Here is a 144,179-nt window from a genome sequence, read left to right on the forward strand (position 1 = left end):
TTACTCTAAGTACTCTGCAAATAACAAGGTGCTTTAATGCCGTGCCTGCACTTTCGTCTCATTTAATATGAAACCCGTGAAAGATTGTTCCTGAAGTCATTATCTTCAACTGTTGAAAGCATAGATCATGACTAAGTGACTGAAGTGCCGTGGGAACTCTCAATGGGATCCTGCTCAGGACCTGATATATGTCTCCTGGTATCCATCAAACTCAAATGATGTGCGAAAGAAAAGAAAGGCAGAACTTCCATTTTTTTAAAGTTTCTGTCCTGCTTGTGAAAGGCAGGACCAAGGTAAGTTGAGAAACTGATGCCCGAGAAAATTAAAATATAATTTTAAAAAGTCAGGTGAGAGAATGCTTCAAGAGTCCCAGGAGAAAATTACATCTGGCTTCTTCAAAAAAGATGCACACTGCAAAATTTTGAAAAAAAAAAAAAATGTTTTGTGAATCATACCTTACTTGTTTCCCTCCTCTCAGCAAAAGTTGGTTAATCCATTTAACACGTGTGTTCTGAATACCTCTCATTCATATACATGGACATAGGAAAGTCTGTCATAAAATAATTTTGACTTTAAGAAAAGAGGTAGCTGACTTGAGTCATCAGGGATGGTATCATGGATGAGGAGGCATTTCAGGGTGAAAGAATCACATCAGTAAATCCATAAAAAAGGGGATGAGGAGGTGTGGTTCTAAAATGTAGAGATTATCATACAGGAGAAAACGGTGTGCATCTGAAAAAAGTTGGGGCTACTTAGCTTGATGAAGATGTAACAATATGGACTTGGGGCATTGGGAAGCCTGTTGAATGTTTTGAGGAAGAGAATGACACTAACCAAAGTAGTTTGGAAGAGCGACTGTACTGGAATCAAAATGTATAATAAACAGGAATGGGGAGAGACTGGGAGCAGGGAATTTCAATAAAACAATGTAATGTCTACTGTGGCAGATTTAGGAAAGACCAAAAGGAAAGCCTAAAAAACATCAAAGGAAGGCTCTCTAGACAACTGAGGGAAGTTATGGGCAGAAGGGAAAGGTCTCAGTCAACGTTCCTGCAGGTTCAAATATGAGTAATCAAATAAGGTGGATACTCATTTATCTCTCTGAAGAGAGGAAGGAGTCTTTGTTAAATTTCAGGCATTTTCAGTTTGCTTTGAGCATACCATATCATTTGAGTGGAAGTGTGCAACAGCTACTTGGAAAGTCAGGTTTGGGTGTTAAATCTAAGATTTCCACTGGAGATTTAGTATACAAGTCTCCTGAATAAAGAAGGCACAATGGGGTCAGGAAGATATTGTTACTAGACAGAGAGCCAGTTCTGAACTTGGGTTCAGCTACTTGCCATTCAAAAGTTAATTCTCAAGAGACAAGTGAGGGTGAGAAAGGAAAGTTGCTTTATTCAGGAAGCCAGCAACCTGGGAAGATGGAGGACTAACGTTTTAAAGACCGTCTTCCCTGTCCAGGCAAAGCTAGAGGGTTTAAAAGGAGAAGGGACGGGAAATGATGGGGGCTATGTGAGGAGAAGCTGGTGTCAGGCGGTTAGTTGGAGGTCAACAGGAACCTGACCTGACTTGCTGGCATCAGTGGTGGCTGATTTTGAATGTGCTCAGGTCTTATCTTCTGGGAAATATTGGTCCTTCACTCCTCCAAGCCAGTGGTCTGCAACTCTTAAGGAAAGTAGGTTAGTTCTGCTATAGACCAAGGGAGTTTAGTCAGCAAGCGAGGAGTGCATAAGCTTGAAGCAGGTGCTGTCACAATATCACCACAAAAGGGCAAAAACAAATGATCTGAGGAACCAGGGTGGGGGTAGGCTGAATAATGAGCCCAATGGTGAGCAGGGCCTAGTCCTCCATTGGAATCCATGAAGGTCAATTTCCTTGGCAAAAGGATCTGTAGATTGGATTAAGTTTAGGCTTTTGTGAAGGGGATATTATCCTGCTTTGGCTGTAAATGAAATCCCAAGTGTCCTTGTAAGAGGGAGGGAGGCAGAATGAGACTTGCCTGAAGAAAAAAGGAAGCTTTTCACAACAGGGAAAGCAAAGATTGGAGTGATTGCAGCCACAGGCCAGGGAGTGCCAGAGACCTCTAAGAACATGGAGGAGTCAAAGAATAGATGCATTCCCAGAGATTCCAGAAAGAACGAGCTCTGTTCATACCTTCAATTTAGCCCAGTGAAAACTGATTTCAGGCTTTTGGCCTCCAGAACTTTAAGAGAGTAAATTTCTATTGTTCTAAACCAAGTTTATAGTAAATATCTTTTCTTTTCTTTTTAAAGATTTTAGTTATTTATTCATGAGAGACATCGAGAGAGAGGCAGAGACCTAAGTAAAGGGAGAAGCCAGCTCCCTGCAGGGAGCCCGATGTGGGACTTGATCCCAGGACCCAAGGGTCACGAGCTGAGCGGAAGGCAGATGCTCAACCACTGAGCCACGCAGGCACCCCTGTGGTCAATTTCTACAGCAGCAATTGGAACCTAGTACACAGAGCATATATGAAATATTAAATTAGTAGTAGAAGAAGGAGTAAGAGGTGAATCGGTAGTGTTCATGGAGTCACAGAAACTAAGGGAGAGAGAGATTCAAAAGAATGTCCAGAATTGAAAAGTACACAGAAATTCTTTATCTCTCAATCTGACAGTTTGAGATGCAGAAGGGTGATGGAAGTCACAGAGAAGGATTCTAAACTCTTGGTTTCCTTATGCAGATTCATGCAGGTCTGCACTTTCCAATATATGGTCCCAAGGCTAGCTCTCTTCTGTTCTCTCGTGTTGAAGAGAAAATATTTTTCTATGTATCTCATTGGGCTTTAAGCTTTTTGTATGCATATTCGGAGGCAGCATATAACGCAGTGGTGCTCTTGCTGGGAGATTTCCATGTGAGCTTCTGGAAGCTGGTGAGCTAGCAGGCTGAATTACTTGAATAAAGTACTAGTTTCAGAGTCTCTTTGAAGTTCTAAGAAGTTAGGAATGCAAATATTTTTATGCCACAGTAATAATTTCTTTCCAAACGTCTATATTCCATAAAATGGAGGTTTAGGTGCATGTGCGTGTGTCTGTGTGTGCCTGTGTGTGTGGTTCGGTAATGATATGACAATAGATGGATTTACATAAACTCAAGTTCATACATCTCCATATGAAATTGTCTCAGCTCCCTACCTGATCTGACCTTGGGACGAAAGAATGTTTACATCAGTGATGAGTCTATCAGTTCTTGATGAATCACAATGCTTGCTTATGTTTAATCATTGCTGATACTAACAGCTGACAGCAAGACCTGAGGAGAGAAAAAGGGGAAAAACCTAAAGCAACGGAGTTCTATTTAACAGGGGAGGAAAAAAAAATGTTTTTTTTTTACAAATGACTGTTTTTGCATACAGATGGAGGGAACTGAAGGTTATTCTATATATTTATATAAAGTATATGAAATTACAGAGGATGTGTTTATTTCCTTTTGAAAATAAGCCCTGAAAATGTTCCCTGATAAGCCTTTTAATTTAAGATACCAGAATGGATTATCCTCTGACTTTTAGCATGAGAATTGCTGTCCTAGGGACACCTGGGTAGCTCAGCAGTAGAGTGTCTGCCTTTGGCTCGGGGCTTGATCCTGAAGTACCGGGATCGAGTCCCACATCGGTCTCTCTGCATGGAGCCTTCTTCTTCCTCTACCTGTGTCTCTGCCTCTCTCTCTCTCCATGTGTCTCATTAATAAATAAATAAAATCTTAAAAAAAAAAAAAGAATTGCTTGTTCTAGCATTCACAAGGAGAGATTTGCATAGGTCAAAAAATGATTTTGAGTGAGTAGAAGATAGAGGAAAGAAGACCACGATGTCATTAATGGTCTTCACCATCGAGAGTGGTCAGGAGGGGATCCCTGGGTGGCCCAGCAGTTTGGCGCCTGCCTTTGGCCCAGGACGCGATCCTGGAGACACGGGATCGAATCCCAAGTCGGGCTCCCTACATGGAGCCTGCTTCTCCCTCTGCCTCTGTGTGTGTGTGTGTGTGTGTGTGTGTGTGTGTGTGTGACTATCATAAATAAATTTTTTAAAAAATTAAAAAAAAAAAAGAGAGTGGTCAGGAACACGCAGATCTGGGTTAAGCAGCGTGCACCTCCCTCAACATACCAGCCATTAGCCAAAGGGGCATGTGCTGTGCTCTGCCAGACTGATGATACGTAGATTCCATGACAAGAGAAACTTTTTATCTCTGTGCATACAACCGGGTGATGGTTTTCTTTGCCAACACAAAGCAGAGCAAAGGAACATTGCATCACCAGCATGAACACACAAACATTTTCTTTTCCATAAATTTCTTTCAGGTGCTATAGATTTGTCGGCAAACCAGTCCAAAGGGTCGCAGTTGAGGATGTTTTCAAAGGAACGCAACAGTGTTGATGCACTAGCTTTTGTGTAACCATGGCAACAACAAGCTTCTTCTCCAGTGTCTTAATTTGGGAAAGGGCAGGAAATACAGCATGGGACCTGAGAGGGACTCTTGTTTCAAGCTGGCAAGGGAAGAGGAAGCTATGGGTGTGGTATGTAATTTGTCCTTTTCATACCACATGTTAAGACGGTGGACCCTGGCAGCTTTTGCATTTTTCTCCAGCCTTTGTCATCCACTGGCTCTCATAACCACAGATTCAGTTCTAAGCAATGCTTGAAAAGAATTCTAAGTACTGTCTCAATGGCCTCCTGTGCCTCTACACTGGCTTAAATCTGGTGTAACTTGGAATTACACATCCTGGCTCAGGCACAAAAGCCAAGGTCTCAGATGAAGCTGTTAGGCCAATGTCTCACCACACCTCCCATCTCTGCAATCTCCCTCTTCCCCAAGCAAACATGTCCCCATTCTCCTTTGTGACAAGCCGATGTAGGTGCTGATTCCCTGGGCACCCTGAGCACTTGTAAGTCACATGCATTAACAGCTCACTCTATTTTGTCCTCAGCTACAAAACTGGTTTTAGTTCTATTCTACACCTGCTTAGCCCTAGCCCAGTTTCTTAAAACCCCCCTCCCAACTAGGAACTGAGCATATCCGTCTTGGGCACCCACTGAGAAATACCTGGCAAGGCAGGAATGTAGCTAGATGGCGCCTATCTTCCTATCTCCTGAATATTGCATGGTTTTGCTGTGCTGAGTGCATGTTCTGTAACGAGGTCTGAGAGTTTTACCTGCCACGGGTACATTTGGGAATACAGCTGTCCTGGCCTGGAAGCCAGGTCAGGCAGGTGGCCTGGTTAACAGGCTTTCTGAGGATCTCAGCTCTCCCTTGTTTCTTCAGACCATGGGAGCTGAGGCACCATGACACCTTGCTCCTCAGAGAAGGAAGAGAGTAAATCAAAGCACAAAATAGCTTTTGTTTAGTTTTGTGCCTCAATTATGAACCGCCCACTGTTTGCACTGAAGTGAGGTACTACAGTCAGCCTGTGGTCTGTCCATCTCCACTGTACCTCCTGGGGCTCCACAGTAGGGTCTCTTCTGAAACAGATGCTGCCAGGAAGCAAAGGAAAGATGGCGGTTGTCTGGGCCAGGGATAGCCTGGGGGATAGGAAGAGGCACTGTTTTCTTTTCCTTTGCATCACAATTACTTTGTACAAGGAATGCTCACATGGGAGGGAAGAAGGAAGAGGCTGACTGGCACCATGAGCCTTGGGAAGCAGGCCTGGAGCTGGTGCCCTACCAGGCCATGGGTGTAGAGGACAAAGGCACCTTTGGATTAGATGTCCACTTCAGCAAAGTGGCTGCCCCTTTAGGGGCTGGGATAAGTGGCTTCTGGGGGAGTTCAGCCCTAAGCGCGATTAATCCATAGGTACTCATCTGAAATACTTCTTCATCATACCAATGTTCTCTTGGTAAACCATTTTATCTAAAGTGGAATATTTCCAAGAGCTGATTATAAGCATGTGAAAGAAGTCTTAGTTGCTATTTTTTCAAACTTCAATCAGTTCACAGGGATGATTATATTCAACTATTGAGGGAAGGGTTGACGTCATCTATCCAAACGTGCTCCTGAGTCATCGCTGAAAATGTTTGTATCCACAGTCTGCTGTATCTCGCCTTGCTGCTTCTTTCCCTTTTAATTAGCAATCTTCGCCTCTTGTGTGTGTGGTGGGGTTTTTTTTCTTTCCTATCCATTTAAGGTTTCTAGCCTAGAAAAGATTCCTACAAACAGTAACCACTATTTGAATGGTGAAATCAACAGCACAGCAAATGTGGTCCTAAATGAGGTGAGACCTCTTGCCTCCTCAGTCTCATGAGAAATATTTGCTCATGTACATATTTTTAAATGTTAAGAAAGATCGTGTGAAAAAAAGCATATTGACTCCACCTTTCACAGATTGGAAAGATTCTAGCAATTCTGTGCCAACAGATTTTTTTTTTTTTTTTGCAAGAATCACTTTTATGGCTATTATTTCTTTCTATTACTCAGTTGTTCTTGCTCCTTTATTTAGACTTTTGGCCATGCAAATATTATTTAAGCCTTACTCAGCTTATCTGGTGATTCTAAAACGTTTTTATGTTCTATTTGACATTCCTGCTGGTCTCATTTCTTGTGCTGAAAAGGTACTAATTCCCATATCAATATATATGTATATAAATGCTTGCCAGTCAAGGGTATAAAAAGATATTTTCAAAAAAAAAAAAGATATTTTCCGTGCATAATTAGAGAAGTTATTATAAGTAGAAGAAAGAAAGAGAGAGGAAAAGGAGGAAAATTAAAAAAGCAAAGAAAGGGTGGTTAACTGCCTGCCTTTGGCTTAGGTCATGATCCCAGAGTCCTGGGATAGAGCCCTGCATCGGGCTCCCTGCTCAGTGGGGAGCCTGCTTCTCATTCTCTCGCTCCACCTGCCTTGTGCTTTCTCTCTGTGTGTCAAATAAATAAATAAATAAAATCTTAAAAAAAAAGAGCAAAGGATAAAATGAGAAGAATATAGAGCAAAAGAAAATGGAAGTAAGAGAGAATTTCAAAATATGGAAAGAACAAGAAAGATGGAAGCAATTCCTAAGTTAAGAATGGGAAAATAATGAAGCAAAGTCAATGACAGGGAAAAATAAATAGCAACATTGAATAATAACCAAATAAATTATTAGAGAAAAGAAGGAAAAGATCAAATCAGGGACTGATGGCAAATTGCAAATGACAACAGAAAAGAAAGTATGCTGTTGGTAGCGGGTCATTTCAATTTCACTGAAATGCTCTGATTTCCTGAACTATTCAACACATTTTTTTCTGGTTTTATCAAAAATGTTATTCCCCAAGTATTATTCTTATTAATGTTCTCTTCATTTCTGCAGGAGGCATAAAAATAACTGATGAGTGTGGGAACATAAGCCGTGTGGTTAGTGAGGCAGGGGTGATAATTAGAACATGCTGTACTACGCAGTAAACAAAGCTATTATGAACGAGAGAGTTCTTTATAGAGTGTTTAAAAAGAGGATGGAAATAATATACTTTCCCTTGACTGGCTTAAAAGTTCAGGTTGGTTTTAACCTGAGAAATTAAAAAAAAAACAACGCCCCCCGCCCCTCCAAAAAACGGTTAGCATAAGTGGCCAGTGAATTTAGAATCTTGTTAAATGGGACTACAAATATTATTGATGTTTTGTTTCATATTAATTTTTTTCTTACACAATACCTTTCCTATCCAAACTTCTGGTTTTTGAACAATCTCTAAAATTTCATAAAGCTAAATTACTGAATGAAAATCCTTCCTGATGTTTGAACCCGTGTTTTAAGAGGCTTTTTCTTTCCCTTTTTTTTTTAACTAATTTTTTAATAATTCTGATTTACACTACTTGTAACCTCTGATCTTACTTTGGACCATTTATCTGAATCAAATAATGCTGATTCTTGAACTATACCTATTCTCCAGTAAGTATAATATTTCACCTTCATCCATGAGGGATACGTTCCAAGATCCCCAGTAGATGCCTGAAACCATGGATAGTACTGAACCCTATATATACTATGTGTGTATATATACACACATATGATTAAGTTTAATTTATAAATGATTCACAGTAAGAGATTAACAATAATAAAATAGAGCAATTATAACAATATAATATGATAAAAATTATATGAATGTAGTCTCTCAAAATATCTTATTGTACTGTACTCACCCTTCTTGTGATGATCTGTGGTGATTAAATGCCTAGTGAGGAAATGAAATGAGATGAAAGACATAGGCATCATGATCTAGTCATAGGTTGCTATTGACTTTCTGATGATATTGTCCAAAGGATCATCATCTGCTTCCAGACTGCAGTTGACTATGGATAACTAAAAATGTGAAAGTGAAGTCATGAATAAGGGAGACTGCTTTAAGTCGAATAGGTCTATATTTGGAAGGATTTTTTTTCCCAAGCTATATCAAATTTATGAAATACCACACAGTGTGTTTCCTCTCTTCATACCTCCCAAAGCCTTAATACTAAGAAGTCTTTGTTATGCTTTTGCTTCCTCATCTACATAGATTGACCATGTGCCCCCATTTTTTTTCAGAATGCTAGTTCTTTCGCCTATTGTGAAACACTGCAATATTATTTGATCTTCAAAAATTAGAAGAGAATTATTCATTGAATTAAAGAACCCTAATGTGAAATTGTGCATACCTGCTCAATTTCTCAAATTCCTTGCCTTGCAAACATTGCTTAATTGCTTATTTGGGTTAGTCACTATGATCTGGGTATAAGGGATGCATGTACATCTTTTCTATGATCACAAACTCTGGAGAAGAACAGTCAACACTATAATTACTGATAAGGCAAACTATAAACAAAGTAGGAAAATGCGTTGGTAACACAGGTCACACAAAACAAGTTAGAAATGGCCTTGGAAGAGAAGGTACACTTCACTTGGTATGTGAACGTGGGGAGACAGATGTGGAAAGGGAAGACAGACCTGAAGTGACTTTTAGGTAAAGAAATTAACATAACTGCCTTCAGATGCAGACCTTTAAGGCTGACACTAGTCAGAAAGAGTAGAGAAATTCTGTCTGACTTCATTTAAGTATGCATGTACCCCACACTGCAGTTGGTTCTGGGGATAGGAGGAAAAATAAATCATGGTCTTTGCCTCTACCAAGCTGACAGTCTATCAGGAGTGGTGGGGATGAGTTTGTAAGGAACTGAGTTTCACTGGAAATAGCTGCGGCTACGGTAGGAGGATGTCCAGAAGAACATGGCCTCAGAGGATGGGCATCAGATCACCTAAGGATGAGGAGTCTGGGGAATATTCACCCAGGGCAGTGGACTCTTGTCTTCCTGCTTCTGCTCTTGCCCTCACAATATTTTCCACAGGGCAGCCAAAGTGATCCCTTTGAAAACTTAATGCTAATAATACCATCCCTCTGCTTCCTGGATCCTGCAGTGGCTTCCATCCCACCTGGAACACAATCCACAGGCCTTACCCTGGGATCCACACTCCTGCCCTCTGGTCTCTGACAACTCTCCAACCTCATCTTCTTCTTGTTCCCTTTTCACCAAGGGCCTTTCTGTTACTCCTCTAACTCATCCAACTTATTCATGCCCTTGAGACCTGGCTCCCCATTCCTATTGCAACACTAGCTCCTCTCACTTCCTTTGGCTGTCTGCTCAGAGAGGATTGCCCTGACCACGTTCCCTCTATCTCCTCTTCTCTATCTATACAATTGCTTTTTCTCCATATTATGTATCATCTCCTGACATTATATTATGTGTGAATATTCTTGCTTTGTTTGTTTTCAGACAGAGTGTAAGCTCCGTAAGGGCAGAGTCTTTGTCAGTCTTATTCAATGAAATATCCCTAATATCTAAAAGAGTGCCTGTCAAAAAAAAAAAAAAAAGGCTTTTGATACTTTTTAAAAAATAAATAAGTAAAAGAATGGAAAAGAGAGTCCCAAGAAAAATTTTAATCATTCATTTAAAGTAATCGGAAACCAAAATTTTAACTCAATCTGAATCACTTTCCAAAAATTCAAGCTTTCCTCCATTAGTCTTTCTGGCCTCATGAGGTAGGCCTCATGAAGATATTTCAGCAAAGTCTGAGTGCTCATGTGTTAAGAGGAATTCCTCCTACAGGAAAAAAAAAAATCCATGCAATTAAACACAGGGTTGGATTAAATGAGCTCAAAGTCCTTCCAACACTAATGGTTCATGATTCTACAGACAGAAGTACCTAATCACAGGAAGCCTATGGTCTAATGCATGGTTTTTAAAACTGTTTCAGAAAGTAATAGTTTCTTGGGATCTGAATCTTTGTGATAAATAAAAAGTTGCATTTGAGAAATTTGAATAAAATAAATCGAAATAAGCTTCTTGATGGAATGAACTTAACTATGAGAGTGGGTATTGTTAATCTTCAAAGCAGGAATATCATTTGCAGCTTTAACCAGATTTATTTGAATGTGAATATATTTGGTTGTAGAGCAACTTCAATATTTCGGGAAACAGTTTTTCCTAACAAAATGAATAAGTTAGTAAGACTTAGCAAATGTGCAAAGTGTTGAAAGTTTTGCTTACTCTGTCCCACACTTCATTCTTCTGAGTCCCTTTCCACCCCTTAGGGCCCTCTCATCTGAAGTAACTCAGAATTTCAAACTTCTCTGAACTTCACCTATCATGGAAAATAATCAAACCTTTTTCAGTATTTGCATTTTAAAAAATAATCTAAAATACATTTTGGAGATTATTCCATGTAAAGGGTTTTAACAGTAACAGAAAAACAGCTCATTTTCCTATAACTTTTACAAAATGAAGTTCTAAGTGATTTAATCTGTAACCGAGAAATAAACGGCACACATGATAATCTTTACTTTGCCAGAGAGAAAGTTAAGGCTCAGGGAGATAAAATGGCTTGTTCTAGTCCCAGAACTACTAAAGATGGAACTGGGACCTAGGCATAAATATGACCTCTTAATGCTACAGCATCAAACACTGTGGTATCAAGATACAGGGTGCCATCTGCTGATTGAGGATGCTCAGCCTGTCAGGGCATTTAAAATAAGGGTGCAGGGGATCCTGGGGTGGCGCAGCGGTTTGGTGCCTGCCTTTGGCCCAGGGCGCATCCTGGAGACGGGAGATCGAGTCCCACGTCGGGCTCCCGGTGCATGGAGCCTGCTTCTCCCTCTGCCTGTGTCTCTGCCTCTCTCTCTCTGTGTGTGACTATCATAAAAAAAATAATAAAATAAAATAAAATAAAATAAAATAAAATAAAATAAGGGTGCATCACAATGCATCTTTTAATAGCAGGTACAACTAAACTTTCCCCCTACCTCAATCCCAGAAGTTACCGATGTTGGACAGTGAGAAGGTGGCTTGGCTTGGGGACAGGGAGAAGTAGTTCTGACCCATGGGAGAGGTCACTATTCCACTTATTTTTGTTCCCTTGCACTGAGTCTGACTGCTACACTTCTCCTCCATTACTGTCAACCTGTCAACAATGTCTGAAATAGAAGAATTGTTTTCAGTAGTAAAGACACAATGAAACTTGAATTCGGGAGGCTTGCCAAACATCTCCTCTCTGAGCCTCCACTGTTTTTGTTGTTGTTGTTGTTGTTGTTGCTGTTGTGTTTTTTTTTTTGTTTTTTTTTTTGCTACCAGCCATAGAGAAGGTCAGGAGAGAAAGGCATGATGATAAACTCACTTGTAAAATTGTTCTAACAAAGCATCTGTGAGCTACTGCTTGATCAAAATGACAGACATCAATCAGAATAATAACTTCAAATATGAGATTTTCAATTAGTGAGTGAACATAAATAAACGTGTCTGGAAAATCAGCATAAGGGATTTTAGACAGAGACAGCCCATACATAACAAGAGAAAGGCGGGCAACAGGGAAAAGGTGTACCATTCAGTAAATGCAAAGCAGCCCCCCAGAACCCAGGGTCAAAGAGGACCTAGAGGAATCGGCTTGCACAGAAACAAAGCCCTATGCACAATTATCCTTGAGTGATGCTTTTGAGCTCATGTATCTGTTGGTACAAATCTGTAAAGAAGACCAGCTTCCATCTTGCAAGGGGGCAAAATATATCTTCCCCTGCTGCTTACCAGGGCTTTCCAGATCTCCCCAACCAAATGTAGCAGATTAGACAAATTCTCCAAATAGAAAAAGTATTGCACACTTGAGAAGACACTCTTTAGGTATGGGAAAGGGGAAAGGAGAACGTTAGAAAGCTCAGGGCAGTTTCCAAAATGTTGAATTTGGCCTTTCAGCAAACTAAATAATCCATAGTTTGGTCCGTGGTGTCTGTCAGCAGAGTAAAAAGTGATTAACACAACCAAGACCTATTGAGCGCGGCAGGCTTACTTTTCAAGCATAAACAAGGAAGGAGAGAGAAGGAGATGCTTGGTTGGCGGTATGCCTCACAGACCATACAACTATTGTAATTATAACACCAACAATGACAACAAAATAAAACATTCAGAACTGTATGTATATCCCACCTTTCATCAGAGAGCCACAAAGGTCTTTTCAAACAATAACTCATTAGTCTTTACAATACCCTTGTGAAAGAGTTGAGGATGTATATGTTATTAGCACTTTGCACTTCCATTGTACTTTCCCTCTAAGGAGATAGAAGTGGGGTGGATTGAGATTGTAAAGTAGAAACCACTTCAAATTGATGGATGGATTTAGAGGAGGGCTTTGTCATGGCTGTGAATGTGCTCTTTCAGCAGGAAAAAAATTTGTAGTACTATGGAAGGGAAAGAAAGGGAAAGGAAATGACCAGGCATCTGCCTTAAGGATCCTTCGAAGGCTCTTTTTTCTCATACCTCTGCACCCAGTTACCCTGAGTTTAGCCATGGAACACTTAACCCCATGGAGGGGAATTTCAGTCCAGTGTTATATCTTAAGGAAATAGAAATCCGACTTCTAGGCACTCTTGTCCTATAACAATTCCAGTGTCCCTTTGCTTCTCTGGTTTCTGTTTGCAAGAACCCTATCGCAGCTCTAGAATCTTCTGCATTGCTCTAGTCACTCTGGATGCCAATAGCTTCAGGGTTGATTTCTTTAGCTGGTAAAGTCAAATATAGACCTGGAAGAGTTCAACTGTAACCATTGTAGGCCTTCTATTTTCAATCTAATAAAGATGTCCTTGTCTTAAACAATTGTGCTTTGCTAGATGCTGAATTAAAGAGTCCTTTTGGACATGCAACTTCCCCAGGGAGTTTCTTAGTTCTTGTGATCTCCGCTCCTTAATAAAAGGGAATGAGAACTGTCCAGAATGATGCAGGTGAATGTTTAGTTTACTTAGATGGTTGTACTCACAATTAGTAAGAATTCTTTAAACTTTATAATTTCGGGATGCAATGGAAGATATATAAAATAAAGGCCATAAAGCAGATGTATAGTATATGTACAGTAACCAATGGCTATAATAAAAAATAATTAATAAATCATGATCTAAGCTAATATCATAGACTAATTGGAAAAATAATTCTTGAAATGTGCTAGCAAATTCCCATGCATCATAGGAATCTTTTGTGTTGCTGTTTCTGACTTGAGAAGTAGGGTCATTCTTTTATACTCTACAGATTTATGATTCCTTTTTTATTATGTATCATGAAAATTTTAAAACATGAAAAACTGTGTTCTATTACCCAGATTTGTCAAAAGTGAAATTGTTTTGAGGACTCTGATGCTGCAAATTCAATTGAAATGACCTTTACCACTCTCTAACCCATTTTGCTCTTTCCCTTCCCTGGGGTAACCAATATTTTTTAATTTGATGAGCATCTTTGTATTTGTATTATTATACTTTTATTATATATGCTTATATCCACATGCAAAATATAGGAATATATTGTATTTAAAAACTTATGGAACAACAACAACAAAAACCCAGAACTTATGGAATAGGCATTACACCATGGAAATAATTTTTTTAGCCTGTTTTTCTAGTCACTATAATCCTTTTAACATAATTTTGATGGTGCAGATATTTTGCTGTATTTGTTTCAGAGTTCTCTCTTTCTCTCTTTCTTTAATGGAAGGATTCAAGACCTCCTAGCCCCGCCCCTTCCTTCCTCCCTTAGTATAACCATTATCTTGAGGTTGGTGTGTGTCATTTCCATGGATGTTTTTATAACTTTATTATTTATGTGTTTCTCCACAGACAATAATATAATTTTTGCGTATTTACAAAATATTGTCATGTTGAACATGTTCTTTTTTTCATGAAACTTTTCGTGAAAAATTTCAACATATCACAGAGTGAAAGAATATTTCAGTCAATACCTATACAGCTATCACCTAGATTTCATCATTGACATTTCACTACACTTGCTTTATCATGCATCTCTCCATGTATTTATCTCTCTATCCACCCGTTAATCCATATTAATTTTTAAATCCATTTCAAAATAAACCACAAAAATCCTTTATAGGTTCTTTGCAATTGCATTTTCACTCAGCATTGTGTTTCGTTGTTTCTTTTTAACTGTTGGAGAGTACTCCATTGTAAGATTAAGAATCATTTGTCTATTTCCCCTAAATGATTGGAAATTGGGTGGAGTACAATTTTGTATGTATTTGCTAAATTGCTCTCCAAGATAGCTTCACCAACATTATTTATATATGCCAATGCAAGAGTTCCCACTTACCCACATCCATCCAAATATTTGCAATTACTAGGTTTTTAATTTTACCAATATGGTGGTTGTTAAATACCACATTGTTTTAATAGACATTTTCCTGATAAGTAGGGAGATTCAGTAAGTTTCCATGTTAGACATTTGTTTTTGGTCTTTGTGGAACTGTATGTTTAGATCCTTTTCCGTTTTTTTTTTTTAATTGCACACTTTTCTTTTGTTAATGACTCGTGAGTATAAATTACACCTTGTGCAAAGTAATCTTTTGTCATGTATATATTTACTGTCAATATTTTTCCTAATAATGTGGCATTTCTTTTTATTTCTTTGAAATATCTTTTACCATATGAAGTTTTAATTTTATACACTTAAAGCTGGATTTTATGTAACTTCTTGAAGAAGTTCTTGAAATTTTTAGTATAATGAAGATCTTTTCCTATAGTTTCTTCGGAAAGTTCCTGAGTTCAGCTTTTTGCATATAGGCTTTTTTTTTCATCTGAAACTAACTCTGTCTTCTTTATAACCTAGGGATCTATGTTATCTATCTTATTTTCCCTGTGAACAGCTACTTTACAAGCAATGTTTGTTACAGTGTCTCCCACTGTTTTTTTTTTTTTTAATTATTTTTATTTTATTTTATTTATTTATTTATTCATGATAGTCACACAGAGAGAGAAAGAGAGGCAGAGACACAGGCAGAGGGAGAAGCAGGCTCCATGCACCGGGAGCCCGATGTGGGATTTGATCCCGGGTCTCCAGGATCACGCCCCGGGCCAAAGGCAGGCGCCAAACCGCTGCGCCACCCAGGGATCCCCTCCCACTGGTTTTTAATACCTCTTTTGTCACTCATCAAGTTTTCACATATGAGTAGGTCTAATTTGGGTTTTCCATTTTGTTCCAGTTGTGTAATATGTCTGCACTGCTCCACCAGCACAGTGTTTTAAGAAATCTTGGAAAATAATAAGACAGTCTTTATTCTACCTCTTCTGCTGCTTTTCTTTTAGATTATTCTTTGCTCTTTAACTTTCCAGATGGTTCATGGGTCAAGTTCTTCAAAACACTCTGTTACCATATTGTTTGTAATTGTATTGAATATATGTGAAATTCTAACTAAAAATCATCATATTTATGCAATTTTCATACATCCCTAGTTATAATATAATGTCTTCTTTTAAAGATTTTATTTATTTATTCATGAGAGACACAGAGAAAGGCAAAGACATAGGCAGAGGGAGAAGCAGGCTCCCTGCAGGGAGCTGGATGCAGGACTCAATTCCAAGAACCTGAGATCACACTCTGAGCAGAAGGCAGATGCCCAACCACTGAGCCATCCAGGCATTCCTATATGTATTATTTTATGTTCTTCCCAATTGCTTGTAACTTTTCCCTTAATTTCTAAATTCTTAGGTCTTTTATTACAACTTTTGTCAGATTCATACTTAAGTGCCTTTTCATTTTTGTTGTCATTCTTAATGGTATCTTTTGCTATTAACTTTAGATTTATTACTGCTGATGTGGAATATTATAAAGAAATGTTAGAGTTTTAGAAGATAGAACAGGTATGTAGCAATGTTGCTGAACTCTTTCATTAATTCTAACAAATTGTGGACTCTCTTGCACTTAACAGACAGTAATGCTTTACCATTAACTTTTAAGTCATCTGTTTGCTGTGCCGTTTCATAGATATCTTTCATCAGGTTAAGGGCATGCTCTTCCATTCTCGTTTTGCTATAATTTTTTTTGTTTATCATCTATAAACACTTTATTTTATTCAATTCTTCTATATATCTACTTAAATGTTCATCATATCATTGTCCTTCAATCTGTTGAAAATAACAGTAGACTTTCTGACATTAAACCATCCTTGCATTGCAGTATAAAACCCAGTTCATTTAAAATACCTAAGGCATTTTAAATACTAATATTATTTCTGTAATTATAAAAAAATATTTCTGTAATTATATCTCTTTGTTCAGAGTATTGTTTAGCTGAGGTACTGTTATTTCTTAAACAGTCTTACTAGAGTTTTTCAAACTTTTTTTTGTTAATCTGTTTTGGGAAGTTTTTAATTTTATTAAATATTACATTTTTGTGTTGGTTTTTGCTTTCTATTTATTAGTATATGATTTAATTATTATTATTTCTTTTTTACTGTTTGTATTAACTATGATATGTTTCTGGCTTTATCAGCTGAAAGTTTACTTGTAATTTATCAGTCTATTTTTATAACATAACTTTTTTATATATCGATGATTATTTTTTAAGCAGGTAATTTAGATCCATATATTTCTATTTAAATTTTAATTTAAATACCATTTTGCCTCATAAAGTTTGATGTTTAATGGCTTATTTGCTAGTTGCTTCTAAATATTATTTCTATTTTACTTTTTACTCAAGGACTAATATAAGTACATAAACTTCAGAAAAAGTCCAAACTCTCTTTATTATCTAATTTTACATCATTGATGCATTTATTGAAATGTGTTAGAAAATATGACTGATATGACATTGATTCTTCAAAATATATGGAGACTGCTTTTTTTTTCACTAGAATATAGGCTTTTAAAAATAACTGTATTTGAAAACAGTCTACTTTTAAGCACAGAGTTTTATACATAGTTGAAAAGAAGTAGAAATAAATATAGACTTAGGTAGATATATTCGAACTTCTTAATATATTTATTCCAGTCATTTTGATGTTGACATTTTCCAAATGTTTGGTCTGATATGTATTAAAATCTTCAGTTTAACTTATCTTTTGATTTTCCTAATTATATTAAATTTTGCTTTCTATCTTTTAACATAATTAGTTTAGGAATATACATGCTTATGATTGTTCTATATTGTTAGGGTTGTTCCTTTTATCACTACATTACTTCTCTTCATTAGACACTCTTTGTTATGCATCATAATTATGAGTTTAATATTACTATATCATAAAGCATTCCTTTGTTTACTTTTACCTTCCATATCTCTTTCTTTCTCTCATTTTTTAATCATTCTGTGTCACTTTGTTTGAATTTATCTTTTACAAGTAGCATAATGGATTTTTAAAATCCACATTACATTTTCTGATATTAATAAGAAACCTTAATCTTTTTATAATTATTATATTTGTTGATATATTTTATCTTAATTCTACCATACTTAGTATTTTAGTTTTTTCTAAAAAAAACTAAAGTGTTTTTTAGTGTTTTCTGATTATGTTTCTTTGACACCTTTTTATTATCCCAGTTTTTGTTTGATTATCATAATTTTCTTTATATTGCTTTTCTGTGGAAAGTGCCAGATGTTATTTTTGCTCTTTCAATTGTTTATTCATATATCTCTGCATATATATCATAATCTTTTATTAAAGTATAAATTATTCATTGGTTTCTCTTTAAAAATATGACAAGAAAAATTTTTATTTTAATTATAGACTGATAATCACCTCCCATTCTTATTATTTATTATTTAGAATTTTTGTGTTTCCTTTAAAAGACACAAAGTAGTCATTACTTATTTTTTACATAATAATTAAATGACTTACTAATATATTTTATCCATTTCAATATTTGCCATTTTTCTCAGACCCTATTTCTACCTTTGCTCATTGTTCATTCTTACCTGAGCTTTCCATGAAGACTGGCAGGTAGTTAACTCAGCATTTATATAAAAGAGAGCTGTTTTGTTCACTCTTCCATTGTGTTAGGCATAAAATTCTAGACTGATGAGTTATTCACGAATCGATTTGATATTATGACCTGCATTCTTTAGTGACATCTCCCAGGGGCAATGACAAGTTCTTCTTTCAGCCCAATTGGTATCTCTTTGTAATGTATCTTTTTCCCCCTCAATTTTTCTAAACTTTAATATTTATCATTTTTACTATTATCTGTCCACAGGTGGATTCTTTTTTGTATATCTCATATACAAAGCTTGGAGAGTGACAGGATAGGGTTTTAGGGAGGAGAAAGATAAGTTCAGAAAACATTCTTTCAAGCACATTGAAAATATCAATCTATTTAATATCAGAAGACTTCTATAAGTTAGGTATCAATGTGATGACCATATTACAGATGAGAAAATGGAGACAAGACCCTACCCCCAAAAAATATTCATTTTAAACTTTCAATTTTTGAACTTGAGAGTTTTTATTATAAAAAATTTAGCCACTGTGTTTTGAATATTGCTTGCCTTCAATTTCTATCACCTCATCTTTGAGAACCCTACTTATAAGTAACTGTTCCAAGGCTATCCCCTGCAATAAACACTTCACAGAAACATGTGTAGTATTAAATGGACAGAGATAGGTAGGCATGGACTCACTTGTCATCTGGACTGGAGTCTGTTTCTCTCGATGGTGTTCTTTCCCTCATCCCCTAGCTAGTGCCACAAGGTCTATATGAAATGTGACCCTCATCCTTGATTTCATGCATTTCCAATTGCTGTGTCCAAGCGTGTACTTGAAAGAACACACATGCTGAGTTTGATTCTGATTCTTTTCCCTGATGATTTGGAATACACCAATCTGCAGCAAGATCCTACAACAAGGGTACCCTGATGAGTATAGTACAATGAATTAACCTACCTGAGTTTGCCTCCATTTCCTCATCAGTAATGTGGACTTAACATTAGTACCTAATGAATTGGACTCTTGGTGATTTTAAATAGGTTAATATGTTCAATGTGCTTACAGGAATGTTTCCTGGAACTATCCTCACCCTCCCCACTCACCTCCATCCTATTCTTCTCCAAGTCTTGTTAACATTATTTCCCAAATACCTCAGGTCACCCCACTGCTATCTACTCTGCTGCCTTAGTTCATCTGGCATGTTGCAATAATTTCCTAAACAACCTTTGGGCCTTCAGCTTCACTTTACTCTAATTCATCCTCCACAGTGCCACCAAAAGGCCTTTCTAAAGTGTGAATCTATTTACATTACTGCTATTCAAATTCTAATGACTTGTAATTACTTTCATGCACCTTCACACAACCTGCTTCAGCCTCTGGCCCCAACTTGTTTCTTCAGGCTACTCTCAATCCATGATTTTTCATCCTTTCTCCTTTTGGTTCTCCTGATCCATGTTCAGATCCCTAATTGTCATGTTTTTTGGGTTTTTTTTGTTTTGTTTTGTTTTTGTTTTTTGTTTTTTCCCCATTGTGCCCATGCTGTTGCCATTTACAACCCTGCTCAACCCTGCCCACTTGGCTGGTCCTCATTCATCTTCCCCAAACCAGTATCCCCTCCTCCTAGCAATGTTTCCTAATCCTAGTCCCCAGGCTGAGGTCTAGCCTCCTTGTCACTGTTGGTAAATACAGATACTTTAGCACTTACTCCTTGGTATTGTGATTGCTTATTTTGTTAGCCCTTTCACTCACTCTACAGTGAGCTCCTTGAGGGTAGGAACCATGTGCTATTTATCTCTGTATCAGAAAAATAATCACTTGGTTCTTTTTGAGTGAGAAGACACAACAAATATTTCCTAAACTCATGAATAAATGATTTGCTTATTGAATTTCAATAAATGATTCACATTGAGGCTTGTGGAATAAAGATGATTACTATTAATAAATTAGAGTCTCAAAGACTTACTTTGAATGTTACCATGTAATTCAAAAAGTAAGGAGTGAGGGGCACCTGGGTGGATTAGTTGGTTAGGTGTTGAACTCTCAATTTTAGTTCATGTCCATATCAGGTTCATGAGCTCCAGCCCTACCTTGGGCTCCATGTTGACTGTGGAGCCTGCTTAAGATTCTCTGTCTCCCCAATCCCCTGCCCCTTCCCCCCACCCCTGCTCACATACCTGAGCTTTTCTCTCTCTCTCTCTCAATATATATATATATTAAAAAAGTAAAGAGTAAGTGCCTACCTGGTGGACACAATTGCTACCAACTATGGGCCATATAAAGAAGATAATTTTGGTTCACATGATGCTCACAGTGATATTAAAAGAAACAGTTTACTTTCATATAGTACAACACAGAGTATTATTTTGAGCCTTAAAACCAACAATGGTTTTGTGAAACTGTGATTCTAGAACTTTAAAGACATTTTAATCTATCTACTCCCTTCAAGTAAATGCCTAATAAAATATCATGACTGCTACCCTGCCTGCCTACCCATCTCTGTCATCTGTACCTTCATGCCCTCTATGCAGGATGGCCACCCTTGGCCCTTTGGCTCATGTGTGCAATTCCTATTAATTTCAGAAAACGGCCACCACCAAAGCAATAAGAGTGAATTTAATTTAAAAAGTGCAATCATGTTCTGCCTTGTGCAGAACTGGACTCGGAATTATTTGTGACTGTGATTTAGCATTATTTCTGGGGGGAGAGTCACCCTGTTTAATACTAATAGTCTTCCCAGGAAGTTTCATTAGAGTGAACTGCAATTTTTATTGCTCAGGATTTAACAAACTCCAATCTAAAGTCTCACTAGAGACCTCGCGCCTCTTCCCCCCTCATGAGCGCCTTTCTCCTGAAATTTCTCTGCTCAACACTCCTGACAACAACCTGTCTGCAGATGCACCAACAGCTGCTCCTGCTGAAAAATGGGCTTGTCTCTCTCACGGGGGCTATGATTTCTGGCATATGCATGCCTCCTACTGTCTCTTTGGTTTTAAAGCAATTTTCAGCACACCTGCTTGCTTGAACTTTACTGACAAGCCCTCTTAAGAGTTCACTGAAGAAAAAAATATTCGTTTCCTAGGTACTTCCCTGTAATTCTAAATTTCACTTTAAATCTCCCAGTATAGTGTTTACCCCTGTGGATGGAGAGACAATCTGTGTTGAGACAGTCCCGCTGCCTCGGGCAAGATCTCATCAGCTCTCATATCACAGCAGATAGAGAAAGGGATGATCCATTAAGGCAATAAGGCCAACTTGTTCCTCCCGCCAAAATTGTTCCTTAGAGTGCATTTGCTACTGCCATGTCCAGTCTGGGTTTAACCACCACCTAAGAGATTATATCTCACTCAAAGTATTCTCCAATTGGATGGTTCTACTCTTTTGGTTTTGATTCTACCAGCTTTTCAACTCGAGCCAATCTCATAGAAATACTACTCAATTCATTTCTCTACTTTCTAGGCTTACCGTAAAGAAGTTCTCTATAACGTTGTATTTTTTATTATGTGTCAGGAGCATTTATGTGCCCACTGTCTTTAACACTCACCATTTAGTCTATCTATGGGTCATGAAAAAGTAGATACTTAATCTGATTATACACAACTACCCAACAATTTAAAGATCCTTTTTCCTCCTTTAGTTCACTGGCTTGATCTTAAGGTAATTATCTTAGTGCTCCAATATAGCCATCATATGACATGCTCAGTCAGAAACAACTTCTGATTATTGCTCCCATGGAGTTGGCAGGTGCTCTCAACTGTGGCCAAGGTCACTGGATAGACCCACCGCAAGCACTGTGAGATCAGTGAATCAGGATGAAATGAAAGTTCCTAAAACAGGCTCAAGTCAGCTAAGCTTTAACCAAAATAATGAGAAACAGTGGTCTAAATGCAATGGAGGTAATTAATCTTAATATCATGAAAGTAGTATGAGTATAGACTATTAAGACTTCTCAAAGTCAAGACCAATAAACATTCTAAAAGTAGGTGATGGATGGATATGGATAGACCTTTTGGAATTAGAATGCAGTAACAATGTCCTGAACAAAGCAAAATAAAGATACAGAAGAAGAAACAAGAAAGTCCACATGGGAAGCAAAACCAGTCCCATTAATCCTTTGCATATGGAATTTGGTCAGCGATATATGTAGCAAGAATCATTCATTGCCTAAATAAATATGAAGAACCCCTTTTTGTTTGCTTCATATCAATTCATTCTCCTAGTGAAATTCTCTGTTTCAAAATATTAAAAAATTGCTTTTCTTAGGGTGAGCAGAGTGGAAAGTTGAAATAATATTAGCCATATGACTACTATGTATTATATTTATTTAAAATAAACCCTGGACTTCACTACACATTGATGCAATGAATATTATTATCCCCATTCCATGTCTGAATTAGGCTGGGAATCAATGACAACAGAGCCAACAACAGGATATGAGCCCAGTTGATTCTGATTCTAAAGCCAATGTTTTTCTTATGTTCTTCTTCTAAGGCTTCCATCTCCAGCTAAAGCACAAAATATCTCAGTTACCAAAATCACATTGACTCTGGTGCCATTTCTCACTTTCCCTTCATCTCATTTTATTGTTTCTAAGAATGTACAAGAAGACAACTGTCATGAGGATGGGAAGACCATGGTCCTGGAAGGAGCCCAGTTACATTTATACTCCAGCTCAGCTTCATACTAGCTCTATAAACCTGCACGAGCAGATTAGCTTCTCTGACACTCAGGTTTCTCATCTGTAATGTGGAAATACAAGTGCTTAAAACTGACCTGCTGAGAGGATCAAATACCTGGCAAACAATACATGTGCAGCAAATATTAATTTCCGTCTCTTTCACTGTCAATTTGTCAGCTCCAGATTGGATACAATCTTCCCACTTTGACCTTCCCTTTTTACAAAATTCAATTCTATTCACTTAGCATCTGAACATAATTGACACTTAATGAATACATGTTGGGTGAATGAAAGATCTCTTCAAGACTCAGATCAAATGTCCTCAGGACTCGGAAGCTCCAACCCCATCCTTGTTGAGATCGCTGACTGCCTTAAATCCCCATAGCATCGGTGTGTGCACCTTCGTTTGTATTAGCAAGTTGTCTTGTAATTATTGGCTCCTGGGCTTTCTCACTAAATGGTAAGTTTTTCAAGACCAAGGACCATGTTTTACTTTTCCTTGTAAACGTAGCACTTAACATGTGTCTTAGAATATTTATTTGACAAATTATTGTTTGAAAGATTTAACCTGAATCATTAATATAAGTAGTCAACACTGATTAATCTTATCCATAATATCTCTCAAAGTATTTGAATGCAATAAGGAGGTTAAAGAAATTCCAATTATAACATAGCCAGAATATGAAATATATTAATTTATTTAGATTTACTTTATAGTTCTATTCCATATTTATGCCAGAGTCTTATTTCACAAGCCCACGTTTAAAGATGGAGGCAGAAAAATGTTGGGTGTGGACAATCTACAGAACTCTATAGTAAGTTGGTGTATAAAAACAAAGAATTTTAGGGGCAACTGGATATCTCATTTGGTTAAATGACAGACTCTTAATCTTAGCTCAGGTCTTGATCTTAGGGTCGTGAATTCAAGCTCCATGTTGGGCTCCATGCTGGGTGGGGAGCCAACTTAAAAAAAAATCTTGAACAAAGAGGCAAACAAAACTTTACACCCCTCTTCCCCCAATGGTAACAGTCATATGCACTCACACTGTCACTCTGGATTTAGTTTCATGGCATGGCTAAGCCCGGAAAGCATATATCTCTGTATGTGTCTCTTTAGAAATCTCCAGAAAAGGACAAATTCTAGTTTCATCTTGAAAGACACAAACTAACTTTTGAAGCTACCTGCTTTAAAGTAGGGACCAGTCTCATTTAATTGTCTCAGAATTCTTTGAGTGGTAAAAGCATTCCATAAATAGGAAAGGTTCATTGCAATCTTATGGGCTTTGATCTCAACTCAGGTCTGTCCCTCTTTTCCAAATCACCAGAAAACAATTTTGCTTCATTCATAAAAAGTATGAAAGGGACCTTTTAAAGCTCTTGCCATTCCCACTTTCCCAACTTGATCCCATCGTTCTGCCCTTTGTGGCTCAGAGCAACTTCCTCATTCACCCACTCTTGGCTCTAAGCAAGGTGTCCACTAACCATACCTTCAGATTCTACTAGATAATTACATAACATCTACATAACTGGATTTCTCCGGCTTGTTTTCAGCTTTTAATTAATTATGAAAACTCCTCAAGTAGAATTTCACATTGTAAACATAGCTCTGCCATTCTCAAATAGCTCCTAGGAATGCAACTAATTACTCTGCTTATTCAGAACCCCAGCCCTGCTAAAAGAATATCCCATCTCTGAGAGGACAGAGCTTCTCTTTGGGCCAAGCCAGAAGGTGTTCAGGCTGAAGACAAGGCTGACTTTTATTTCCCTTGGAAACAGGGAAAGAATGGGGAGGCTGCCCCATTAAGAGAGCTTACAAACTATTTGGTTTTTTGAGGGTGACTCACCCCTAGGAAAACCCATTACTTTCCCAGAGCCTGCTATATTCTCAATTTCTCCCTTTTTATGGTAAATATAAAGTGGTTAGAACTCCCACACACTCTTCCTTCAGCATCTCTGAAAATTGTTCAGCCCTGGTCAGGGCTTCAACAGTGATAAAAAGCTTATTCTGCATATTCTCAGACAGCAAATGGCATAGAATGCACCTAATGTGACTGCCCAGTGCATTGACATTCATATTTGGTACGCAACAGCAAGTCGTTTCTGAGAGAGGGAGTCTGGTTTGTTCTGTAATGCCCTGAGACAGTCCTGTATCTCTTGCTGCGGCTCCTGACAGATCTTATAAAAGATCGTAAATTACTATCTGTTGAAATATATGAATTTAATGGATTCCATTAATGCGCACCTGCACAGAAGAGATTTCAGGAGCCCAAAGATATGATCAGTCAAACAGCTTTAATAGTTATTAATTACAGAAGCGGACTATTTATCCCCTGCTTACATAGAAATCTGCAAGTAGTGTAATACTCACACTTCAAGGCTTTCTGGATGGAAGAAGGAAATGGGCTTTGGTTGAAAGGATCAAACACTTATTTTAGCTAATGCATTTCCATGCTGAGATTTTTTTATTTATTTATAGGAGAAAGGTCACTACTTTTGTATGTGAATTTTAAGTAATTTAATATCATGGAGAGTGTGGGTTTTGTTTTGTTTTGTTTTAAGAATCAAAAAAAAAAAAAATGCTTTGACCAGCATTTAATATAGGCCATTTCCTTTTACATTTAAGTGCATGAAAATCAAAATGTTTAGATAAAAACCTAACCTAACCATTTAGGAAAGTCCAAGTCAAATTCTCATTTGTGGTCTTGGTGATACTTTGCTTGAAGTGCTTGGGCAGAGTCGTTGGTACGCATGAGGTTTTCATAAATAGCTTTGACCCAGTTATCCAGGCACTAGGGACAAGATCTCACCATCTTTACCTGATAAGAATCATAATGATGACAGAAGTTAATTTTTGCCACATACTAGATGTCTTATAGCAACTCTAAGAGGCAGATACTATTGTTATCTACACTTTATAGATAAAGAAACTAGGGCACAGGAAAGTAAAGGGTCTTTCCTTTGATCCCACACTTAGGGTTTGAATATGAGCTTCCTGTTGTCTGACTCTCCATGCCCTTAAGCTCTAGGCAATGTTACTTCCCAACCATTAGAAAAGACTGTCACGTGTGACCTAATTTCTGTTCTGATAATGATGACTATGCAAATTTTGTAACACCAGCTAGATAGACACACATGCCTTACAGGAGGACAGACCCTTGTTCAATACAGGAAGAGTCTTTAAATCTCCAAAATCTGATGATGGAATCAAGTGGGATAAGAACTGTGTCTAAAACAAATAAACAAACAAACAAACAAACGAAAACCTGTGTCTAATGACTGAATTAACTATGACACTCTTCTCCAAGTACACAACAGGAAGTATGTCTGTAGTTTGGAAAACTGAGTTATGGCCTCAACACTCAACAATAGGGTCAAAGGTGGAAAACTGCAGCGTGTACTACTGAATGCTATATCCCATATCTAGATGTTTGACTATGGCTGTGCCTCCACTCAGGGCTTTTGAACTTATTTTAAAATCATTTTTTAAAGATTTATTTATTTATGTGGGGAAGGGGAGGGGCCAAAGGACAGAGAGAGAGAGAGAGAATTCTCAAGCAGACACTATCTTGAGCATGGAGCCAAATGCGGGGCTCCATCCCAGGACCCTGAGATCATGACTTGAGCCAAAAACAAGAGTCAGCCTCTAAATTGACTGAACCACCCAGGCACTCCTATTTTTAAATTATTTTAAATATGATTTATCCTCCTGGATGAGCTATGTTCTGTGAACAGCAAACTATATCCTAGGCATCTTTCCACTTCCCAGAGGGCCTAGCACAGTGATATAAATGTGGATAAAATTCTATATATTTATAGAAGTAACATTAGAGACTGATTTGGTACACAGGCCTTTATTTTGCTGTTTCTCTGAATAGCTTTCTTATTATTAAAAGTCTTATTGTAGTGCTGCTTCTTCTATGACATTTTTAAAGACAGCAGTAGCTCACTCTAGCCCCCTTTTTGAGAAACACACAAATCTTGAAGAACTCTAGCAGTGAGGAAAAGAGAATGGTGTGGTAGCTGAAAGTTTGTTTTGTTTTTACGATGAGAGGTCCTGAAGTATCTTTAAATACTGACAGGTTAGGAACAGGGCAGAGGTTGAAGATGTAGGAAAGAGTGGGAATAACTCGGCAGCTTGCTGTCCCTCCCCCAGTTCATCCTGTCTTGGCCAGGGAGGCCATCCTCACTTACGTGGACCATGGCAAATGTCTCTTCACTGGTGTCCTACTGCCTACTCCCACTTCCACCAACCACCACAGCCCCTTTCTAAAATGAGAAACTGCTCATTGTCACTCGCTGGCTTAACATCTCCACTAGTGTTCTCATTTCTCACACGATACAGTCTAACTTCCTCCATCTGACTCCATACATCCTCCATGATCCGCCCTTGCACACTCTGTCTTCACAGTTCACTCAGGAAGCTGAACATGCCCTCCTCTGACCTGTTCTACAGTGAGCTACTTTTAGCTCCCCATTGTCTTTGGCCAAGGAAGCTATTCTCCCTGTTGTCTGCCTGTAAAAACCACTCATATTTTAAGAACCACATCAAACACCACCTCCTTCATAAAGTCTTTTCTTTCTCCCCAGGCAGAATTAAACATTCCCTTTTGTGTCTCCCTGTGTATGCTGCATATACTTCTATCATAACAACTATAATATTTTATTGCTCTGATTTGTTTGCCTGCCTGACTTTCCCTACTAAATGGAAAAGTGTTTGAGAACAAGGACAACTCATTTAGCCTCAATATTCTCAGTGTAACTAGCACATAGTAGGTGTCCAGGAATTAGTTGTGAATGAATTAATAAAGGAATGCGTATTCAAAGAAATGTAGAAAATATCTTGTTGGATCATGTGAGGAGAGGAAAATATGATGAAGACATTTTTTCCCCTCCTCTAAAGAGCTGAAATAATGTACCTGGTTTATAAACAAATCATTCTTCTTTCAAGAACATCCTGGTAACTGTCTCAATAAGTGAAGGACATATATTAGAAAGGTATTATGCTTGCTGTTGACATTTCATTTCCTGCCTTTTTTATGTGCCCATGCAGCTGCAATAACCTTGCTCTTACAATCCCTGTGATTGGGAAAACCATTTCTATGCATAAAGTTCCCGTGTGAACAAGTGTGGGATAGAGTAGGTGGCTATAGGTGATGTAGTTGATGGCCATCACTGTGAGTTCCCCAGCTTCACCATTCTTGGCTACATATGCCTGCAGAAATCACCAGATGAGTACCATATTGCACCATGCAGTATTCCGCTTCTAGGAATAGCATATTCTTTGCATAAATATGGTGGTGCATTTTGACATTCTTTAATTTGACCAGCAATGTAATCCTCCAGTGGAGGGGGCCAAAATTGTATTACTAGCCATTTCATGGCTGTGAAAGCCCAAAAAGGTGGTTAGTTATGGAGCCAGAACAAGCAGCACCTCACTGTCAGCAGCATCATTCTGACTTCCCATTCTGTTTTCATCATCAATATGCAATACGACTTTCTAAATGGAAGCTGTATTGGGAGGGGAAAACCACTGGTTAAATTATTAAGGTAGTAAATATTTCTTGATTTAACACGATAAGAAAGATGTGCTTTTTTTTCCTCAAGTACTCATACCTGAATTATATGAGTATAGAATATTTCTGTATGACTGGCTACCATAAAAATTGTCATTATTTTCACCAATGACATCACTGTCATTATCAATTTTGAGGGCAATTTTATGCTATTTCATAATTCCTGCAACATTTTTACTTATATCATGTTCCTTGATTTTCACAAAAGCCCTGTATGATAAATATTATAATTATAGTACCCATTTTACACATGAAGAACTCCAGTCTCAGATCTGTTAATAACTTCACCTGGTAAGTGGCAGTGGCTTGATATTGATCTCAGATATTCTAACCTAAATTGCATGCTCATTGAATACTTGCTGTGGCTTCAGACTTTGGTATGAGAGTTTTATACTTCTTTTCTGGCATCCTCTCTGGGACATAAAGAGATCTCCATAAGGTTTAAATCATAGAATTGTAGCAATACCCTTTTGTTGAACATCTATTATAGGCAAATGTATATGCTAGGCACCATAAGAAATATCAAGACAGAGGATATGATTCTTGTACTAAGGACACTTCTGTTTTGGTGGAAAACGATTTAAAAATGGAACAAAAAGAGCTTCAAAATTAAGGGCAATTATGGCAGGAAAAAGATAAGTACTACTGAGATGTATATAGCAAGGACTGTGGAAGTTAAAAAGAAGCAACAGTTCCATAGAGCCATGGAACTTTGGGATTGTACAAAGTTGACTAAGCTTCTCCAAGGCTCCCTATGGCTCCCCACTGCCTATTATTCTAAAATCCCCAAAACTCAAGGCTTCCACATCCTGGCTTCTCTACTGTCCCAAATTCCTCTCACACTATGAGAAGGCTCTACCTGTACAGAATCTCTTACATTTCTCTAAAACAAAACACATAAAACACATATTTTTCATTTTCAGTGCTATTGCATGCTCTATTTCCTCTTCTGATAATGGTCTGTTCTTGATCTTGTCTTTCTTAGAATCTCAGCCTGAGTGTGACCTTCTCAAAGATAACCTCTAGCAACCCTCGGGAGAATTAATGTTTCTCTCTTTACATGCCACTATACATGGTCTCTCCCTCTGTCATAGAATTTTTGGTCATCTACTTGTTTCCTCTACTAGAATAAGAGTTATCTGAGCTATTTGAAGTCAGGGACTAAAACTTCCTTGATCTTTATAAACACATCACTGAACTCAATGCTGGTCATATGTACGTTGAATGAATAATGAATAAATCCTGTCAGTAGTAGATGGCAACTTTTTCATTAAACCAAGCACAGAGTTTCGAAAATAGAAATTTCTCTTTCATTAGCCCTGAGAGGCAGAGATTTCTCCTTTACTTTAGGCCCTGCCAATATACGAGTTGCTATTGCTCCAAAGCAAACAATAAGCCCAAACTGTTTGTGGTTTCTCTATTACAATCATATACACGACACCCTCTAACATAACTCAGTTCTTTTTAAGTTCTTCCTCATCTAGAAAAATACCGCCATTTTTCATTCAATTATTTCAGATAGGACATAGCTACACACATTTTGGTTCCATACTCTCTAGTCTAGGTGAACTTTGTCAGTGTTCCATTTCAAATGGATTTCCTGGAGTCTGCTTGTAACTCTCCTGAACACTCCGTAGAAACAAGGAGAAAAAAGTCAGAATTGGCCTGGAGCTCAGAGCTGCCTTCACATTGGGAAAGGCTCAGAGGAGTCTTCTAAAAGTGAGAAGGGTAGATTATTATATTGCATTATTAATATGCAATGGATATGCATTTATTCATGTATGGTTGGCTCTACCTTTTCAACATTAAATTACTTTCTACCTTATGAAAACTTAGTTCCAAATGCTTTTCTGAAGTGCAAATTGTCCAGGGAGAATAGATGGTTCCGTTAGGTTGGTATTCGAGACCAGCCCTAGGAAAAATAGCAAAGCAGATGAAGATTTTTCTTGGTATCTTTCCATCCTAAATTAAAAAGAAAGAACAAAAAATAAAGAAAACTCACTGTACTGAGGGACCAGGGCCCTCATTTCCCTTCTGTTGTGCATTGTTCCTTTGGCACCTATATGCACCCCCACTATTACACATGCACACTATGCTTCATTTTGGGGGAAGAATGGGATAGGCATATGCCGCAGTAACAAATGACTCCAGATCTCTGTGACTTAACACATAACAATTTATTTCTTGCTCATGCAAATCTAACATAAGCCCAACAGCTCCACGAGGCAGCTATCTTCCAAGTGGTAACTTAGCAACCCAGGCGGCTTCCATCTTCTTTTTCTGCCATCCCAACACACAGCCTCCTCAGTCACACCAAAGGGGAAGAGAGGCTGCAGGGCTGCCTACCAACAATTAAATTATTTTGCCTGGAAGGGAGATTTATCACCTTTTACTCACAGTCCCTTAACTAGAACCAGTCACCTGACTATATCTAATTGTCAGAAGGCGAGCAAGTGTCAGAGAATTCACAAATGTTTGGTAAAAGTAACTATCCATGCCTCACTCTTGAGTTCTAGCCTCTGCTAACACAGAGCTGCACAGGAAGAAACACTAAAACAAATCCTATGAATCAAATAAAAACATGAATCAAATTGAAACTTTACTTACTCAAAACTTGACTTACAGAGCCTCCATTGTCTGAAACACTGAGAGGTACTCTCAGGAAGGAAGAGAAGCACCAAAGCGGTTTCTGGCATGCCACTTTCTCCTGCATTACACTGGCCAAAGCAAGGCACCTGACTTGGCCCAAATTCACAGGGGCAGGGAGAGTGGTCCTTCCTTTTTTCGGAAGAAGAATGATTAGAGCAAATACATACATACACCAGGGCTTCTGAGAGTAACAAATCTGCACTTAGCCAATCAGGAAAGAATCCACAGTAAAATATTGGTAAAAATTCCAATATTTGAAAACAAAGTGAAGGTTCTCTTGATGGAGAGATCCAAAAAGCCAAGCAAGAAAGAGTCTCCATCAGAGGGCACCAAGAAACGGACCAAAACTTGTTTTAGAGGGATGCCAGGCAGTAAGACTGAGAGGCTGGGTGGGCTCAGAGTGTGGGGAACCTGAGAATGTTATCAGGAAATGGATGGGGGACCCCATTTTTATAATGGAAATAACACAATGAAAGATGTGGAATCACTATTATAAATATTTAACAAAAGAAAACATTAAAAGTGTTAATAGTGGAATGGAGGGAAAATTGGGGTCATTTAAAGCAGAAATATATTTTAAGGGATTATTGGGCATCATATACTGCCTCACGTGTGTGTGTGTGTGTGTGTGTGTGTGTGTGTGTGTGTACTCTGACGGTTACTTTTCCATGTCAACATGGTAGGCTATGATGCACCCCCAGTTCACCAAGCAGTAGTCTAGCTATTGCTGTGAAGGTCTTTTGCAGATGTGATTAACATTTACATCAGTTGACTTTAAATAAAGGTAATGACCCTCAATAATGTGTGTGGGCCTCATCCAATCGGCTGGATGCCTTAAGAGAAAACACTGAGGTTTCCCCGAGAGGAAGGAATTCTGCCTCAAGATTATAAAATATAAATGCTGCTGAGTTTCCAGCCTGTTGACCTGCCCTACAGACTTCAACTTTGACAGTTCTCATAATCTCATGAATTAATTCCTTAATCAATCTCTCTCTCTCTCTCTCTTTTTGCTTCACCTGCATCGGTTCTGGGTTGGTTGGTTTGTTTTCTGGAGAACCTGGACTGAAACAGGTTCAAAGATTCCCTGCAAAGAGGGAATCTTGCATCCACTGCCCTGAGAGCAAACCCAATTATGTCCTGACATCTTTTGCTAAAACTGACACATATTTGACACATATAATTTAAATTGTTCTTGGTAAGTGATGAGGATCGATTCCAGAAACATCATTTCTCACCGGAATTCCTCTTCTGCATCAGCACTCTGAGGCAGCACATGTTTACTTTGCTTTTCTTTTGTCTTAAAGTGCTCCTGGCACCTTCCACTATTTCAGTGTTTCCAGGTTTTCACCCTATTTCTCTCACCGTATTGCAGTGTCATGTCCAAAGCTTCCTTCTCCCCAACCCAGTTCTCCAAGACATGTGCTTGCCCATTGGATTGAAGAACAGCTGGTCCTCGAATCTGAGCTCAGGGAATGTGTCTGGAGCTCTCCCCAAGAAGGCCTCAGAGGGTGTGGGCAGTGTTAGAGAGGGCTCTCCCACCCTGTAGTCTGTCTGCAGTGGTTGCTGAGGCAGCGAGGGCCTCCTCCTCACAGGAGAGGAACACCCATCTGTCTAGGTGTAGTGCAGAACCACTTCTACTGTTTCCCATGAGTGCCCTCATCTCACTGTGCACCGCATAAGTGATATGACTGACAAGCGAGAAGCTCGCCCAATCCATTTCCGCAGACACTTCAATTTGGACTCCAGTATAATCATACCCCAGATCAGATTGAACAGTTTCCTGTCTCTCAAACAGTGAATATTCAGACACAAAAATGATCAATTTAGCATATGTTCTTTGTCTGTCTTTGCCTTTGTTTGCAAACTTCTTGGAGGCAATTGTGTTAAGAATATTTGTAGTAAAGGGTGCCTAGATGGAGAGATTAGAATGGTCTCTCTTTAAAAACAGATTCTTCATTCCACATTTCATACCAGGGCATCGTGAAAAGCAACATAATGAATTAAAAGATTTTTGTGGTTCAAGACTTTATGCAAGCTATATCTAGGTGTTTTCTTAGGACCCATGTTGTTTGGGGCTGGTCAAGTTCTGCTTCTCCCCTATTGTAAGAATGTAGTGTCTATATTACAAAGGACCACAGTACCAGGAGCAAAGAAGGGTCTTATTCGGCTCGGCTGAATTAGTGACAACTAATGGTACAAAGGAGAATGTTTTGTTTGAGTGGAATGCTGAAAGAAAAGGTTTGAGTGAGGTGTGTCCAGAAACGTTCTTCTTTATTGCCTGCCACAGAAGATTTACTTCCAGATTCCTTATCAGGAGCAAGTTTAATCTCCCTGTTTGTCAAAGAGCAACAATAACAATAATATTTTCTTGGTTAAAAAAAAAAAAATGGGAGAAAAGAAGTCATATTTCTTTATGATTAGTTTATGTCTTATTTAGATCCCCATCCTAGGATATAAAAGCCCCAGTGTCTGAAGCAGGCTTTTAATAAGACAATCTTATTTTTAAGGCATTCCACGGTACCTAGAGGACAGAGTTAGCATAAAACATCAATACAAGGGAACAGAGAAGTTTTGGGAAAAGTTATCAGAGCTGAATTCGCCCATATGGTAATATGGCTCTTGGCATGGAGGACGTTGACAGTAAATGCTGTGCCATGCTGAATCACTAAGTTTGGCTCTGATCCTGTCTAGCATTCCCTGACACCCTCCTCTCCAACTCCTCAAATCTTGCCTGTCCTTCAGGGGCCTGCTGATGTCTCCTCTGAGCATTTCAATGACTAAACCCTCTGGACAGGGTCATTTATTCATGTAGAAAATATTTGTTGAGGGTTTAGTATTACATTCTGTCTTTAGAAATCCAGACTGTATTCCATCCTAGAGTATAGGTATTTTCTCATTATTTCTTGTGTGTCTCCACAGTATACATTCTCCATGAAGAGAGGGTGTGTTTATCTAGAACTCTGAAACTTTATAGTGGGGATCATTATCCTGGCCTATAGTTGTAATCCTGCCCCAGCCCCCAGAGCCACTTGTGCTCTGGGAGAAATTAAAAAGGGGAAATTCCCATTGGCCCACAAGGAATCAACACTGTTTGGATCTCAGTACTTTTTTCATTCAATGGCTCATTGGGTATCTACTTTATTCCAGACAGAAGGATAGAGCTGGACGTACAGAAAATGAAGATACATAGACACATTTCTCATCCAGAGATGAGGCAGACAGAGAAGTAAAGGCATGATTTAATATAATGTGGAAGAAGCTCAGGTAGCAAGGGAGGGGTCTGTAATCTCTCCATCTCTCCAGTATGAGACTCAGAAATTGAGTCTGCACAGAAAGCATTAACTTTTTTTTGCTTCTGAGCTGTAACATAGCTGGGTCTTCATGCTGTCAGATACCATTGAAACTCCCTGTCTGACAGTCAAGATCCATATACCACCTCTTTGTCTCTTGTTCCTCTTTTGTGTTTCTTCTTGTTTTATCAGTTTCGATCATAAACTTGGTTTTCTATTAGTTAATGCTTCTTGTACTCAATTTAAATTTTCCTGAGTAGAATGATCTTGTGGCTCACATCCATGTTCCAATGTGCCTGTCAATTTCATGGCACATGCCTGCTGGGTCTTTTAATTTTTTTAAATCCATCAAGATTCCAGGGATCATCCTGTGGCTGCATGAGCCTGTAGTACGCCTTTGGCATTGGCATGTATTAAATACAATATTTTTTGATATCTATTATTTTACAAAGTGGAAAGATGACCAGAATTTGAATCTTATGCTGCCTATCTCCTTTGCAATCCATCTTTATATATTAGAAAAGATGTATAAAAAAGAAGACTTAAGGCAATCATATATTATTACTAGCTGAGATATTAGCCTCCAAACTCAAGTTAAACTTTTATCCTTTTGCATCAGGTAGGCCCTTGAGGACATCATTTGCTTCTTAACTAAACTAAATGTAGGCTTAGGGGGTTATTGAAAGTCCTAGTCCAAAGAAACTCCCATTCCTTTCCTCCATTTGATCCCAAAAGGGTGAGGGTAGCCAAACATAAGAGATACCACAGGATTCACTGTAGCTCACTGATATCATGAGATAAAAGAAAGGGGAAGAAAACTAGGAAAAAAAAAAAAAAACCCACAGTGCACAAAGAATCAAATGAAGGGAGAACATGCAACTCTCTGATTCTGTTCATATCTTCCCATCAAAATGTTTACTCAGATATGGTTATTTGGGACCCTTACAGATCAGTTTGCTAGTGCATATCAGATCCTTTCTCCTGCACAAGAAGGCTGAGTGTGTAAGTAGGTGAGGAGAGAGGGATCGGTAGATGGAGGGGAAAGGAAGGGAGAGTAAGAAACACGATGCTCCCCAACACATAGAACATTCCTCTCAAGGTACCCGCTTTTCACTGGCATGGCTGCTGATGTTTCTCCTACTTAGTAATTTTCTAGAAAAAAAAAAAAACACAATAATCAGGACAATAGTCAGGACAACCTCTAATAACTAATGCATTGTAAATACCTACAGTCTCCTGCCCTCACAAGATCCTCTCAACTCAAGATCTATTTAAACCACTTACCTTGAAGAAAATACTGCCTATGTCCATCATTCCATTTTTTACTTTGGGAAGTTGTGAATTATTTTAGAAAACTTCAAACCAAAATAGTTCAAAATATTTTGATACTTAGAAAAGTAAATCTTAGTTATCTGAACAAAATACATGACTGAAATGGGTTTTTTCTCAATATTGGTTTAAAATTTTAAAATACTGTTTATAGTGTATACACATTGCTTTGTTTAATTCTATTATAATAGTAATAAATATCTTTCATAGCACTCATGGAATGCTAAAATCTCAGCCACCAGCTCATGGGAAAGAATAAGGTTGAAACTAAATCAACACAGGTCAAGAGATGTACTAATTGGCATGGCCTAGACATTGAGAGCTTGTATTTAGGCCCCAAACCTGACTCACTACTTTTTTGGGTAAATTACCAAGCATGCTTGGTCAGATTTATTTACGTATAAAAAATGGTAATGATTATAGTATCTAACTCATGGGTTATTATAAAATTAAGCGGAAAAATGTACACAAAATATTTAGAGCAGCACTTGGCACAGAAGCAGTACTTAATAAATATTAGCATTTTCATTAGATTAGCTCCTAAGGAGTTAGCAGCATCCATTGCAATGCTCCAAGATGTGTCATTATCTCAGGCTTGATTTAGGCCAATATCCATATCTGAGGGTGTCCAGCCCTGCCTGCTGGGGCAAGAAGCAGGAGGTTCCAGGCAGAGGCCATAATGACAATCAGGTGGATGGAAGCACTGTGGTTCCAGATGGTCCTTTGCCATTGGGTCACATCCATGGCTAGAAATAGAGGTGTTGGGGTCCAACCCCCAGGGGATGGCAATGAAATTCCGAATAGGAATCCAAAGTGAATACAGTGGTATTTAGATGAAGGCTGTGGCTTGGTAAACAAACAAATGTCTAAAGTTCACTCTCCATAGCCAAGTATTGGGGATTGGTAGTTGAGGAGAATCACACTCCCCACTGTGTCTTCATGATGATAATGTAACAATATCATAGGTTGGGGGGTAAGATTGGCTTAAAAACTAGATTGGGCTGATACTGCTGTGTAAAGTACCTGCAGGTGAGTGAATTGAGGAAAAGCCATTAGAACATATAATGGTATTTCAAACATTGTCTCATATCTTTCTCAGCTCAAAAATGTCACAGTTGAGATTCAGCATACTATCTCCAAAGCATGAAATTTATAAGTGATGGAGCCATGCATAGAACCACCCTCTTCTCTTTTAGGGTGGTCAACTGCTTCTCCTTTTAGTAGTGGTGTTGCCACAACTATGGTTTTATGTATATTGAATATTCCAGTTCGAATGTAAAGTGGATGATGTATTGGACTACTTGTACCTAGCCAAGATTGTTGCACAATAGTGCTCCATCAATGATTATTGATTAATTTATAGATTACTTTAGTATAGTCTAATTACCTCATATAACTGTGTCCACTTGTGCATATAATAATTATAGTTTGAAGAGAACGTTGATATTTAGATTTTTTAAATGTAAAGATTGGGTTGTAGTTGTAGGGTATAATAGAAGCAAAATATACTTATAATGAAAATACTCTCCAATACTTTTCTTTAAATTCTTTAATTCAGTCCACATCTTATGGGTCTAAATGTATAAATTATTCTGTATGTCTCATTAAATTCTGATGGCATTATGGAGGAAAAAACAGTCCTATATTTACCTTTCTAGTGGGGAACATAATAAATTAAACCCCAAAGTAGGTAAAACAGAGACATATTTAAGATTGTTCAGATAAATTAATGTGTGATAGATTCATTCTAGATGCTTCTTGCTGTTGTCTTCCTCTAGTTCATGTAGAAAGAAATAGACTCTATATTGACCCACCAAAAATCACCTCTGTCAAGGGCAGGTAGTTTCTGAATCAGGAAGCCAGGGTAATGCCACTTCTTCCCCACTAACTCTGCTTTGATGCACCCTAGCAAAAATGCGTTCTCTGTTCACTTACTTTCCTTACATAATTTAATTACAAATCAGTTCTGTAAAGAAACATCTGATTGGTGTAGAATCTAAAAATATTTTCACTCCAGCTTCCTGGAAGCCAGAAAATACAGCCTTAGATATTTCTTTTACTATAATTCTATACTAGAAAGTCAGAATTTGCACTACTTGGAAACAATCAAACTATCGAGTGGTATTTTGAATAGTCTCAAATGTTGAACAGCTACTTCAGATGTCAAGGAAATATATAGACATTAGGAGTGTTTTATCATTATGTTTTATTTTATGCTCAACAGAACATCCTCTAAAAGTCCATTTCTGTCTTTATCATGCATTGGACTAGATGGACTGTGTGTATCTAAAATCTGCATGGAAATTTTCGATGAAAGAAAACCAGCTATCACAGTGTTCTTTGTTACTGACTGTCTCCACAATGCCCTGAAAAAATCAAGAATCTGGATGAGACTCATCCACTTCTGAAACCATGTGGGTTCTGATTATGTCACCATTACATAATTCACAAGCTCAACTCTAGAATATTGGTTTTGATTATAGTCAAGGAAGTATGGTAAGCTGAAAAGTATATATATATATAGATATATAGATATATATCTATATATATATATATGTCAAGTCCTCTCTTATTTTTATTATTTTAGCACTTGAAAATATTTCCATATGTATATACAAAGCCCTGCAGAAGCTCTTTTTTAATTGTGCTAATCATTTGCAAATTATTCACACAATGTAATACAATACTAATACAATGCAATAAAAAAACAGAGTTTTAAAATTGATGTTAATAAAAATTTAACATCTGTAGCTTGATTAGTCAATTCTTATTTATTGTAGCCACATGTCAAGCACTATGTTTAGATTGATGCCCGTATTTTATACAAAATTATTTAGATCAGTGGCTCTCAAATATGATGTCTGGGGTGCGGAGGCAGATTGGGGGCTTGTGCCCTGACATAATGATAATAATGAGATAAAAGTATACAAGAGTGAGGCCAAGGAAATGTAGGCAGTGAAGCTAAAATATGGATTATATCGTGATAACAATATTGGTTGTAAAGAGGAACAAATCCAATTCTCTACGTTTTATCAATCAGTGTGAAGAACCAAACCATGTTACTTAGATAATTCATAATGTCTGATACAGTGGAACTGATGGAATCCAGCAGCAAAAAGTTTCAGCAGCATCACAGTGGTTGATCAGGAAAGATTTAATATGATATGATAAGCTCTCCACAGGATCAGCCAAATACGAGATTTTCAAGATTCCAGATACAATAGCCATCTGTGTGACTTTCCCAAGTAGAAAAGTCCTCAGGTCTTTGGGAAGGTGGATATGAATTGGGATAAAAAGTGGAAATGGGGTCTTTCCTAGATGCTGGATCTGCCTAGAATGGAAGAAGGAGGGCAAATAGCAACAAGAAACATAGACCATTGCTACTCCTTCACATGCTACATAACCTTTCTTTTTTCTCTCTCTTTTTTTTTTTTTTTTTCTAATACGAATTCAAAAATTCTAACACAATGTCTATAAGAACACCTTGAGAGAATGCAAAATCTATCTGGGCAATATCTCTTATTTATCTGCCTTCATAGAGAAAGGTTAAGAAGGAAGAAGAATCCTGATTCTAGGTCTCTAAATGAATATCCTACCAAAAAAAAAAAAAGAATATCCTACCACTTCCCTTTATATATCCTACCCCACTTCATCTGGCAAACATACGGAGCTGTTATTTTCCCTTTGCTCACAGGTTCCTGTCTTTTCCACTTATCCAAATCCCACCCAGCCTTCTTGACTCAGCTCACATCTCAGGAATTCTACTCTTTTCTTATCTAGTTCACATGCTTGAGCTCTTCCTCTCTGCCAAATTCTTAGAGCATTTAAAGTCTGTAGCTTACAATTCAGTACTTAATATATCATCTATTCTTTGTTGTTGTTTCTTGTATCTTAATCCTCTTACTCTGCTTAACAAAATTGCAAATGATACAAAGCTGTTTGAGATAGCTAATCACAGGAAGTACAAATTACAATAGGCAGGAGTAATGGGTGCAAGACACCATGCTAAAATTTGATAGGAACAAATGAAAAGTCTGACCTTGGCCAATGACAATAGTATGCCACGAACTGCCAAGCATGATTAATTCAATTCTGTGCACTTCAGGTCTATTAAAAAAATAATAAAATGATAAAATTCTGTATGTAGGAGTGAAAATGGAGTTGCATGTATAGAATAGTAGTAATATACTAAAAACAGTTTCTATATAAGAAGGAGTGAGGTCTTTCATTTATTCCTTTATTTTTATGTACTCATGAAGCCTTTATGATGACCTGAGAGGTGCCTCACATTAAGCTGGAAAAAAAAAAGAGACATTGAGCTGTCTCTCTTCTCAATGATCTCACACATTGCTATGCAAACTGAGGATGGGTTAGTGTATGGCATGGGGAGCAGAAAATACAGGCATGTTCAAAATGCCAGGTGAAAGCAAAAGATCAATATTAGTGATCAATAGGCAAATCATAGTGGATAATGCAAACTGAGACTCATTTCAGGATGCACAGTGTTTGGAAAGAACAAGGGAGAAGGTGATCGCACCATCCTCATGCAGGCAGAAGAGGGATGCTGTTAGCTTCTCAATAACACATATTATGAAAAGGATTAGGGGATTATGGTGTACTCTGAAGGGGACCAATAAAATGTAAGGGAAATGCGTCTTGTAATGACAAATGACAAAAGAACAAAAGAAAGAAATAGAGAAGAAGAGATAAAGATGATTATACATAGACATTTGAAGGACTCATGTAGGGAAAAGAATTGGGTTTGCTCTGAAAACATATAGAGCAAAATGAGATGTGGTGGTAGAATCTTAAGGGGGCAGATTTTGGCTAAATAATCATGAGAATGTTCTAGTAAAAGCTGTCCAAAATGACAGCACGTGGCCTTCGGAAAGAGAGTCCTCAAGTAAATGACCCACTGTCCAGCTGAAATTTTATTGCATCCTGTTCAAGCTTCTTTAATCTAATAATGATGAGGATTTTGACTGTGTTTATTATAATTAAATATTTATTTCCATAGTACTTACTGAGAATCTGTTATCTCTTGGGCACCATATTAGGTGACTTCCATTTAGCTAGGGTATTTTGTGATTGCTGAAACGGGACACAGCCATAACTGATGGAAAGACAGCAACAGGCCAACTTTAAAGGACATGAGGAAGGCATCTCCAGGTAGGCACATATTCCCAGAGGAGGTACAGGCTTTCTAGGAGCCCCTAATGCTCCCTATCAGGACACGGAGCTGCTGATGCTACCCTACAGTAATTGTGAAATCGGTCAGACACAAGAAGTTCTGTTACTTTCACAGAACATTTTTAAAGCTCTATCCCCTACTCCCTGGCTGCCATAGAAACTCTGTAAGGGTAAACTTGCTCCCCAAGTGCAATGGAGTACAATAAAGGAGCCCTAGAATTTGCTACTTAAGAATGTGTATCAAAGGGTGATTTCCCTAGAGTAGGCTGCCTTAAGCCAACCTGGGTTTCAGGCCTGGCAACTTCGCAGAGAGAGGGGGCTGGGAGAGAGGTACTCATAGAAGGGGTAGTCTGAGACCAGATTCCAGCTCCTGCAAAATCTCAAATTCTCAGAGATCTTTGTAAAACCTTTCAAATGCAGGTATTTATGAATCAGACCAAGTACCAAAAATGGCTAATTTTCCCAATCTGTTAAGAATCAGATTCTGTATTTACATACACCGAAAAGGTATCATAGTTACATATACATTTACATTTACTTGAATGAAAATACGTTGATTTGTAACTGTTTTTCACATTCCTACCTATATGGGTTATGTGGCATGGAAGGCTACGCCCCTTTCTTACTCATGTTTGCAATGGACAGTATTGGTACCCAGAACATTGCAGACCAAGGCTGTATTTCTCATCTGCACAAGGGACAGCAAAGTGGAATTATACAGTAACAGAAGAGGAGCACCATAGTCAGGGGCTGAGGAATCCCAGAAATAGTAAGAGAATGTTGGATCCCCACAAGAACACTGAGAAACAGGTAAGAAACAAGAATACCAATCTTCATTACTACCACAACATACCAAGAGTGCAGGAACCCAAAGTTACCAATGCAAGACCTGATTTCGAACTGATTCTGGATTATCTACCATGGAATTAAAATTATACCCATAGCCAAGGTCTCTGTAGCTATAACCGTTCTGGAAGATAACGGCATTGCAGCTTTTGAGTGCTGAATCTCACCCCAAAGATACTATAGAGAAATCCTAAAGTAAGCTAACAGACTGGAAAAAGATACTTGAAAACAGAACAAACAATTGGACTTCTATTGGGTAGAAGTTGACTAAATACACATTGTGGCTAAAAAACAAATATTTGGCCCACTTTGAATGCAAATATCATAGAATTGATTTCTTAGGTATATGATCAAATCTGAGTTCTTGGCAAAAATAAACGAGTGTGGCAATTTACTCACTGAGAATTGGAATGGGCAACGTTAAAAGTTGGACATCCTGGTGGAGAAACAATCATTTCTCTGTAGTATTGGCTACTGACAGCTCCTCTGGGCACACTGATGTTCTAAAAGTGAAGCTTACTTGCAGGGGACAGGCAATGGGACCACTAAGGTATTTACACACACCAGAACATCAATCAGTGGCAAAAAAAAAAAAAAAAAAAAAAAAAAAAAAAAAAAAAAATCAGTAACATTTCTAGAAGGGCTTTTTCTTTTAAGCTTGGGCACATCTCAAATATCTTTCAATTTCAGATATTGAAAACTGTCTCTAAAAATTGTTTCAGTGATGCTTAGGATTTTGGCCTCCATAGACTCAAAGGGGGATAGGGAATTGTCTTGTTAATGTGTGCTTTTAAAGAATGCTGTTTTGAAGTTGGATGAGTGAGAAGAAAATTTGTTTGAGCTTTTTTATTTCCCTTCCACTCTTTCTTCTACTCTTTATATCCTTCACCATGTCGAGATAAAAAATGATTTATCATGGATATTGTTGCACATGATTTTGCAGTTTTTCCTCCTCATGACATTTAGAGGTGGCCGAGTTGAAAATCTGCTTTTAATTCATCCTTACGAGATATAAAGTCTTCTCAAATAGGACTTTTTTCTTGAAAGACTCTTGGCCTAAGCTGAATTAAATAACTAAAAATTAAATATAGCTCTTAATGCTTCTAAAGATTAGCATTGTGATATAATCTAATTTCTATTATCCTGCCTTTTTATTAGCATTTAAATTTTTATAAACATTTGCTGGCTCAAAACGGATATTATGCTCTTGTTAATGTTATCTATCTAATGCACTCTCTCTTATTCATAATAACTGCTAATATTGTTTAACTATTTGAAAGTTCTTAATAATTTTCGTACAGCTTTCAAAATCAACATTAATTATTTCAAGAATTAAAAAAATAATTATTTCAAGAATTTTATTATTGTAATAAATAAATATGCTTATGTTTCAACTGCATAAGAAGCCTAGCCCATGGAGATTTTCATTCCAAGTTGTATCTAGAATGCTTGCTTAAATTTGAAAATGGATACTAATGAACATTCAGATGTTAACAATCAATTCGAGGGCCGTGTTCATATCCTTGATATCACTGCACTAGAGATGATGGGAATGTGTATGACCACAGTGCCATGGAGTAGGAAGATGACCAAGGTATCAAAAGGAGATAGTTGGCTACTTTGTCTTTCAAAGGCTGAGGCTAAACCTAAGTATTATATTTTTTTCTTAATTCTGAAGCCAAAGTTAAACTTCAGGGCATCTCTACTTAAAATAGAATTCCTAGATAAAAATAATAAGAAGAAAAACAGCAGAAAAAAGTTCTAAGTCTATAAATAATTCCTAAAATGGAAACTTGAATTATTGATAAACTTATGAAAAGTTGCTTTCCCCTGCCAGTGACTGAGTCATGAAGATTTAGACAGCAGTGAGCTGTCAAATTACACCCAACAGGTTGGAAAAAAAATAATCAAACATGGGTGAGAATCCATGTAAATGAAAAGAAACAAGCAATTTGTTAATACATGGTAAATGTAGACTTCCATATACTTGACAGTGAGAAAACTCATTTTCAGTCTATCAGAGAAACATTTGCACATGTACACCAGGGATAAAGTGAGAGTTGTGCTGTATCCAACAAGGAAATACTATACACTAATTAAAAGGAATAAATGAGATCTTCCTTTATCAAATAGAAAAAGAAAATAAAATCAAACTAGAGAATGGCAACTGAAACAATATAATATGTGTGTCATATTTTAAAAGATGCCAAACAGGTCTTTTGTGCCTATTGATGCACAGTAAACATAAAAGAAAATGCTTGGGAAGATTACATAACAATTTTAAGATGGTGATTACCTCGGAGAAGGGAGCCAAATAGAGCTTTCTATTTTGTTACTTTATTGTATTTCTATTTTATTTCTTATAAAATAGGTCTGAAAAATAAAATCTCTGGAAAGCAAATAATAGTATTGCTCTCTTTTTACAGGTGGGGAAACGAAGGTACAGAGAAGTAATTGCCCCACGATTGCACAAGTAATTTGGGGTAAAGCCAATGCTGAACTAAAGATATCTGGCTTCAATGCCTATTCCCTTAATTATTACATTACATTGTGCTAAATTGTTAAATGTTTCAGTAGATACTGAGAAAAAAAAAAAAAACTATTTCTGTTATTTGGCAGGGAGATGATATGAACCCATTTCTAGCTGACTCAAAACACCTCTACTAATCGTATTCCCATGGTCCCGGAAACTTAACAGAGGAGAGATATCCAAATATTTAGCTCAAATGAAGGAAGATACTCTTACAAAGGAAATAACAATTTACTGTGTGCCATAAAGGATCTTCCATACAACCCAGTCAACCCTGGGATTTGGCTGCTCTGGTAATCAGTGTTTCTGTATAGGAATTCCAGCCTGGAATTCTTAGAATATTTACCTGACTTGTATTTGAAGAAAAATCAGGTAAGAAGTTGGGAAAATAGGGATGCCTTGGGACCCAATTGGTTGAGCATCTGCCTTTGGCTCAGGCCCTGATCTCAGAATCCTGGGATAGAGCCCTGTGTGGGGCTCCCTGTTCAGTGGAGACTCTGCTTCTCCCTCTCCTTCTGCCCTGCCCCCTCCTCGTGCTCTCTCTCACAAATACATAAAATCTTAAAAAATAAAATAAGTTAGGAAAATAGGAAAAAGTATTATAATTTTGTGAGATTTAAAATTTAACAAGCAGTATTAAGACCTCCCTAATTCAAAGGAATCTGCTAATGTCAACTCAAAACAAAAGCAAGAAACAGAGACTTGCAGCAGGAGGATAATGTTGCCGTCTCTGGGAGTCAGGACAGGAGCACATAGGAGAGAAGTGGTCACAATATAATCAATCTACTTTGTTATAACTGACACTATCTTATAAGTGTGCGTTTGTGGCCCTGTCTGCTATAAATGATGAGTCATTCTTGCAAATAAAACATATATTAATAAGTTTACATGCATTTTATGTATTATACAAATCCTATAACTGATGTTTCAAGAAATAAATTTGGGAAGCAAAATAAATCCTTAAATTGGCAACGCTGACAGGTGAGTTTCTGTGGTATTCTTCATGAAGCTGGGAGATCCCTATGTTATGTTATTAAATATTGCCCAATGATGTTAGCTAGTATTTGAATATTTGCTATAAGCTACCATTCTTTGTAAAGCATACCCAGTGCTTTTATCATTAAAAAAGGAAATGAGCTTTGTGGTAGGCAGCATAATGGCCCCCAAAGATGCTTGCTTCCTAATTGCACAATATGTTACTGTCTATGGCAAACTGTATTTAGCAAGTGTGATTCAGTTAAAGATCTTGAGAAGGGGAGATTAATCTGAATTATACAAATGGGCCCAATTTAATAACAGGAGTCTTCAAACATTGGGAGAAGGAGGCAGGTCAGAGAGAAAAAGATCTGTAAATGCTGCACTGCTCCCTTTGAAGATAATGAAAGGACCACTAGCCAAAGAATGCAGGTGGCCTCCAGATGCTGGGAAAGCCTAAGGAAAGGATGTTCCCCTAGAGATTCCAGAAAGAATGCAGCCCTACCGACCCCTTCATTTTAGCTCTGTAACACTTTTGACTCACAAGTTGTAAGAAAATAAACTTGTCTTAAGCCAATAATTTTGTGGTAATTTGTTACAGTGGCAATAGGAAATTAATACAGAGTTTATATGAAACAATATGAAGATGCTTTTGAATTCACTCTAAAAGTCCAACCATAGAGTCAATGAAAAAAGAAGGGAAATTTTCCACATCTTCAACATTGGTCACATGCAAAGAATATGGAGCCGGGAATTTTCAAAATTTTAAGAAAAGCTTTTATTTATTTTATTTATTTATATATTTATTTTTAAGAAAAGCTTTTAAATATTTGTGCTGTCTTTCAACGTTTCAAATGATTTTATTTGACCTTTATTTTGTTAATAGCTGCTTCTTCTATATATTCCTATTATCAAATGGCAATATCAAGTAGATAACATTTTATGTGTTACTAAAATATATACTTTTTCCACTCTATATTGGCTCGCAATAATACAAAACTACGCATCGATTATTGTTATCTTTTCCTTTTTTAGTAGAAAATTATCTAAAACTTTATATAACTCTGTCATAGAAAAATGATTCCTTGATTATTATTATTGTGGGTCACTATAATATTACTGATGTAAATGGTTATAAAAATATAGAGTTTCGGGATCCCCGGGTGGCGCAGCGGTTTGGCGCCTGCCTTTGGCCCAGGGCGCGATCCTGGAGACCCGGGATCGAATCCCACGTCGGGCTCCCGGTGCATGGAGCCTGCTTCTCCCTCTGCCTGTGTCTCTGCCTCTCTCTCTCTCTCTCTCTGTGTGACTATCATAAATAATAAATAAAAATTAAAAAAAATATATAGAGTTTCCTCTGATTTCAAGAATTTCTGAGTATTCCTGGGAATTTTGATTTACTTTTCCTGATTCCTTTTCCTTAATGAGAGAGAGGGGAGAGAGAGAGCATGCATGCACATGCTCAGGATGGGAGGAGGGACAGAAGGAGAAGAAAAGAGAAAATCTTAAGCAGGCTTCATGTCACCCAGAGCAGAGCCTGCCATGGGGCTCCACCTTACTACCCTGATATAGTGACCTGAGCCAAAATCAAGAGTCAGATGCTTAACTGACTGAGCCACCGAGTGCCCCTACTTTTTCTGATTCCTAAACATAAATACGTATTTAGAACATGACAAGACTATGTAGCAGTGTGCAGGGGTGTGACTCTTTAGAGATTGCAAAGCTAGTAACTCCTTTCTTGAGTCTATACATTCAAGGCTATGTCCTCTAAAAAAATACAGTTTGCCAGACTTGTAGTATCATCCAATCAGCCTTGGCAGAAAATAAATTTGAGAGCTATAAATAACGAAGATGAATTGCTAGAAAACTATGATATAGTAATGATTATAGTCGTATCAATTCCATCACCTCCATAGTATAAGCACAGTGGTTGAAACACTCCACATTTATGGTACTATTTGGTAGAACAGGAAATAGTTGGAATAGATCTAATAGAGCTAACCTAATTGAATAGCTCGGTCCCTGAGACAGAATTCACTGTATTATCATTTAAGTCTCCCCGATATTATGAATGGGAAAGCACAGACTTGGAGTAGCTATGTTACTTTGACACAAATTCTCCAATTCCTACCTTATTTGATACTCTGAGCCATTCACAGAAGTCATCACCTAATGAGATGTGAACATAATCTTTGAATGAAAGATTTCTAGGATTGGAATCTTTCATTGTATTTTTATTTCTAAGAAATGAATGGAACGTAAACCAATTGATGGCAGACTAAATTCTTGAAGGAACAACTGCTTATATCATGTTTCTTATTTTGGTGGATACAAAATCGGTGATCATACACATGGGGAGAGATTTCAGAGACTTTCAGGAAAATGATGAACTATTTAGATGAGACTTCATGGCTTGACACCTCTTTGCCAGGGGATGAGGTGATGTCTTTCATGTTGCAATGAAGTGTATATTGGGCATGAGTTCCTTAGCAGCTGAGGCAAGTATGAGGACCTCTGGGAATGGTTTCATGATAATTCCATCTCAAACACAGAAAATAAACTTCTATTCCAATGTCCTAATTAAGACTTCTGAAATTGAGATAGCAAGGGAAAAAGCAGAATCCATTCTCTTTATTTAGACATTCTGACAGAGCAGTGTAATGGAACATCTGTTGTGTAGTATGCTTAAAACAAAATCACAACCACAACAAACAAGTTTTTTCTGTACTACCTAAAGTAGGGCCTGCCTTTTCGGAACCTGACTAGATTGACACCCCTAATTGCTCTGCATTCTCCTGGTTGACGGCTCCATCCTTTATCTTTTGATTTGAAGACCTTCCATGTTCGAACTGCCCACTCCCTCCATTCATCCTTGGTCTCTCTTTTAAGAATAATGATGATGATGACGGTGATGATGATGATGATGATATTACCAATGAGACAAATAATATGTCCTTTAATTAGAATAATTGAACTTTAGTTATGCAATATTTAAGCTGAAAGAGTCCTAGTGATTATCTGTTTCAATCACATTCATTTTTAGACTCACAAAATAAGATCAAAATGCTTTTGGCATTACTGCATATTTTAATCCAGAGTCCTTTCTACTTAACAGTAAATATCATGTTTGCCCCTATTTTCTTCCCTTCTTTGTTTTGCTGTATTTCGGGATGTCAAAAATCCAACATGGGCTTACATCTGCATTGCCATCGCATTTTATTTGAAACCACAATCAATCTGTAGTGGGAAAACAAAACCAAAAGCAAATCCTTTGGGTAGATATTTAATTGCACAAGAAATCAACAATATGAGGCTTTTGTGAAGTTCTAATGGTTCAGTTTGTTACAAATCATCAAAAATATGTCAGGAGATACATTTCATGAGGTGTATTTAATTGCAATAATAAACTTTTCTGGGGTATTCTATAGAGATCATTTTCAAATTCTGGTATATATTTAAGTTACTGTATTCTCTCATGCCAAAGTTCATTATTTTTTCTCCTCAAAGTTTATTCTTCAATTAAATAAAGGTTTGTGACCCAGCACCATTAATCATTGTGACCACTACAATGCATTTCTTTATAGCATTTGTCAGTCTTGTGATAATACAATGATATGTGTATCTATCTCTTTAGTGTGTCTTTTTTTTTAAGATTTTATTTATTTGTTCATGAGAGACACAGAGGCAGAGACACAGGCAGAGGGAGAAGCAGGCTCCATGCAGGGAGCCCTATGTAGGACTCAATCCCGGGTCTCCAGGATCAGGGCCGAAGGTGGTGCTAAACCACTGAGGCACCCAGGCTGCCCTAGTGTGTCTTTATGGTGTTTCATGTGGGCAGAATTTAGTCTGAAATTGTTCGTTTATTTTTGAATAATTAACTCAACGTGATGGGACTGAATCATAGGCGTATAAGCTAAATTTTTTCCTCAATGGAAAACCTTTTGATCTCTCTTCACAGTCATAGATTCAGGAGATATGTTAGGACTAATTTCAAATTCTATTGCATGAATCTGTTGTGTTAATGGAAGCAATGATATTCATCATGAATTTATTGAGCTCTGATTACATGCAAGATTCAGAGTTTCAAAGAGTTCTGACATTTTTTTCAATTTAACCATGAATTTGAAGAATGCAGCATAAAGCATATTTGAAGAATGTGATGGGTTGAATTTTGTTCCTCAAAGAAGTATGTTTACTCCTAATCCCCAGTACTTGTGAACATGACTATGTTTGGAAATAGGATCTTTGCAGATGTAATCAAGTTAAGACAAGGTCAGCCTGGATTAGGTGCACCCTACTCCAAGATGACTCATTCCTTTGTAAGAGGAGAACAGACACAGATGCATACAAAAGAGGATGTTGTATGAAGACAGAGGCAGAGTTTGGAGTTAGACATCCAGAAGACAAGAGACACCATGAATTACCTGCAACCACTGGAAGCAAGGAGAAAAGCAGGGAAAAGAATCTCCCTCAGCCCCTCCAGTGGGAACCAACCCTTACTGACACCTTGTTTTCAGACTTCTCATCTCCAGACATGTGAGAAAATAAATTTCTGTTTTTTAATACCCGAAGATGTGACACCTGGCTTCAGCAACTCTAGAAAATGAATACAAAGAGTTATTGTGGAATTTATACTTGAGCAATAGACAGATGGGAATTTGTATTTTGGTTCTTCAATTCCATGACCATGTGCCTGGGCAAGTTACCCAACCACTGCTACCAATTATTTTCTTCATTTATAAGGTGAGGATTGTCATACTCTAAAACTTGCTATGAGGTTTAAAGATAAATTTAAAATGTCTACAATGCAGCGTCTGGCAATATGTATTCAATAAATTGTTATGGTTACTCACTGTCAAAAGTGTGTGGCTATTCTTGCTTTATACATTGCTTAAAATGAGAGGCTCAATGGGTATTACTTCACTTATAGTTTATACTGCCTGGTGTGCACATTTCAGCTAATAAATACTTTTTTGACTGATGTAATGGTTTTGAAAGCAATTACAAAGGTGAATAGCAGATGTCTAAACTGTCTTTTTTGTTCATTTTTTTTTAAATGGGGGAAAAGATTTGATCTGTCAGTATCAATTTGCTTGAAATTCACAAAAATATGCAGCCCTTTAAGAAAAGAATGGAAGCGTTTCAACTGGGCCTTGACCAGAAAGCATATGACACAGAAGGCACCTTTTAAAAAGTGACATGCCCCATCCTCATTGGGTGTTCAAGAGCTAGCAATGATTGGTCTTTGAAGCATCAGCATCTGTCCATGGCCACTCAGCTGTGTCACTCTGAAACTTAGAAAGTTGAATGGAATTGGGGTGCCTGGCTGGCTCAGTCGGTTGGATGTCTGTTTCAGCTCAGGTCGTGATCTCAAGTTTATGAGATCTAGCCTCACACTGGGCTCTGCGCTTGGGGTGGAGCCTGCTTAAGATTCTCTCTCCCTCTCCTTCTGCCCCTTTCTCCCACTGGCACTCTCCCTGTCTAATAAAAAAGTTGAATGAAATTGAACATTTGTTAGTAGTACTTGCTCATTAGTTCATTTCCCTCTTTGTAAGTATGGTATTTAATATTCATCAGGAGGATTCCTGTCCCATCTTGATTGATCACCTGTAAACTACTGGGGACAATTCCTGTTGGTGAATGAGAAACATAAACTCGTTTATCTTTATATCATATCTATTGCAAATTAAAGTAAAATGTAGAGTTTGCACACTAAAATGGTTCTACTGTGGAGCAATGTGGCTATAAAACAGCATGCTAACAAGCATGACATGATGAATGGAATACAATAAACTGCCATGATTTCCATTTTTCCCCCCAGCCGATCAGAGAACTCACACCTATTGGGGACACAATAATGATAGTCCAGGGAGCCCAGTAAACCACCTTGAGGGCAGTGATCCTCAGCTTGCCCAGGATAACTGTTCAGCCAAGCCAAGATGAGTGGTGCTGAGCATCATTTCCACATGTCTCCTTCCCTGTATTTGCATGCACGTGCTGACAACCACAAAATGTGCTATATTGATAGAGGGTGGGAACAATGTTAGAACAGGAGCGGCTTGAGGTAATACTTTGCAAGAGGCAGAGAGAACAAGGACTAGCAACTTCTTTAGACTTCCCAAGAACAAAGGGCCAAGGGTGAGTGACTTATCCTCTTCTTACCTTTCAAGGCACTGTTATAATAATAAAGAACAGGGGAGTCATTATTTGGAGAGATTTTAAGTTTGAAAAGAGTTCCTGGCTCAGATCAGAATCAATTTAATAAACTCTTTTTTGGATTCCATCTATGCACTACAGGAACTTGTGACTCAGGAAATGTGAAATACATGGGAGTAAATCCTTTTACAAAATACTTCACTGTACTATGGATTTTTTAATAATGTAGGTCAAGTTCCAAGTTCTGTGTTAGCTAGCAAGATCGAGGTCTGTTGTTCACTCTATGGCTTAGGTGTCTACCTTTCTCATTTCCCTAGGCCTCTTACAGTCTAAACCCTCCATATTATATTCCTCTTTGTCTTTCAAGCATTCACTTGTCTGACCATTTTTTTCATTTTCCTAGAACATTAAAGGTATCTTTTTAAGTTGGAAAATACAACATCACCCATTCATTAATTTACCTTTTCTTTCTCTCTCTCTTTTTTTTTTTTTTTAAACCATTACCCTTACTTAGAGCTTTGTCTTAGGGAGGAAGAAAAGAAGGGAAAAAGGAAAGGAGAGAGGGAGGGAGAAAGGGAGAGAGGGAGAAAAAAGAAATTCTTTATCAACAGACACCAGTCTCATTGTCTAGCAGACTGCCCCGCCCCGAAAAAAATACTTTAACAAATTGATGACAAATACAGCAACTTATTAGCAAACCAAATAAATGTTCTGTTGGTTTTATTTGTGAGCCAATTAGGGTATGAGTTATCAAAAAGCCATGTCAAAAATGGTATAATCTGTGTGCTCTCCCCTCTAGCTAGGAAGGACTAATAGCAGCTAGGTTTACCTTTCCACCTGAAGCAACCTAAACTATAGAGAGATTACATGAAGCAATGGTTCTCAAGGTATTGAGCATTAACTTACAAAGGGTAGTGTGTTAAGAGTATATATTAGAATCAAGTGGCATGACTCCTCTGACTGTCCCTGCTCCGTGCTAGGAGAGAATTTCCAGGCTGCAGCACAGGCAGTAGGACTCTGGGAGCTCAGTGAACTTCTTGAGTGCAGGAAATGAGCTGAAAGTCCAGAAAATTCAGATGGCTGAAGTTTGCAGGGCAAAATATTTGAGAGGAGAAAACTATATGGAGAGACAAATCCAGGGCTCTGCAGAGGAAACTGGAGTTTCAACTGGATGCTGATCAGCTCACAAATGTGAGACAATTTCCTAAAGCTCAGAAAAACTACTCCAAAGGATTAGAAGGAACAACACATAGAGTTCTTATAGGGCCAGGTATAGTCTGTGTACTCATCAGTGAGATTCCTGGTAATAATTCACCAGGCATCAGGTTGAGAAGGGCTTCACCTCAGTAGTAAATAAGAATGAACCCTAGACCAAATGTTGTTTTTGTCCCACCTGACAAAGCTTTATAGCAAGACTTGAAAGGATTAAAATGTTTCCAAGTGAGTTAACTGTATCCCAGAACAAAATTCAATCATATTCATAGCAATAAGGAGTAAAAAAAAGTCAGCACTCAACAAGTTAAAGTCTATACTGTCTGGTATATGATCAAAACTACTAAGGATGTAAAGAAAATACAATTCTTTTTTTTTTTTTTTTTTTTTTTTTTAAGATTGTGACCAAAACCACAGGTTATCACTTCTTTTTTTTTTTTTTTAAGATTTTATTTATTTATTCATGAGAGACACAGAGAGAGAAAGAGAGAGAGGCAGAGGCACAGGCAGAGGGAGAAGCAGGCTCCATGCAGGGAGCCCAACTTGGGACTCAATCCCGGGACTCCAGGATTACGCCCTGGGCTAAAGGCAGGCACCAAACTGCTGAGCCACCCAGGGATCCCAGAAAATACAATTCTTAACAAAGATCAAAATCAAGCAAAGGAAACTGACCCACAAATTACACAAATGATAGGAGCAGTAGAACAGGACACTAAAACAGTCACAGTTGTACCTCATATGTTTAAGGGGCAGGAGGAAATATGCAGCATATTAAACAGATAGGAAAGATACAAACACAATCTAGGCGAAACTAGTAGAGGTGAAAATTCAAAATCCACAAGGAAAAATATACTAAATTATAGTAATGGTAGATTAAACACTGCAGAAGAAATTGAGTTTAAAATCATTATAATAGAAACTTTCCAAAATGAAAGAGAGAGAGAGCAAGAACCATGAAAAAAAAAAAAAAAAAAAAGAATTAAGTGAGCTAAGAAACTGAGGAATAGGTGAACTCTAATTAGAATTCCTTAAGGAGTCAGAAAGAAACAAATATAATGTTCATATATTTTCCAAATTTGATAAGAAAAAAAAAAACAAGGAAGCCACAATCCATGAGTTTTGATGAACCCCAGGCCCCCTAAGTTGAGAAAAGCTAGCAAGTCACATCATAACCAGATTTGCTCAAAACCGTTAATTAAGAGAAAAGTAGCTAACAAGGGGGGGATGAGGTGGAGGGAATGTTTTGAATAGAAGAACAATAAACTTCTTATTGGAACTAATGCAAGAGAGAAGAACATCAACTTTAAAATATTTAAGGGGCAGCCCTGATGGCTCAGTGGTTTAGCGCCGCCTGCAGCCCACGGCATGATCCTGGAGTCCCAGGATCGAGTCCTACTTCAGGCTCCCTGCATGGAGCCTGCTTCTCCCTCTGCCTGTGTCTCTGCCCCTCTCTCTTTCTGTTTCTCATGAATAAATAAATAAAATCTTTAAAAATTATAAAAATAAAACATTTAAGAAAAAAAACCCCTCAAACTACAAATATTAATCCAGTGGGAAAATTCTTCATAAATGAAAGAGAAATAGACTTCTGCAGTTATACAAAGCTGAAAGAACTCATCATCAGCATACCTGTACTATAATAAACATGAAAGGAAGCCCTATATGTAGAAGAAAAATCTATATCTACACAAAGAAAAAAAAAATAAAGGAGATTTGAAATTATAAGTTAGATAAATAGAAATACTTCTTATTACTTGACTCTCCTTAAATATGCTGGCCTGTGTTAAGGCAAAAATAACAACAATATGTTATAGAATAAAAACATATGTAAAAATCATATATATGACAAAACTAATCTGAAGTCCACAAGGCAAGATATAGAATTATACAGTTGAATTATTTTTTATGCTCTGTATGGTTATAATATCACTAGAAGGAAGGCTATTTTAAGGTAAGCAATTCTACAGATAAACTAAACTACCACCAAACTAACAGAACAAAGAGTTACAGCTAATAAGACATGAAAGAGATGAAATAAAATCATAAACAAATATTCAATTATTGCAAACAAAGGCAGAGAAAGAAAAAATGGGAACAAAAAGCATGTGGGCCAAATGAAAATAAGTAACAAAATAGTAGAGGTATGTCATATCAATAATCACATAAATAGAAATAGTCTGAACATCCCAATTAAAAGTCAGAGAGTGTTAGTTGGATAAAAAGCTGCACAAAACCATATGCCACCTACAAGACACCATTTTAACTATAATGACACAAACGAGTTAGACATAAAAGGATGGATAAAGATATATGCATGTTTAATGTGGTCATTATCAAATATAAGACTTATTTCATAGTAATAAAGGAGTCAACTAATTAGGAGAAATAGCAAGTATAAACATTTATATAGTTAATTAAAAAGTCTCAAGATACGGAAAGCAGGGACTAATATAACTGCAAAAGGAAATATATACATCCATGTAAAGAACTAGACACAAACGTTCATAACAGTTTTATTTTTCATAGCCAAGAACTAGGAACAGCCCAAATGTTCATCAGCTGATGAATAGGCAAATTGTAATACATCCATACACTGGAAAACTATCATGACATGTGGAAACATGGGTAAATCTCAAAATAATTATTCTGTGTGAAAGAAACCAGACAAGTAAGAGGGTATCTGTAGGGTTCCATTTATGTAAAATTCTGGGAAAACCAACCAATCTATAGCAACAGAAAACAGAGAAATGGCCATCTAGGTGCTGAGAAGACGGGGAGGGGAAATGAAGACTGGCAGATGGGAGAGAATATGAAGAGACATCAGAAAACTTTAAAGAAATGCATATGTTTCTTATCTTGATTGCAGTGATGGTTTCATAGATGCACACATATGTTTAAAAAAAATCAACAGTTTAAATATATATACTGTCTGTCACATGCCAATTAAATACTGTGATTGAAATTCACTGTTGATGGGGCTAAAATTAGTTGCCATAAATGGCTATTTTTATGGACTCTGTTGACATGACCAAAAATAATATGAACATGTGTAGTAGTCTTTGCATGGCTTCCATTTCCTTACAGTCTTACAATAATCCTGTGAATGAATCTGATTTTTTTCATTTACTCTAAAATGGAAATAACTCTCTTGTTTTAAATTTATTTTAAATAAGGTGAATATTCTAGAGTTGCAGTATCCAATATAGACATTTGGCCACTAGACACATTTGGCTATTTACATTTAAATTAATTAAAGTTTTAAGAAAGTTTAGAAATTGGTCCTCAGTCACAGCAGCCATATTTTCAAAGCTTAATGATGGTTGTGGCTGGTGTCCACCACCTTGAACAATGCAGCTATGCAACATTTTTATCATCTCAGAAAGTTACATTGTACAATAGGTACATGCAATTAAGAGTACAAGAAATATGGCTGCCAGTTTGAGGTCTGCCTCAAGACCGAATAGGTCTTGTGTACCTCAGTTTACCCAAGCTACTCTATTTTTTTTCATTTGTCAATTAATAGAATTGTTCTTATGTATGGTGTCTTTCTATTCCCAGCATCTAGGATTGATTCTACAAGATCACTGTAGTTATAGAGAAAATACCTATAGGTAATTTGGGATGCCAACATATGTCTCTCACTCCATATTCTGTAAACATGTGCCACTTCTTTCATACAATTTCTTTTTTTTTTTTTTAAGATTTATTTATTTTATTGGAGAGAGCAAGAGAGACTGAGAATGAGAGAGAGCATGAGCAGGGAGAAGAGGGAGAAGCATGCTCCCCACTGAGCAGAGAGCTTGACACAGTGCTTGATCCCAGGATCCTGGGATCATGACCTGAGCGAAAGGGAGATGCTTAAAAGGCTGAGCCACTCAGGTGCCCCTTTCATACAGTTTCTATTTAACACCTGCAGGGTTGATGGATAAATAACTTCACTATACCTTCCTTGCTCATCTAAACCAGCACCCATCTTTGAAGTAGAGTATTTTGAAGAGTAGAGACAATGTGAATGGATAAATGACAACTGAGACAAACTCATGCTAAGAGTCAGTTAGTGATTAAATGGGTCATATTTCCCCTCAGGTTTATTCTCTCTTTTTGCAATGATCTTTCTCCACTAGGCTCTCCTACTACTATTCCCTTACTTTCTTCCTTACCAACCTAACTTTGACCAAGGCAATTCTTATTTACCTTCAGTACTCGGCTCAATTATCATTTTCTCCTGTTCATAAGAGGACCTTACTGATGTTCTAGAATAAGTCAGGTTCACTGTTACTCCTTTTTAAAGTCAATTATCACAGTTCTGGTCAAATAATGTGTACTTAACTGTCTTACCTAGGTTGTTAGTTTGAAGAGGTAATGAAGACATTATTTACCTCGAAACTCTCTATCCCTGAAGTCTGGCCCAGTGCCTGGTGTATAGTGAATATGTAATGTATGTAATATATTTGATTTGTGTTGACTACTTGAAAATCAGAATTCTTATTCCACTGGATACAGTGAAACACTCCTAGAGAGAACCGCTGGGGTTGAAAGTCATGCTTCTACAGTTGTTGCTTTTGTTTTTATTTTTTGAGATTTAAAATAGCTCTTTTGACATTGAGTCATTCTATCTTCTGGATTCTCATGACCTACTGTCAATATCTTTATCATAGCACTAACTGCCCCATACTGCAAATTGCTTGGCTAAAGTCTAGTGATATGAGCTTCTCAAAGGTTACCAATCATATCATTTTTACAATCCCTTAATTATGATGTGTAAGGTACATTAGAATCTCAATAAATGTTAGTTCATAACATTCGTGAAATATGATGTGATTTGCCACTTCTAGCTAGAAAAGAAAAGCTCAGGAGAATTCACAAAATCTCTGTGGTGCACTTGACTTCAGAGACTAACCACAGAGCTTGATTTCAGAAGCAAACCAAACCACAAATGCTCAGTTTTTCACACATTTTAGAGGTTGGCCAAAGGTGCTAGAGATAGGCCAATTTCAGAAATTTACACTATTAAATTAAGCATCCAAAAAGGAATTTATGTGCCCTAGGGAACATTAAAAGCCATAAGTTAAACATGGACTCTTCATGAACCATCATTCATTTTCAAAGTTTTCAGGGAAAAGTTAAACTTTTATCCTCGGTCCAATGGTTTATTTATTGATGTGTGGTAATCTTTTCAGTTTTATTTTTAAACACTCTAAGTCATCTTACTAAATTTTGAAACTTAATCATATGGGTTTTTTTGTTGTTGTTCATTCATCTGGAGGTGAACTATTGAAGATGAACATCACAGTGCAAATACCTTATATTAAATACAATTAGTTCAAAACATCTTGATGAACTAGATGAGCCTCAAGGTCTTGAATTAAGGGTAAAATTTGGATTCATAGTCTTGATATGTTTTGGAAACATCCCTTAATTAAAAAATATATTTGACATATTTTGAACTTTCTTACATTAGAATGTATATCATTGTTTCAATTGTGTAAACCTGATCTTCCAAATTATTTGTAAACTCTTTAAATGCCAGTCCAATGCCATCTCTCCTCTGACACCTCTTATGGTACTTAACACAGCCAGAGCATAGCAAAGGCATTTAGTCAATTCTTTTAAACAGTATAAACCACCTACCTTCTATCCATAGCAGGGTCCATTAGAAATGGACATTTCCTAGAGCCTAAATTGTATCTTTAAATGTCTCAACCATGAGAAGTTAATATTCTAGAAAGATAGAATGTATGAGGTGGCCTCATACATTTTGAGACAGTTGGCTAATTCTGAACCAGGAAGAGATTCTGACATTTTTGTCCACCAAACCAAATATTTGAACATTTTCTCTAATAATTCACTGAATATATTGTTATCTCCTAATTCAAAGATAAGCAATCCATTGATCTATTTGTTAAATATTTTTGGAGAGCCTATCATATGTCAGGCATTATGGGGGCACTAGATGTTCAAAGAAGAAATCTGTATCAGCCGCCAAAAGAAAGTAATAATTAGCAGGAAGCTGGGAAGTGGTAGTAAGACAAATAAAATGATAATTCTAATTTCTTAGGGTTTTTGTGAGGACTACATGAGATAATTATGTAAAAATTACCACAGTAACTAGCACATTATATGAATTTCACATCTGGTAACAACCATTACCATGAAATAATTGGGCCAGGCTGGAAAATCATTTTTTGGTCTACATTTTTGTGACTCAGTATCACAGATTGGTATGTAGCTGGAGAGAGTTTTCCCCAGAGTTCAGCTTGCATTTTTATCTTTATTTTTACCTCTCTTGGGATAAAAATACATTCTCTGCTCAGTTAAGCCCATTTGCTAGATTCTGAATCATTATGCAATCTCACATCTAGCACTTATCCTTAAGGAAACAAATAAGATTCACATAAGCAATGTTTCCACTTAGAGCCTTGTCTCCACTCAGCCATTTTGAAAACCTGTGTGTGGAGGAAATGGAGAGTGCCGGGGGATCACTGAGGATTGATTGGAGAGGTGCTTATAAGGAGGTGAGGTCAGTCCTGGGGAACTGCACATCAAGAACCCTTGGTCTCTGTTACCACCCAAGTCACAAGGTTCTTAATGCCTGCCAGGAAAGTCTTGTACATGTCTGGCTAGTCTGGGAACAGCATGGATTGCATTCTGCTCTTCCCTTTCAGTAGGAGTCTTAAAAAAAAAATGTACCTTCTGGTTAAATATACTTTAAACTGATTACTTATTCTGTGGCTGTCCAGTGTTTCCCATTCCCATGGCAGAGTAAAGAATGAGGACAGGCCACAGAACACTTGAGCATCGGTTCTGGCATCACATTAGCTAAGTTATCTTGAACAAGTCACTTATCTTCCATGAATCTTTGTTTCTTGAGATATCAGGAGGTCTCACCCTCCCTCTCCTTTCCACAGAGAAACCCTCCTAACCTCCACTCTTAAGCCATATAGTCATCTAGAAAAGAAACATAGACCAGTATTCTCAGGCATTAAGTATACACCTAGATTTATATAATATCAAATCTCACTTAAAAACATAAAGCATTGCCCTAAAATTTTAAGGTCACTGTATTTTCATTAGTATCCTCTCTGTTTTATGCATAAAGATGCTATAGTCAGGCTGGCCTCAGTTTGATAAGCATTGGCCTATAAGGCATGGTTTAAAAATAGATCTTGGCTGATACGATATTGAAAGACAAGAACAAAATTGAAGGTCTGACACTATGCAACATCAAAAAGTCAAGACACCAACTGGTTTTAAATATTTGCAAAAGACATATCTAATTAGCAGATATTATCCAATGCAATATATGTTACCCAATATATACTTATGTATAAGTATTGGGTAACATATACAAAAATTCTAAAAACTCAGTAATAAGAAAACAAACAACTCTATTAAAAAATAGGCCAAAGACATTGACAGGCACTTTATCAAAGAAGATATGCAATTGCCAAATAAGCATATAAAAGATAGTCTGCATCATTTGTCACCAGGAAAGTGCAAATGAAAAAAACAATGAGATACCACTGCACATCTATTAGAATAGTCAAAATCCAGAACATTGACAACACTAAATACTGGCAAGGATGTGATGCAATTATTTTTTGCTGTTGGAAGTGCAAAATGGTACAGCCACTTTGGCAGCTGCTTTTTTTTTTTTTTTTTTTTTGAGATTTTATTTATTTACTTGAGAGAGAGGGAGAGAGAGCATGAGCATGTGGGAGGGGCAGACAGAGAGAGAGAGAGAGAGAGAAGCAGACTCCCTGCTGAGCAGGGAGCCTGATGCAGAGCTAAGAGCTAAATCCCAGGACCCTGAGGTCATGACCTGAGCTGAATGTAGACTCTTAGCTGATTAAGCATCCAGGCACCCCCAGTTTGATAGCTTCTTACAGAACTAAGCATACTCTTAACCATATGATCTAGCAATCATGTTCTTTAGTATTTACCTCCAAAAGTTGAAAATTGATGTTCACATTAAACCTGCACACAGATGTTTATAGCACCTTTTGTCCTAACAGCCCAACTTGGAGACCACCAAGATGTCCATCAGTAAGGCAAATGGATAAATAAAAATAAGCTGTGATACATTCAGACAATGGAATATTATTAGGTGCTGAAAGGAAATGAGTTATCAGCCATGAAAAAGTGTAGAGAAACTTCAAGTGCATAGTGCTAAGTGAAAGAAGCCAATCTGAAAAGGCTACATATTGTGTGACTCCAACTATATGGCATTCTGGAAAAGGCAAAATTATGGAAACGGTAAAGAGATCAATATTTGACAGGTTGGCAGGGAGGGAGAAATGAATAAATAGGGCACAGAGGGTTTTTAGGGCAGTGAAACTACCTGCGTGAGACTATAATGGTGGATCTATGTCATTATACATTTATCTAAACCCATATAATGCACAACACCAACATAAATCTTAATGTAAACTGTGGTCTTTGGGTGACATGCCAATGTATCAATTTGTACCAAATGTCTCACTCTGGTGGGGGATGTTGATAACGGGAGAGACTATGCCTGTGTGGGGGCAGGAAGTTTATGGGAAATCTCCATATCCTCTCTAAAAATATGAAGTATATTTAAAACAAACAAACAAATTAATTAATTAAAAACAGAACTTGGAGCATGGATCTCATTAGTCCTGTCATTGCTGTATGACTTTTCTACAGAGCTTAGCCCTCTCTACCAAGAACTTTATCATAAAAATACTATTGAGAATGGTAACATGTTAAGATTCATATCAAGAGTTCACTTTTATTATAATCTGTTCAAGTGTGGATTACCTTGAGTCAGTAGAAAGAATAAATGAGGATAAGAGGCTCTGTTTTTGAGAAGAGGCTTGGGTTTGGCATTACAGTTTGGATGGCACTCTATCAGTCAGGATTTTCTAGACAAACAGAATCAATAGATTTGGCTCATTTTAAGGAATTGGCTTATGTAATTGTGGAGGCCTTCAGAGTCTAAAATCTGATGAAGGAGGCTGTCTGGCTGATCACTCAAGAAAAGTTGCGGTTTGAGTCCAAAGTCAGACCTCTGCAGAACCAGGAAGAGTCATTTGTTCAGCTGAAGTCCAAAAGTAGTCTGCTACAGAATTTCCTTTTGCTCAGGATTGATCAGGCCTTTGAACTGATTAGATGAGACCCACCCACATTATGAAGAGCAATTTGCTTTACTCAAATTCCATGGGTTTAAATATAAATCTAATGTAAAAATACCCTCAGAGAAATATCCAGAATAATATTTTACCAGACATCTGGGCACTGTCACCCAAATTGACATACAATTAACCATTACAGGCCCAAATAACAGGATACAATTGAAGAATTTGGTGAAATCATCAATAATGGAATTCTCAAGAGATGGCATAGGCAACATATACTTTGAGGTTTTGTGCCGGGGATATTCATGGAGTTAAGGTCTGTACAAGAATAGAGAAAGAAAATGAAAGAAAATTTAGCCAAAAATTTTGTGGACCTATTTCTCTTGAGAGAGACCATACCAGCATCATCGGAAATAAAGCATTTTTCAATAGCTGAATATGAAATTTTAGCATGCATGACCAGACACGGCTGCTACCTTCCTTCTCTTCTGAGTCAATGTGTTCTTAGAAATGAATACAAAGGGAGCTAATATGTAGATGAATAGCAATAAGACAATAAATAAAATAAGTTAAACAACTTCTCCCTTTATCCTTTCGCATTTTAAAAATGTTTCTTATTTATCTGTATTTCTCTCAGACCTTTACCTTGCTGACTCTTTCATATCATTTCTATCTCAGATTAAATGCCATTCTCCAGAGAAATATTTTTGCTCCCCAATAAAAAGGTGCACAGGATGCTCTTTTGTTTACGTCATACCAAATATTACTGATTTATGCAATGCATCCCACAGTCTCACCCATAGAAATGTTACCTCCATAAGGACAGTAGGCATCTCTTGTGTGTCTCCTTCATTGATATACGTTCAGGGTCTGGAATAGTGTCTGGAACATAGCAAACATACAACATTCAGTGAAAGCATAGAAATTTGAAGTTTGGAATCTAGTGAGATGTTTACAGGCCATGTTGTGTAAAGATCTATTCTCTAAATCTGTCAATAGATTTAGAAATAACTTTTGTGGGAAAATGAAAAGTTTTGCCTTTGAAAAAATTATCTCCAGCCAGTCAACTGCAGATCACATAGAATCAATCTACAAAAATAAAGAGTGAAACAGAGCTAATTCTCAAACCCTTCTTCTAGAGGGGAGATAATAGAAGTCCAGAAAGGCTAAGTAATCCCTATAGGTTGATTTAATATAAAGATAGCTTTAAAACTTGAGAGCAATCAACAACAACAAAAATTATTCTGCTATATAGCACATACAGCTAAATTGTTTTGAGTAGCCTTTTCAAATGAGGTTTTGCATAATATTATCCCATTCTCAGATTCCCAATGCAGTAGCAAAACAAAGTCCTAAGAACAAGAATTTTAAAATACATTTTTAAAAACTCTTCAATTTAAACCTGCTATATTTTTGCCTTCATTTTTTAAGTAGTGTCTACTAACCACATGAATAATAATACACAATTTATTCAGCCTCTGATAGCTGGCTTCCACTTTCTCAACTCTTAGATAGTTTATCCATAAAGAAAAAAAGGTAATATCACTTGACTTTCTTAGGGAATGGAATCAAATGAAATCGCAAGTGAAAGATTTTTAGAAGTATGAAGCCTTTCAAAAATAATATAGTGTTTGGGAAAGGAAACACTATGAATCCAAAGAAAATATTATGAAATAGAGGCCAGAGTCAGAATTTGGTTGGCCTTCAATATTATTGAACACAAAGCCCTGAAATACAAGGCAAAATTCTTGAAAAGATTCTGATTCTTTGGGTCATTTTGGAATGCCCTGCATTGATAGAGGATACAATCCCCATTTAAGGAAAATGCAATCCAGTTTCAGAGTCTGCATATTTCCAGAGACAAATGGAGAAACTGTTTTTTACCCTGAGGAAGGCCATAACAATTTTAATGTATCAAATTTCTAAAAGAATTTCAAGTTATAAAAGCCACTCATATGGGATAAAGGTTTTTACTTAATACGAAGGATATTTGAGGATAATAGAGAATTCAACTTTAAGAAGACTTAGGGAGTTTTCAGTGATTTTTTTTCAAATATATAGAAGAGTGATTAGATTTATTCTGAACGTACCTGGTGGTCAAAGAGTGGTCAGAAGTAGAAACAATGCCTGGGCAATACCACAACTTGAGCTTAATGGAAGAAAGAAAATTTTAATAAATGGAGCTACAGTATATGTCTCAGTATACTATGTTGTTCAACACTAGAATGTTTAAAATAGACAAAGTATGAATGTGATTAATACTGCATCAGATTGATCCCCTAGGTGAGTAGTTGAGCCTAATAAACTCCATGGTTCCTTCTAAAGTTGAGGTTTGATGAGTTTGAGTGAGATTTTTCTCCACTCAAGATGACTCTTGGAGCTGGATGCCAGATCCATGATTTATTTGTATGTAGAGAATGGTTTGGGAGTTCCTCAAATTCCATCCCAACCAAAGTCTTAACATTCCCATTAGATAGATAGATAGATAGATGATAGATAGATAGATAGATAGATAGATAGATAGATTGATAGATGATAGATAGATGATAGATAGATAGATGATAGATAGATAGATAGATAGATAGATAGATAGATAGATGATAGATAGATAGATAGATAGATAGATAGATAGATAGATAGATATAAAACATGCCTGACTTATTACAACATAATTAATCCATCCTTCCAATTTGATCAATACACTCAGAAGTGATCATTCATCACCTCCAAAGATACCTTATTCCATTATTGGATTATTGCAGTTATCAGACATTGTTTTTCTTTATCCTATGAATTTGAGCAAGTTGAGTCCACCTCCTTCAGCCTCAGTTATTTCATCTATAGAAGAGGTGTTTAGGTCACAGTTTCTGAGTGTCCAATGTGAGTCTAGTCACCATCAAAGGCTGACCAACTATTTAAAGAAAACTGGCCTGGGCCGTTCAGACATCTGTTTAGGAATTCCTCTGAGTGTCAGTGTATGAACACACAAGTACATACATCTCATTAGGTTATAATCAGATCTTGTTTTTAACCAAAAACTACATTACCCAATTTGATCACGCAACTTATTTACTAAACTTGGCTCTGAATGACTTTTAGCTATTTCCAAAAATTGAATCCATCTGTAAGAGATGAAGATTTACCACTATCGAGGTCTTAAAAAAAAAAAAAAAGTGCTAAAGGCTTTGAAGAAAATTCCAAAAGAAAGAGTTCAAACAGCCTCTGAGCTATAGCAGCATCATTAAAATAATTGTATAATTGCTCAAGGGACAATAATCATTTGAAGGTGTAAGTTCTGATTTGATTTTAAAAAATAGTGACATAGCCTATTTCATTCATAAAAATATTAAGTAACAATATGAAGCAGCATGTAAGAAAGATGGAACATAATAAGCCTTATAGAGGTCCACAGAGGGAGGGTGATCACTTTACACTAAATAGTCAAAGAAAGTTAAGTTGAAAGATAAAATCTGTTCTACTTTGAAGAGTAGACAGATTATTAGCATCTATCACTATCTAAATAAAAAAAGTATATTTTGTTTTATCAGAGAAAATCAATTTTCAACACTAGTTAGCTTTCACTCAGAAAGAAAGTTGAATTCTGAGAGACTAGAGGAAAAGACAGTCTTTGCCGTGGTAGAGGTCTGCAAGGGCCAACATCAGAAGTCACAGTGAGAGTGAAAGTGGGTAGAGTACCAAAGGGATGTCCTCACTCTCTCCACCTCTTTGTAAACATGTCCAGCTATTTTGCCTATGAGGCCATTTCTAACATTTTTCTTTTTTTTTTTTTTCTAACATTTTTCTAACATAAAATCTCACCCACCGCTAACCACTACCTCTGAGGATGCCCATAAACATCAATAAGAAACGAAGTCAGGTCTATTCTCCCTTTCAGCGAGGCAAGAAAGGACTCCAAAGATCCATATACATGTTCATCTACCATAAGTAGTTTTTAGGTTCTTACTCCCTATTTACCTAGTCAAACTTACAGGTTTTGTTTTTTTCCTAGAAAGATGTTACAGAAAGGATTCTCAATTCTGAGTTTTATAATCACTCCAGAAAAGAATGGCTATCAAGTGACAAGATGATCAGGATGTTTAAAAAGAGAGAAATGGGTTCATAAAAGGAGACTGGAGGTGATGAAAATGATTTCTTCTCACTTAGAAGTGTCACTTGAGTGAAATCTACTTGTTCTCTCTATGTCTTGAAGAGAGCAGGGATGGGGAATGTCAGTAAACCAGTGTGTTGCATGCATGCAAATCTCTAAATGTTCTAAAGGTCATTTGCAATCCACATGGCTTGGCATTTGCCTTCCAGAACACTAAAAGGAATAATTTAATTAACTTTTCCAAAGAAACATAATCAGACTTAATTGGAATTTATGCCGATCAAAATATTTGAGCCTAGGACCTGGATAACTGGAAAATAAATGATACAAAAAATATTTGATAGTTAGTGTCAGTAAATTAAGGTTGAGAAGTACTTGAAAGGGAAATCAGAATTTAATGTACAAGGGTTTGCACTTCATTAGAAGTCTGTTTAACACTTTGGCAGTTTTTTCTTGGCCCCCTCCCCCAAATTCTTAATCTGTGGAAAATATATCAAAAATGAGTCAATAACAAAGCTTGCCTCTGAAACAGGAGACTTGACAACAAATACTGCCCAACTGTCATTGTTTAAGCTGTAGTTTACTTATGAGCAATTGAATCTCATTACTTCAGCCAAATTATGTTTTATTGCAGTGAGAAGCCAAAAAAAAAAAAAAAAAAGATTTCAAACTGTTTTTTTTTTTTTTTTTAAATGTACTTCAGATTTCAGTGATATGGAAAAACATTGAATTCTCAAGAAAACAGGAATGTCTTTTTAGCCAAGAGGAACATCCAGGGAATGGTAACCAGAAAGTTTGGTTGACCTAAAAGAAAAAAAAATAGCATTTTAGCCAGATCTTTATCAACCAACTAGTTACTTCAAGTAGAAAGCAAACAATGGATATTCCTAGAGGTTATGTGTATTTGGCAGAAGAATGCAAGGAATGTTATATCTTTTACAAAACTTGTCTTAGGGGACCCCTGGCTGGCTCAGCGGTTGGGCTGGGCTTCTGCCTTTGGCTCATGGCATGATCCCGGAGTTCCGGGATGGAGTCCCACATCGGGCTTCCTGCAGGAGGCCTGCTTCTCCCTCTGCCTGTGTCTCTGCCTCTCTCTGTGTCTCTCATGAGTGAATAAATAAAATCTTAAAAAAAAAAAATCAAACCATGTCTTGGTAAATAACAGAATATCATTAATAATCATGAAATTACTATAAATTAAGTGGTAATATGCTAAATTACTTGCATCAATTATCTAGTTTTAAATTATCATGTTAAAAATACTGTGGATGTTTCCACAGATGAGAAAACTGATTCTCAAAAAGAAGGGTAATTTGCTGAGGTTACCCAGCTAGTGAAGAGTTACACTGCCTTTATAATAAGTTGCAATACATTTCAAACCAGCTTGGTGTAAAATATGAATGTATTATTTCATGAACATGAGCAGTCCAATGTCAGATGTGTCCCCAGTGTGGCAAAGATGTCACTGGGATTCAGTCTGTTTTCTCCATTCCTTGATCATTTTTCTCCTCTGTGGTCTTCATTCTCAGGCAATATTCCTACGTGATAGCAAAGAAAGTCACTACCAGCCTAGGTTATAGCTGTGGGGGATAGACACGACAGCCTCTCAGAGATGCAAAGAATTAAAAGTATGTTGCATGTGTAACTACTCTAGTTTTGTTCTGGAGTTTCTGTTAATGCTGAACACGGCACTTCTTCCCACTCCACACACACTTAATAAAAATAATACAGTCTCTAGTCAACAATATTATCATGGGGTTGTATGGTAACATATGGTAAGTAGTACACTTGTGGTGAGCATAGTATAATGTATGGAGATATTGGATCATTACATTGTACACCTGAAACAAATGTGACATTGTGTATCAACTATCCTCAAGTAAAAAAAAAATAAGATTAAAAAAATGTCTCTGGCACTGGACACCATTCTATTTTAGAGTATTTCAAGATGTTTCAGAAAATATTCAATCAAATTTGAGGTTCAAACATTTCTCTCAACTCCGAAATTGGCCCAACTATTTTCTCTTACCCTAAATGGTGCCTGGTTATAGGGAAAACTCATGAATCTTTAAGGAGATAGGTAGAAGTGGCTGGTTTGCATGCTATTTTCATTGGCCTTGGCCAATGTCCCTTGTCTGCTTGACCAAGGCTGTTGATTCTCCATTCCCAGCTCCCTACTGTCTCACTCACCCAAATTTATTCCATGTTATGCACAGGCTAGGGGTATAAACCTGTGCAGTGCTGAGCCAGCTCCCTTTTCCCAGACATGTTCTTCCACTGCACTACTGTTTGGCGATCCAATGCTGGTTTCAAGCAGTTTGTGAATCAGTCTCTCCCACCAATAGTAAATGGGAGACAAGATGCAAGCGTTTCCTGCTTTGGATTTTCCCCTCAAATTTCATGATATTTTTAAAAGGATTTCCTCCCTCATTTGAATCTTATTTGAGGGGTAGGAAGCAATAACAATGTACTTGTTATTTCCTGTCCTCTTCCTTTTTTTATTTTAGATTTTATTTATTTTAGAGAGAGAGAGAGAGTGCAGGAGCTGATGCTCAACCTATTGAACCACTTAGTCATGTTTCCTGTCCTCTTCTAGAAGCTAAGTTTTTTTTAATCTCCCTTTCTTCCTGAGATGAATTTCCTTTATGTTATACTCTCTTCATTCCAGGGGAATAGAATATATATAAATTCAGCAAAGTAAGAAACCATTCATATGGGGAATATTCATATGGGGAATTTATTTATTTAAACTATTTAAAAAATAGTGAAAGGGATCATAGGAGAAAGGAGTGAAAATGAGTGGGAAATATCAGTGAGGGTGACCAAACATGAGAGACTCCTAACTCTGGAAAACGAACAAGGGGTAGTGGAAGGGGAGGTGGGCAGGGGGATGGAGTGACTGGGTGACGGGCACTGAGGGGGGCTCTTGATGGGATGAGCACTAGGTGTTATACTATATGTTGGCAATTCAAACTCCAAAAAAAATATACAAAAAAAAAAAAAAAAGTAACCACATTAGGAAAAAAGGAAAACCCATCATCAACATTGAAGTGAAGAAGATTCCTCTCTCTTGACAGCTTTAGCAAAGTCAGGAGCAGGACTCAATGTGATCCCATGCAGGTTCTATGCCTATTCTGAACCCATCATTGTGGAAAGAAAATGGAACACCCTCATTGGCCAAGCCTGAGTCAAATATTAACATGATAGAGGTAGGGATGTGATAGAGAGTGCATCAGCATCATCCAAACTGAACAGAATTTCAGAAAAGAGAGTTTAGAAAGAAGGAAGAGTTTTTTTTTTTATCAGTTATACATAATTATGCTTAGTGTGCATTGTTGATACGGTAGAATGACTAAGTTTACAATTAATTTACTTTAATTTCCTTCTTCATATTTGGAAAACCCAAGGTATAGAAACATATAAACTAAGATACATTTCTCTCCCCCCCCCCCCACCTCTCATCTACTATCCCTTTATTTATCCCAGCAACTTGGCCTCTACTATCCTAAGGAAATATAGTCCTCAGCCTAAAACCAAAGTCAAAAATAAAAGGTCATCCAATACTTCTCAGTATCCAAGTTCTCAGCTTCCAGTGATTGGTTATTTAAGCTATTTCCAATAGATTTCACTATATGAGATTTTGTTTTTCAATTTATACCTTAACTTTTCAGTCTAATTCCCAGATACAGTAGCCTCTGCACATGATATATCTCTAACATGTATGTTTATATAAGAGGCTATTCTTCTGTGTTCAAAGCCTCATAATCAAGGAACAAGTTAAAACATTTCCCCTAGTGACATTCTACCCTGATTCCTGGCTATCGTCTCAAATTATGGTTTTTGTTCTGTTTTATTTATTTTTTATTTTTGTTTTGTTTAGTTTTTGCACTTGAACTCTCTACTGCAATACCTCATGAACACTCAATTATATAAAGTCTTTCTACTGTCCTCAAAATGAAAGCCAAAGTCCTGAGTCTAGCATGTAAGACCTTTCACCATTTGAACCTGGCATACATTTCATATGGATTTTTTTAAGATTTTTATTTATTTATTCATGAGAGACACAGAGAAAGGGAGGCAGAGACACAGGCAGAGGGAGAAGCAGGCTCACTGCAAGAAGCCGGATGTAGTACTCAATCCCAGATCCTGGGATCACACCCTGAGCCAAAGGCAGATACTCAACTGCTGAGCCACCCAGCCAGACGTCCCTCATATGGATTAAAAACAAAAACAAAAACAAAACAAAAACAAAAAACTAACAGCTCCACATGCCAATAGTTTAAAAAATTTAGGAAGGCTAATATTCTGTCTAAAAATTGAGAATTCTAGGCTTTGCCAACTCAGGATTCTGATTCAAGAGGTTTGGTATGGGCCCCTGAAATCTGTGTTTGTTTGATTTATTTATTTATTTATTTATTTATTTATTCATTCATCCCCCCTTTATATTTTAAATGAGCATTTTTATTAGTCAAGATATGCTAGTTTTCACAGCAATAATAAGCAAACCTCCAATCAAAGCTGATTTTCTGTTTGACAAAATACACAACATAGGTCAGTTGGAGATTATTCTCCGGGACCAAGGCAGAGATGTTACCATTCACCTCACCTGAGGAAAGAGAATGTGTTGAACTGTGTTTACTAGCCCTTAAAATTTCCACCTGAAAGTGTTTTTACTTTTCCCACAAGTTTTGTGGGAACATCTAAACTCAAGATGATAGGGAACTGCTTGGTGAATGCTATTTTTGCAGCTATTCTGAGGACTTCATTTTGAGACACAGGTACCATATTATTTATTCTGACCTACCTTGGCCATTAAATTCTAAAATCTATTTTCACTTTTCTTCAGTACCTTTGAGTATCCATTGCTCATGATGAATTTGTCTTCCCTGTTTCTAGATGCATGAGAAATTCCAACTATAAGTTTATCTTTGGCAACTAAAAAGTCAAAGACATTTCTTATTCAATAATTTATTTGCTTTTATTGTATTTTTTAATACTTAACTTGTCCAAAATCATTAATATATCTATACCATAAAATATAATCTAATTTTTAAGAAAAAAAGAATCTTTGAGCAATCAAATCAGGGCAAAGGGGATATCAAGAAAATTAGCTCTATCTGCTCCACAGAAAACACCTATTAAGAGATTATTTCCTGAAATTTTCTTTATAAATCAGTTGTTTGAAAATCTTTTATATTTCTCTATTGGGACAGTATTTATTATAGTGATTGAGATTGCTTGGAAAGTATTCCAATGCCTAGCTAACCCATTAAGTTTTATGTTCAAAATGAAACAATGTAAAATAAAATTATATAATATAAAGTCCAACACTTTTACAATAGTAGTAATTTAATGGAACAAAAAATGCTAAAATTCAAACAATTTTTAATAATAAATGTTTGTTATCTGTATTTTAAGCTAATACTGAGGCATGGCTTTTTAATTAGAGAATAAAAAAATAGGTAATGATTTTACAGATATTTTGGTGGAGACTTAGGAGTCTTTTCAAGGGTTTATATGTTATTGGCAGTGGTTCTTGATTCTTCCTAATTATTCCACTTCAAACCATATGATGTCCTTGCCTTAAAACAGGTATGTCACTAACTTTAAACACTTTAAAATCTCAAACAATGATTATCCCACTTTTCGAATCATGATGGCAAGAATGAAGATGAGAATAAAAAAGTTAATGAGGAAGAAAATGAGGAGCGTGAGAAAATAAACCATGCTAAGTGGGAAAGAGTTTTAACAGATGAAGGAGAAAACAATAAAATGGAAGGGGAGGTGTTACATCCTGAAATGACATCTGAGGGGGAATACCTGAGCTGTTACTGGTAAACTACAAAGGAGAAAGGGAACATGATCCATCTAAGAGGATAATAAAGTTGTTGTGGTATAGAGATATTGGAGTCAGAAAACTTAGAGCAAAAGAAAAGGGAAGAGTAGAATTACTTGTGTGATGTGTAGAGTGATGAGCCTGAGTGGGACTTGAGCTCATATGATGATGTACTGGGTGGGAAGGAGACAAAGGAATGAGCTGAGAAAGTGCATAAAAGACCTTTTCTTTAGTGTTTGAGAATGACCAGTCATCTCTGCACTGAAGTTGAGGCAGGAGTTCCCACAGCCCCATATCCTGTGAATGAGCTTAGCATGGCATCTATTATTTGCTTTTCATTTGACCATTGGTGAGGTCCGGCAGCCTTCTGGGTGGTTAAACTGGCTGGTCATCATTGACCAGAAGGTGGTGTATTATGCCTCCACCTTCTATTCCCTCCTGCCTTACCCCTATTGGGTCTTAGGCTCAATTCTGGGAATTTCCCCCTAAGTAGCTCACAGATTAAATTGGAACTAGAACTATTTAAGAAAATACAAGCTAGGGGACAACTGGATTTGCAACAATCCCAAGAGACAGTGACTTGATTCAAATGAATCAAGTGAGTATTGAGTGCCTCTTGAGATGCTATGCTATGAAATTTCACATATATCATTTCTATTTAACATTAATCAGTGTTTTGGTGATCATATACTCAGCAACCATACACAGGTGCTGGAGGGCTAACTGGCACAGTTTCAGGTTCAAGTCAGAGGAGACAGAAACCAGAGCAGGATTGTGAGGGCTGGGGACCACAGGAGAGGTAAGCCTGCAAGCAAATTATGAGATCTGAAAGTGTGCCTTTTGAGTCCCTGTCTTTTCCCACTCCTCCTACCTTGGATACCCCTCAAGGAACCATTGCATATCAAAACTGGCTCCCAGAGCCTTCATCACACTGACATGTGAGCAAAACCCCCTTTAGGTGCCAGCAGTCTAAGAACACCAAGCAATTTCTTTTGAATAGAAGCCTTGGGATAAGGAAATCCACTCATTTATGTGTGATTCAGTCATTTGTTGAATACTTTCTACATGCCAAACACTAGGCTAGGCTTTCTTGTTACCTGTCAATAGAAACTATAAATGGCACACTGCGATTTCAGATATTAGTTAAGCGACATAAATTTGGGGGCACCTGGGTGGCTCAGTGGTTGAGTATCTACCTTTGGCTCAGGTCTTGATCCTGGGGTCCTGGGATCAAGTCCTGTTTTGAGCTCCCCGCAGGGAGCCTGCTTCTCCCTCTGCCTATGTCTCTGTCTCTCTCTCTCTGTATCTCTCATGAATAAATAAATAAAATCTTAAGAAAAAAAACCCCATAAGTTTAAAGGATGGAGATATCAAGGCCTTCAGTGGCCTCTGAAATCAGATCACAATGCCCTATTTCCTTAATTTCCCCTTATCTCGATTACAGTTCCAGAGGTGTGTGTCTATTCTTGTCTGTGATGGGGCAGTAGGGTGGAAGAGTCTAGGTGTTGCTCTATGACAGCTCAGGCTCAGGACAGGAAGGTACTTGTCAGGTTTCTCTGCCCAGAGATATCTTTTCTTCTGTTGCTAAATTGTACCCCAAGACATTCATTCTTTTCCTACATCAGGACCCACCACTGTCACTTTCTTCAGAAAGACTCTCACCTGAGAGTCAATGAGTTTCTGATGCTTTCCTGAAAGTCAGATTTTGGCGTTATAGGGAAAGGGCTAGAATAAAAGCCTCCAACGCCAGGAGCTGGCCAGTGGCAGTGGACTGTAATGAGACAAAGGGCAAACGTGGATGGTAGGAGGGAAAGTCCAGAAACCAATGAACAGAAAAGGATGAGAGACTGCAGGAAGACACATGCATTACCATTTTTTTTTCTAGCTTAGTCCAAACTTAACTTGAGTCTCTTCCATGATAGAACTTTCCACTGGTGACTACTAGGTCACAGACCTGGATTAGGGCTGCACTGGGGACCATTTTATCTCGGGCTTTTGTTCTTCTGTCTCTAAAGGCAGTAGCAACAAGTTAAGCTGCCTCCCCATTTGTGAGCTTTTCTCCACCCCAACTTGTGTTTTTCTTTCTTTTTGTAATGAATTCTGATGTACTTACATCTTTCCAGGGATTAGGCCTGACAGCGACAGCCCACAATAAAGTGAGCACGAGGTCACACAACAATATATAGGGAAGAATGAACTACAATTAAGCCAGCATAATTGCATACAAGCAACACCCTCCAAAGTAAAGAACAATAAATCTTTGGCTCAAAGTAATGAGGGATCAGGAGATGAGAATATTGGAACAGCTCACTCGAGCAGTCTTAAAACTCACAGTGAAAGAAAAACACATAATAAAAATTACCATAGATTCCCAATCCCAGGAAAAATCAGGCTGACCCCCAAAATGGAAAACTCGGACTTTCTAAGGTACATCATTATTGCCAAGTGCTTCATTTCCTCCTGGCTTGTTGTTGGATGACAACAACCTTGCACCTTTATTACTGGAGCTGGTGTTCAATTACCAGGGTAATGGAGAAGAGCCTAATCAAGAAAAACCCAGGGACACCTGGATGTTTAGCAGTTGAGCGTCTGCCTTTGGCTTAGGTCATGATCCCGGAGTCCTGAGATTGAGTCCCGCATCAGGCTTTCTGCATGGAGCCTGCTTTCCCCCTCTGCCTATGTCTCTGCTTCTCTCTCTCTATCTTTCATGAATAAATAAATAAAATCTTTAAAAAAAAAATAACCCAAACCTAAAGCTAATCAGCACAATATTCAAATTTCAACACAATTCACTCCATTTCTTAGTATTTTAATTCTAGCAACAAACTAAGTGTATAATTTGCTTCAAATGATTTTTAAAACTCTCCAGTCCCTCCAGAGTAGAAGTAGGTTTTTGTTTAAGTATCTTTTCTTGCTGAAAGTCATCTAGAAAACTGACCTACTCCCAGAGAGGAAATGCAACTGTGAGGGGCTTGAGGTCCATGCTAAAATGAAGATGGTTATTACTTTTTATCTCTCCTGGTGGAGGAGCAAAGGAGCCATTGTATTGTAAACTATGGAAACAGAGCAGAGCAATGGGAGCTTCCTTTTTCTTTAGAAATTAATTGTCTACCTAGGACTCTAAAGCAGAGGATGAAGGATCATTGGCTTAGTATATTTGTTCCTATATTACTCATAATATAAAAACCTGTGTAATTAGGACATTAGTGAACTAACAATCACTCAGAAAATATTTATGAGTCTTTAGTAGGCTCCTAAATGTGGCCTAGTCATGACTCAAGAGGTCACAGTATCTTTCCTTTTCCCAAAGAATGTATATTCTATTGTAGGGGTGGGTTGGGTCAAGACTAAGATACCTGGCACATCATAGACTAGTTAAGTGCCTATTCTTTTTATTATGAGCTATGGATTATCAAATCAAAGGGAGGCATATAGAGAGATTACCACAGAACAGAGAAGCTGAAAATACTAAAATTGAGCTTGACTTGAAATTAAACTCTTTGCAAGATAGCAGATCCTTTTCTCCTCCTGCTTCCTTGCACTTTCTCTACAAACTTGCAAAAATGAGCTCCAAGTTTTCAGGCCAGTTTAAGACCATCTGGAGCATAATCTCACCAGGGAGTGTATTTTATCATATTAGCTTTTTGTAGGATACACAGGATATCATCCAAAATTCAGCTCTTATCAAGAAACTGGGTAGAAAAAGGCACCAGACTAGTTGGAGTCTTAAGAAACTGGCTTCTGAAAATTTTCCTAAGAAAAAGAAGAGGCAGAGAGAAAAGCATAGAGAAACAGAGGTGGAGATACAGAGAAAGAAAGGAAGGAAATCAAAGGATAGGAAAGGAGGAAAAATAAAAGTAGAGGAGCAGAAAAAGTCAGGATATTTGGAATATTTCATTTTTCTGTGAATGAATTTTTGTGTTTTAGATGCATGTTCTTGTGCTTATGAGTGTGTGTGTGTGTGTGTGTGTGTGTGTGTGTTGGAAGTTCTCTAGTTGATCCTTCACCTATGTACAATTGGTTTTACAACTGTTTGGCCAGTTGTATTTGAAAACCAGTCTCACATGTGAAAAACCTTTTCTACTCACTGTAACAGGAAGAGCACGGCCATATGTCCTTTGGCTTCACTATAGTGACAGAGACAATTCTGTATCTTTTGCCTGTGTTTGGTATCTGCTAAGCTACTGACTTGAATATACAGGGTCTGTGTCAGCTCTCCTTTGGCTCAAAATGAGTTGACTTTGAGGCCAGGAGCCACTGACTCTAAAGATAAACCTAAAAACAAATGAGAGCGAAGCTGGAAGGACAAAGGAAATTAGGGGACCCTTTCTTATCTCAGATTTAGAGCAGGTATATGTTAGAAATCCTTGTGCCTACTAATTAAATACATTTCATTTACTTTTACATTTTTTTTGCTTAACTAAGGAGAAAATGTGCATTATTTATAGGAAATAAACATAATGAAAACACACAAAAAAGAAAAGGAACCATTTTGATTCAAATCTTGGCAAATATTCAACTTGCAGTAACTTGGAGATTTAATATTATTACATGCACACACAAAAAAATAAAGCCTAATGCTCATCCAAGCATATTTCAATCAAAACTCTCTCTGGGAACCTTCCTACTGACAATACAATCTCGTGCAAAATAAACAATAAGATGCAAAAACTACAGTAAGCAGTTTAGGAAATTACATATCAAATATCTTCTTAAGAGCCTGGGGGTCTTAGTGAGCAGAAATTTTGCCTAACAAGTCTCATTGCATATGCAGATTTAAATAATTCACTTGTTTAAGAAATCTCTTATTCTCTATTTACTCAAGCACTTCAGCAATGGGTTGTCGCCAGCAGTCATGCCAAGAGTCAAAGGGAAAAAAAGGTTATTTTTCTAGTTTTGAAGGAAGTGATATGAAAATAAGTAGCAAGCCTAGGATTTTGCAGTGAAGTCAGGTAACAATAGTATATTCAGCCAAAATCTGTTCTCCATAAGTGTTCTCCATAAATGTGATTTCAGAAACCAGGATTATTCATCCAGATATATATACACTTACCCTGAATTGTGGTGTCAGTACGGTTAGCTAACCACTTAGCCTCCTATATGTCCTATCACACAGGGAGGGTCCCAGAGATGTGTTGTCTAAGGTCACAAGACTAGTGAGTATAAGCACTGGAATGAGAGAGTAGAACTTCCAAAGGTTGGTTCCTCTTTGTAAAACTCAAAGATACCACACCTGGCATCCTGCATATTATATGAATAATTCTACATAAAATCTTAAGTCGTGTGTGTGTGTGTGTGTGTGTGTGTACATATTGTTTTCCTAGACTTCCAAGTTATTTAGACTTTGATTAAATTGAATACATCTCCAGTTCTCTCATGCACTCACAGATTTTCTCTGATGATTTAGCCAATAATAGAATAATAAAATAAAAAGACAACAACGATAAACTAACGAGATCTTCTCTAAAGGAGGAAATTAACAAAATCAATGTCTACAATACTCATTGTACTGATGTAGCTATTCAGAGGTTTTTGGTCTGAAAGTCCAAATTGAAAGGGACTGATTACCAAAAGTCTTAAACTCTCAAAAGATGTATTTTTATTTCAGTCCAATTTTTAAAAGAATTTTTCAAGTAAACATGTATTGGGTGGGATATAAAAACACTGCTTTTACCACCTCTTTTTCAGATAAAAGGGGCCCACAGAGCCTAAAGCAATCGTTGATAATAAAAGCACACAATAGGTACGGGCTTAGTTGGATGTGTTATTGTGATTTCCAGACTATTTCACACTCAGTTTTTCTCTGTAAAACTCTCACAGGCATTCCAAGACATTAACTTTCTTTTCATGAAAAAAGCCACACTGTGCCTAGGACAGTGGGAAATCCAAAGTGGAAGGTATTGTCCTATCTCTTGTGAGTCACATACTTGTTGGGGTAAGATGATCTTTATAAATGAAAAGTTAATATCCAGTTCAAGGCCATATCTCCCTAAAGGGATTTGGAATAGGTCTCCCAAAAATGTGCCATTGGCACGTTGACTAGCTGGAGTTTCTGCAGGCACAGAAGACATTTTTGCCCTCCCTTAACTACCTAGAAGAATATAAATTAGGGGTCTTTCTCAAAATAAGAGCTGTTATCAGAGATAAGTTTTATCTCTGAGGGACCCATCTATCTGGCAAGGGAAACATCTAACTATCAAACATCTGCTCCTCATCTTGTTGTCCTGTGAATTGCCCTGTATTGGATTGTCCTCTTCCCCTGTGAAGCCCCAGGCCACCATTCCATTCCTTGGCTCAGCCTCAACCTGAACCAACTTGTCTTCAGTTATGATATTTTTTATTAGGCTTCTGTATATTTGCAGTCAAATTCGTTTTTCTCCTGTTAATGCGTCTTATGTCAATTTAATTAATTGAAGAGTCCAAAGAACCTAGAAAGGTAGAAATTTGGTTTTCCTCTCCTATACCAATAAATTGTTATTTTACATAAGGCAAAAGAATATGACATTTGAGAAGCTTTTTCTTAGTTACCTAAAAAAGGCTTTTTTTTCATATTATAGATGACGTGTGGATCTTTATCACTTAGCCCTATAATTCTAAAGATCCAGATTACAATTACTAACCAGGGGTATAATCTTTCCTCTCTGGTAGCTAATGTTGAAGTATTGGAAGTGGTGACACGTCGGGTATTCAGCCCTTTAGGACATGTCTAAGAGCTGGATCAAAGGATCAGTTGGCGCCTGCCTCATGCATGCCTCAATTTCACAGAATACCTCTTCCTATTTTATAGTCCTTTACTATCTCTCATTGCACTTAGTATAGAATTGCAAATTCCTATTGATTGATTAAACCAATTTAGACTGGTTCACTAGCAGATGGCCCAAAGGGAAAACACAAAAACAAACAAAACAAAAAAAAAGAGAAAAAGCCCAGCTTTCAGTTGCTGAGCCTTTGGGCACTTTATACTACAGAGAACAAGCTTCTTTTCAGTTACTCCTGTTCTTTTTTCAAGAGTCCATATAGGTTGTTATTGTTTTTAACCTCACACAACAGGAGAATATAAAAAAGGCAGTTGTTCCTAGTAATTTTCACTTTCAGACTGACATCTTGATGCCTTTTTCCCCCGAGTTATTAATTACAGGATAATGGGACAAAATCTCAAACACATACCACCTTCCAATGAATATAATTAATTCCAGTTTGAAGAAAGGACACAAACAACTCTCATTCCTTTAGAACCTCATGAACTATGTACACACCCAATCCAACTTGAACTCTTCATCTAAAACTTTGAAAGGGACCCAGAGGGGATTTGGGAGGACAAGAACTGAAACTAACATGTGACTTATACATACCTGTATTCTGACTGACTCCATTTCACAGGAAAAGGCAACTTCATTTAAAATTCATGCCATGCAAACAAGGAAAATTTCAGCTTGGGGTAAAAAACTGTGGCCATGTTTAATATTAATTTCTCAATTTCTGAGCAATCAGAAACAGAAAATGTGTCCAAGTTGGCTCCATGGTTCATTGAGTTGTGGACTATCACTCTGTCATCCCCCTGTTTAGGGAAATGATTGTTATTCTTGGCATCAAACTCAATATTTGGAGGGCTGTTCTTATGGAGCTATTCCTTGACGATCCATTTTAGTGTTATTATCTGCAAATATCTTATTCAAAGTAATTATTACTCACTATTTACTTTATCTCACTATTTACTTTATACTACTTCTTGGGATTATGAGATTCATCCCTCTATTTCCTAATGATCAAAGGGATTTTCTCCATATATTTTATTAATTTTTAAACATTATTCTAGTCTCATAATAACCGAGGGGAGGATTTTATTTTTCTAGTGATATATTACATGGACATGCTCTAATTTCAAATACTCAGTCTTCATAATTTAATAGAATTTTTAGATGACCACTCTTAAGTATTTATTCAATTAATGGATTTTATTTTATTTTTTTATTTTATTTTATTTTATTTATGATAGGCACACAGTGAGAGAGAGAGAGGCAGAGACACAGGCAGAGGGAGAAGCAGGCTCCATGCACCGGGAGCCTGACGTGGGATTCGATCCCGGGTCTCCAGGATCGCGCCCTGGGCCAAAGGCAGGTGCTAAACCGCTGCCCCACCCAGGGATCCTTAATTAATGGATTTTAAAGTGTGCTTCTAGGCCCCTTTCCAAGGTCAAGGCTAAAAAGAGGAAGGGGCAGGAGGAGAAAATCCCTTTCTTCTAATCTAATCAGGGTGCTCTTACTTTTTACACATGTGGGCTACATATTTGAAAAATAAAAATTATTTAACCATCAGTAAAGACTACAGAATTTTAGTTCTTTCATTAAATGATATATTTATTATATGTTTATGTCATTTATATGTAAGGAAAGAATATAAACAAATGATTAACTTTTTCTCTTGGAGTCTCTCTCTTGCCCTTTCTAAGACATATCTTGAAGAGTGTCCCTTTTTCTGTTTCCAACAGCTTGTTATACATGCTTTTTTGTAGGACTGCAATAATTTATTTCCTATCCTCCACATTACAACCTGACTTTGTTGAGGGTAAAGACTTTCCCACTTTTCTTTGTATACATAATATCCAACACTAAGGAAGAGCCTAATAGGTGTGTAAATCAAGGTGCCAATTGAATTTGCTCTAATCTGAGCAGAAGACCTGAAGAAATGATGTGAAATTCATTCAAAATAAGTAATCAAGTGGGACAAATACTTCCCTAATCACGTGGAGATTTTATACTCTCTCCACAAAAGACTGTGTGAGAGACAATAATTATACCTTTGAAATAGTAACCTTCCACCACTTAAAGACTTGATTGTCTGAGTGATGAATTGATTCTTTCCTTCTCTCTTTCATCAAGTGTTTGTTACAGATCTACTATGTACCTAGAGTCATGCAAGGCACCAAAGATGAATAAATGTTCCTGAGGTTCTCATAACAGAAATAAGGAAATAAGGAAATAAGACCTACATAGAGACAGAATTAAATTGTAGTTCAAGGCAGAATATAGGTGGCCAATTAGTTCTCTTTTTTTAAGATTCCATTTATTCATTCATGAAAGATACACAGAGAGAGGCAGAGACATAGGCAGAGGCAGAAGCAGGTTCCCCATGGGGAAGGACTTAATCCCAGGAGCCTGGGATCACAATCAAGCAGATGCTCAACCACTGAGCCACCTAGGTGCCCCAGTGGCTAATTAGTTCTAAGTAGAGAATGTACTCCAGGAGGGTTCATAGGAAGGCAGAAGAGCTGTGAACAAGGGCTTGGAAATGGGAGGGGGGGTGCACGGAGGCCCTTGCAAATGGTTGAGAGAGTAAAACCTGTTTGTGTGCATGCATCTAAATGGAAAAAGATGATACACTGGGAGACTGGCCTGGGTGGAAGTGGAGGAGTGGAGATGTACAGGATGGCAGCCAATCCCAGAATGAGAAAGAGACCATCAAAACAATCCAAATAGCTTTCCAGGAGCAAAGGTTCAGGTTGGATTGCTTAGTATTATTTTAACCCACTATTATACTAGGCTTTGTGTGAGTTACCACCTCCTTCAAATACACTTACTGAAAAAAAACCAAACAATGTCCATGGCGAATTCCCTGTACCTCTCCAAACAATAACAAAGAAAGCATGAGTACTATGCTTTTGCAATAAAAAGAAAGAAAGAAAATGTAAAAAAGTATATGGAAGTCATTATACATTGATATGGGTTAGTAGAGGAAGATATAAAATCTATCCTTTTTTTGTTGCTGTTCTGGTTTGATGCTGACCTGCCCAGCCTCGAAGCAAAGAAATAGGACCTTCAAGTGATTCTAAATCACTGTAACCCCAAAGCTGTGACTCTTACCCCAGAATTTTTGGTATATGTAATAATACACAAATGTTTCTAACTTCTCATTCTGCAGAGAGCCCAAAGTATCAGGGTTAAAATGAGATTTGGTGTAGCTGCCTTTTGTAAGGCAGGAATCTTAGAACCAAAGAGGAGCTTCCTTTGGTTTGGAGATTTGATATCCTTTCATATGCATCCATGGCCATCGGTGCTTATTATTTTGTTCTAATCCAAATGGCCGGCTACAGTGCTCTGGTCTCCTTTGTGCCCCTAGTCTGGGAACACAGCCCGATTTAGGAACTAGGTCCTGGAGTAGATGCCTCCTTGTTTTCCAAAGGGGAGAGAGAACTTTGGCCTTCAGAAACTCTGGAAGTCTTCTCGCTCCAGCTGTAAGAATTTTTAGGCTTCTTTCCTCTGATAATTCTTAATTGGGAGGGCCTTTACCTGCAGAATGGAACTTCAATGAGCCCAAGTGAGGAGAGATTTGGGAAAAATACACATCCTTCAGAGGCCTGTCCCATTCCCCATCCCTAATCCTGGCCTTGATGAAATTCCTCAGCCTATTTGAAGGAAAACAGAACAAAACAAAACAAGAACCTACAATTTCTTTATTTTTTACTCATTTAATCTGAATACTAAAATCAACAGCTTCCTGTAGGTTTACATGTATCTCCCTTCCTTTTGTTATCCCTTGATGTTTAAAAATGGGAGGGGGGTGGTTGCTGAATGATTTAGGGCAAAGAAAATAAAACAAGCAAGTTTGGCATTTTGATGTTTCCATCCTCTTTTGTCCCTATCTTTAAAAAATCAGCTGGTTATTCAAACTTAGAAGTAAATGTTTAAAGTGTTAATGAGTCAGATTTTTGCATTTTAAATATAGAGATCAAATCCTTAAAGAATAGAAGCTTCGATGGTGCTTTATGAACATCCCTGAACTTGAGCTCTGGTGTTTCTGAAAGCAGATTGAGCGGGCAACCTGTTTGTCTTTCAGGTGGAAAAAGTAATGCTTCTAAAACTCAGACCGGGACCACGTAGCCAGAGCAGAGACGATCTGCCTCATGTTCACCCTTCAGGAATAGGCCTCCTTTGTGCTCCCAGTTTGTATCCGCAGAGGGCGGGGTCTGTTTCTCATGAAGGCGTGTTTTTTGTTTTGATGGTCACTTGCCTATTACTGGTTTAAAAAAAAAAAAAAGAAAAGAAGAACCCAAAACTTTCAGAATAAACAAACAAATATTTACTTATACAAAAAAGGAAGGCTTTCCTGGGATAGAATTTAGGGCAGCCCAACTTTTTAAATTCTTCTTCCAAATCTAAATCCACTCCTTTTCCTTTCTCCTTCTTAGATCTCCCTTCCCCCTTTTCTCTTTCTTCAGATAGGCTCTATTTTCTCCTTTCTTTTTGTCTAATAGTCCATCTCTTCCAGGGGTGTGCTGGTAATACAACAACTGTCTGAAAAACAAACCAACCATCCTGATTTGTGTTCATGACATTGCTGATTTCCATGGTGTAAATACTTCCGCCATAGCTAGTTTGGCTCAGGTTTGTCTGAGTAGGTTCCAGACACCATTCATCCCCTCAATTTTTGTTTTTGTCTGTATCTCTTTCTCTCTCTGTGTCTCTATCTCTGTCTCTGTCTCTGTCTTTGTCTCTCTCTCTCTCTCTCTCTCACTCACACACACACACACACACACACACACACACAAACACACAGACACACATACCTAAAAAGCTACCCATCAGAGGGATAAAGAGGATGAATAGAGAAGAAAACTCTGCAACCAAAAAATATATTCAAGAATTCTTCCACTTATTGAAGTGTCATTTTGGTCTCCTGGTATTTGAAGTTTGGGGCCAGCAATGTTCTACCTCTTTTTCTGTAGAGTTGGGGAGAAAATTCAGATCTCAGCTGGGTTCTCACATTTTTTTCCTTCTAAGAAAAAAATGAGCCCTAGGGAAGAGGAGAAATCTGAAGAGTTTATGTGTGTGTTTTCATTAGTTGCTTTGAGATTCAGAACTTTTGTTCTATTGCCACTTTAAAAAATATTTTTTTCTCTTTAAGTCAGCAGGGAACTGGAGATGATGAGCCCAGGACTTGGTTTCAGCCCTGGGGCACAACATCATAAGATTTAAATAATGTCTTATAGGTTTTCATACCTTTTTTTCCCAGGGAGTTCTAAGCATGTTGAAATGTGCAAGTTTTGCTCTCAGTATTCATTTCCCACTGGCTTTCTTTCCTTTCAACATTTCCTCTTCTCAAAGCCTTTCTCTTTCTTTCCTTTCCCTTCTTTTCATTCCCTTTCCTCTTGCTAATTCCTTTTTTCTCTACATCTCCTTTACTATCACCCTTTCCCTTTGCTGTTTGGCAGTCCTCTTTCTAACTTTCCATTCACCTCTGACTTCACCATTTTAAAAATCTTTACCCAAACTTCTCTTACATAACAGCAACATACAATAATTCCTCATTGCAATTATACCAAAACATTTTAAAGCAAGGAAAGAGGTCCTTAACATAAGTAGGGAGAATAGCCCTAAACAGGAGTTGAAGCTCTGGAAGGAGAAAGGGCATTCAGTCAAGCCCTAAGCAAACATCGCGGTCAAAGTCCAGAGAAGTGTGGTGGTCCTTAAGGCTGCTGGCCATAGGGTTCTGCTTCTCCCTGGCATATGATGGCATTGTTCTCCCCTGACCCCTTAAGCTGGGTGACCATTTTACCTGTGGCAGGTAAAATGTGAGCTGTGGTGACATTACTTCAAGACAAATGTTTCAAGAGCTGATGCCAGGACAATTTACAATGTTCAGGGTGGTAGAAGGCTCAGTCAGCATGAGTCCCAGAGTGAGGATAAAAACAGGACAAAACCTCCAGAAGAATTTGTGGTGGAAATGTAAAATGAGCAAGAAATAAAATTTGTTTTAAGACTCTGAGATTTGGAGGTTGTTTGTTACACATACATACATAAGATAGCCTATTCTGAAGAGTACAGTAACCAAGAGAAGAAAACATAAAATAAGCTATTGGCTTTCAAAGATAAGAGTGTAGAGGCTCAAAAGAAAATGAAAAATGAGGTTAAATTATTGTCACTTCAAGGAAGATTTCCCCAAGAGTATAAAGGATGGCTGAAACTAATCCTATATTTTGGATGAATACAGAATGTGCTAATTCCTGTTGTCCATGCACATGACATATTTAAGGCCAAACAAATACTTCAGAGCATTTGCAAATGTTGCTGCAGCTAGCCAAGAGGAAAATGTGCCTTGTCAAAAGTGTTTTCATCCAAGATCTGAAAATCACTGCTAGATCCAGCCCAAGGCCTATGCCAACCTAAGATATAAGTGAACCCATTACTTTCTCATGAGATAGGATAGGCAATATGCTTTCACCGTTTTTACACTCAAGTGTAAACTTTTCATTAAAAAATTATCAGATATCTGTTTGTGACTAAAGTAGACTTTAGAGTTTCAGTTTTATTATACAGTTAATGAAATATGCTGGGCAAAGTATCAAACAGAAATAAGACAAAGTGAGGACCTGCTCAAATTCTGCCACTAAATAAATATTTTAGGTAAATACACCTGAGCCTCAATTGTTCTTATTTGTAGAATGAGGGATGGTCTTCAAAATTATATCCAGATTGGATATCCCTGATTGCCAGTATAGAAGCCCCAGCTTATAGGAAATACTAATAATCCTTAAAATGACTGAGCTTTGCTGAAAGCAGACGGTCCTATACTATCCCATCAGGGGCTGTCAAGCACTGTAAAAGAGATGTGATTTTACTTGATTTGCAAGCTAACAAGGTAGCCTGCCATACCTTTAAGGATATGGGCAGAAGACATGTCACTCCTGCGCCAGAGACAAAAGACTTTTTGCTCACAGAAATAGCAGCAGTGAAAAGATCAACAAGTCTTGTGATGGTTCTTTAAGTCTCAATTCCCATAGGGTGATGTAAAGAGGGCCAAGTGACCTCTACACATGCAGTGGGTCACATTTTTGGAGGAAAACCCTTAGCTTAGGGAAGCCAAGTCTTTTATAATGGACATTAAGCAAGTCTGCCCTTAGTCCCAGAGGGAGACATTATCTTTATTATACTGGGCAGGAAGCATGACTGCCCTTTGCTTGGGAGGGAGACACTATCTCTGTCTTCCAAGGCAGTATGAACATTTGTCCTTTGTTCTGGAGGCAGATACCAGTTCTGTCTTCCAAAATAGTTCACTATACAGACATCCTCAAAAAGAAAATCCGGAACAGAGGCAATCAGTGTGCTTGCTCATTATACGTGCAGAGATATGTGAGAACCATGGAGAAAATAATTCTCCCCTGGATAGATACCCTTTATTTTTATGCCATCTCGGCTACTGGAAGTTTTTTTTCCATCAGAAGACCACTCCATCAACCACTTCAAATGACAGAGGCTGAGGCCAAATCTGTTCAGTTTATGTCATAAAGCATTTACTTAAGGAATCCAACGGGATCCCAAGCAAGAGGTGGTGTCAATCTGCAATATACAACTCTCAACTGTATCTCCCCATTCTTGTTCCCAGTGAAACAAAGATCAAACCATTGGAGTCTACCTTAGAAAGTCAGGTGGCTTTCTTCTTAAGTCTCTGTATTGACCTTTCTACTTGGCCCAAGGCGTTATAGGTACAATAGATTTTATTAGTGATTGCATAGATTCCACTTTGACCTGTAAGGAAGTATTGTACTCCAATTCTAGTATCCACAGTAATGGCCAATGAGTTGAGGCTGACCTAAATGCCTCCTAGGGCCAAGGTGGTGTCATTGATCACTTCAGGTAAGGTGAGGCACAACTTTTGCACCCCTTTTTCTAATTAGATGACCCCTATCATATATATATAACACCCAGCAGATGCACATAAATAACAAGATAGAAGATAGTTATCTCTCTAGCTATTAGCCACGATTTCATAACCAAAGATGAAAGATTTCAAAATTGTATCTCATTATGAAATTGCTAGAATAATGCCAACCTAGACTATCATAAATGATATATTTTATTTGCCATCTAAATGTTATACTTTAAAGTTTCCTGCTGCCGAGGCTACTAAGTAGAAGTCTTACTCCTTTGTAACCCCTAGGCCCCTTTATTAAAAAAAAAAGAGAGAGAGAGAGAATAACATTTTACAGAATATCAAGTTGGGAAAGCTCTGTTTGTATGCAGAATAGATATTTTCCCACATGGTGTGCAGATAAGCATCTCTGATCTAAGTACATTCCTGCCACTTGCATAGCATTGTGTCTGAAATTTCCACCCTTAGATACAAATGTGTTTATATCTAAATCTAGGATATATATAAAGGTGTATATATTTATACATTGTAATTTGCTTATATCTATATCTGTATAAGGGAGACAATCTTGCTTAGAGCAAATATCTTTAAGAAGGGAAATGCTCTCACATTATTATCCACACATTTTCAATTAATATTAGGTCTTTTCCATTGTGACAATACGTATTTAAAATAAATTTCCTCTGAAATGAGAACCTCAACAGGTCAGTTTTGAAGAAACCAGAAAAAAGAGAGGAAGGTCAAGTGGAGTGGTGATGACAGTGGAGGAAGGCATGGGATGGGGAAGAGGAGGACAGTGGAAATCACAGGTTAAGGACACAAGACACCAAGATACCAGCAGGGGAAGGGATGGGGAGGTGGAAGGACACAGTGGAGACCAGATCATGTCTACATCTCAGTGTTGTCTAATAATGCTCTTTTGGGAGTGAAGTAGTTGCTAAATGACAGAAGTCTGGAAGCCCAGCTTTTTCTGTGATGGACTATACCAAAAAAAAAAAAAAAAAAAAAAAAATTCTGGCTCCTTTTATTTCAGAACAATGTTGACCCATGTCCAATGAGATCCACCAACACCCCATCTCTGCTGACTCATTTAGCTGCAGAGAGAGGTTCACGGACAAATTTAAAATAGAAAAATGGCAAGGAGCACCAAGTTACAGAGAACAGAGATATGTGTAAGACTTCTAGCCTCCTTTTAAATATATATATATATATATATATATATATATATATATATATATAAGCAAAGCAAAAACAAACAAATAAAGGCAAAGAAAAAATAAAAAACTGGAAACCATTTCTAGGGGGAGTCTGAGTGGAAGACCTCTGCACCAGGTGCATAGTAAGTGGAAAAACATAACCTTTTGTCTCTGGGAATGATAGATGGATGATCATGAAATTGTCAAATCTGGAAATGGCTTTTCCCACCACTGCCTGAATACCTGGCTCCAGCATCTTACAGCCATAGCCCAGATTTCATATCTCAGAAGCTAAAGGGAGGCATGTGGGGCTCAGCTGTCAGCCTGTGTTGATACCACATAGCAAAGGCTGTTCAAATGGACAGATTTTCACTGGGATTAGGCCTAACTGAATCGTTAGTCACTCACCCTTCGTGGCTTATCTGCTTTAATTTGTTTATCTTGTTTGGTCATTAGTTTTGTCTAGATTTTATATTCATTATTCTGTATCGTATCTCTGACATTTCAGTTTGGGAGGTGATTGTTTACCATATACATTGATTCTCCCAGGCCCTCAAATATTCCGCAATCGATGCTAACAAGATAGTAACTAGGAATAGTCATTATTTGGCTATTTTGGGACACTTTCTCCATCTCATTTTAATGCATTCTTATGTTTCCAGTCTCCTGGGGACTCTCACATATTCCTTTTGAACCTTTACTCTTTAATGCTACCCTAGACAGAGCCTTAGTACCTCTTTGGAATGAATAAATACAGACTATCTCAGGTGATTTAAATCTCTCATGTGCCTTTAAAAATGCACACTTTGCTTTTATCAACCCCATATTTTGCACTTTCAAGAGAAAACACTGCAACTGGCATAGGTTCTCTTATCAACCTGTATTATGGATGAGGGGACCAAGTAAGGACAGCCTTGTCTTCTAGGTTCCTAACAAGTCACAGACACAGTGAGAATATATTATGGATGTTGTAGATCATTTGTCTGGTCTGTTTGCCATTGTAGTTTCTGTTGCTATTTTATCTGTTTATTGCACCTGGAGTTTCCATGTGGCCTTTAATTGGGACTGAGTAGGAAATAGTTCCTCCTGGGGCCCAAGTGACGATGCACAGCAATGGGTTTCCTTCGAGTTTGCTAAACCTAGTACAACCAATACTCTGGTCCTAAGTGAGAGGCCAGCAGGAACAAATGCCCCTTTTACTCTGCTTTGTGTTTTACTTGATAGATTTTTTTTTTTTTTTCACAGTAGAGCTACCACTGGTGTAACTGTCATTGCTCTGTGGTTAGAGAAGTCCAGGATATTGAGATAGATTCCAAATGTTGGCAAAACAGATATGCATAGCATCCTGTGTCTTCATGCTGCAACTTTCATGTAATGATATGATTATGATTGTGATTATGATATGATATAACTTGGTATGAAAACAGATTAGCTAGCTTTAGATGGCTGTGGTTTCAAGTGTAGACCTAAAACAGGTTCTGCATCATGCTGTTTGAAAAAGATCTTACCTATTTATGTCAAACTGCTAAGACATACTAGCAAAACAATAAATGCAAAATGTGGCTGACTTCTGCAGGATCCTGTGAGCATTTAAGCAGCCCTGGCCAACTTCCAGACCAACCAACACAAGGTCTATTACATTGTGCTTCACTGCACTCTGCCCTGAGATTTGCTTTGGAAGAGACATAAGATGGAAGAAGAGGAGGGCGAAGCAAATCTTTCTCCTCAGCATCACGTGACACCCATACACCAGTGGTTGAATTCTGAGCACAAATGACCCCTTATCCAGAGCTAAGCTTTTGTTTGCAATATTGTGTTACCATCTCTTTTCCCAACAGCTGAAATACAAAAACACTTTTGCGGAGATGATAAACCCCAAAGTAGAATACAATGCAGAGTATGAGGGGTCCAGATTAACTCAGTTAGATATCTGGTCTGGGGAACAAAATATTCAACCTTTAAATAAATACACAATAAAAATAGCACACTCTTACTATAGGGTTACTGGACTGTAGCAGTAAATGAACTGAATAAAATTTTATGGCTTCTTAACATGCTGAGGTTTTCGCAGTGTCTTCCATCTTGTAGCTTAACAACATTTTGCAGTCTGCTATCACTGAAACTAATAGTGCAGATGAAAATTTTATGAAAAATGGGAAATCTACATTGGTTTTATATTATGTCAGTGAAATGAATAAAGATCATATTTTGGCATTAACAGCTAATGGTGAGAAAAGAAGTGGGGGCTGGTTACTCCATTTTTGGCCTTGGAATTGATGTTTTTTAAAGAGTCGGCTGTAATTATGATATTTGAATGTCATTATCATTAAACTGATGAATTATTTAGAAAGAAGGTGAACAAGGCAAAGAGTTCCTCAGCGTGTTCATGCATTTTAGTTGTATTTTGCCAGTTGAGGTGCTCCTTTCAGAGGGCGGTATTAATCACACGGATGATGCAGATACGTTATTATTTCTCCTAGCAAGGTCAAAGTTTTCTACTACAGAGCATGTGGGGGACAAGAATAGAGGAAAACGGGAAGAGGAATTGCTAAACAATCACTCATATTGCAAATGTTGATAGGAAATAGTCCCCACTTTGAAATGGACTGTTTTATATCTTTCATGAGTTGTTATAATGACCTCCTTATCAACTTTCTGGCCTCCCACCTTGACTGGCTTCAAGAAAGCTTTTTGATAAGAAGGAAACATAATCTGGAAAAAAAATAAGACTATTACAATGTGGATGAGAAAAATATTCAGTTTAATATACAAGCAACTCTGCCTGTAAATATTTTCCTTGAAGCAAAAGGCAAATTAATAATGAACAACCTTTATTTCCTCATTTTTCTTCTTCCTTTCTAGGAAATAACATTTACTTGTTTTCAGCGGTTCCATTTCTTAGGAATCTGAAAAATAAACTTTCCTCTAGAACTATGTAAAAAATTATGTTTCACTTACCTGGCTTAAATTGGTATGTCCCTGCCTTCAAAAAGAAGCTTGTCATGTCAAGTCCTTCATGCCAGTCTTTGATTCTTATGGACTATCAAGGTGCATAATTATATGTGGCATACAATGTGAAACAGATGAAGTTTTTTACTTTTGCGTGCTATAATTAACATCATACCATATATCTTCTTTTAAAATATTTTATTTATTTATTCATGAGACACAGAGAGAGAGAGAGAGAGGCAGAGACACAGGCAGAGGGAGAAGCAGGTTCCATGCAAGGAGCCCGACATGGGACTGGATCCCGGGTCTCCAGAATCACACCCTGTGCTGAAGGTGGCGCTAAACCACTGAGCCACCCGGGCTGCCCTCGTACTATATATCTTTTAATGATTTATTTATTTAGTTTTTAGAGAGAGAGTTGGGGGGAGGCACAGATGGAGAAGGAGGGAGAGAATCTCAGGTAGACTCCCTGCTGAGCACAGGCCTGACTCAGGGCTAGATCACAGATCTCAAGACCTTGAGATCATGACCTGAGCTGAAATCAAGAGTTGGATGCTCAACTGACTGAGCCACCCAGGTGCCCCAACAACGTACCATATTTTAACTTCATCCTATAAAATACAAGTACATTTTTTGTGTCCTACAGGTTTTTATGCATTTTCATAATTTGCAATATGAATATTTTTGTTCTAGAACATTCTAAATGCTCTTTCCTGGTCACAGACCTCTGCTTTCCTGAGAACTCATAGAATTCCATGATTCCAGGGATGTGACTTCTCTGTCCTTGTTTTTGTGATTTTTTTTTTTCCTCAGCTGGGGACTGATACTGTTTTCACTGGGGATTCTCTGTTGACTCAGGTACCAGAGGAAAACAAATGAAAACCTGCATACTCAGAGTGGACTTCGGGTACATGAATTTAGGTATCACTCTAGAGGATAATTTTCTTTCATGTTTTTTCCATTCAGCTTAATTTATCCAGAAAAGGTACATGAGTGCATGACCCAACTCCTATTTAGTATAAAGAATATTCATTTGAATGGATTATCTTTTCTACTCTAGATTAGAGAAAAATGGATATGGATCTATGGAGATAAGGAAAACTCAACATCCAAGTAAATTTTCAGTCAATATGGTGAGATTAAAACAGAGAAATGGAAGTCAAAAGCAACATGAGAAAAACAACAACAACAACAACATGAAATATCACTTCATACTTGTTATAATGGGTATTATCAAAAAGATTGAAAAATAACAAGTGTTGCCAGGTGTATAGAATAAAAGAAATATTTTATTATAATTGCTGGTGGGAATGTAAATTGGTATAGCTACTATGGAAAACAGTATGGAGTTTTCTAAAAATAATAAAAAATAGAACTACCATATGATCCAGCAATCCTGCTTCTGGGGTATTTATTTGAAGACATTGAAAACACTAATTCAAAAAGATATCTGTACCCCCATGTTCATTGCAGTATTATTTATAATAACCATGACATAGAAACACCCTAAATTTTCACTGATAAGTGAATGGATAAAGAAATGTGGTACATACACACAATAGAATAGTATTCAGCCATAAAAATATCTTGCCATTTAGAACAACACTGATGGACCTTAAGGGTATTAGGCTAAGTACAAAGAAAGTCAGACAGAAAGAGACAAATTCTGTATAATCTCATATGTGGAATCTAAAAAAAAAACAAAATGAAAAAAACAAAACAAAACAAAACAAAATACACACTTATAGATGTAGAACACAGATTGCTGGTTGTCCAGGGTGCAGGTGGAGAGAAGTGGTTGAAGAAGGTCAAAAAGTACAAATTTCTAGTTATTATATGAATAAGTCATGGGGATATAATGTCCAACATGGTGACTATCATTAATAATACATATTAGAAAGTAGCTATGAGAGTGGATCTTAAAACTTCTCAACATAAGAAAAACATTTTGTAACTATGTGTGGGGACAGCTGTTAACTAGCCTTATTGTGGTGATTATTTTGCCAATGATCAAATATATATACAAATGTAAAATTATTACATTTTACACCTGAAACTAAAATTATGTTATGTCAATTTTACCTTAATAAAAACAAAACAGAAAAACAGAATTGTTTTCTCCCCCTAATCTTATTGTGGATTTGTTTTTCTTCATATATTTTTATCTAAAATAATTATGGTGAAGAAATTTAACTATGTTAACTTAAGGAAATAATCTACAATACACTTCTTACTGCTCAGATAATTTCTTGATTTTTTTTTGACATTTTATTTATTTATTCACGAGAGACACAGAGAGAGAGGCAGAGACATAGGCAGAGGGAGATGCAGGGTCCCTGCAGGGAGCCTGATTCAGGACTTGATCCTAGCACCCCAGGACCACAATTTGTACCAAAGCCTCTTGACGCTCAACCACTGAGCCATCCAGGTGCCCCAAATTTCTTGATTTAAAAAAATAAAAAAAAACTTTTGTTGTAGCAAGCTACTCTCTTGTATCTGTTTAACCAAGTTCTTTTTCTCTCCAGTGTTTCAAATACTTAGTGTTAAACACATACACATAAATACACACATACACTCTCATCATGTGACTAATAGAGAAGATAGTCAATTTATTAATTTATTCAGTGTTATTTACATTGAACGAATGAGATTTTATTTTCTCCAATAGTATTTACATTTCATACTATTTAATTTATTATAAAGAGTAAGGATCAGCCACATATTTCATTCACATGTGAATTTTTAAGCACTGGAGCTTACACAAATTAACAAATGATTAGCCTTGACTAAAGAGTAAAAGCTGAATATTAAGAAAGTGATAATATTTTGTTCCCTGTTACTGAGCCTGAATTTCTGTAAGGTCTTTAACTCTTACCTGTGTGTCTCTTTTCTCTCTTGATTTTTTATTAATGAATGACTTTTAGGAATTTTATAAGCCATTCAGTTTTGATTCTAGATGTGACCTAAAGCTGGTTCTACTTGATTTTTTTAACAAAAGGACAACCACATACTAAAATCTGAATACTATGTTTATGAGATGCTAACCATGTAGTTCCATATACTATATGCTACGTTTACATTCATTTTTAACCATAAACTATGTTTACATTCTTCTGGATAATTAACCTTATATAGCCAATACCTCAAATTGGGAGACTCAAAAAGCTTCCCAGGAAATAATCAATAATATTTTGATTCCACTGATATGGTTTGAGTCTATATGTTTGCTACTCTTGCTTACTTGCTTTCTTGTTAGTCCCACGTTGGTGGATCAGATCACATCACTTCTTTTTCAAGTTGTCAGAATTGACTGTTCTAACTGGAGAAGGATAAAAGAAGGTCCAAAATGTTTATTTACTTCTCACACCACAAGATATGGAGTAGGAAAGTCGAAAACAGAGATCAAGTCTTTCCTTCTGGAGCATTTCAGAATCAGAGCTAGAAAAAGCATTTCTTTGGGATTTCATCAATCAATAGTTACAAGAGTTCCAAGAAATGGTTAGAACTGAGACGCCATGCTGAACAAGTCAAATGTGGCTGAAATTCACCCAGGGACGAATGTTGCAGGTATTAAATTATCCGTGGGCTCCAGTCAAGCAATTCAATACTCAATCTGCTCAAAGCCCAAGGAAATAAAAATCACATAAGGAATTCCAGTTTGAAAGAATATTTTCTTTTTAATTTCTGACGTACAATGGCAGGCCATCTGACATCATGTCACATTAGCTTAACTCCCTGGCTGCAACAGACCTGTTGTGCCGTATGAGTGGGGGAAACGTACAAAGAGATTCTTGTCCTCAATCAGATTTCCCTGGTATCAGTCTGGACAGCAAGCAGTCAATCCCAATTGAGCGGGCAGATGGAGACAGAGCAGATTAATAAGTGGATCCTCTTTATCTGAAGAGCTGGCAGGCATCATGGTTCGCCAGGCACCTGAGTTATATTTTTAAATAGGTCAGCACATCGAGCGTTTACAAAGGGGAAATGGAGTTAGCTGGAAGATTGGCACCAGTGGGGAACACAATGTGGGAGGTGGAGCTCAAGGTGCACTTTGATGGAGTCCAAGGGTTTGGGACAGTGAAGAATGGAAAATAAAGAGTTGCTGTCCCTGTTTTACCAGTTTGTTTGTTTTTTTTTTAAAATGTGAATATATTATGGAGAGCACACAAAACATATCTGGATAATGTCTCAACCTGGTTAGGTATTTTTATTTTAAAAACTTCCAACATCATCACTGTCGCTCTACAATTATCATCAGGGTAAAAATGAAGACATTTTGTTTGTTTTGCACCTTGCACAGTATAGGATCTCCTGAAAGCTACATAGGAATGGGAGAAATTGGACCTTCAAACAAAGCAGGGAGACTTGATCTATTTAGGTTTGACTATAAAATACTAACACTTATGTGTGTATGCGTGTGTGTATATTTGTGTGTGAAAAATTCATTAAATTGCCTTGAAATTAGGCCCTAAAGGAAATACAATTTTGTTTTGAACCAAAGCAACATATAAGTCAAGATATAAGTAAGCCAACATTTATAATGATCCCTACAATTTCCAAATAATGCTGCTGTAAAAACAGACCTTTCTTTATCATAGTCAACAATGTGATCAATAGCTTACATTTATTAGCCTGTCTTAACCAGGAAGTTTTAGTCCCTTAAAGAATCAGTGAAACCTTGTTACCACATTTTCCAGGGCATGGATTCCCGGGATGGAAACATATGGAAGTTTGAGTTCAATTCTTAACAAAAACAAGGTAGCCCACTTAAAACATCCTATTTCCAAATCTTAACCCAAAGAAGTCCAAAGAACATAAGTGAGGATTCACTATTTAGGAACTAGTTTATGTGTGAATAAATAATGTATAATTAAAAGAGAGAAAAAAATTTTCCAACTTTTGAAAATTATTCAATCTGCCTTTTACTCCTTTCTCTCTCTTGGTGGTAGGGGAGGTTTTGGGACTGTGCCACATTACCCAGATTGAACAAGGCAAGATGGAGTGATTCGCGCTCACAGGGTTTGCCTCAACACTTGATTTGACAGCTGGAAGTCAGACTCCATTTGCTTGTGTTGTTTCCAAGGGTAGATAAAAAAGACATTTGAAAAGAATAATTTGGGACCTCTAGGGAGAATAGCGTATTGATTGAGATGAAGTGTGCAAGGCTAAAGGAGCAAATTTCTCCTAAAATGAGACTCAGGAAAATTAAGTAGCAAGAAAGCATTGAAGTAACAATAAATGCTTAATTTGGAAAGGTTTTTAAAGTCTCCCAGAGTTCTTGAATCCTCTGATCTCAGTGTCTTAGATTTAGTCAGTGATTAAATGATTATCTGATATGACAGTACACTGTGGTGGGAGTTTCCTCTATACCTTCTGTGTGAGAACAATCATTTTCTTCCCTTGGAGAATAGAGGAATACGTATTGGTAATATATATTCAAGGCATATTGGAATGCAAAAATAAATGATAGAATCTGGATTTCTTTCAAGTCATTTGAAAAAGAAAAAAGTAGAAACCCAGGAGGTAGAAACAGTCTTACATTAACAGCCAAGGCAGACCTCAAAACGGGTTAAGTGACCACTGGGAGACTACAATGGCTATGCATCTTGGGTCAGGGAGATATGACAGGGCTGGAGCCGGTGATAGGCCTTTAGATAAGCTTGACAAACTGGTTCTGGGAAAGCCTGGAAGATCACTATATCTGTAAATGTTGCTCAAACACATCCATCTCAGATTAGAAATATAAGCAGCTTTGTCTTTCCTCAATTTTCCTCCTGCCCATTAGAAAACCCTTTCCAGTACATTTGATTATCACCCACCTTTCTTCCTTCTCTCACACTCCATCTCAGAAGCACAAATATAAAAATGATAGCCAAATGGGTCTTCAAGGGAAAAAAAAACTGATCAATCCTTACGCAACTTCTATAATCAAAAACCAATAAAGGATCATTTATATCTCTGGAAAAAACTTCCCCTTTGACTTCTGGTGTGAATACAAGTAAAGATATCAGCAAAGAAAATAAAACCAGATAGCTTTTAACAGAGTATGATAAAAAATATACTAAAATCTAGAACTAAAAAGAAGATTCCTACTATTGTAACACTTTCCATTTCCTGCATTCTCAATTGTTCGATTAGTCCAGTGTATCAGACACAGAGTAGGCCCTATAAGGGCCGAAAGATGAGGAAGACATTATCCCTGCCAACAAGAAATTCCTAATTTTATTTTATTATTTTTTTTTAATTTTTATTTATTTATGATAGTCACACAGAGAGTGAGAGAGAGAGAGAAGGGCAGAGACACAGGCAGAGGGAGAAGCAGGCTCCATGCACCGGGAGCCCAACGTGGGATTTGATCCCGGGTCTCCAGGATTGTGCCCTGGGCCAAAGGCAGGTGCCAAACTGCTGCGCCACCCAGGGATCCCAGAAATTTCTAATTTAATATGGGAGGAAAATATTCATCTATAACAATGATGATGTATTAAGTATTACTCTATTCATTTAAGAAACTGCATGAGAAAGCAAGCAAGTGTGTATTCAAAAGATTTTTGATACTAGGTGAATAATATTTTTTTATACTGAAAGATGGACTTTAAATATGTTAATCTTGCGATTTACGTTATAGGCCTATACCATCATTTTCTTAGATATTTTCGTTTTTGTTGAATATAAAGATGTTTCCAATATTTTCTTATTATAAATACAGTTGTAATACATAACTTTAATATAATTTTCTCTTGTATTGTCTTTACACTCAATTTATGTAAGTGTGATTAGTATATTGAAAGATAAGCATATGTTAATACATTTTTTTCTTTTAGAGACACAAGTATATATCCTTTAAAATTCATTTGTCGGGCAGCCCAGGTGGCTCAGCGGTTTAGCGCCTCCTTCAGCCTAGGGCATGATCCTAGAGACCCGGGATCTAGTCCCACGTCGGGCTCCCAGCATGGAGCCTGCTTCTCCCTCTGCCTGTGTCTCTGCCTCTCTCTCTCTCTCTCTGTGTGTGTCTCTATGAATAAATAAATAAAATGTTTTTAAAAAATAAAATAAAATTCATTTGTCTTTCTTTAGTTCCTCTAAAACTATACCACACCCTTGTAAGAACTGGCAGGTTGCTTATAAAGGAAACACATGAGAACATACTGGGGCAGCTTTGACAGAGTTACAGCATCACCTAATCAGATTTATTTTATGTGCTTGGATACCCTTGGTCTTGTACTTGACACAGTTTTGCTAATTTTCTCTGGTTGTTTTGTCCTCTTTTCTCCTAGTTCTAGCTTCTCTTGGCTTTACTAATTTAGCTGATGTTAATGCTTTCCCACTACTGCTGTACTAAAGTCCCCCTCTGAAACACTGAAACCGTTCTCTACTCTTTCTATACATGGTAAATAGTAAAACAACTTACTCCAGCTTAGTCCAGACCTTATTCCCTCTCTCCCATAGCTAACTTCTCATAAAGGCAAAACCATGGATATGTCTTAGTAGTTAGAGGACTGAAATCTAGAGTTGGCTTTAGAGTTGGCATTCAAGCTGCCTTATTCCCAGGAGATGTGAGATTGGCACATGAGAGTTCAGTACATAATAAACATCAGAATACTTTCCAAGGGAATTTCTGTACCTACCGTTTTTGCCAGCTGAAGGTGATACATCATCACCTACCACCAAAGAAGTTGCACCCATCTTTTAATATTCCCTTTCCCACCCATTCACCTGGTCCTCCCTGTCATCCTCAGAGTGTGAGTACAATGACTGTGCTAGAATGGAAACCTCTATCTGGCAGTATATCTTTATGTTGAAAGATTTATTTTTTATCAATTATACGTGTATAATGTATTATAAATATATGAATGTATTATGTAGTTGTAATTCATGATGGCTTTAAGAGATACTAACATAAGTAGCAAAATCACACAGAAAAAAACAGGACTGGTTTCCTTCTCAGCCTTCTAAGACCACTTTACAATATACTTTGTCCAACAGTGATGGTTCTCTCTGTTCTCCTAATCCATAGCTCTCATTATTATAATACTCAGGTCATTTTGTGTATATATGTATATATATGTGTGTGTATATTAAATGTATTATAGATATATATCAACATTAAATACATAAAATTAATAATATAATATATATTAGGCACATATTTTTTCTTCTTAAACCTTATAAAAGCTCCTGAAGACAGAGGTCATGACTTGTATTTTCCTTGTACTTCCCTCAGTTATTAGAATAGTACTAAGTACAATAAATATTAGTCAATCGATGGATTGATGTTAAATGTTAGATATATGACCAAAGTAGCCTTTAATCTATTATAGCAGATGACCCTCAAATTGCATTTTCCACCTATAGATTTCCTAATTATTTTGTATCAGTCACAATCCATTAGATGACCACCAAGAAGATGATGTGTTCACAGGAGATAGTATTAAAATTAGAGTTGCCAAAGAAGGTTGTTTCTAAGGAGCAAGACTCATGATATGATTAAAATTGGCTCCCTGATACCAAAATAGGCAGAAACTACAGTATGAAAACAAGACTTCCTCTATGATATCTTTAATCAGTCTCTGTAGTACCCTCCCTTTCTTGGTCTTCACCTTTTTCTCAGAAGCCATTTCATTATTTTTCTTTCTTTTTCCCTTGATAAATGATTTCATTTTCCCCAAACTTGGTTGGCAGAATGGCCAACATTAAATGTTCATTTGTTTAAACTAACAGAGTGTGGTCAGTTGATTCCTGAGGGAGGAGAGGAAGCCAAACAGGTCTAAAATGGCATCATTTAAGAACACAATCAATTCATTATCTTTTTCATAAAGTTCACATATGCACGCATTAATCATCATGGCATGGCACTGGGCAGGAAGTTCTTACCTAAGCAAGTTCTACTCTACAATATATCTTTAGTGTTTAATGGCCGTTTGCAGCTTTGATTTTATTGTGTGCTCACTCATCTGTTGTTTTATGAGCCAGTCTGTGTCTTTGTGATGAACTGATTAAGCAACTGGTTTTGAAGTTAAATTCATAGGCAAGTCAACACTCCATTCATATCTAGCTAAGGATTTTGGCCATTATGATCCCATCTCTTCTCTAGAATATGCAGTATCAGAGCTGGGGGGAAACTCCTGAAAGAACCTAAGGCTGCTTAATATGTTAAACAGTTGAAGAATCCTAGATGGTGAGTGAAAAAAAAGAGAATATTAAGGAAATACCCTGGTGGCCATCTTCACATATGCAAGGGGTATATATGCTAAAGAAAAAAAAATACAGTCCCTATGTACTGGTCCAGAGAACAAACAATAGTGCTATGAAAAAAAAAGTAAGGATCAACATAAGAATTTTCTCAGCATGAAACATTGGAACAAATTAACTGACGAAACTTTAGCCAATGAAATGATTTGAAAAAATCAGTGTTGTCAAGAGTATTGAAGTGAATCATGCATATACTGTGAGATTGGATTAGACAAGATGACCTTCCTTGTTAGAGTCTATGATGTTAAGCATTATTTGACATTTAGTAGTCTTACCACTTACTAACCAGTCTGGTATAATAACTCATTTGTTTGTTTTCTCCCTCTCTTCCTTTCTATTTATGTTTCCTAAATTGTTGTTAGCTCAACTTAAGCCTTTTCATTACAGTTATCTATCTTATATAAAAGTACAGTCACAAATTCGAATGTTCCACTGATGCAAACAAAAGAATTCAGACCTAATTTGGGTACCAAAAGGTACCTTTATACCTTTTTAGGTTCAGCTATTTCCCCTGGGTAATATGACACCACTCTTCAAGCTAACTGGCTCATATCATCAAAATTCAGAACAGTTCACCTCATTTTTTCTTGAATAAGGAACTAAAAATTGCTTAATTCTTTACTTTAGAAGGAAATTTACACTTTTGGTGATGTATTAATAAATAGGATCCAAGAAAAGACAAAAAAATGTCAAGGACATTTCCAATTCATACTAAAACACATGCCAAACTTAGATTTAAAGCTGACCTAAAAAAAAAAAAAAAAAAAAAAATCCCACCTTATGAAGAAGACTGTAGAATCTCTTCAAGCCTTTAAAAAAAATGTGTTGGCTAAACAAAATCCCCTATTTCCTTAATTTAATCTAATTTGGGTTTCTTTGAATATGCAAAATAGTTTTTTTTCTTACAAAGGTTTGTCCTAAAAAAAAAAAAAAAAAAAAAAAAAAAAAACAAAGGTTTGTCCTATATTTGTAGATTGCAATTAAATCACCCTTTAGCCTTCACTTCTCTATATTAAATTAGAACTCTATCTCCTCCCCAACACTGTTTTGTGCCAGTTCTTTAAAGATTTATGCTGCTTTCTGCTGAATTCTTACTCAAAAGTGTTTCTATACAAAATTGGGCTGAATTCTTTACATGCTAAAGCTCATACTGCCCTTCTAAGATTGATGTATATCATCATCTACATTTTGAAAGTTGGGAAAGAAGTTAAAGAGGAATTAGGCCTGTCATCATTAATAGACCCTGAATCATGGCTAGGATTAGAAGTCAGAAGCTCATACCACAAATAATGGCGAGATGAACAGCAACTTCATCACTCACCAGTCACCTAACAGGTTGCCCTCCAATATCATCTTTATTTTATAGCACTATATTTCTTACCTCTGGGGATCTTTGTGAAATGGATGGGATGATCAGCTGGGCTGTGATGGATGAAACCATGCTGATTGCTTGTGTTCCAAGATTGAAGACTCTCTGAATGTTAAACCATACCCACTCTGTGGTGGACAGATTTTAAGGCAGCTTGATGACCCCCAACCCCTGATGTGCATGCTCTTGTATAATTTTCTCTCCTTGAGTGTGGATGCAACATGTTGACTTTTTTCTAACCAGCTGAATATGCAAAGGTGATGGGATATCACTCCCATGAATATGTTATGTCATATACACTCTGCCTTGCTAGTGGACTTGTTCATGCTCTCCTACTAGCCTAAGGAAGCATAGAGTTATGTTGTGAACTGTCTCTGGAGAAGGCCACAGGGCAGGAGCTGGGGAATTGAGGATGGCTTTCAAGTGACAGCTAGCAAGAAGCTGGGGCTCTCAGTCCCATATAACCACCACAAGGCAATGAACTCTGCCAACAACAGAGTGAGCTTGGAAGTGGATTTTTTCCCCAGTTGAGCTGCCAGGTGATAATACAATCTAGCCAAAAGATACTTTGATTGAAACTTTGTGAAATGAAAGCAAAAGACTTAACTAAGCCATGGCCAGAAATTGGAGACACAAAGACTGAAATAATAAGTGTGTGTTAGTTTAAGCTCCTAAATGTGTGGTAATTTTTATGCGGTGTCTTTGCAGATGAGAAAAGTGAGGATGTTGATTATGATGAAGAAATTTCCCCAATAAGCTTGATAAAGGGACCATAATTCAGAACAGGGAGGGTGATACGGATTTTTTGTTTAAGCTTTAACCTAATGGTATTTCAAATGTAAAAAGATATGACACAAGGATTATACTTAAGGCTAGATTCTGCAGAGTTAGAGTTTTATTCTCTTTGCCTTTGTACTTCCCTGGAAGAAACTCAGGACAGCTATAAATGTAGAAAGAGAGGTCTGAGGATGACACAGAAAGGCTAATATAATTTTCAGGATTGCAAAGGAGCTGTGGTTTTATTACAAGTCTTAAAGAAATTTTAAATTCTTACCATGCATATTAACCTACTTTTCAGCTAGGTGTTTAAAATAAGAGAATTAAAACATGAGTTATTATACTTCATACATGAGAAAAACAAGAAAGAAACAAAAAAGAAAGAAAGGAAGAAGAAGAAAGGAAGAATGAAAGAAAAAAAGGAGGGGAGAGGAAGAAAGAGAAAACAAGAAGATAGGATAGAGGAAAAGATTGACACAAGGTAATAATAACTTTTTTCTGAGAATATATAAAATACATTTTTCAATGCATTGTTTATAAACCTCTGTAGCAAATTAATTACTTAAATTTATATGAATACAGAATGATTCATATAAAACAAATATTAAAAAGATATAGGAATGTCTTATGGACATTATTACACATGTAATTATAAATTTCTTTAAGATAGTAAAAATTAATGACACAGAGTTTTGAATACAGTGTTCACAACTTCTGAATCTTTCTTAAGTTTGATGTTTCAGCTTACCTTCAACTGCTTGTATAGTCTGTATTATCAGTCACCCTCTTTGCTGCCTTTTAGTTTCACTATCTACAGACTCCCCATCCTTATAACTACTATATTTTGTAAATTTAATAACTTTAGATACCCTCAACACTGGTCCCTATAATCTTTCTTAAGTGGCTATGATTAACCCTGCTCACTTAATACAGAAAATTAGATAAGAGGGATACATTTATAGACTCTGACACACTACCGTAGGCCAACAGTCTTCAAGGCCCTCTTGGATAGAATTTAAAACTTTTGACAGAGTTTAGGCAGTGATTTCTCAGAAAGAGTAACATTTAGTCACTGATTCTATAATGTTCTGCTATTGTTCAAATCCTATGGAAGGCTATACCCTATGATTCCCTTCTCAGACATTAAGAGACCCTTATACCTTTCTTGGATAGTCAAGGTTTCTTTTTTTTTTTTTTTTAATTTTTTAAAAATTTTTATTTATTTATGATAGTCACAGAGAGAGAGAGAGAGAGAGAGAGAAAGAGAGGCAGAGACATAGGCAGAGGGAGAAGCAGGCTCCATGCACCCGGAGCCCGACGTGGGATTCGATCCCGGGTCTCCAGGATCGCGCCCTAGGCCCAAGGCAGGCGCCAAACTGCTGCGCCACCCAGGGATCCCAGATAGTCAAGGTTTCTAATTTTGGTTTTCCTTGTATATTCTTATATCTTAAAAATCCTCTGACTCTTATACTTTCTCACCCTTGAACATTCACCAGCAGGAAAGCCGCCCTCATACTGAGTTATTAGTTGATGCTTGCTGTTATGTCTACTTCTCTTACCATTATACTAGTTTAGATTTCCACCTAAATGAATCCACTCAAACCAACCTTTTGCTTAGAATGCCCCACTTCTCCACATTTCACTCATGGTCTGTAGGCATCTAACTAAAGATGCTGAATTTGAACCTCAAAAAAAATGAAATGAGCAGATATCTTCATATTCAAGGTCTGGCCTAGACCTTTCTTCTTCAGTTTCTTCTTTGACCAAACTTGATGATTCAATCCTTAAAAATATTACCTAATTTAGAACTCTTAGGATCCATTTGAGAACTCTATATAGTTCTGTCAAATATCACAATGAAAGCTATTGTTCTATTTATATTGTGTGTAAGCATAGTTTGTTTGTATATACCTATGTATCTAACAGGTAAAAAATAAGATTTTAATTACTTTTTATTCCACATAATAAAAAATGCACTATTTTGTACATGGTATGTAATACATTGACTATTAAATAAATACATGTTTGATGAAATAAATACTTGCTAATCACCAGCTAAAAAGAAATGAAAATGAAAAATCTAACATTGAGAAGTAAACAATTTAAAGGAGTTCATTTGTTTTCCACTATTATTACATTGAAAAACATTATTGAAAATGCTCAAAGTTTTCATGCTAAATGTGGAAAATGACTCCCCAGGTAAAAGTAGTGAAGAGAATATTTTAAAGGGATAGGACCAGTTCCCTAGGAGGCCAATACGGTTATGTTGCCTCAGCCTCATGATTCACTGTTTACCAGGGAGATCATTTGAGTAACAAATGCAAGAGAACAGCTGCAAGTTTGCATGGGGTGGAGGTAAATTTAGGTGTGAAAGGAAGCTAATTGCCTTAGTGTGTGCCAAACTTTTCAGGTGCTAACAAGATCCTGCTCAAGGACACTAGGGGAGCGGGGAGCCTGGAATGCACTTAAACTCGGCTATTGACTCACATCCTAAAATCAATCACACACCAAAAAAAAAAAAAAAAAGACCTTGGCTAAGGTTGAGGACAAGAAAGAAGGTTAATCTGTAAAATGTCAACCTATAAGGGAAGTGTAGACTGAGAATGAGTTTTGTTTTTGAATGTTTCGGTGAGATTGGTGTGTTGCTGGGGTCCTGAGCCAATAGCAAAGAAAAAATTCTTGAGATGTCTTTGGTGCAAAATGGTGGTTTTATTAAAGCATGGGGACAGGACCCCTGGGCAGAAAGAGGGCTACCCTGTTATTGTGAGGAGCAACTGATTACATACTTTGGGGTTGGGAGAAGTAAAGATAAGGGAAATTCCAAAAGGATTTCATATGCTAAAGAAAACTCACTGGACACCAGAGGCCTTGCTATTGTCAAACTAGGGTTGTTTTACCCTTAGCAAGGCATTAACATTAAGACGGTTAGGAAGGAGGAACCTATACTGACTGCCTCAAGTATTTGTCAATGGGCTGCAGGTTATAAGAACATTTAATTTTATCTACATTTCCTCCCGCCTTTGTTTCCTACATGAAGACTAAGTCAAGTGCTTTGACCCAGGTGGATACTTAGAACAAGATTTAGAGTTTCTAAAAATCTATGCTCATGTCAAGACAATAATAAATATGTTGCCCACAATGTCTGCAATTTTGGGGAGAAGATCGGAAATCAAGTAAAAGTCCAGCTCTTCACTGTGACTTTGAATATAGAACTCGTGTGTACATAAGTGTGTATGTATATATAAACTTTCTGGATAAGAATCAGATAAAAAAGTACTCAGTGGTCAATTACATATATTTAACAGTTAGTTACATATACTCCTATAATGCTCTCAAATGATAGAAAAAGCAAAGCAGTGAAGAAATCAACAAGTTTTCAAATAAATTAATCATTTCAGTGCATTGGGAAAAAACAGATTTGTTTTAAAAATGATTAAGTTGTCTGACAACATCTGCCCACCTGTTCCTATTGGTTGCTTCTTGGTGGGCCTATCCATATGGGACATCTCTGCTTGTGCCATCACAGGGTGACGATGGATAAGGTCTCATTTCAGAATAGATAGATTCCCAACTCTGGGATCTTAGAAAATTCATCTATCCACGACCATCCTTGCCAGCTTTAGATCTAGACTATTCTCAAGCAATAGCACAGGTGTTATATTTTTCAGCTAGTCTCCTATACAAATGATCCAACACCGTTTTTGTCTATTCTTTACTTTTTAAAAAAAAATTATATTTATTTATTCATGTGAGACAGAGAGAGAGAGACAGACAGAGGCAGAGGGAGAAGCAGGCTCCACCCAGGAATCCCGACGTGGGACTCGATTCCGGGTCTCCAGGACCACACCCTGGGCCGAAGGCATCAAAAATCCGCTGTGCCACCCAGAGATCCCCTATTCTTTACTCTTAATTTATTCAGAGGTTTTCAGTTAGGGCTAGAGAGCAGTTACAAGGTTGAAATTTTAAAAAGCTAACATTTGCGCCTGATTTCCTACTACATAAAGCCTAAACTGGCACTTGTGGAATGGGTAAAACACTCCGGAATTTTCCTAAAATTGTCTACTCCCTACATCTATTTGTCAAATTTCTTTCTCTACCTTTGGTCAAAAACCACTTTTTAGGGATCCCTGGGTGGCGCAGCGGTTTGGCGCCTGCCTTTGGCCCAGGGCGTGATCCCGTAGACCCGGGATCGAGTCCCACGTCGGGCTCCCGGTGCATGGAGCCTACTTCTCCCTCTGCCTGTGTCTCTGCCTCTCTCTCTCTCTCTGTGCGTGATTATCATAACTAAATTAAAAAAAAAAAAAAAAACAACAACAAAAATACTTTTTACAAGATACCTTCCATGATTCCTCCAGTCCTTATTATTGTATAGTATTTTGTTTGCACTTAAATTATAACTCACCCCCAATCTTAGAGCTACCCATATTTTCCTATATAGCTCTGGCAACTCCACTGGTCGACTTTCGACCTCTCAGCACAGAGTCCTACATCTCAGACTCTCTCTAACACCCTCTATTCATGAAAGGCATGACACTCAGGCAACTTTTCTTCTTTCTAGGTTTTTACATTCATTTCTCTCTCCCATGGTTTTCTTTCTTCTAGGTCTCATGTTGGCTGTGGATACATTTTCCTTCAGTTCTGATTTCTGGTGGCTTCTAAAGCACACAAATTATTTTCACATTATGGGTTTTATTGAGTATAGGAAGACAGACTTTGGAAACAAAAATAAGAAATACAAAGAAGGATAAGCCTGTCCTAATTTCTGAAGCTCTTGTAATAATGCCTACTTTTCTACTTGACAGTTGTATTGAAATGGGCTTCTGCCATAGGATGTAATTCTTGAGTGTGAGGATTACCAAAGTCCCTGACTCCTGACTTGCCTTTAGAAGAAACAATTTGAGTCCCTTATTTTTAAAGGCCTCACTCTGATCCTAAAGATGCAATCAATGATTTCCATTTTGTTTCCAAAGGTGAATTATATTTTCAGAAAAGCCCCATTGCCTACTCCACCTCTGCCTCAAACTGAGATATGTATACCTGAGTTTCTTCCTTCCTCTTTAAAGGGTAAACTCTTGAAGAGGAAGCATCAATGTTTTTTTTGCATCTATATTTTATCATTATATTATGCATAACAGGTTTGCTGTGTATTTACTCAATGATTTGATTTGGATATAATTAATATTACACAAAGATATGACCTAATATTCAAGATGTCTCTTCTGTCCTGAAGAAATACTTGTCATGAGGTAGAATATGGTACATGAGTGATAAATGTGGTAATACGTTAAAGCTCAGGAAATGAGTAAAAGCTCTCTGTGGGGCATATATGTGATGGGCATGGTGGTGTGATTAATAGAGAAGAGATGTTTGTGATAATTCTTTGCTCTCATCATGGAAGGTTTAAGTAAGGTTAGGTTTGTTTTCATATTCAGAAAGTTTCAGTATACCAAATAGACCATAAGCATTTATTAACCTGTTTCTTAGGAAAGTGGTTCATGCTATCAGGTGACTTACTGACGAGTTGGTAAGAAATTTTATGTACTATGTTTAGCTCATAGCAGATAACATGCTCTCTGACAGATAAAACCTAAAACATCTTGGGTAAATGACAAAGCAATACTATTAATACACATAGAATTTTATACTATATGCTAAGATCCAAGTATCTGATGAAAGAAAATAAGGTTCAGAGAGGGAGTGGGGTTAATTAGGGAAGGACTATTATACCCAAACCCACATCTTCCATTGAGTCAATTCCCTATTCTTTTCTCACTGGAGATGAAGAACAGCTGGTTACTGTCCTCCATTTAATAGATCATCATATTTCAAACACAACTCTCAGAGCACCCTTTAGTCTCCTCTTTGCCAAGCTAAACAACATCACTTTCTTAAACTTTTCCTATGGGACCTATTTAGCCTTGAATCATAGTACACACACTTGAAGTATACTGTCTTCTGTAATACACAGCTTAAGCCTGCTAATTTTAGGGAAACTACAAGAAAAAAAAAGTATTTTGACAACAACTATTAGGCCTTGGTAATTACTCCATCATCAAGGAAAAAAAATACTTGCACCATGGATACACATCAAAGGCAGTTTAATTTGAAAGATGTGTATTTAGGCTTCCTGTTCCAAACACATCCTCAAAATACACTCAACAGATAATGCAAGTATGGTTAACTTGTCCATCACGGTTGCATTTATGGTTCCTAGCAATGGCCATGTGTGAATCTACCATGTGATGATCCATACAGATCAACAATAGGAATAGGTCAGTTCATCTACAGACTTAAGAAAAAAACAAAACAAAACAAAAAAAAAAAAACAGACTTTGGTTTTTAAAGCAGTTTTAAATTTGCAGAAATATTGACCAGAAAGTACAGAGAGTTCCTATATATCCGCTTCTAGCCCTTGCCCATATATACAGTTTCCTCTTTATTAGTATCTTACACTTACTGTGGTACAATTGTTACAATTAATGAGCTTGATTGTTTTTTTGTTTTATTTTTTTGTTTGACCTAGTTAAAAACATTTCCTGTCACAAGGCTTGACTCTGTGCCCCTCAAGGATATCCTTTAAGAGAGCTTGGTTCAACACTGGTTTCAACCTTTCTCCAGAGTGGGTTGCTCGGCTATTTTGATGAGACAGGATGTTTTCTGGGGTTGCTACTATCCTCAGCAGGAAAACAAGTCATCACTGATTAACAGTGACTGCCATGCATATGGATAAAGAGAGTGGTAACATATATGATACCTATTTGTTATATCGGAATACCACAAAGATACTGTATTATGAAGCAGAAACCTGGATTCTAGGTCTCTCTAGAATAGTTTTAAAACCTCCAGGAGCTTATCTAACCTTTCTGAACCTGAGGTGCAATAAAACAGAAATATTATTTTAACTTGTGGGAAGTAGCACAGTGAACTAGAAAAAGTCTTGAAATTACTTACAGCTCTAAAACACATGATTCTAAGTGTCTTTGAAGAACATTGCTGAGTCAGTTTTCATCAACTCAACCAAGAGACATACAGCTGGCATTTTACCACCATATAGGCTTCTTGGCTGAAAATGACTTTTTCCATAATTGAATCCAATAATTTATTTCTGGCCCAACTAAATCCAAAGTTGTACACTAAAAATTCAAAAACAGATAAAGTGGGGAAGAAAAAGAACTAACATTTTTCATTTGATCATTACACTCTATTTTGGTGGCTGTCAAAAACAATATCTAATTTACAGAATTTCATATTTAAGCATCTGGCAGTTTAATTAATTTGATTAATTAATTTCTTAGAATTCTATCAACTGTGCTGCACCATAACTTGTCTAAAAAACTATGCAATAAAAAATAGCTCTGAAAAGAATTGAAGATGTCATTATTTGAAGTTTGATATTATTACGTTCTCATTTGAAAAAAATAAAGTAAGGTGATATTAGAAAATTAAGAGAAAAAGAAAAAATAGATTTTCAAGATAAACATATATTGCAAAGACATATAACAAGTGTTATATTTTAAGGTGTTATATTTTATGTATATCCCTAAAGATATTAGATGACTGGTTTCTTTATAAGAGTATTTGTTGAAAAACACATTCTTGTATTTTGGACTTAATCTTTGATTTCCAGTTAAAAAATGAGATTACCTGGCATTTTGGATTCCGCCTTCTGCTTGGCACTCGAGTGTGCTAAGTCCAGCATGATCCTCATGCAGAAAGTCTGTCCAAGCACTGGGTCGCCTCTTTGTGTCAAACATTTTCTTCTAGGGGGGCAGAAAAATCAATCTATTTGCTGCACTAGTTGTCATGCAATCTGCTATCTGGACATCATATCGCTGATATGTTGAAAACATCTCTCAACTGACAGCTTTCTGAAACTGGTTCTCCCAGCTATCCAGCTGATGAGCTTCTAGCCAACCCACATTTTCCTGACCACTGCAGTTTCGCAAGCAGGGCCTAGTGAGGTAATCACCTGACCTCAGCAAAACCATTGTATAAAGGGAATTTCGTTAACATTGTTGTCAGCGCAGCTGGATGGACTAACACTGCTTTCCTTTGCAGATTTGGAGTCTGTGAATTCCAGCAGCCTGCAATGGTGTTCCTGGGTTCATGCTGGCATGTGTCTGCATCTGGCTCATGCTTCTTTCTCATGTGGTTAAGCAAACTGCCCACCAATTCTGGAAAAGTTCAGCAGCACAAAAGAAAATTTGCTTGTGGCTTCTCTCTTGGCATGGGGCTGCAGGATTGACCTATTATTTCAAGATGAGGGTAGGAGAGTATGCAGGATGCCAAAAGCCACACATTCTTTCAACTCTTCTTGAATGCCCATTTGTAGGTGTAAAAGCTTATTAGGTCCAATGGTATACTTGAATAGAGATTGCATAGATTTGCATATTCTATCTTCACCCACATAGACTGTTGCATATTCTGAGGCAAGATATCACTTAAAATCCTATTATCTTCTTAGAGATTTTATGTTTTGAATGATCTCACATTTATTTTGAAAAATCTTTCATATTGATTGAGAGCTCCCTGGATACAGGAATGGAGAAGGGTAAACACACAAAATGAGACAAGGGAGGAAAGGGTTAATGATCCCAGGGATTTTTGGCAAGAGAGGAGAGAGAGCCTTAGATTCATTCCTGTTGGAAAGTAGGGTTGAGAAGTTGGGTTCATGGACTGATGGAGTGGTCAACCTCATGCAGATTTTGTGATTAGTATTTGTCTTCTCCTACATCCCTTTTCTCTCACCATCCCCTTTTATCCCATCTAAACCCCAAGTCCCCTCAACCCCCAAAAATAAACTCTTAGTTCCCAACTGTTTTCCTTTATACAAGTACCAAATGTAGTCCTGATATGCTTTCTTAGGGCTGCAGCCCAACCCAGTGACTTCATCCCCAGATCAAATGTTTCAGCCCTTCACTTCTGGTCTTTGGCTATACCGTATTGTATGTATCTTATTAACTAATAACCTGAAAAAAAAGGTGACTAGCTAAAAGTAACTTAGATCTCCATGAGATGTTTATATCTAAATAAGAAATTGATAGAGACCAACATACCTTAACTGAGATAAACAATGGATGGCACAACCAGTCTGGTGCTAGGGGCGGGAGGTTGTGCGTGACATTAGTCGGTCATCCTGATGTTCATCAAATTAATGCACAAATGTGTAAAAATTATAAGGCAATGTATGGGTTGTTCAACAAGTTCTAGGTACTGTAATCAAGAGATGCTCATTAGAATGCAGAGAATTGGCTTTATATCTGATAAAAAAGATCTGCCTTCTCTCATTATAACCTGACATGGTATCCAAAATAAAAACAAAAACAGACTCATGAGAAACAAAGAGGAGCTTACAGGCAGCTTGATGAGATGTGTGGCTCTTAAGGGACAGTTTAGCTGTTCAATGCTGACATAATGAAGTGAACCCTGACCACCCATCAATCACCCTTTTGTGGTCCTGAATCATATGGGCCACTGTGCAGAATTAGGAGCAGTTCTCATGTGACAACATTCTAACTGCACTTGAAAAAAATTCTAAATCCAGAAATGTGTTAGAGCCAAACAATTGCTTGTAGGATCCACTTTCAATCATGAGATAGTACCTAACCAACCTGTGAACTTAGGCACTTTTAAGTACAGGCTTCACCACCCTTCCTCAAATATTCAAGGAGACTTGTGTAGAGTTGTAAGTCAGCACAGGAAAATAATGCTCTGTTTGGTTTTTGTCTCAACTTTTAAAGAAGTGTTAGCATAGCTAAGATATTTCTTCCAAGACTGCTGGTGATAGATTTTTCATCCAAACTATATTTGGTTTCTGTACTCTAAGGCTAGACTCCTTGAGTCCTCTCATCCTGCGACTGTACTAATTGAGGTCTCTTGAGTATTATTCTTCATATATGGAGATTTTCAATAAAGTGCAGCAGTTAATTTGCACTGACCTATCAACTCATCTCTGGTTATTTGTTACACCAGTCATTCCAAGGCACTCTCTATGAGACAGCTCTGGGACCCTGGGACCCATTGAAATTGGGCTCAACTTACCTCTTTAGGACTTTGTCCTTCATGCAGCTCACTTATAAATTGCAGTGAACAAGGGTGGTTGGACTGTGTATCTTTGCTTTAAGCTTTTCAGGTAAGCAAATGAGAACACTTGCTGACTGCTCACTGTGAATAGTTCACTCCACAGGAAATTGAACTTATAAGCAAAGCAATAAAACAAACAAACAAATAACTAAACAAATTACACTGCCTTCCTGGTTCTAAAGTTCGAATAAAGGAGGGATGTTATAGATAGAGACAATATACACATCCTATTTTAAATTATAATCAGACCTTTAATTAAAAATCATCTTCTGAGAGGAGTTTGCATGGCTCATGACTCTTGATTTCAGCTCAAGTCTTGCATGATCTCAGGTTTGTGAGATCGAGCCCCATGTTGGGCTCTTCACTGGGCATAGACCCTGCTTAGATTTTCTCTCTTGCTCTCTCTGCCCCAGCTCCTGCCCCCTTCCTATCCTTCTCTCCCTCTGTTCTCTCTCTTAAAAAAGAAAAAAAAAAAAAACTGAGTGATGATTCCCTCTTACTGAAATTTGGACTTTCCCTAAGTCATAATCCCTCCTCTGCTATTTCAGTGTTGGCCAGTGTCTTTGCTAACCTCTCATATTTGTTTTGATGAGACATTCAGTAACCTTCCCAGGACTGATTTTTACTATCTTGTACATATCCCACTTCCCCATTTATATGGTGACATTCCTGAGATCAAGAATTTAGACTTACCTCCTGGTATTCCTCACTCTTGGCACAAGATCCCATTCAAAGGACTCATAATGCTTTCTTCCTCAGGCTGCTACAGGACTAGCCACTTTTCAGATTTAAGATCTCAATTTAAACATTACCTTATCAGTGAGGCTTTTCCGGGCAGCCTATTTAAAACATTGTTAAATGCTGCTAAGGAGCTAGTTACTCTTCAGTATCCCATTTGTTTGTTTCATAGTAACTCTTTTAAAATTATTCATTTTATGGGCTTCTTTATTTTCTGGTTTTCCTACTAGACCAAAATACCCATGAAAGAAGAGACTTTGGCTGGTTTTGTCCTGTTGTATAACCACAATGTAACTCATTCTGTAATTCATCTATTCATTCAAAAATATTTATTTGAATTTTTAATATTTCAATATTTTAAAATATTCAATATTTTAAGTTATTCACATTTTAAATTCATGAATACTAAAAATATTTAAACATTTAAAATATTCATTTATTGAATTATGTGTCACTCATTTATTTGGATTATCAAGATGATGACAAGAAGATGATCTTAATAGAAATAAACCTTTGCAAAAAAATCTCAAGTATGTAATACATGAAGTCTAAATTGACTTTCAATTCCCATTTAAAGCAAAATTTTTAAAGCAATAATAACATTTTTAATTTAAATTTTAAATTAAAGATTAAAAACAAACTTGCTACAAGCACTTAGTATATTAAAGTAGTTAGAAAAGTATATAGTTTTTGGTGAGTTTGGGCACAAAAGATAAAGTTGACTGGAGGTGAAGTGTCCTTTTGAATTCTATGGAACAAATTGATCCAGGCTATATAAGCCCTGGACAGTTGAAAATGGCCTAGAGTCTGGGATCTACGAGTGTCCCATCTGACAAATGAGGAAAAGTGATATTAGGAGTGGCTCTGTTCAGATCTTGGTCTTCATTTCAGATTGTGTAATTTATTTCCTTGTTGTCAACCATGTTGACATTGGTAGTAGCCATTTATTTCTTCCCAATCCAATTGACAGACATAATTGTCTCTATATCATGCATATCTTACTCCTGCTGCCAGTAGTTAAATAGTTACATTTGTGGGGTTCTTGCCAAAATGGTCTTATTATTAGATCCCAACTGGGTAACCAATTGCTATAACTCAAGTTTTGGGCAGCACTCTGGACCTTTTCATTTCTGTCTGCAAAATATTGAGGACAGGGGATCCCTGGGTGGCTCAGCAGTTTAGCGCCTGCCTTTGGCCCAGGGCGTGATCCTGGAGTCCCAAGATCGAGTCCCACATCGGGCTCCAGGCATGAAGCCTGCTTCTCCCTCCTCCTGTGTCTCTGCCTCTCTCTCTCTCTCTATGTCCATCATAAATAAATAAATAAATCTTTAAAAAAAATATTGAGGTCAAAAATAAAGGGCCTTGCAATTTCAACAAGACAACACACCGACTTTCTTCCCTTTATTTCCTTGGTTCCATCTACATATCCTCACCATGGCTTTGAAAGTACATTTGGACCAATATGGAAAGATCCAAATCAAACAACAAAGTCATGTACATATGGCCATTTCCATTACTTGTCTGTTATCAACATGACTTTGGGGAAAGTCAATGGTTTGCTTCACTGATTACCATAATTGTCACTAAAGTAATAAATTAATTAAGATTAGACGTGTAAGTGACTTTCAGGATACAATTAAATATAGGAAATTATTATAGTTCTCAAGAAATTCACAAGGCATCAACAAGGGGTACTTTCCTGGCCAATTAATCCCATGGAATCCATAATCACAGGGTTGGTAGCAGCATTAGAAATCATGTAATCAAACCCCTTACTTTACAGCTATGCAAACCAAAGTCCAGAAAACATAGGTGACTTGTTCAAGGTAATTAAGTGTGCTGATGGCAGTGTCAAAGCCAGGGCCTTTATTCCCTACCAGGTAACAATTTAGAAAGAATTAATTGACATCAACTGAACATAGAACAGGAACTAGGACAGCACCTTGGGGAGTACAGAAATGCATGGGAGCTGCTAAATAGGAACCTAGAGAAAGGAATTACAATAACAGCCACTATTTATTGAGAAGTTATTATGTGTGAGGCACATTGCTTGACATTTTATAAAATAATCTCTAACGCTCACAACAGCTCTGCAAAGTAGCTATTATTCATCTCATTTTCCAAATGAAAAAATAGACTTGACTTCAAGGTCACAGAGTTAGAAATAAGATTCACACTGAACTATGCCAAACCAAAGCTCACATTCTTTCTGCTCAACCAAGTTTTCTCAATACTGAAGATGTAGGAGCCATATTTAATCTGACCTGATTGCTTATGGAGTGGAAGCACATGGAGGGGTAGGTTCAAATGATCTAATTGAACACGGTCAAGGGAGACTTTTTGTGCTAGACTAGTGAGTGAGGACTTTTATAGGGATTTGTTAACTAAAGGAGCAACATTTGAACTTTGGTGCTTCAGGAAAGCATCTTTTGTAGTAAAGGCCAGGTGATCAATCAGTTGGAAGACCGATGAAGACAGTGACAGCAATAGTAAGGGTTTGATTTTTTTTCCTTTCCTTCCTGTTTCCTCACAACATTCAGAATTATTCTGCAGGAGGATTTGAGAAGTGATCCCAAGTCCTTAGTGGCATTTTTCCTTCTTACAAAACCAGTATTGATTTTTAGCATGTATCTACTGCAAGCAACTAGTATGATTGGTCACATATCTGTTCTGATGGCAGTACCCATGCCACACAGATGTTCCAATTTCAAATATAACTCCTTTGTACATCTAAAATAAATCTAAACCATCCTTCAGAGATATAGTCCTGCTGCATCACGTATGTTTCTCTGAGCACCTCACAATTCAGCATCTTCATTAGTAAATCTAATACCAGTTAAACTAATATTAGTGCTGTAGAAGGCCCTGGAACTTTACATTTTGTTATTCATGTTTTTGCAGAACAACAAGGGAGGCTATTCAGTATTTTTCTCCTGTTTACCTTTCTACCCTCCATCTTCCTACCATTCATTGATAGGCAGCAGTCATTCCCAACCACTCAGAGAGCTCTTTGTCTCTTCTGCTCTATCTACAGATGCTCTCTTCTCCCCTGGAATACTCCTGCTCAATTTTTGAATACCTTTGAGGATCATCTCCTGCAGTAACTCACCCTATTTATGCTACCACAGAATCCTGTACTTAAATATCAGAACAATTATGTTTTTTGACTGTTGATTTGGTTGCATGTTTTGCCTGTAAACTGAAAACTTCTCATAGATGGAAATTTTGTTTTTCAACACGTTTGATTTCAACCCATAAAAGAATTGGCACTGCACTATAAATATTTTTAATATGAAATATTGAAGAAAGGAAGGGTAAAAGAAGGAGATGGAAGAAGAAAAATAGCTATGTAAGAGGGAATTAAATTTATAAGTACTTGTGATTGTTCTGGGATTTAAGTTCTCTTTGTGGTTGGTTATAGAGTGAGATTTGGTTGTGCTACCTTAACCTAGAGACCAGTTAAATTTCTGTGTGTGTGTGTGTGTGTGTGTGTGTTTATGAAGTAAGTAAACAAGAATCCAGAGTCACATAGAAATTGATCATTGTTTAGGCTGAAAGTATTTCTGCTCTTAGCTATTATCTAGTGCCTATCAAAGGGCTGGGAACATGTTACTTGTGGGAAGAGGTGATGATGGCTTACTCATTAATTTTTTAACCTCTATGCCCAGCACAATGTTTGGCTCATAGCAACTTACTTTTTTTTTTTTTTTATTGGAGTTCAATTTGCCATGCCAACATATAGCATAACACCCAGTGCTCATCCCATCAAGTGCCCCCTGCAGTGTCCATCACCTAGTCACCCCCACCCCCCCCACCCACCTCCCTTTCCACCACCCCTTGTTCGTTTCCCAGAGTTAGGAGTCTCTCCTCATAGTAACTTTCTAATCAAAATTTGAGTGAATGTTAAAACGATGTTCCATACTTTATGCTTATTCCACAAGACCTGGTTTTGTTACTGAGTAGTTCTGTAACCTCTGTGAGCTCCAGTTTCCTCATGTGTAAAGAGAAGCAGATATATATCTGCTTACTTTTGCTGTTCTGAAGATTACCAAAGATTATGTATATATATTTTATATATAAAAATAAAATAATATAATAAATATATTTTTAAGATTTTATTTATTAATCATGAGAGACAGAGAGAGAGAGAGAGAGAGAGGCAGAGACACAGGCAGAGGGAGAAGCAGGTCCCATGCAGGAAGCCCAGTGTGGGACTCGGTCCCCGGACTCCAGGATCATGCCCTGAGCCAAAGGCAGATAGATGCTCAACCACTGAGCTACTCAGGCATCCAAAGATAATATATGTTTTTTAATTGGATAAATGTTTAAGTGTTTAAGAAATGTGAGCTATAGTTATTATGAATGGATTGAAGTAAATAAATTTGTCTTCCCTATAAGCAATTGCAATTTTAGGGTACAAATAAGAAACAGTTATTGGTATATATTAAGAAGGCTGAGGTAATGAATTTACCTTTTTCGCAGTTTTGCCTCTCAAACTATTCTTTTCATGTCTTATCATTTTATCAGTTAAAAATTGTCTAAACTGAATAACTTCTTAAGATGGTGACTTAGCTTCACTTTGTAAATACAGCCAAGGTATTAAAACAGCCAAAGTTTAGAAAGATCCAAATGAATGGAGATGCAGCAGGCTGAGACAGATTTGTCTCTCTCCATGAGAATCCATTACTGAAACAAAGGGATTTCCATTTCAATAATCTATGATAATCAGTTGACTACTAATTAGAAATCTCTGAGAAACATGTCATCCATTACTATAGAAAATATGTATTTAACAAAAAATCAAGGTTATCAACTTGTGTCTGATTGGATTCACTTCCATGATACGCATCATCAGAAAACACTGTCTCGCTGATGGTCTACTCATTTAGTTTAGGATTGATTTAAAGGAACTAGTCATGGGTTTGATTTTTTTTTTTTTTTTTTTTGGTTTTTAAACTTTGATCCTCTTCACTCATTTTTTATACACCTCACTTACCCCCATTCTGGCAACCATCAATCTATTCTTTGTACCTATGAGCTTGTTTTTTTCTGTTTGTTTTTTTAGATACTGCATATAAAAGAGATCATATGATATTTGTCTTTCTTTCTTTGGCTTATTTAACTTAACATATGCCCTTGAGATCCATCCATGTTGTTACAAATGACGATTTTAACCGTCAGCTTTTTTTAATAGCTGAATAATATTTCATTATGTGTATGCATGTGTATATATACATATACACACACTTATGTACACACACACCCATGTATATTTCACATTTTACTTATTTATTCATCCATTGATGGGTGCTTGGGTTGTTTCCATATCTTAGCCATTATAAACAATGACACAGTGAATATAGGATTGCATATATCTTTTCAAAGCAGTTTTTCCATTCTATTTGGATAAATACTTAGAAGTGGAATTGTTGGATCATATGGTAGTTCTATTTTTAATTTTTTGAGGAACTTCCATATTGTTTTCCATAGTGGCTGCATAAATTTACAATTTCAACAGTACACTAGGGTTCATTTTTCTCTATATCCTCACCAACACTTGTTATTTCTTGTCTTTTTGATAAAAGCCATTTCTAACAGATGAAAAGTAATATTTCATTGTGGTTTTGATTTGCATTTCCTTGATGAATAATAATGTTGAGCGTCTTTTTATCTATTTGTTAGCCATCTATATGTCTTTTTTGAAAAAAAATGTCTATTTGGATCTTTTGTCATTTTTAAAAATTTGATTTTTTAAGCTATTGAGTTGAATGAGTTCTTTATATATTTTGGACATTAGTCCCCTATCAGATATATGATTTGCAAATATTTTCTTTTATATAGTAGGTTACCTTTTCATTTTGTTGACGGTTTTCTTTCCTGTGCAGAAGCCTTTTTGATGTAGTTCCAGCTATTTATTTTTGTTTTTGTTGCTTGTGCTTTTGATGTTAGATTATAAAAAATCACTGCTAAGACCTATGTCAAGGAGCTTACTGCCAATGTTTTCTCCTATGAGTTTTATATTCAAGTCTTTAATCTGTGCTAAATTGATTTTTATATATGGTGTTAGATTAAGGTTGAGTTTCATTCTTTTGCATGTGGCTGTCCAGTTTTCCCAACGCCATTTGTTGAAGAGACTTTTCCCCTCCATTGTGTATTGTTGGCTCCTTTGTTGTAAATTAATTGACCATATATGAGTGTGGGTTTATTACTAGGTTCACTATTTTGCTTCACTGATATATGTGTCTGTTTTTATGTCAGAACTATACTGTTTTAATTACCATAGCTTTATAATATAGTTGGAAATCAGGAAGCATGACGCCTCCAGCTTTTTTCTTCCTTCTCAAGATTGCTTTGACTATTCAGGTCTTTTGTGATTCCATTCTAATTTTAGGATTATTTGTTCTATTTCTGTGAAAAATGCCAATGGATTTTGACAAGGATTGCACTGAATCTGTAGATTGTTTTGGGCAGTATGGACGTCTTAACAACATTGATTCTTTCAATCCATGAGTACATGATATCTTTCCATTTATTTGTGTCTTCTTCAACTTCCTTAATGTCTTACTAAGACATTCCTTCTGGTACACCTGATATCTGTCAAAGGAGGAACCAGGAAGAAAATAAGAATAGCTGTAGAAAAAACAGTTGCCACTTGGAAAGAGACTGGAGAGTAAGGAACTCATCCTCCCTGAGTTCTTTCTTTATTCCAGGCACTGGGCTTGATGATATGCATATATATTCTCTCATTTAATCCCTGAAAGGCAGTAATTAGAGTCTTCATAGTACAGAGGAGGAAATTAGGGTTTAATGGGCCCAGGTAACTTGCTTAAAGTAACTCACGTGTTAAATGTCAGAGCAGATATTGAAACCAATGGGTCAGACACTTACCGTAGGACCACAGTATTACAGGTTGTGCCAAATATCTTCCATTTGCCTCTGGAAGCTCTTTCCACCTTCCCTTTCAATCCTTCAAGGCTTATCTGTAATGGACCACATTAAAAAGCTCCCATGCCATCTGGTTTCCATTTGACTTTAACTGATAAAAGCCTCCAGAGAAGATGGGAAGGAAAGAGGAGGGAGAAGGTGGTAGAGTATTTATTACCTGGCTCCTTCCCTGTCAAGCCTTCTTGGAATATGTGTGTCCCCAGATGACCACTGCTTTTCCCAAGGTGGCCTATTTAGTAGAACATTGTCCTCTGAATCCTGGAAACTTCATTTTCTCCTTGTCCCATAGGCCTGCCAGTAGTAGTGGTAGCAGTCCCTCTAGAGCCAGGCCTTGGTTCCTGCATTACTTGTGCTTCCTCTATACCAGCTCACACCTTTTTGTTAGATCCTCTTAGAATTACCATAAATTGAGTATGCCATCTGTTTCCTACTGACACTCTGGCTGATGCGGGTGAATCTGGAATGCCTTACTTACCTACAAAAGTTCCATAAAAATACAATTGCAAGGTAAATACTTTGTCCAAAATTCATAGTGCCATAATTTTTTTGCTAAATCCATGTATTTTGAAGTGAATCAAAGTTTAAAACTGTGACTTAGGAACTCATAACTAAGAATGACTGCTCTCCTAGAACTGTGTTCCCCAGACAAGCATGCTGTGACTTTTAATCATGAAAAATGCATTCACTGCAGAAATTCAACACGAACTCGATGAAGTTTTTGTAGAGAATATTTTCAGTCAACAAAACACGTCAGAGCAGTGAGTAAAGTTTTAGAGGAAACTTGTGTTTGGGGGATGCTGGGAGAAATACAAATTGAGGATTATACATCTCTTAATGTCTGCCTCAGACTACCATAAACAAATGTATCCTTCAGGAGTTTACAATGAAGCAGAGAAATCATTTGAGCTACTGTTAAATGCTGGTGATAATTACTTGCTTTGTGATAAAATCAATTTCTTAAAAAACTCATTGAAAACTTCTTTTTTTTTTTTTTTTTTTTAAATAACCTTCTTAGCACAACCTATATGTCTTTCCTGGTAAAAAGTGAACGAATAAAGAGAAATGGTTCCTGGACATTGGTTTTTTGTTTATTTATCTCTTCTCTTTATTAAAACAGACTTTAGATAAAAGAACACAGGCATGGAGTGAAAATTATGAGAGTTTATTAGATATACTATTATTAGTTTCCAGGGAGTTCCAATTAAGCTTAAAAACAAGTGAGTTTAAAATATAGAGATGGCTATTCTAATTCACTCATTAAAGAGTAAAAATTTGGGCTTTACCTTTGAGGACTTAGATTCACATGGAAAGCTCCTTTAAATTTAGTAAGGAAAGGTTTATTTTCTTATAGTAATGTCAAGAAAGGTCATAAAAAAAAAAAAAGAAAGAAAGAAAGAAAGAAAGAAAGAAAGAAAGAAAGAAAGAAAGTTAGTTCATCATGTTCTTACGCTCCTTAGAAATGGAACTCAAGGCTAAATATCTAAGCCAGTATAGTTTTTTTTTTGTTTTGTTTTGTTAAAATTTTTTTTTTTTTTTTTTGCTTCTAAACTAGTTTAAAAAAACCCTGAACTTCCAAGGGGCAAAAATAACAAATAATAATTAAATTTGAATTACTTTTAAGAACGGGTATGACAATTGCAATGCTATCCCGCCAGTGGAGTATCCCGCCAAGCCCACCTGGTCACCCCTGGGGCCAGATCCTCCTTGTTTCCAGCCTTTGCAGACATCCCACCCTCACTGCCAATGTCTTTTGAGTCCTTTCTGAAAGTCAAGGTTAATGGTTCTCACATTTTAGTGTTCATAAGAAACTGCTGGAGGATTTATTATAAAATGAAGTTTCCTGAACTACTCGTCAGTAATTTTAATTCAGTAGAAGCCGAGGCATTTGTATTTGAACAAACACCTCAGGTTCCCTCACACAAGTGGTTAGAGAACCAGACCATGAGCAACACTGATTTAGTGTTCCAGTACCAACCTCACAACACTGCTGTGAGAATTAAATGTGTTACCTGTGTACAGCACTTAACCCAGTTTCTGGCACAGAATAAGTACTAAATAAGTGTTAGTTGATAGCATTGTCGAAGGACTGACCTTACTGAATTACATTGTCTTATCATCTCATGGTATAATGGACTTTCTCCAGCTAGATCTCTTGTCACTTTCTATCTCAGCAGAAGGGCAGAGCTACTCCTGGTCTGTCCCCTACTACCTCAGACATTGGGCCAACTGAGGGCCTCAGCTACTTGAGATCATTAACAATGTCTTCTCATTTTTCTATCCTTTGTGTTGGTCCAGAAAAGGAGACTCACAATCATTTGTTAAGTTAATACATGAGTATATGGATAAGCTTCCTAAAATGTCAAACTGGTATTTTGGGTGGATGTTTGTTAGTTTGCCAGAGTTATCATGCTATCACGGTTTACTCCGCCAGTGTTATCAATTCCTTAGGTCTAAAATGGAAGTGAGGAAATGTGAGATGGAGATGATAAAGGAGAACATCACCAAGAAGAGGAAGGGCACAGATTGTACCAGACCTTTAGTGACTCACACAGAAGTATCTTTATGCGTATGGGATGTGCCTGGACATTTAAAGGTACGGGTCTTCAAAACTAGCCTTCGTGGGACTTCACATAGGGCTAGCTGATGTCTGGCAGCAGATTAGACTCTTGTTAAATTCTCTTCCTTGGAAAGCAGACCATCTGTTCACACACTTCGCCATTGTATGTATGCTTCCACAAACTGGGCTGCAAAGATTCAGAGAGTGGATGATATCCTTACCCTGCCTCTTGACTTAACATGGGCACTATTTGCCTGCCCCTCTCTGGAGGTCTGACTCTGTGATCTAAGCTGCGGCAAAGATGGCATTACAAATCCCAGGGATTGCTGAGAAGTGCTAATGCTTTCTCTATCCCATACTCCGGTGACTCTGAAAGGGTCTTATTTGCTCCCCCTTGCTGAGGAGGCAGCTGTGTTGTAGCGATATCGGTCCATCCGACTTTACAGCAGCCTGCAAGGCCTCCTGTGACATGGAATAATGTCCCAGAAATCCAAACCGCCAGCGAGGTGCACAGATCAGCACAGTGTTTGCAGTTCTTGGGGCCAGACCTAAGGTCCGCCTGGGACATCTCCATGTAAATGAATGCTGGGGACAGGATTTGGACAGCTTAATCCTGCATTATAAGAAAGGCTGGAGCCAATATAAGTTCCAGACACGCTTTCATTCAGAGCCGGAATAAACTTTGACTATCTTCAACTTTTATTTCTCATTATCTCCCAGAGACCTGAAACAGTTTACTAAGAAGAAAGAAAAAAAGGGGGATGAGAGGAAAAAAGACCAGTCTATATCCCCTCTGAAATCCTGTTCAGAGGATTTGCTGCAATGGCATTCCAGCTTCAAATAAGACTGATTAAAATAAAATTACTCAGTCTCCTGACCCATAGCAAATTTCATGAGCTGCAATTTGTCTAGTAGTTGAGCTGTGAGTACAATCTGATTGGCTATAATTTAGGTTTATAGTTCCTTTTTTTTCCCCCCTCAAACACAGTAGAATCCAGTGATCCTGAAATAAAGAACTATAAGGGAAAAGGAGGGACAGTATAAGCTAAGAAAAAATGAAAGAAAAAAATTAAATATAACACTGTTTGCTTTACTAAAAGCCAGAATTCTCAATGTCTCCAGAGCTTCACAGGAAGAATGTCTGTACATCTGCATTTGTGCATTCCATTCTCAATTTCCTAGTTGTGTTTTTCCTGCTAGAGTGTCCATTTCTCCTTTTTCCGTCATCTTTGTTTCCTTCTTTATCTTCTTATCTCTGAGTTCTAGGTCTGTAAGTGATGAGAGAATTTCCAACTCTGGAAATGCTAAAGACCCACTGTGCCAAGAATTTCTAACCCATCGCCCAGGGAAAGTGGCTTTCTCTTTCCAGGGTTTACTTCCTCCTGTGGTTATCAGCACTCCTGACAACAAAGTGGCTTCTTTTCCAAACGGCCAGTAGTAAGGCACAATAGCAGCCCTGGCTCCAGAAGACTGTGGAGAATGCCTTTGACTTCTTATTTTCTGGGCTATTGAGATGAATCTTTTAAACGAGCAGAAAGGGAAATGTGTTGGTCCAGGGAGGAAAGAAATCTTAGGTAACAGGTATCTATCTAATTTTCTCTTCACTAGCCAAACCTCAGAGATGGCATATAAAGTGAGCCATCTTTGGTCTGAGACCATCTGGCTCTTTAGGCCCATCGGGTGAGTTCGAGTGAGGCGTGCTGGTACAGGACGTAGAACAGAGGGACAATCTGAAACCCAAGCAGGTGTTCAAACTTCTCAGTAATGAATCACTATAACTGAACAGTAATTATGTACACTTTGCTCACAGGATTCCTCTCATTCTCTATAAGATGTACCTTGCAACTCTTTCTTACCCTAACTGGAGCTCACCTGTTGGCAGTGTGGGACCAAAGAGCTAACTTATCTGTAGTAGAGGAAGAACAGATGGATGTCAACACAAATTCCTGTGACTCTGCTGATCTCTGGATCCATAATGTGGTGAATCCTTTTAAGGCGGAAAGCAATTAGCAAGTCCTCCCTTATTTCCTTGGAGGCACCTGTGATATTTCTTCTGATGTGAAGAATTTTAAAGAAACAACGTGAGTTTCATTTACTGTCCTGGAAATATCTGGCATGTTGTAGATGCTCAATTAAAACCTGAGGAAAGGTGAATCAATGGAGTTGCTCCCCTGACGACTATGCCTTGCTAAACAGGGAGGACCCCTCATCAGCCTGCATGTCTCTCACTGCTAAGGACACAGAGCAGGACCATTGGATTGCCTGCCTCTGGGACTACTTACAACCATCCATTTTTAGGAAAAGAAATTTTGAAGAGCTCTATGCAATGGGCTCAGGAATTCCTTCCCTTTCCCACTTTGTTTTGTAAATGAAAAGAGGCTACTTCTATTGGGGGTGGAGGGCAAAACCAAAAACCAAATGTGGCTTGTCTTCAGAAAAAAAACTCGGTCTGAATATTAGCTCTACAGGTTGGGTGATAACTGGGACAAATTGCTTTGCATCTCTGAGGCTTAGCTTCCTTTTCTATAAAATGAGAATAATAAAATCTACCTTGCAAGAATGTTAGGAGGATTAAATAAAATGAGGTATCTAAAACTCTTGGTACCTAGTAGGATCTTAATAAGTGAGCACAGTTATGATAAAAACACATGAAGAACACTTGGCACTTTCTTGCAGAAATCCTTCTTTCTAATTTGCTTCTTTTCATACATTGCTTAAGGCCACTCTACAAAAGGAGAGATTTTATTGAATCACCAACACTGATTTTAAAATATATAATCACGAGAGAGTCTAAAATGAGAATCAACCATTCTTCCTATGTTGTCAGGATTGGTATAGAGTCTCATTAACTTGATATTCAGGAGAACATGGAAAATTGATTCCAACCGCAAGTCATTTAACTTTTTTTATTATGAAAAGATTCAAACTTACGCACGAGTAGATAATGAAATCTAGGTATCCATCAGCCATCTTCAGATAGTGCAGACACCTGAGCCCTAACAACCTTATATCATCTGAGAGTTCCATATTTCCTCCTCAAGATGTGAAAAATGTCCTGTACTTATATTCTTGTTTTATATTTGAGAAAGCTGAGGTTCATAGATATTGTGACTCATGCAAAGTCACATTTCAACCTGAAGGATTCATCAACCCTAGGGTCCTGATCTGATGGCCATTCCAAAGTATTTCTCCTTTATGACATGTGACCATAGATAAGGATGGTAGAAAAAGTCCTAAGAGGAAAATCAATGTCATTTTGGTGAGTATCTCCTTATGTGCATCTTCCATCCTCTTGTTGAAGTAATTCGAATAGTTAATGACTTCTACATAAAGAAACTATTTTCTAGAAAATTTTACTTTTTATAACCTAAAATTAATTTCAGATTTTAAAGCAGGCAGTTTTCATATTACCTATTCCAAAATGTACTGTCTAGGCAATCCTAGTTCCCCTTAATTAGATAATAGAGAGGAAATTTTTCCCATGAGGAGTATTCTTCAGCCAACAAGAATGGCGATGTCACGTGATAAAAGAATTTCTCACTCTGGGATGCTGAACATCATAAGGAAGTACACAGTTTTGGGGAGGAATAATCATTGCCCAATTTTTAAAAACCCAGGAGAACTTTGGGTTTTTGGAAGACTGGACACCAGAGGGTGCTAAAGAGCTGCATAATTTACTTCTGGGTCTCTCCCCAACAAGTTTCTATGGTAATGGGGCCCGCTGGCACTGAGAAAAGAGGTTGTGCACGCTGGTGCCAGGGGATGTGTTCCGTGGCTCAAGACTTTATCAGAGGTATACACCCACCTGGAACCACAGGCCACATTAATGGACCACAGTGTGGCCATCGCCTGGTTGCTGCTGACTTGACAGTTGGTTTGGTCAATCCCATTGATTGTGAGGAAGTCAACTGTTAAAAATAGAATCAATGGTGCTACCACCAGCTCACTAGCCATTTACAGGCACTCATAAATACTGAAAATGACTGCCCAGAGGCTGAGCTTCCAGGCTTCTTTTAGTTTTACTTTGAATTTGCTGCTTCTCCCTACATCAGCAGAAGAGAGGACTTGAAAAAGCTGAAAACAGCCCAAGCTGCATGAGTCTCTCACGAAAGGAATTATTAATAAAACGTCAACTGTGTGTTAAGCTTCTCTCGAAAAACTTTCCTAAATTCATGAAATACCAGGTTCTGTGTTTTGGACCTTCTCTGCATTCCAGGTAGCCACACTTCTGCTTCTCGAAAACGAAATCACTCCTTTACCCATGAGATCAAGTCAATTTCCAGAAATAAATGTAACTACTGAGGGTTTAACACAATGCTTGACACTACATAGAATAATAACAGATTCTAACCTCAAGAATCTTGAAATGACTTAAACATAAGAGAACATTAATGAACAATATGGACTGCTTTTTAAACTACAAGTTTCCTTGGTATATTGAGTTATCATTCTGATAGGCACCCAGTCCAAGGTACATTAAGAAGATGGGAAGTATATGTGTATATATATGTTTGTATATGTATATATAAAATGTGCCTATATGTTCACATAAGCAAATAGGAGTATTAATTTGTGTGGATTGAACACTATATAAAACATAATTTTGAAAAAGTTCGATCTCACAGTCTTATTTTTTTAATAATAAATTTATTTTTTATTGGTGTTCAATTCAGTCTTATTTTTCTTATCACTTGCTATTCCCTTTCATTTTTAAAAATTTTTAATTTTAACTTTTTATTATTCTATTTAATTTTATTTTTTTATTTATTCATGAGAGACACAGAGAGAGAAAGGCAGAGACAGAGGCAGAGGGAGAAGCAGGCTCCCTGTGGGGAGCCTGATGTGGACTCAATCCCAGGACCCTGGGATCACAACCTGAGCAGAAGGCAGACAGACAACCACTGAGCCACTGAGGTATCCCTACTATTCCTTTTCATAGTCATTTCATATTCATGATGGCATGCACATTTTAATGATTTTGTTCACACAGTAAAGTAATCTCTTCACTACTCATTCATTCAGTTTGGAATTGGGTATTCATTCAGTTTGGATATTTTGGGTACTCACCATATACTGGACACAGGGTGACAATCTGCTTAAGATACAGTGATGAATAAGATGTAATTCCCAACTTCAGGGAGTTGATAGTGCATGTGGGGTAACAGGTAAACTGTTACATAGATGAATCCTAAAATAGAGATACACATGTGGTGTTACAGGAGAGATGGAAGGCTATCAACCCCTGAGATGTGAGGTCAGACAAAACATCTTCCAGGGAGAAGTGGCGTCTGGGCTGAATCCTAAAGGATGAATTGAAGATAGCCAGGTAATAAAGGCAGCATGGGGATAGCTGATGGGAGTGGGAGGAGGAGGGAGTTGATGTGTGAAGTGCCTCAAGGTGACAAGGCCTTGGTACATGCCTGGAATAACAAATCATTCAGGATGAAGAGATGAAGTGTGAAGTGTCAGGGGACCAACAGAGATGAGCCTGCAGAGACAAGCAGAGGATCGATTACAAAGAAATTTGTGTGTCATCTTAAGAGGTTTAAATTTCATGCTGTTGGAAATGGAAAGTCATTGAAATATTTTAGGGAGGAGATTGGTTGGGTCTGAGCTACATTTTAGAAAGGTCACACTGGATCCACTGATTTGGACAGGACAAAACAAGAGGCAAGTATACCAGTTAGGCAACAGTGTCAATAGTTCAAGCAGAAGTTCAGAGAGAACTAAACACAAATACCACCAGTGGTGATGAAGACAAGTTAAGGTGTTGAGACACATGGAGTTTTGGGTTGTTGCCAATGAACTCTGGTACATAAGAGGTAGGCAGTCACCAATAAAGTCCTGGATTCCCCATCAGGCCATTTTCTGGGTGAATGTTGGTGCTTTTCTCTTGGAAATATGAGACTACAGGCCTTCTAGAGGACCCAAGTTTTGGATGGAGTCTACTGTGCTTAATACTATTAACTCTTTGAATTCATGTCTTAACTAAATTGTGCCACTGAACACTTACCACACTATTTTGCATTATTCTCTAATTGTTTCAGGGAAGTGGGTCATGTTTCCACATCTATAGGATAACAAAGAATGATCCTCTCCTTGTGCTCACCTGTATGGCTGTTTTTATAACTGAAGCACATGATCATATTCAATGACTGTCTGATTTCAATTAGAGCTTGGGTTTAGAATGTGTGATTATTGGTTAATAAAATGGCAATCTTTTAACCATGGGATCAGAATCTGCTAGTAGCTTTCAAAGTCTTTTTTAATGGACCTTCAAGTAGACCCTATTCCGCATGTCACAGTGACTTCTTACATGTTTCTACCAATTCCCATACTTGTAGGTTCACTGGATTTCAAAGGAAGAAGAAATAACTCATAATCAATAGTGGCTTGGAAACTTTAATTTCTGTAAACACCATATACTCACAAACCTAGATAAATTCATGATTTGGAGAGAAATTTTTTTAAACTTTATTTTTTTCTCATTTTCTCTCAAATGCTTTTGGAGGATTCAGCAGTGTAGCATTAGTGCCTTTCAGCAAGTAGCAATCTCCACCAAACCCTCACCCCTGACTGCTGCCTCCACACCTAGCAGCTCCCTTTCCTCAGTGCTGGCTTGCTAATTCCATGGATGGGTTAACAAGACGCACAAAATCAAATCAGACTTATTTACCCCTGTGGGCAGAACTCAGAAATGACTACTCCAGTTTATTCAGAGAGTAAGAGGTTATTCAAATATATCATTTAATGGTTCCCCAAATAAAGTAGTTTTCCCATGACAATATGAAGTATTTTAAGTCATTATTTTTTTAAAGGACTAAAAAGTATAAAAAAAGGAAATGAGAAGTATTACCTGAACCTTATCAATTATTAGAACGCTGTTAACTCTTTTGAAAATATTTTACAACCACCTTCCTATTGTTCTAAAACATATTAGAAATTTAAGATGATCAGCAAGTATGTGTGTACACATCTCATATAATATATAAAAATAGAAATATACCCTTTCTCACTAAAATATTTTTTTATTTAAAATTGTGTATTTATTTGAGAGAGAGAGAGAGAGAGAGAGCACATGAGCTGGAGGAGGGGAAGAGAGAGAGGAAGAAGCAGGCTCCCTACTGAGCAGGGAGTAGGGGATCGATCCCAGGACCCCAAGATCATGGACTTGAGCCAAAGGCATAGGCTTAACCAATTGAGCCACCCAGGCGCCCTCAGTTGCTATTATCGAAACACATTTAACCATGCCCATAAAATGCATGTCTATATCATGATTTAATGGCTATATAGCATCCCAATGTTTGTGGATTCCTGTAATTTATACCAATGCCCATTAGAAGGTATTTAGTCTTTTGCTAAACTTTTGCAAATATACACTATGATGCCATGAACAAATGTGTACCCTTATGTCTGCACCTTACTAACAATATTTTTAAGATTAATTGCTAATAGTGAAATTAAGATTCAAAGATATACATAGATTTTAACACATTCATTTTGCCAAGTTTTCTTCTAGTAATGTACTAATTCACTGTCCCATAAAGAGTACAAGAAACTAAGAGTGTAGGTGGTATCCCATCCTGTATTGTCACACACAGCACAAAACCTGGTCAATCTTTTTATTATGTATTAATTCAGTGAATACGAAATAATAGTATATAGTTTCCTCAAAGAGTGAAAATATTTATTTAATCTCTTAAGTATATTTTGTCCACATAACTTTCTCCTTTTGCAACTGACTTATTTTCTTTGTCTATATGAGTACCTTCAGTATTTGCTTCCACTGATATGTTATTTTCTCCTGGCCAATCTTATAGTCTTAAAATTATTATGGTTTTATCATATATTTATAAAAAGTAAAAATTTCATAGGAAATGCATGTTTTATAAAGGTTTGAAAAAAATCACTAATAAAACAAACTAGCCCTAATTAAAAAAAAAAATGGACTCTTTACGAAATTTGTTTCCCCATGGTTGAATTTTGCTTTATCATTTTAAAAATCATTTCTGAAGTCAATTTTGTTGTTTTTAACTTTCCTAGCATATTATCTTAGTGATTTACATTTCCAACATGATTTTTAAAGGGTTTGATAAATTTTTTTCTTATGACTAATTTATTAAAACTATGTTGTCTTCCTTTTTGTTAATTCTTAAACGTATGTATTGCTACTTTTTAACATTTTCTTTGTTATGCATATTGGAAGTATTTTTTCCCTAATACAAAGACTCTCTTTCTGGTTTATTTATCAACTTCATTTTTCAAAAATTTATAATTCTTTCATTTCAGCTTTCATACTTCTTTCTTTCATTTATTTTGACAGCACTAAATTAATGCCTCACTTTCTAACCTGTTGAGCTGATTGATTAATTCATATATTTTTTGTTTAATAATAATTGCAGTTTTATGAAACTAGTTTATTTTAACAGCTTCACTGAGGCACAATTGACAGGAAATAGATATTTGAATTGTATAAGTGGATATGTTGCAAACACCGCAATGGAAATAATAAATATCTCCATCTCTCCCCAAAAGCTTCCTTAGGCCTCTATAACCCATTCTATCCCTCCTTTCTGACCCACGCCATACTCTCTCCCCTCCTTCCTGAGAAAACCACTGATATACTTTCTGTCACTATACATTAGTTTGTAGTTTCTAGAATTTTATATATATAGAATCACAGAGCATGTACTTTCTTAGTATGTCCAGTATCTCACTCAATGCAATTATTTTGACATTCATCCATGTTGTTGTATGTTATCAGTTGTTCATTTCTTATTGTTGCTGAGTAATACTCCAATGTACTGATATATTACAGTTTGTTTATCCATTCATCTGCTGGGGGACATTTACATTGTTTCTAGTATGGGGCTATCACAAATAAAGATGCTTTGAACATCCATGTATGCATTTTTGTAGACATAAGCCTTCATTCTTTGAAAAATACCCAGGAGTGAAGTGGCTTGCTCCTCTCACAGGTGTATGTTTAACTTTTTAAGAAACGGACAAAGTCATCCACCAAGAGATTAAATTATTTAAACTCCTCTCAGTAGTGTTTAAGAGTTCTGGTTCCTCCACATATTCACCATCATTTTGTATACTCAGTCTTTTTAACTTTTGCCATTTTAATAGGTGCATAGTGGTATCTTATTGTGGTTTCAGTTTGCATGAAATTCTACATGTTTTGGTGTATCCTAGATATTGGGTGATTTCTTTTTGAAATAATAATTATTAAAGAGAATTACAAATTCCTATAGTTAGGATGTTTTATTTTTATAAGTATTGTAATTATTATATGATGTTTTAGGATGATAGTTTGTATTATTTCTAATGGGGAAAATAATAACATTTACCTCACCTGATCTCACATCACATATTTAAATATGATAATTCTATATAACACTTAGCACAGTGGCCACAGTCATCAGTTAAGTGGCTTATGCAATTGTTGTACTTACTTAATATTATCAATGAAGCATCTATCTTATTTATGATAGGACATCAAAAAGGAAGAACTGGGGATTGTGAAAGGAACCCTCAAATACCAGTTGTGAATCTGGTTATCTGTATCTATGCCTGGATAGCTAACCTTTGATATTCTCTTAACAAGAATCTCTACACATAGTCTCATTCTCCTGAAGGACCAGCTTCAGTGCCACATTAAAAGCCACCAGTCTTGAAGCATCCTCAAGTTCTTAAATTCCATATTGAAATACCATTTGGAATGATAAAAAGGTCATAAAATAATATTCATGTTAAAACAATAATGACAGTAGTTGATATATACTTGTACCAGAAAGGGTTGTTTATTGAGTGTTAAAATAGCCAAAACTGAAAATCATAAGCCTCTTTTTTTAAAACCTATATCTCAGCATTTTGCAATAGGCATTTTTTTAGTGGCAGGCAGGGCTTATCAGCATGCATATGTAAGGAAAGATAAGTAAGTGTAATTACTATCTAACAGAATCACAGACAGGTTTTTGACACCACCGGTTTAAATAACTTTTAGCCAATTGGTCATTAAGGAATGATACAGATACCATTAAAAATACCATTGCCAAATGAACGACAGCCAGGAAACTAGAGATCCTGGTGGATTTCAAAAACATCTCTTCTTTTCTTCATAGAAACAGAGATTTATGAGATGTTATACTCACATGCATGAGTACCTGGAAGGCAATCATTATACCTATTGGGGAGACCTCATCTAACTCAGACAGCCCTTCTAGGCCTCTGTTTCCTCATTATTAAAGGGAAGAAGCACTTAGCTGTTCTCTACATATCATTAAAGCTCTGATAGTTCATGATTTTGTGTGTTTAGCTACCTTCCTTTTTGATAAGAGATAAAAATTACATGGCTTGGAAGGAACTACTTATTCCTACAATTCAGAACAGTGTGGCCAGGAAATGTAGTACCCTAGAATAAACTCTATTAAGAAATCCTGGAAGAATTGGGTCATTTAGCCTGGAGAAAAGAATACCGAGGGAGGGTTTATTATGATCTCCTGAGGCATTTTCTCAGCATCTAAGCCAGATGGCTTTTCTTAGTTTTCTTGTTTAGGCCATGTGTAAATGAAGTCATTAATATGACCTGGTGGCAGCTTCCTTTCTGTCTATTGGCCTTACAGAGACCGTCAGAATGTTTGTGGGATATACTTGCCTGTGAACTATATCCTTCCATGGATACAAGTGACAATTGAGTAAGTTAGTGAATAACCAAATGTGAGTTCTGATTGAACAAAAAGAAGTGACCCTTCCCACAGACCCCTGAGGAGCCTAAGCCAGTAAACAGACCTTGAGTCAACATAAGAAATATAAGTTTGGTTTTAAATATATACATCAAAGAATCTTTATTCAGTTAAAGAGTGAACTTTCTGCCTGAGATCTAGACTGCTTTAGCTAGTGTTAATACTTAAACACTCACACACGCACATAACCACTATTATAGGAGTAATGGCTTTTCTCATAGTGGACATCTTGAAAGATGTCTTTATAAAGAAAATTCCTGAACATGCATCTTTTTATCCATTTCACAAACATTTTCTTGGAGCCTACGATGTAGTAGTCAGTATCCTGAGAACCAAACATCAGTAAGCTTAAGTGCAGGCAAGATAATGATCAAACTTTTGCACAATTAAATGTAAAATTATTTTAAAATGTCATAAGTGGAAATAGAAAGATACCACCTGAGTACAATGGAAGAAACTAGCCCAAGGGTGTGAATCATCATGAAGTGATGTTTGCACTAGGCTCTGAAGGCTAAACAGAAGCTAAAGTGAAGTGGAAAGAAAGTAATTCCAAGCAGATGGAACAGGATGTGCAAGCACCCTGCAGTCCAAGAAATGTGATTTAATTAACTTTCTATCCAATATGTGTCGCTGATATGAGATGCTACCCAGTGCCCATTCATTCACTCATTCCACACCACTTTTTTATGTTCTGTGCTATGTGGAGGCACTATGCTCTATGCTGTCAACAGGGTGATGAAACAAACAAACAAACAAACAAAGACTGAGTCTGGGACCTCATGGAACTTTTAATCTAGTGGAAGGGATGCACATTAAATTAATAGTCATGCAGAAAATTGTATAAATTAGGATCATGAGAACCCCCCAGAAAGCAGATTACATGATGGCTTGCCTGGAACGTAGATCACAATTGTGAGATGGAAACAGGTATTCCTTGATGAAATGACATTTAAGCTGAAGCTTCTGAGATAAAGAGAAGTGTGGATTATTCCAGAAGCAACAGGAAAAGCTTTCCAGGAAGAAAAAATTATTGATTCAAAGTTGCTGAGACCAGAAATCTCCTGGTGCATAAGTGGAAAAGAAAGACAGCCAGGATAGTTGGAGCAAAGCAGACAAACACCAGGTCAGGAGACCCAGCCTGATTTGAGTACAATGGTACAGGGCTTGGTATCCATTTTGGTGTGATTTGGAAGCAACTGAAATACTTTAATGGGAAGACAATCTAATGAGATTTGTGTTTTAAGAATATTTTATGAGGGGCACCTGGGTGGCTCAGTGGTTGAGCATCTGCCTTTGGCTCAGGTTGTGATCCTGGGGTCCTGGGATTGAGTTCCACTACGGGATCCCCACAGGGAGCCTGCTTCTCCCTCTGCCTATGTCTCTGCCTCTCTCTATGTGTCTCTCATCAATAAACAAATAAAATCTTTTTTAAAAAATAATATTTTATGACAGCTTTGTGGAGAATGAGTTAAAGGTAGGCAACTGTGGAAACAGGTGATCAATGTGGAGGCTGTTGGAGTTATCTAGATGAAAGATGATGGTAGGTCAGAATAGAGATGTAAAGCAGGAGTGAAATTTGATATATATTTAGGAAGCATGTTTAGGGAAGATCCAACTCTGTTTTAATGCCATGACCTAGGTCCAGTTGCCCTGTTGCTAATACAGATGACAACATTATCATACTCTTAGAGCTCTCCTTGTTAGACTATTACATGCTCGAAGGGATATATTTCTACTGATCATTGCTCAGTGATCTCATGTCTAGTCTTGGTCCAGATGCGAGTGTCCACATATGATGGACATATTTATACCTGTGCACTGACATTAAATCATAATGGTGTATTTTCTGGATCAGGGCTCACTGCTTATCTGAAATAGGAAAGAATTTTTATCAGTAGAGGTTCATAATACAGTAACACATTTTAAAGTTTTCTACCTCATGGTAAGCCCCTTCCATAGACAAGGAAAATATAGTTTCAATCATAATAAAAATAATTTAGGTCAGATATAAAAGAATATTCTGATGAGAGGTTGAAAAACAAAAGTCAGTGCTTAAAGTAGGGCGGGTAAGAAGGCTTTGAGTCATAAAATGGACAATACACCAAAAACGGACAATACACCATAGAAACAGCTAGGGGCTGCATGGGGCTCTGCAGATTATCTAACATACTTTTCATGATTGGCACTTCTGAAGTTATGCAATGAGCAATTTGATCAAATGTTTGTGGCTAGCCTAGTCTGGTTCTGCCCCTTGTCTGCTCTATGCCTTTACATAAGTCATTTTATCTGCTGGATTTCCTAATTTCAAAGAATTGGACTGTGTTGTCTATATATGCTAATCTAGATCTGCAATTCTGTAATTCCAAGACAATCTCTCTGAAATTGACAAGGTAGCTTCTTAAGATGTTGAATCAGTATTTTCTGCTCAGGTCTGGGACAGATTTCTGCTCACTCCTGGGTTCTTCTAATGGTAGTCCAAACCAGATTGTGATATTTAGTGAAGCTGAATATCTGACTTTACATTAGTAAACCTCAGCGGAGCCTCACTTTCTAATCATGTCGTTCTTTCAGGTATGTTTTTTTTCTCTCTGAGACACAGATTAGCAAGTATTTTACATAGTGAGGTCTCAGTAAATCTGCCAACACAAAAATGTGCAATCCTCCATTCTTGAACTCAGTTTTCCATACAACTTGACGAGGTTTGCTATGAGACCAAAATATATTTTCAGCTGTTACAGACAGCCCTTAAACATTTGCAGCTCGATGCAGTTGAATATTCACACTGTGTTTTTAATTAGGCTAATGTGTGCTTGCTCCAATGTATAATAAAAGACATAATCCATAATTATAACCCCTTTGCACTGCTTCCTGTCAGAGGGATTGGTAAAAAAATTCTTGTTCTATCTTTCAATTTGTTAATGGGATTATGATGAGCAAAAAAAGCCTGATTACCATGGCCGAGCAGGCATGCCTTAGCAAGGTGAAAGGATTAATACTACAGGTCATCAGTAATTTAAAGATGTCAATTGCCAGGCTCATCCATGGGTTTCTGAGAAACCGGTCAATCTAGAAAATGTTTGCTCCTAGGAGGTGAGCACGTTAGCTACCCTTAATAAGTGCATGGAGCAAATGTGTCCTCATACAACTCTGCAATTCAAAACTATGCACCAATAAAAAGAAATACTCCAAACACAAATCTACATATTGGAAACAAAAAATAAGAGTGAAAAGGAAAATTGCTTTCCAGTGAATAGAGTTTAAAACAAATTTTATCTTATGTATCCTATCCTGGTCCTCATTACGACTTTTAGCATCCATTGCCATGCATTGTTATTTGTCTTTTCGTGTATAATATTTTTTCATCTTAACTGGATTTGACACTCCAGAAGGCAGGGATTTTGGCATATAATATTGGATGCTGCCTATGGTGGGTGCAGGACACAAGCTCACTGATACTTATGATGACAGCCATCACTAAAACCTCATACATGTATAAGCCAGGAATGGTCATTTTAAGTCAATCTTGGCAGATTTTAATGGCAGGTTTATTTTCTTTTAAAAAAGTGTATAGAATTAAAGTTTAGGGAACTATGGTGTACAATACTTAGTCCTGCATCTCTTGCCATATATGTTTTTGTTCTGGAATTTTTACACAAAGAAGCTTATGTGGATGCTTACCTACTTCATAATGGTCATAATCATATATTTCAGTAGATGACATGACAATGCGAGCAAGTCATAGGTTGCACAGAATAAGCATTCAGTGTCTCAAAAACAAAATTAAAAAATCAGTGTGATTCTCATCTAAATCAAAATCGATTCCCCAGTTAGTTAGGAGCAAGAAATCTGTAACCTCTACTGCAAGTTATTTTATTGAATCATCTCCCCTCTTCCTTCATAGGAAAGTACACTTTGTTACTAGCCTGGAGAACTGCAAAGGGGTAGAATAAAAGTACAGCTGGCAGCCTCCTGAGTGTTACAGAAAGGAAAGCCTTACCTACACTGGAGACCACAGAAAACAGCTAAATACTAGTCCTTTGAGTATAAGATTTAAACAATTTCTATTTAAGTAAATAAAATTCTGAAAATAATTAATTATTTAAAAATAAAAGGGCAGTGATTTTAAATATCTTCAAGTCAATAAACCAAGAGATACTATTTTATTGATTCTGACACTCTATAAGTAATAATAATTCCTTTCTCCAGGACTATTTTTCAGTTGTCTTTGATGTATCTTTGTTGTCTTGGAAGAAAATAAAAGAAGAAAATTGTGTGTGTTTTTTTTTTTGAATTAATTTTGTCAATACCGTCTGTTCTCTTTATTACACAATATAAGAACAATTAAGTCATTTTTTTTTAAAAGTAACTTTGAAGATAACAATTTTAGGTTATTGCCTTTCTTAAAAAAAAAAAGAACGATGAGGGACCTAATAAGGAAATACATTTTATTACATTTGTTATTGATGCTATAAAACACAATTTTAACAGCCAGAAAATGCAATGCAATTGATCATATGTTAGAAATGCATTAATTTGAGTTACTGTATTTTTCATATATAATTTGAAATTATGTATAGACATAAAAATGTCTTATTGCATGGTATAAATCTATGCATTACTATTTCATTATATTAAATTAAAACCATATCTATAAGAGATTTTCCTAAATTTTCCCTGAATATCTGACACAATTTCCTGGAGGATGTTCTCGTGGACTGAACTGACCATGGTCTATTATTTGGGGTAATTTTCTCCACAGCCCTGGCTCTGGTCTATACTTTGCTGCTTTTGACCTATTGTTTCTTGAAACAGTCATTGGACTAAAATAATGTCATCCATAAAAATGACCGCTTAGTAGTAAAAAATAAAGGACTTTACTGAGGACAGAATAATCAAACACGAGACAGCAGTTTAACAGTCCTTTTTAAAGGCTACTTTGTTTTCAGGAAGGAGCTTCTGTCTCCCAGATCCATCTCCAGCACTCAGCATGTCAAGCAATGGTCACAAAGGCAAGTGCTTCCAGTGTGTCTGGGTTCCTCTTGCACAGCTAGCTGAGCTCAGAAGAAGAAAAAAGACTCTTTGGGTCATTAGGGTAAGAAGCATATTTGTCATATCACTTTCCAAAATAAAGACATCCCCTTGATCTAGCTATAATGGAACAACCTGGACATTAACAAACTATTCTAACTACAACGGGATCCCAATCATCCATTTGCCAGGGAAGAGGAGTGAGTGTGGTGTGTGTGTGTGTGTTTGTGTGTGTGTGTGTGTGTGCATGTGTGCATAGCCATAGGTCTCTGTGCAGTTCAGAGCCCAAATTTTTTAATTAGTTGCTAATTCTTCCTTAAGCATAATTTCAGGAAACCTGTTGAAGCTGATATTTCCCAGATCTACTTTTCTTACCTTGGTCTCCAAAAGCATGATTATCTTGGTATCTTACATTCATCTGTGCCTATTTGAAACTTTCTTAGAGTTAAATTTGCAAGAGAGTAGAGTTTCTTTGGCTTTCAACTACTAACTGAATAATGCTTCATATTTTACAGTGCCTTTTTCATGTGATGATGCAGTCTCCTGCTCAGGTTCATAACCTTGGAGGTCATCTTTCATCCTGAACACCCTTTGATTATAAATTTACATCACACAAATCTCCTTCTATCATCTCCAGAACATAGCAAGGCTGTGACCAAAGCTGTCTCAGAAGATGCCAATTCAATAATTCATACCGTGATTATATCTCGGCTGGTCGCAGTAATTCATTCTACTTGTAACACCAGTACCTCTCTGGGCTCTGTATTTTAGTAGTGCTGAAGAAGTCTCCCAACTATTGCCAGTGCTGTGGCTCTAACATATCTGATCTATTTGTCTAATACAATTGAATTATGCATCCAAGTGTCTCCATTCCATTAATTATTTGCATAGCTTTTATTTTAGCACTGCCACACCTAAATTTCTTCAATGAAAGAGAATATAATCAATGGTTGTGAGGATCAAGGGGTATCATAACCTGAGAAGTAGAGTCAAGAAGGCTGAGAGTTTATCCTATTTCTGTGAAAGTACCTTCCTGGAAAACGACAAAGCAACCAGGAACATAAAGAGAAGTGTCAAACCAACCTGATTAAAAGACGAATCTGAAAGTGAAACTGCAGATCTACCGTGCTATCCAGATGTAGAGTGTTCCTATGAAAACTTTCCTAAGCCAAAATAGCATAAAGCAAAGAAGCAATTAATCGTAATTTATATGGAAAAAATGTTGAGGTTCTGAGACCCCAAAAATAACCTCCCTTCAGCTTTCTGATACCTTAGGACACATCTTGCTAACAGATGCACAAAATCAATGGAGACAGCACAGATGCTCACAGACACAGTTCAAAGCTCTGGTGGTTGATGCTGAAATGCTGAGTGTAATTCCTGGGAAAGGAGCTTGGGGGGGCCACTGTTTCTTCTCAAGGTGTGCACTGTCTCTATAACTGCTTCCTGCAAAACAAAGGCAAAATGCTATTTTTGTTTTTCACCTTTTCTTGTAAAAGTGAAAATCCTCTTCAGATTTCTTTCCATTAGGAAAAAAAAAAAGGTTCTAATGTAGATCTTTCATAAAAGTGAAGTAGCAAAATGTGAGCTTTCAAAAGTAGGAATATCTAATTACAGAATTAGTGAAAGTTATCATTTTAGTTTTGAAGGCTATTAAGCTAAGAGGGAAAATAGAGTGGAAAATAAATCTGTTTATTCCATTATTCAACAGATATTTATCAGGTGCCTAACATGTTCTAGGTGCTATTCTAGAGACTGCAGATCTATCAATAAATAACAACAAAAAAAGAAAGGTTATGAAGAATTAAGTCAGGTGAATGCATGAAGAGACAACTATAATGTGATTTACCACAGTGCACTGGAAGATGGCGAGACCTTGACTATAGTTTGAGAACCCCACTCTCATTTCCTCAGAAGTCTACCAGAATGTTTTCTTTTTTTCTTGTGGGAGCATCCCATTTACTGGTGTCAAGGCAGAATGTGGGCAAACAGTTGTCTAATTGTATAAAATAAATGTGAGTTGTCTTATGTTCAGGTCTACTAGAATAAAAGGGTCAACTCATGAGAAATGGAAAACATAGGGAAGTTTTAAAATTCAGTATTAATCCATTCTAAGTTTAAAATGCTCTAGGGCAATGGGACAGAAAACAATTACAGAAAGTAGATGAAAATCATTAAAAGGTTTCCTTATAGACACCTGGGTGGCTCAGTGGTTGAGCGTCTGCCTTCGGCTTGGGGCATGATCCTGGAGTTCCAGGATCGAGTCTCACATCGGGGTTCCTACATGGAGCCTGCTTGTCCCTCTGCTTATGTCTCTGCCTCTCTCTGTGTCTCTCATGAATAAATCAATACAATCTTTTAAAAAAAAAAGTAAAAAAAAAAAAAAAGTTTTCCTTATGATGAAGTTTTATGGAGAACTATCAAGAGAAGACTTAGCTTTTTCCAAATATAATGTTTTCTGACCACCTCACTGAGAGAAACAACTTTAGATGAACACCAAAGTAAATCTTGATAATCAAGTGTGGATAGCTCTTTCAAGAAGAATGATTGAATATTAAAACAGTGGAGCCAAAAGAAGCAATATGTTTAAAGATGGAATTTTCTAAAATGTGAGAGAAATGAATTGGTGTGTTCCTTTGACAGGGAGAAGTCAACTTGAAAGAAAAATGATGAAACAAGTAACAGAGCATTGTTGAAGAACATAGTCCTGAAGGAGTGGTAAAGGGTCATCAGATAAAGATGAAGGAGAGCAGGAAAGCCTAATGGAAATACAGAAAGGGTAGATTGGATTGGGAGGGAGAAAGAGTTAAAGTGGAGAAGAGGGCTTGGGATTGAGCTTTCTCTATCATTAGATGGCTTCAATATCTCATGAAAGAAATTCATACCATCTTTGTTGAGCAAGTAGTGTATGGATTTACATTTAGATATGGTAAGCTTATGAAGAAGAGATGGTTTGACTGAGCAGTGTGTATGTAGAGCTTCCACATGAAATATCCTAGTTAGTATCTTTCCTGACTTCACAATAAGAAAGCACATTTTCAGAAACATGATAATGAACAATGCTAATTTAATGATGTCATTCAGTTGAAGTTTAGACAAGTTGTATGTCTTTGTGGTGAGGAGACAATTAATGGACATTTACCTTTAGCTATAGGCCATATAACTACTTGATATAATGTTTGTGTATAGTGAGAGGACCTCAATTCTATTATGAGCTTGGAGATTCACAGCTATTTATTTCTTTTACCTTATCTATCTGCCTCAACTTCTAACCCTGTGCCACACACTCAGGGATCTCCTCTTTCTTTACCCAGAGAATATCCTAGAATATCCTGTATCTCTCAATTATTCTTAGGATTACTTCCACTCTTCAACTATACTATAATATTAAATTTTCTTCTGAGAACACCTTTCTTCTGACCTCTAAGTGGCAGCGTTTCATTCTCCTTTAGGCAATCTCCTAGAGCCAGAAGTGAGCTAGAAATTCTCATGGGTCCACATGACTGTTCCCTGGATGTTACTCACCCTGTGGCTTCTCTTCCTGACCACCTTTTCTTGAAAGCCCATCTCCAAATATACTACCCTCATTACCTGTCACCATCACTGATTGATGTCCAAATTATGACCATGATGTCAGTGGAGGGTTTTTTTCCCCCTTGAGCCCATTTCTATTTTGTCTTTATCCTGTGAGGATTCACCATAATGCTCCTATAAAAACTCTGGGCCTGGAGTTTTATTCCAGTTGTATTTCCTGTCAACTTCTATTTTGGTCATCCAAGATGAGGACCACATCCATGTTTGGTGTGTAATTCAGCCATATAACACCTGTGTAGTTCATTTCATATACTATATCTATAAATGTATTCCTAACATCCATGATTATATTTAACCTACAAACATCTTATGAATCCTGACTATATATTAGAAAATATTATTTTTACCACTTAGCATGGAGTCTAAGTCTCTTCAAAATTTCACCTGGACCATACATATCAACTTCCTTCAAAATATCATTTTCTCTAGAACCAAGAATGCTCATTTTTTTGTTTTCTGAGTAAACTATAAAACTTCCATGTCTTCATGCCTTAGCAAACTCTGTGTCTTTCATCAAAACTAAGCTTTCCTTTATTTTTCTCCCTTTCTCTATCTCAATTTTTCTGACTCAGCTAGAGTACATTTAACCTCCCTCAGATCTCCACTTTCAACCTGACCATACATGTGTTCATCATGATCTCCCAGCACTTTGCTTAAATCTCTCTCTTCCCTTAGAATGGTGAATTTATAAATAAAATAGACACATAATATCAATTCATTGGTTATCTCTTTTGGTCTAAGTTTCCATATTTACAAAAAGAGAGAACTAGCATACATGCCACATAATACTTCTATTACCTCCAATATGCTATGATTTACTTGTAGAATGTCAAATTTTCATCATTTTGCATTTGCAATTACCTCCTCTAAATCGTTTGTATGGCACTTGTATTGCAATGCATGACTGGCTTCCTTCACCTAGCTCCTATTTATTGAGCACTTGCTATATACAAAGCACAGTGTGTATAGTATGTGTGTGCACATAAAATCATAAGCCAGAACCTCAAGTGGATTACAAACCAGTTTACTGAAGTTTTCTAAACAATTCCATTTACATGGACTCACTGGCTGTATAGACAATGTCCATTCTTTCTGTAAAACACACTGAAGAATCCTACAAAGACCAAAAACTTCCTCTTATATCAATGGAGCTGTGTACTTCCCAAGACTCAGCTGTGTTTATTCCCAAATCAGCTTATGTCATTTAATATGGTATTCTAATTATATAATTTAATTATGTATTAGATAAGCTGACTAAAGATGAATACAAAAAGAGTGTTATTATTTCTAAGAGAAGTAATTTAATTTTAATGCTTGTGATGGACATACCCTAAGGTGACTCCCAATGAGTCATACACTTATATAATCCCTCACTTTATCTGATTGTGAAACTTGTGACTTGCTTCTGACCAACAGAATATGACAAAGATGAGGAGATGCCATTCCCTTGATTATGTTATGTTATATGGCAAAGGTGATATAGCATGTTTCTCCTCTGATTAGACTACATTATACAAAACTACATCTTAGCAGGCTAGAGATTCTTATGCTGGCCTTAAAGAAGCAAAGAAGTACGTTGTAAATAACCTATGGGCAGAGCTCTGTGGCAGGGAGCTGTAGGCAGTCTCTATGAGTTGGGGTCTCCTGCAGCAAACAGCCAGTTTGCTTCAGTCTTCAGTCACAAAGCCACAGGGAAATAAATTTAGCCAACGACCTGAGGAAGCCTCAAAGAGGATTCTTCTCTAACTAAGCCTCAGATGAGAATAAATCTGGCTGACGACTTGAGGCAGCTTTGTGAGCCTCTGAGCAGAGGAGCCAACAAAGTTATGCCAGAAGTCTTGACCTTCAAAACCTGTGAGATAGTAAATGTGTGTTGTATCAAACTTCTAAATTTGGGGTAATTTGTTATGCAGCAATAGAAAACCAATACAAAGTCTTAGAAAGGATCATCGAGTCCATTTGTTAGTCACAAAAAGAGCCACCACATAATGCTGATGTCAAATTTAGTCAAGGCAGGACAATGATAAATATTTGATGAAAAAAATCCAAGAGTATATGCATGTTTTTCCTTCAGATTTTTACATGAGTGTGTAGAAGATGTTGCTCCATTTTAAAGATTCTCAATATGGGGGTGCCTGGGACACAGTCAGTTCAGCATCTGACTCTCGGGATTTTGGCTCAGATTGTGATCACAATCTCAGGGTCATGGGTTTGAGCCCTGCATCCAGCTCGCACTGACTGTGGGGCATCTTCTCAGGATTCTCTCCCTTTCCCTCTGCCCCTTACCACTGCACACTCTTTCTCTCTCTAAATTAAATAAGCAAATCTTTAAAGAGTCTCAATATGAAAACCATACATGATTTTTTAGGGAAGAGTTCATACAAGAAAAATAACCAGATTACAAAAACCAGATTTATATTCAAATTAAAGGCTTCAGAAATACCAAAAGATAGAATTATTTCATGTATCTCAGTTTTAAGTTATAATAAAGATTTTAAAGAGTATATTCTTTAAAAAAATCATCCCATACTTTAACTTTCCATTATCAAATCAACCACAAGTATTGTGTTGGTTAAAAAGATCTTCTCTAGAACAGAAAGAAGACTCTGACCAAATTAGTGACTGTAGGACTAGCATCACTATAATAT

At 37.1% G+C, this 144,179-nt stretch overlaps 1 long non-coding RNA gene across 1 annotated transcript; it reads right to left on the reverse strand.

Moving 5' to 3' along the window:
• Positions 1-35,367: 35,367 nt before the first annotated feature.
• Positions 35,368-109,720, reverse strand: LOC125755372 (uncharacterized). Its single transcript, XR_007411714.1, has 4 exons — positions 109,483-109,720; positions 63,799-63,857; positions 62,521-62,590; positions 35,368-35,521 (listed from the first exon to the last, which is right to left on the reverse strand). It is a non-coding gene; the product is annotated as an uncharacterized LOC125755372 (long non-coding RNA).
• Positions 109,721-144,179: the final 34,459 nt, after the last annotated feature.

Source organism: Canis lupus, chromosome 7 (genome assembly GCF_003254725.2).
Source record: "Canis lupus dingo isolate Sandy chromosome 7, ASM325472v2, whole genome shotgun sequence".
NCBI classification, from domain to species: Eukaryota; Metazoa; Chordata; class Mammalia; order Carnivora; family Canidae; genus Canis; species Canis lupus.